The 144,179-nt window shown below is 33.9% G+C and overlaps 13 protein-coding genes and 1 pseudogene across 14 annotated transcripts in view; 9 read left to right on the forward strand and 5 right to left on the reverse strand.

Annotated features, from left to right (window-relative positions):
- Nucleotides 1-7,248: 7,248 nt before the first annotated feature.
- Nucleotides 7,249-29,210, forward strand: LOC145624451 (DNA polymerase epsilon catalytic subunit A-like). Its single transcript, XM_081677482.1, has 49 exons — nt 7,249-7,492; nt 7,633-7,698; nt 7,786-7,845; nt 7,956-8,051; nt 8,778-8,938; nt 9,062-9,150; nt 9,243-9,460; nt 9,723-9,809; nt 9,880-10,014; nt 10,298-10,420; nt 11,282-11,365; nt 11,731-11,895; nt 11,983-12,159; nt 12,298-12,411; nt 12,690-12,794; nt 13,822-13,940; nt 14,032-14,173; nt 14,251-14,345; nt 14,573-14,678; nt 14,785-14,864; nt 14,960-15,136; nt 15,260-15,347; nt 15,608-15,688; nt 15,776-15,919; nt 16,285-16,380; nt 16,579-16,779; nt 16,980-17,034; nt 17,115-17,257; nt 17,331-17,758; nt 18,683-18,830; nt 18,926-19,123; nt 19,213-19,287; nt 20,401-20,591; nt 21,214-21,397; nt 21,495-21,559; nt 22,908-23,040; nt 23,128-23,229; nt 23,316-23,399; nt 23,774-23,848; nt 24,152-24,211; nt 24,295-24,557; nt 24,643-24,691; nt 25,113-25,273; nt 25,342-25,408; nt 26,266-26,412; nt 26,899-27,069; nt 27,179-27,391; nt 28,403-28,509; nt 28,633-29,210. Exons 1-49 carry the CDS (start codon nt 7,328-7,330, stop codon nt 28,991-28,993), a joined length of 6,654 nt encoding a protein of 2,217 aa, XP_081533608.1. The 5' UTR covers nt 7,249-7,327; the 3' UTR covers nt 28,994-29,210.
- Nucleotides 29,211-32,440, reverse strand: LOC145624452 (uncharacterized). Its single transcript, XM_081677483.1, has 7 exons — nt 32,297-32,440; nt 31,829-31,903; nt 31,380-31,529; nt 31,095-31,168; nt 30,654-30,772; nt 29,907-29,990; nt 29,211-29,629 (listed from the first exon to the last, which is right to left on the reverse strand). The coding sequence occupies exons 2-7, from the start codon at nt 31,833-31,835 to the stop codon at nt 29,527-29,529; spliced, it is 537 nt and encodes a 178-aa protein (XP_081533609.1). The 5' UTR covers nt 31,836-31,903; nt 32,297-32,440; the 3' UTR covers nt 29,211-29,526.
- Nucleotides 32,441-33,072: 632 nt separating this feature from the next.
- LOC145624453 (putative oxidoreductase At1g06690, chloroplastic) lies at nt 33,073-37,272 on the reverse strand. Of its 2 annotated transcripts, none has more exons than XM_081677484.1 (9): nt 36,857-37,272; nt 35,454-35,538; nt 35,124-35,240; nt 34,712-34,776; nt 34,536-34,624; nt 34,352-34,431; nt 34,079-34,190; nt 33,546-33,665; nt 33,073-33,464 (listed from the first exon to the last, which is right to left on the reverse strand). In XM_081677484.1, the coding sequence occupies exons 1-9, from the start codon at nt 37,155-37,157 to the stop codon at nt 33,279-33,281; spliced, it is 1,155 nt and encodes a 384-aa protein (XP_081533610.1). In that variant the 5' UTR covers nt 37,158-37,272; the 3' UTR covers nt 33,073-33,278. The 2 variants fall into 2 exon arrangements, with proteins under 2 accessions (XP_081533610.1, XP_081533611.1); XM_081677485.1 differs by lacking the exon at nt 36,857-37,272 and adding an exon at nt 35,865-36,286.
- A 6,485-nt stretch (nt 37,273-43,757) lies between these two features.
- On the reverse strand, nt 43,758-45,006 carry LOC145625492 (histidine-containing phosphotransfer protein 1-like). The gene is made up of 6 exons (XM_081678517.1): nt 44,947-45,006; nt 44,660-44,781; nt 44,457-44,525; nt 44,257-44,322; nt 43,915-43,987; nt 43,758-43,802 (listed from the first exon to the last, which is right to left on the reverse strand). Exons 1-6 carry the CDS (start codon nt 45,004-45,006, stop codon nt 43,758-43,760), a joined length of 435 nt encoding a protein of 144 aa, XP_081534643.1.
- Nucleotides 45,007-46,300: 1,294 nt separating this feature from the next.
- LOC145625493 (uncharacterized) lies at nt 46,301-48,023 on the forward strand (annotated as a pseudogene).
- Nucleotides 48,024-50,364: 2,341 nt separating this feature from the next.
- On the forward strand, nt 50,365-52,456 carry LOC145625494 (uncharacterized). The gene is made up of 2 exons (XM_081678518.1): nt 50,365-51,217; nt 51,558-52,456. The coding sequence occupies exons 1-2, from the start codon at nt 50,365-50,367 to the stop codon at nt 52,325-52,327; spliced, it is 1,623 nt and encodes a 540-aa protein (XP_081534644.1). The 3' UTR covers nt 52,328-52,456.
- Nucleotides 52,457-56,544: 4,088 nt separating this feature from the next.
- On the forward strand, nt 56,545-74,005 carry LOC145625495 (fatty acyl-CoA reductase 3-like). Its single transcript, XM_081678520.1, has 10 exons — nt 56,545-56,556; nt 56,673-56,869; nt 58,429-58,529; nt 58,884-59,067; nt 59,204-59,365; nt 59,577-59,658; nt 59,964-60,227; nt 61,189-61,316; nt 61,447-61,510; nt 73,406-74,005. The coding sequence occupies exons 1-10, from the start codon at nt 56,545-56,547 to the stop codon at nt 74,003-74,005; spliced, it is 1,794 nt and encodes a 597-aa protein (XP_081534646.1).
- Nucleotides 74,006-78,835: 4,830 nt separating this feature from the next.
- Nucleotides 78,836-79,255, forward strand: LOC145625496 (uncharacterized). Its single transcript, XM_081678521.1, has one exon. The coding sequence runs from the start codon at nt 78,836-78,838 to the stop codon at nt 79,253-79,255; it is 420 nt and encodes a 139-aa protein (XP_081534647.1).
- Nucleotides 79,256-80,017: 762 nt separating this feature from the next.
- Nucleotides 80,018-86,507, forward strand: LOC145619244 (fatty acyl-CoA reductase 3-like). Its single transcript, XM_081673900.1, has 10 exons — nt 80,018-80,396; nt 80,987-81,090; nt 81,345-81,538; nt 82,148-82,248; nt 82,602-82,785; nt 82,895-83,056; nt 83,330-83,411; nt 83,773-84,036; nt 85,937-86,064; nt 86,242-86,507. Exons 1-10 carry the CDS (start codon nt 80,318-80,320, stop codon nt 86,390-86,392), a joined length of 1,449 nt encoding a protein of 482 aa, XP_081530026.1. The 5' UTR covers nt 80,018-80,317; the 3' UTR covers nt 86,393-86,507.
- A 494-nt stretch (nt 86,508-87,001) lies between these two features.
- Nucleotides 87,002-95,700, forward strand: LOC145625497 (fatty acyl-CoA reductase 3-like). Its single transcript, XM_081678522.1, has 11 exons — nt 87,002-87,129; nt 87,408-87,487; nt 87,605-87,658; nt 91,788-91,891; nt 93,528-93,724; nt 93,956-94,056; nt 94,310-94,502; nt 94,840-95,001; nt 95,281-95,362; nt 95,472-95,654; nt 95,695-95,700. Exons 1-11 carry the CDS (start codon nt 87,002-87,004, stop codon nt 95,698-95,700), a joined length of 1,290 nt encoding a protein of 429 aa, XP_081534648.1.
- A 2,018-nt stretch (nt 95,701-97,718) lies between these two features.
- Nucleotides 97,719-103,769, forward strand: LOC145619253 (fatty acyl-CoA reductase 3-like). The gene is made up of 10 exons (XM_081673911.1): nt 97,719-97,896; nt 98,426-98,529; nt 100,075-100,271; nt 100,461-100,561; nt 100,775-100,967; nt 102,215-102,376; nt 102,567-102,648; nt 102,753-103,016; nt 103,320-103,447; nt 103,619-103,769. Exons 1-10 carry the CDS (start codon nt 97,803-97,805, stop codon nt 103,767-103,769), a joined length of 1,476 nt encoding a protein of 491 aa, XP_081530037.1. The 5' UTR covers nt 97,719-97,802.
- Nucleotides 103,770-107,554: 3,785 nt separating this feature from the next.
- Nucleotides 107,555-110,454, reverse strand: LOC145619262 (cytochrome P450 94C1-like). Its single transcript, XM_081673923.1, has one exon. The coding sequence runs from the start codon at nt 110,247-110,249 to the stop codon at nt 108,786-108,788; it is 1,464 nt and encodes a 487-aa protein (XP_081530049.1). The 5' UTR covers nt 110,250-110,454; the 3' UTR covers nt 107,555-108,785.
- A 17,324-nt stretch (nt 110,455-127,778) lies between these two features.
- LOC145619271 (proteinaceous RNase P 2-like) lies at nt 127,779-137,494 on the forward strand. The gene is made up of 7 exons (XM_081673935.1): nt 127,779-127,909; nt 129,930-130,951; nt 131,445-131,546; nt 131,675-131,847; nt 132,285-132,405; nt 133,210-133,278; nt 136,823-137,494. Exons 2-7 carry the CDS (start codon nt 130,064-130,066, stop codon nt 137,069-137,071), a joined length of 1,602 nt encoding a protein of 533 aa, XP_081530061.1. The 5' UTR covers nt 127,779-127,909; nt 129,930-130,063; the 3' UTR covers nt 137,072-137,494.
- Nucleotides 137,495-137,737: 243 nt separating this feature from the next.
- Nucleotides 137,738-144,179, reverse strand: part of LOC145619279 (alcohol-forming fatty acyl-CoA reductase-like) — a 6,470-nt gene continuing 28 nt past the window's right edge. Inside the window, exons 1-10 of the mRNA XM_081673947.1 lie at nt 144,081-144,179; nt 143,753-143,856; nt 142,012-142,214; nt 141,437-141,537; nt 140,930-141,122; nt 139,371-139,532; nt 139,169-139,250; nt 138,724-138,993; nt 138,378-138,505; nt 137,738-138,186 (exon numbers count right to left, since the gene is read on the reverse strand). The exon at nt 144,081-144,179 is cut by the window's right edge and continues 28 nt beyond it. Of these exons, the coding sequence (XP_081530073.1) occupies nt 138,033-138,186; nt 138,378-138,505; nt 138,724-138,993; nt 139,169-139,250; nt 139,371-139,532; nt 140,930-141,122; nt 141,437-141,537; nt 142,012-142,214; nt 143,753-143,856; nt 144,081-144,159 (1,476 nt within the window). The 5' untranslated portion in view covers nt 144,160-144,179 and the 3' untranslated portion in view covers nt 137,738-138,032. The remainder of the gene's footprint in view (nt 138,187-138,377; nt 138,506-138,723; nt 138,994-139,168; nt 139,251-139,370; nt 139,533-140,929; nt 141,123-141,436; nt 141,538-142,011; nt 142,215-143,752; nt 143,857-144,080) is intronic.

Raw genomic sequence — 144,179 nt, forward strand, 5'->3', positions numbered from 1 at the left:
TTGGGTGGGTGGAACCATCCTATTTACCTTTAAACGGCCAATTTACAGGTTTACAACTTGCACCGATTAAATTAACTCAAGCCTACTATGAATATTTATGACAACATATAATGATCGTATATGGTTCCAAACGACATTATATGACCACGAGATGTATCTCCTTAAATCTCAAAACTTTTCGCCACCGAGCCTCGAAATATCCCAAATTCCTCAAAAAACGTGGATATTAGCCTTCAATTTTGGAATTTTTTTTACCTTACTTTGCCCGTAAATAAAAATTGCCAAAATGTTTACCATGGTCCTTAATATCCTACGGGAGTACAATTGGGTGAGTGGAACCTTCCTATTTGCCTTTAAACGGCCAATTTACTAGTTTACAACTTGCACCGATTTTATCAACTCAAGCTTACCACGAACATTAATGACAACATATAATGATCATATATGGATCCAAACGGCATTATATGACCCCGAGATGTATCCCTTAAAATCTCAATGTTTTTCGACACCGGGCCCCGAAATAACCCAAATTTCTCAAAAAGCATGGATTTCAATTTAGGATTTTTTTTACTTTTTTTCGCCCGGAAATAAAAATTGCCGAAATGTTTATCATGGTCCCTAATACCCGTCGGGAGTCCAATTGGGTGGGTGGAACCATCCAATTTGCCTTTAAACGACCAATTTACCGGTTTACAACTTGCACCAGGCCAATTTCATTAACTCAAGACAACCACGAACATTTATAACAACAAATAACGATCATATATGGTTCCAAAGGACATTATATGACCACGAGATATATCCCCTAGAATTTCAAGACTTTTCGACATCGGGCCCTGAAACCTCCAAAATTTCTAAAAAAGTATGGATATTAGCCTTCAATTTTGAAATTTTTTGACTTTTTTTTTGCCCGGAAATAAAAATTGCTGAAATGTTTACTATGGTCCCTAATACCCTCTGGGAGTCCAATTGGTTGGGTGGAACCATGCAATTTGCCTTTAAACGGCCAATTTACTGATTTACAACTTGCAACGATTTCATTAATTCAAGTCTACCACGAACATTTATGACAACATATAATGATCATATATGGTTCTAAATGACATTACATGACTCTGAGATGTATCCCCTAAATTTTAAGCCTTTTTCGACACCGTGTCCGGAAACCTCCAAAATCTCTCAAAAGCGTGGATAGCCTTTAATTTTAGAATTTTTTATTATTTTTTTTCTTTTTAGGCCCGGAAATAAAAATTGTCGAAATGTTTACCATGGTGTCTAATACCCTCTGGGAGTCCAATTGAGTGGGTGGAACCATCCAATTTTCCTTTAAACGACAAATTTGTCGATTTACAAATTGCACCGATTTCATTAATTCAAGCCTACCACGAACATTTATGACACCATATATTGATCATATATGGTTTCAAACGGAATTATATGACCCCGAGATGTATCTCCTAAAATCTCTAGCCTTTTCGACACCTGGCCCCGACACCTCCAAAAAATTTTCTCAAAAAGCGCGGATATTAGCTTTCAATTTTGGAATTTTTTGATTTTTTTTTCGCCTGGAAATAAAAATTGCCGAAATGTTTACCATGGTTCCTAATTCCCTCTGAGAGTCCAATTGGGTGGGAGGAACCATCCAAATTGTCTTTAAACGATCAATTTACCGATTTACAACTTGCACCCCGATTTCATTAACTGAAGCCTACCACGAACATTTATGACAACAAATAGTGATCATATATGGTTCCAAACAACATTATATGACCCCGAGATGTATTGTCAAGAATCTCAAGGCTTTTCGATTCCGGTCCTCGAGACCTCCAAAATTTCTCAAAAAACGTGGATATTAGCCTTTAATTTTAGAATTTTTAGACTTTTTTTCGCCCGAAAATAATAATTGCCGAATTGTTTACCATGACCCCTAATATCCTTCGGGAGTCCAATTGGATGGGTGGTGTAACACCCTAGAAATTCATTTCCTTTAAAAATACCTATTTTACTCTTTAAAATACGATTTAGGAATATCTAAGACATTACCGCCACCGTGAGAACGGCTAAGGCAATTATCAAAGACACACAGCGGAAGACTTAAATCAAAACCATTCAAAACGAGTCAACTTAAAAGTCAACCAAACGAAAGTAAAGTTAAAACCAAAGTCAAACGAAGTCAAATAAAATCAACCTACAACTTGGAACCATTGAAGGCCCTTATCAAAACCAATTAAATTACGAAAACCTTTGCGTTAGTCTCATAAGCGTAACATAATATAATATTTGAAAGCAATAAACCGCATCACAACTAATAGAAACTAGCATGATTCGCTCTTCACTCACCCCGTCATGAATATGCTTCAACACCTGAAAAGATTATCTCCACTTGTCCCCACTACTCTCCATTAAAAATGGGTCATCATAGGGCCAAGATAAAGACATGGCCAAACACACAAACACACACAATCAGCAAAGCTGAGTACATAAGCGTAATTAAACACACTAACATACTTTCACCTATCAACACACACTTACCTCAATGCACCTGTTTACAAGCACACACAACAATCAACAAGACACTTTAACTAGACACTAAATAATTCATTTAGCGTTGATTACGCATCGAACGGGTTTCCAACTATACCTCCCCCAATAAATTGAGGTTAACTGACACGGGAGCTAACCGTGCCAGCGACAAACCTGTGCCACACATAGGTGGCGGAATTCCAGCGCATAATAATAATAAAAAGGAATATACAGCGTCCTGTACTCCGTTAGAAGTTATGATCAAATATAAAGTCACATAAATCCCCCCCATATGTTCATACTCAAGGTATATACGTTCCAAGAGTTTTGGTGCGTAATCTCTTTCATTTTATGTTATTTACATATTATTAGACTTGGTGATGACTCTCAAAGCATAACTATTCAATCATCAATAATTATTCAATCAACAAACGTACCAATTTAATTCTTGAATATTTAGTGACCACATAATATTTAATGTTGAACCCTTTTTAATTCTACCTCAGTGTCAAAGACACCTTAAACGCATAAGGCGCCAAAAATCCTATCCCTCGGTGTTAAAAACACCTTAAGTGCACAAAGGCACCAACATACAATTTATTCCTCGTGTACATAGACACTTATATAGCTCCTTCCTCGTGCTTAAAACATCAATAAAAATTATATGAACCATAATAAAATTCCTTTTCAATATTCCAAACATAATTAAACAATTAGTTTGATTAAACATGCTCTCTATCAAGCCATAAATAAACATGTGGTTCATAAATAATATTCCAAACTATAAATTTCCATTCAATAACTCATCACAAGTAAATCATGCTTCTCAATTCAATCACTAATAACATCCAAATCACAAATTTCCATTCCAAACCTAGCATGATACTATTTTTAATTAATCAAACACATTTAGCATGCTACTTCATCCACATAACTATGCTAAGTACGCGAACGTACCTCAATAAAGCCCTTAAAGTGGCCGAAAACACTACAACAATTCCCGAATCAAGTCTCCTACATAAGGGACAATAATACTAAATTAATTACCCTTGTATACACAATTTCCAGCAACTTAAACTCACTTTAGACTACTTAAAATAATCTGAAAATTTATTTAAAAACCCCTAATTAAACTCTTCTTTATTGGGTAATTAAACCCTTTTCATAAAACCATCAAAAGTAGTATTTTGGGCAAAAATTCCAGCATTATAGTTTAATTAAAAACTCATCAAAACTCCATAAAGATTCAATCTTTAAGCTTGATTAATACTTCCAATCAATGGGTATATAAAACCCCCAAATTAATTGCAAGTTAGAGCCCTACAAATCAATACTTTAATAATAAAAACCCCAACTTTCAATGCTTTATAAAATCTAAAATTAAAACACTTCACACTCTAAAATTTACAATATTTAATTATCAAAACATAATTATAAAACATACTAATCATATTTAAACAATTAAAATAAAAAAACCCAAATTATAAATTATTAGAACAATAATTAAAACAAGAGGAGAGAGAAGGGAGGAAGAAAGGTGGTGCGGCGGTGCAGTTTGGGCGACCACCGGCAGGTCGCCGGCGACAGCAGGTGGCTGGCCGGCGATGAGGCTGGCCGGACAGCAGGGGGGTGGGGCTGCTTGTTTTTACGGGAAGGATGAAGGGGAAAGAAAAGAAAGAAGAAAAAGAAATAAAAGAAAAGAAAATTAAAGGAAAATAAGATAAAGAAAAGTAAGACTAGCCTCTTGTGTGGGAAAATTTTTGGGGATTGAAGGAGTATATATAGAGTAGGGTAGATTTAAGATATTTGGGCTTCATAAAAGATGATAGGAGGGAGAAACAATTGGCCCAAATAAATAAAAGAATGATTGGGCTTGTTATATATATATATATATATATATATATATATATATATATATATATATATATAATTGTAATTTGGTAGGGTGAGTATTAATCAAATTAAAAACTCAATTTATTTAAATCCCATAATTAAAACAAGGTGACCCCAAAATATACTTTATAAATAAGTAAATAATTTATAAAATACAATAAAAATACGGGGTATTACAGGTGGAACCATCCAATTTGCCTTTAAACGACCTATTTATCGGTTTATAACTTGCACCGACTTCATTAACTCAAGCCTACCACGAACATTTATGACAACAAATAATGATCATATAAAGTTCCAAACGACATTAAATGACCGCGAGAGGTATCCCCTATAATTTCAAGACTTTTCGACACCGGGCACCAAATCCTCCAAAATTTCTCAAAAAGTGTGGATATTAGCCTTCGATTTTGAAATTTTTTGATTTTTTTTCGTCCAGAAATAAAAATTGCCGAAATGTTTACCATGGTCCCTAATACCCTCCGGGAGTTTAATTGGGTGGGTGGAACCATCCAATTTGCCTTTAAACGACCAATTTACCTACTTACAACTCGCACCGATTTCATTAATTCAAACATATCACGAACATTTATTACAACAAATAATGATCATATATGGTTCCAAACAACATTATATGGCCCCGAGATGTATCTCCTAAATTTCATGACTTTTTGACACCGGGCTCCAAAATCTCCAAAATTTCTCAAAAAACGTGGATATTAGTATTTAATTTTTGAATTTTTTGACTTTTTTTCGTCCGGAAATAAAAATTTCCGAAATGTTTACCATAGTCCCTAATACCCTCCGGGAGTCCAATCGGGTTTGTGGAACCATCCAATTTGCCTTTAAACGACCAATCTAATTACCGGTTTACAACTTGCACGGATTTCATTAACTCAAGCCTACTACGAATATTTATGACAACATATATATAATGATCATATAAGGTCCCAAACGACGTTATATTATATGACGCCGAGATGTATCCTCTAAAATATTAATACTTTTCTATTCTGGGCCCCGAAACCTCCAAAATTTCTCAAAAAAGTGGATATTAGCCTTCAATTTTGAAATTTTTTGATTTTTTTTTCTCCCGAAAATAAAAATTGCCGAAATGTTTACCATGGTCCCTAATTTCCTCCGGGAATCTAATTAGGTGGGTGGAACCATCCAATTTTCTTTTAAACGACCAATTTACCAGTTTACAACATGCACCGATTTCATTAATTTAAGCCTACCACGAACATTTGTAACAACAAATAATGATCATATATGGTTCTAAACGGCATTATATGACCCCGAGATGTATCCATAGAATTTCAAGACTTTTTGACACTGGGCCCTAAAACCTCAAAAATTTCTCAAAAAGCGTGGATTAGCCTTCAATTTTGGAATATTTTGACTTTTTTCGCCTGAAAAAAAAATTGCCGAAATGTTTACCATGGTCCCTAATACCCTCCAGGAGTCCAATTGGGTGTGCGGAACCATTCAATTTGCTTTTAAACGACCAATTTACCGTTTTACAACTTGCACCGATTTACCGGTTTACAACGACGAATTTAATTAACTTGCAACGAACCCGGACGCAAAAAAATTTTAATTACGGAATCAACTCTTATACAAATTACACAATCTTAACTTCTCATCTATTTATACTAATTTGACGTTACCAATATAAGTAGTGCTGTGCACCGGTCCAAAACCGAACCGGGACTGGAACCCGGAATCAAATTTTTTTGGGGACCGGGACCGGACCGTAATCAACCGGTCCGGGTTCCGGTCCAGACCTGTTTATTCCGGTCCGGTTTGGTTTTGGACCGAAATTGACCAGTTACATTATTTTTTTTTATTTTTCTTTTTCATTTTAGTATTTTAATATATACATATATTTTAACGTCTTGTTTTTGTTTGCGTGTTTTCCTATTTTACACTTGGAATTTATGAATTACAAGTGTTGTTCCTAAATTTTTTAGAAATTTAAACATAAAATTTAAAAATTTCACCCAAAAAATTACAAAAATACACATTCCCGTTTTTACCCGGACCGGACCGGAAACCCGAAATCCCCAATTTGTGAGGACCGAAGACCGGACCGGAATCAACCAGTCCTGTCCAATTCCGGTCCGGTCCCGGTCGGTTTTTCGGTCCAGGTCCATTTTAGCACACCCCTAAATACAAGTACAACATAGAGAGTGTATATTCGCAAAACCATTTTAATTACGGAAACTACTCTTATACAAATTGCACAATCTTAACCTCTCATCTATATATATCTATACTAATCTATTAAAAGACGTTGCTAAGAACGTCTCTATACCACGTAGATCACGCCACGTCACCTACTCCATCTCTCATTATGCCACATCATCACTACTCAATCAACTTGAATCATTATGCCACGATGATAAGAGAATTCGAATACCCAACCTCTTATGAGAAGGATTGTTATTTAATCATCTAAGCCAATCATCAACTATGTTATTAAACATAAAAAAACAAGCCAAGTTTTTTTAAAATGATATCAACAACAAAATATATAAAGAGAGATATGGAAAAATTACTTATCACCATCGTGCAACGCAGAGGTACTGTAGTAGTTATAGTTCTAGTTAAAAGTAGCACAAAAACATAAAATATGTGAAAGGACGAGTATGGTCAAAGAACCCTATAAACGGCAAGGCACCCTAACGCAGTCAAGGTCACCCAACGCAGGGGCATTTCCGTCCAAAAACAAAATAAAAAAAAGGGCGGGAAAACCCCAATTGTTCTACCTCTCACAAATCACAATCCCCATCTTCATCCCGCCATTTTCCCCCATTTTTCACTCTTCACTCCACTTCCCTTCCTCTCACATCTTCCCACTTTCTCTCTCCTCAAAAACTTGCCGGAGTTTCACCGGATTAGGTCTACTATGAGCGGCGATTTCCGACGTCGTGATCGGAAAGATGACCGGAATTGGAAGAAGAAGCAGCAGCAATTGGTTCGAAGTGCTGAAGACGAGCTTGAATCTAAGCTAGGGTTTGATGTATTTACTGAAGGTGATAAGCGTCTTGGTTGGCTACTTACGTTATCATCTGTAAGTTTGCAGTAATTCGCTAATTTGGCTTAAAAGCTGCTGAAATTGTGGAGCTTTTTTTTTTAGGGTTTGGGATTTTGGTGAATTGATTTGAGTAATTGATCGATTGATTGATTAATTGGATTGTTTGTGTTTTGTAGTCGTCACTTCAAGATAAGGATAGCGGGAATTTGTACAGTTGCGTAGATTTGTATTTTGTTACTCAGGTGAGTGGAATTGGAACCCTAATTTTTGTGCTGAATTTTGGGGTTTTGTTTAATTTTTTTACTGAATTGAAGTTTTTGGGGTTGTAGGATGGGTCTAGCTTCAAGGTGAAGTATAAATTTCGGCCTTATTTTTACGCGGCCACAAAAGTAAGTGTTTTTGAATGCTCAATTATTGTCATTTAACAATGTCGTTTTTTATTATCCACAAGCTGGGATATTTGTTCGTTAAGTTGATGGGCTTTTTTGGGACTTTGCAGGATAAAATGGAGACTGATGTAGATGCATATCTTAGACGGCGGTATGAAAATGACATAGCCAATATAGAGATTGTGGAGAAGGAAGACCTTGATCTTGTAAGTTTTTTGTTGGCATTAAGTTGTTCCTCCATTTTTATGTAATGCTATTAAGAGTATAAGAAAATCCCAAAGGCAATTAGGCTATAAACGTCGTTGATTCTTGGACTTGGCTATTTTGTGAAAAAAGTTCCTTGATTTTGAACTAAAGTAATGTGTCCAAGTGTCATGAAGAGTCCGAGTAGGTTTCTTTGTTATATTATTGTTCACAAGTCAAATTTTACTGAGGGCGTTGCATAATTTACTAGAAAACTGTTATATTCTGGGGTTTCATACTATGGACATCACTTAATCGGTAGGAACACTTTGGAAAGTTCAATAGTTAGTTCGTACTAAGTTAAAAAGTCAATAATAATCATATATATATATATAGAAAGATTTTTTATATCTCTTTAAAAACAAACAAATTGATATACTTGATTGATGACACTACTTGGAGCCCTGAAGATATATGTAGTAATGTAGATACCTTTTATGTACATTCGTTATATACCTTCTCTCATATACTCAATCTGCACAGTGCACACACACTAGTTATGCTACTCTCTTTGTGTGCCTTGTGTTACATTTCTCTTTAGATAGCATTTGTTACTGTCTGATTCTACTGTTATTGCATTCCTTCTTGTTGTCAGTACTCCATTGGCACCGTTAGTAGTATACTTTACTAGATCACCTTCTTATAGAATTCATCTTGCTAACCTTTTTTCCCGTGTGCCTTGGAGACAGAAAAACCACTTATCTGGGTTACGGAAGTCATACTTAAAGATATCATTTGACACAGTCCAACAGTTAATGAGTGTGAGGAATGACCTGTTACGGGTTGTTGATAGAAATCAAACAAAGTTTGAAGCCGCTCAAGCTTACGAGTCTATTATCACTGGAAAAGGGTGAGGCTCCCTGCCTTTCCGTGTTGATTTGATATGAATTCAGAATTAATTATTATCCTTTTAAGTGTTAGTGTTACTGCCACCTACAGTGCTGAGTTTGAATATCTCATATGTGATCTGCAGCCAGCAAAGGCCTCACGATTTTGTTGATTGCATAACTGATCTCCGCGAATATGATGTTCCTTATCACGTCCGATTTTGCATTGACAATGGTATACTTTACCTTTTAACACATAATATACTCTCCTCAATCTTTGGAATATGCAGTGTCATAATGAAAGTAGTTTGTTTTTGTATGATGCAGATGTGAGGTGTGGACAATGGTACGATGTCAGTATATCGAGCACAGGTGTTGTGCTTGATAAGAGGATAGACCTGCTGCAACGTGCTGAAGTTCATGTTTGTGCATTTGATATAGAGACTACAAAGCTTCCTTTGAAATTCCCAGATGCTGAGTATGATTTGATAATGATGATCTCATACATGGTTGATGGACAAGGATATTTGATTATAAACCGAGAGGTGATGCGAAGAACTCAAAGTGCTTTCAAACTTGTGGTTTACGTTTGTCAAACTTCTTTCTGGCTAAAATGTGTTTTTTCTTTCTACTACATATCTATATAAGTATATATGCTTAAATTTCTCCTGATTATTTGTGGTTGTTTTATACTATTATTCTATTCACATTTGTTGAACTTAATGTAAGATTTTCACTTTAAAGTTTTTACCTTTTGCTTGCTAGATAGATATCAATATATATTGATGATTTGTTTGATATTGGCAGTGTGTTGGGGACGATATAGAGGACTTGGAGTACACTCCAAAACCAGAATTTGAAGGATATTTCAGAGTCACCAATGTGAAAAATGAGGTGAGCTTTGAAGTGCTTTGGTTAGCTTTGATCATATTCTTCTTTCTGACACTTGATTCACTATTCATAGGTGGAGCTTTTAAGACACTGGTTTTCTCATATGCTAGATGTAAAGCCTGGTATATATGTTACATACAACGGGGATTTCTTTGACTGGCCATTTTTGGAACGCAGAGCAGCCCACCATGGCTTAAAAATGAGTGATGTGGGTACTTTGTCTCTATAGTTTCATGCCATTCTGTTATACACCTTATAGACTCTTTACAACTTACAAAATCCCAGCTCATATATGAATTACTTCTTTTAACAAGACAGTGATTTCACCATTTCAGTAATTTTATGTTGGGTAAGCTTATAAGTTGGTTTAGATATGTGTTGATGTTGTTGCTTTAAAGTTGTCAATCCTAATTCTTGAATTACCCCTCTGCCCTCTCTTTTGAGATGAATCTTTCTCTCTCTTTATTTTTATTTTTCCATTTTTATTGCAGGAGATTGGTTTTCAGTGTGACAAGGTTCAGGGTGAATGTCGTGCTAGATTTTCTTGCCACCTCGATTGCTTTGCATGGGTTAAGCGAGACAGTTATCTTCCTCAAGGGAGTCAGGGCTTGAAGGTATCCCATCTTTTTTTGGTGTTTCTGAAACTGTCAGTCTGTCACAATTCCAGATCCGTAATCCTACACAAGATCCTGCAAGGGTTCTGTCAAATGAACTAGGATGGTATTGGAACTAGTCATAACTCATAAAAATGATATCATCAAACAAAATCCCCATATGTTTCTCTATCCTTTTGTTTTGCTTCCTTGGATTGATTAGTAAGTTTAGTTTTTGAAGAAGGATCATAGAGGATAGTTTACTTCTAGAAGGAACTTTATTCTTGCTTCCCTCATCAAGATTATATACTTCCTCCATCCACTGTTCATGATTAGTTTGTGAGGAATTGAATTGCAAAAAGGGTTATAGGTCACAGATATACTGCTTCTTATCTCAAGAAAGAGCCATATCCTTGCTTCCTATAGCATGATAATAATTTGTTTACTTCCCATTCCCTACATCAGTGTTTGCAGCGTCTTCTTGTCTTGACGTCTTTTGTTCCTTTGGACTTTCTGGCTCAGAAAACCCAAGATATGCCCAGATTTCCACTGTCATTGGTTCCAAGTTAATCAATGTTTGGAATGAAATGGTTGTAGTTTCCTGTCACACCAGTCTTTTTATTCATCTCTCTCTCTCTTTTTTTTAAGGATCACTGTCAAATATCTTTATGAGACAGAATTTTGAGTAATAATTTTACTTCATAAAAGAGATAGCAAAGTCTATGAAAATCTTGGATTTTGTTGTCTGTAGTTCTACTTCATCAACTTTATGTTCATGAACTTTATGTTAATTTATTTATTTATAATTATGGAGCTTATAACTTGTATTGTTTGTTCTGCTGTGCATTTATGCATATGGCTTTTTTGGTCCAACTCTTTTAGGCTGTTACCAAAGCAAAATTAGGTTATGACCCATTGGAGGTGAATCCTGAAGACATGGTTCGTTTTGCCAAAGAAAAGCCTCAGGTATGAGTTGCTATTAATTGTTAACTTTAGCTTGATGGCACATTATTAGTAAACATATTGTGGCTTATTGCTGAGCAATATTAACTTCATCCTCCCGAAGTTGTTTGTATATATATTTCTGGTAAATGAAACTCTAGCTACATTCCTTTATAAAGCAGCCATATCTGAAAAGGGTTTTAAAACTCAGATTACATTTTTCACCATAGCATAAACAATGTTCTTTTTTCCCCTAGTCCTTCCTTACATTAGATTGTGTCATCTTTAAACTTTCTCTTCCAGTTTAGCTTTGGGCGTTGATTCTTCAACTTTATTCTTTATCTTCAAGTATCTAATGGATCCTAGTGTATCTTGGAAATGTCATGCAGATGATGGCATCTTATTCTGTTTCTGATGCTGTTGCAACTTATTACTTGTATATGACATATGTTCATCCTTTCATATTTTCCCTTGCTACTATTATACCCATGCCTCCAGACGAGGTTTTGCGGAAAGGAAGTGGAACTCTTTGTGAGATGCTATTGATGGTCCAGGTAAATTATTTAGGCAATTTTTTGGTAATGTGTGTGGATTGGATTTTGTACTTTGACAATTATCTTACAGTTTTTGTGATTACGCAGGCATTCAGTGCAAATGTTATCTGTCCTAACAAACACCAGTCTGAGCCAGAAAAATTCTACAACAATAAACTCTTGGAGAGTGAGACTTACATTGGTGGTCATGTGGAGTGCCTCGAGAGTGGTGTTTTTAGATCCGATCTTCCAACTAGTTTCAAAGTCGACCCATCTGCGTATCAGGTTAGTCAGATGCTCAACGTGTGTTGTACAGAAGCTAGACCTTTTCATAATCCTTTTAGTAGATTAAGAATGGTGATTCTCATTAACTTATATATTTATTTCATCTTGTTAACTGATTCTGATCACTTGCATCTTCAGCAACTAATTGACAACCTTGATCGTGATCTGCAATATGCTATTAAAGTGGAGGGGAAGATGGACTTGGATTCTGTTGCAAATTACGATGAAGTGAAGGGTGCAATTAAGGAAAAGGTGTTTTTTTTTTTTTTTTTTGGTATCAGTGATGCTTGATGAATATCATTGCATCTTCTATCCTTCATTGCTCTGTAATGTTTATTATCATAATATAATAATCTTGGATCCCTAATGTTTACATATGACGGGTGATTGTTGTCAATTCACTTTGAAGTTTCAGTACCGGCTTATCTTTTGTGCTTGTTATTTCCACTATCATATGCTGTTGGCTTCCCTATGAAACAATAGTTTTAGATTTCATTATGCAATCATTCTTACTTCTCTCTGGTTTGCAGCTTTCTTGCTTACGAGATGAACCTGTACGCGAAGAATCCCCCTTGATATATCATTTGGATGTTGCTGCTATGTACCCTAATATTATTCTGACAAACAGGCTTCAGGTGGGTTGTTTATTGGCTGCCCTTCTCTAGTTATATTAATGACCTTTGGAATTATCTCTATTCTATAAGGGAGCCCCTGAGTCGTGTAAATAATCGGAAGTTCCCTTGTTATTCTCTTAAATAAAAAACAGGTAGATTTGGGATAGAAAAGAATCTAAGAAAAGATTGGTTCTATAAATAACTACTTCGTAGTATATAGCTTAGGATATTGATGGAATGATATATTTTCATACATATAGGCATATAGCTTACCCATATAAATTTTTCTAAAAGGAGTTGGATTGAATTTATACGTATGCCATGTACATTTTTTATTTGCCACTAATAAGCTTATTCATTTATTTTATGAATGTGATATATTATTAATACTTATGGAATTGATACATTGCATGCATGTAGGACTAATGATATTAAAGTAGGGCTTGCTAGGCTATGAATGTTTTTCAATCCGCTGTGGGCTACAAGGGTGAGTGAGTAATGGGACTGTAGGTGTAGAGAGATGGTTTTCAAAAGATTCATAAAGGAAACAAGATTTTGGGTATATGGGAGGATATTAGGGAAATATAATTGGAGTGACCTAAAAGAGTAAAAGCTTAAAAATAATGTGTATCAAAGGTGTAGGTGATAATAGGAGCCAGTAGGTTCATCATCTGCCGGCCCTTCATTGGCTGTATTTGTTCTCATCAGTTAAATTGGCCTTACAAAACAAGCCTCTATGAATTGAAAATGCCGGTTTAGTTAGCTAAAAAGGCATTGAATTAATATTGCTGATTTGTTATTTTCTTCTGTTTGTTAAGTGACAGTTGTGTGAATATTCAGCTGGAGGCAAACAACTTTGATTTTGCCGCATAGATTTTTCTTTCAATTTCTTCATGCTGAACTATGGAACAGCTTTGGCTGATCTGGCCCAAAAAATACATTTTCCCTATTAGCCATTTTCCATTTGGTTTTCTTCCTTAAATTTTCTCTTTTGACCTATACATCAATACATACATGCTGTGTTTTCTGACTTTGCTTATGTTTCCAGCCCCCATCTATAGTTACAGATGAAGACTGCACTGCTTGTGATTTCAATCGCCCTGGAAAAACTTGTCTACGAACTCTTGAATGGGTCTGGCGTGGAGAAACTTACACGGCAAAGAAAAGGTATATCATCTCACGATGCAGTATATCATTTGGGAATGCAATACTAGGAACCAAAAACTGATTTTTTTGGTTTTTCTTTAAATTATATCAGTGATTATAACCATATAAAGAGACAAATTGAATCTGAATTGGTGGATGGCAATAATGGGCAATTTTCTAAGTCTTTCCTTGACCTCCCAAAGGCAGATCAACAGTCTAAGCTAAAGGAACGTCTTAAAAAATACTGTCAGAAGGTAATTTCATGCTTCATTTTCTGACATTATCTTCTCCTTATATAGACTACGCTGATAAATTTCTATGCCATTTATAGGCATATAAGCGGGTTCTTGACAAGCCTTCTACTGAGCTTCGAGAAGCTGGGATCTGTATGAGGGAAAATCCATTTTATGTTGACACTGTGCGCAGGTAAAAATTGGAAATATCTTTATTTTGTGTTATGGAAGGGACATTGGTAAGTTAGTAACTATATATTGATTTTTCTGAGAATCTGAGGTTCCTACAGTCCTACTCTTGGAAACCATCTTCAGGAAAAGTAGTTTAGTGGTCTTCGAGCTTAATCTGCTTAAGTTAAGCTATTCTCACATTATGTTTGCTTCAAAATTTAAGTTTGTTTTGCTTTTTTGTTATTTAAGCTTCCGAGATAGAAGATACGAGTATAAAGGACTCAATAAAGTTTGGAAGGGAAAGCTGTCTGAAGCTAAAGCTAGTGGAAATCCTATTAAGATCCAGGAAGCACAGGTATTGCTGCATGCAAAGTAGTGATATTTTCCTGAAATCTCATATTAGAGGCTTCCCATGATGTGCTCACTTGAATAACCTGTTATCATTAATTTGATTATTGCAGGATATGGTTATCGTGTATGATTCCTTGCAGCTTGCTCATAAGTGTATCCTAAATTCCTTCTACGGATATGTCATGCGCAAGTAATTTGCTTGCTTTATCCCAAACTTTGTGTTTTATATATGGCTCACGAATGCAATAATAATAATAATAATATCATTATTTTCACTCTTGGTAGGGGTGCTAGATGGTATTCCATGGAAATGGCTGGGGTAGTCACCTATACAGGGGCCAAAATCATTCAGAATGCTCGATTATTGGTTGAAAAAATTGGTAGACCGCTTGAGCTAGACACAGATGGAATCTGGTGTGCATTACCGGGGTCATTTCCTGAGAACTTCACATTCAAAACAAAGTAAAATTTCAGTTTTGCTTCTGCTTACATGCCAATAAAATAGTACCTACAATTTTTATGATACTATTCCTATTCCCGTAATAAAGTGGCGATACTAATAATCTACTTTATTTTGTGCCACAGAGACTCAAAGAGGAAGCTGACAATCTCTTATCCTTGTGTTATGCTCAATGTAGATGTAGCAAGAAATAACACAAATGATCAATACCAGGTCTGTTGTATTCTTTCTCTGCTTGTTTGATGTAAAAGTTTCTTGCTCAAGAAAATGTTTTGCGTTTAATACCAAGCGTATAGTTAATAAGGGTATGATATTTGAGACTCAGAAAATGTTAAGAAGAGCTTTATGTTGAAGTACCTTTTAATCTCTAATTGTTATTTTATCATTTCCAATAACACCTTAAGGACTCCTGTTATTCTTTCTATTAGTTTTTCAACTAATTTAATCTTATTTCTCATCACTATTATTAACAGACACTAAAGGATTCTGTCAATAGAACATATGCAACACATAGTGAGTGCTCAATTGAGTTTGAAGTGGATGGCCCTTACAAGGTAGTTTGCATTTCTATATGATTAATCTTTCTTTCTTGTCATTTGATAAATCCAGTGTAACTCTAATTATCGCTCTTTGGAATATAGGCAATGATAATTCCGGCCTCCAAGGAAGAAGGGATCCTGATAAAAAAGCGGTATGCAGTTTTTAATGACGATGGAACCCTTGCAGAGCTTAAAGGTTTTGAAATCAAGCGCAGAGGTGAGCTTAAGCTCATCAAAGTTTTCCAGGTATCACTGTCTTTTATGCTTTCTGATGATGTCCTGCCCACATGTTTTACTCTTTTTTGCTTATTCTTTCTTTTATTCTCAGTAAATTCTTCTAGATACGTTTGATAGCTGCTACATCTGTATGCGTCTTTTCTCAACCACGGTTTTCACTGTTCAGAGTTTGAATATACTATGCTAGGAATGACAATGCATGCAAATAAATTGCATATATGTAATATGGTTTTCTGTTTATCAATTTCATGAATAACATATAAGCTTCCATACTATAGATTTCCATATCTGAATATAATGTGAGCTCTTGTAGCTCAATGTTATTTATATCTGCTATTGAGATTTTATTTTATTTTATTTTAAAAATTTTGTAGGCTGAGATGTTTGACAAATTTCTTGATGGGTCAACTTTAGAAGAGTGTTATGCAGCAGTTGCCGCAGTTGCTGATCGCTGGCTTGATCTTCTTGATGTACGTAAGCAGAACGAGAAAAATTCCAAAATAATCATATATATTTTGTATTAGGATCTGGGGCTCTTAGCAGACTACCCTTTGAGACTTATTTTTCTATTTTGCTAAAAGTCTATCAGATTAGCATACTTAAGATAAGGGAAAGGTGTAAGGGAAGATATGAGACAAAAGCTAATCTGTTGCATTGTACTTTTTCAGAACCAAGGGAACGATATTGCAGACAGTGAGCTGCTACATTACATTTCCGAATCAAGCACAATGAGTAAGTCTTTGGCTGACTATGGAGAACAGAAATCCTGTGCAGTGACCACTGCCAAGCGTCTTGCTGATTTTCTTGGAGATACCATGGTCAAAGATAAAGGGCTTCTCTGCCAGTACATAGTTGCATCTGAGCCAAAGGTGTGACACTTTTTTCTTGAGAAAGTTACTTAAGTTATGTATCTTGCCAGCTTTGTATGTTGGTCACAAATTATATATAGTCCTTGGCTAAGGCCTTTTTCGCAAAAAAAAAATAGTGTCAAGATTTGGTGTCCCCCCCTCCCCTAATATCTATCTTTGAACATGTGATGCTTAATGCTACTCCCTTTTCTCATTGACAGGGAACACCAGTAAGTGAGAGAGCAATTCCTGTTGCAATATTTGAAACTGAAACGGGTAAGCTGCTAATTTTAGTCAGTTTTTTCCTATAAATGTGTGTTTTTGGAAGAACATCTAATTAATGCCTTTGATTACAGAACTTATGAAATTCTATGTGCGGAAATGGTGTAAAACTTCATCGGATGTTGGCATTAGATCCATCATTGACTGGTCTTATTACAAGCAGCGTCTGAGTTCAGCCATTCAGAAAATCATAACCATTCCAGCTGCAATGCAAAAGGTACTGATGAGTGATTGTGACTAGTTGTATCAGAAAACACTTATCATTTCTAAAAGTGAGTTTAATTTTTCAGGTTGCCAACCCTGTACCTAGGGTAGTTCATCCTGACTGGCTGCACAAGAAAGTTCGGGAAAAGGAAGACAAATTCCGCCAAAAGAAGATAAAGGATTTATTCTCTTCTAAGCGGGATTCTATGGAAAAAACTGATGCAGCTTCCAACTATGCAGATAATGGAATAGATAAACATAAAGTTCCAGATTTGGAGGACTTTGGAAACTCAAGTGGAACTGGGGTTGGCAGTAGACCTGTTGTGCATAGCTATGAAGTAAATGGACAGCATTCATTGCATACGACAGCCTTAGATCACCAAAGTGAACATGAATGCACATATTCTCAGGACAACAGTTTTATCGAAGTAGATAAGAGTGAAGACTATGCAGGATGGCTTGAGCAGAAGAAGCGAAAGTGGAAAGAGAACCGAGAAAAACGAAAGAGACAGAGGTATTTTTCTTCTATAATTTAGGCTCCTATTTGAACTGTCATTAATTATTTCCTTTTGTTCATACCGCTATAGTATATAAATGGGAGAAACACTATTGCCATTTTCCCTAAAAAAGCATAAAAATGATGTCAACTCAATCTACAGTATCACTTCATCGTGTACAACAGAAGATGTTTTCAAGTAAATTATCTCCAATTTGTGATTCAATACTAGCATAATTGTGTCTACAAATCTATTGAACTAATTTCACAATAATGTGGTGAGATATTTGAGTATATACTGAAGGAATGAACCCAGATATAGAATGATCATGGATGAAACATTGCTTTAGAATTACTGGAAGTTGTTCGGTATGTTACGATTGCTAAATGATGAGCGTAGATGATTATAAATATAATTTCTTCATGAAAATGTGACTGATCACATCCTCATTTGCGTATTTTCCTCTCCACAATCCTATTGATACCTTAGTTTTTTTGCCGTTATTGCTGACTTTGGAGTACCAACGGCAGGAGGTCCCATACTAGGTAAGGTAATGATCCTTAATGCTATCAAACAGGATATTATTGAGACCTTTATTACTTCTGCTGCAACTACAGGAAAATAAGCTTATCAGCGTGACAGTGTGTAATGAATTCGAGTGTTATATTTCTTTCATTTTTTAAGGGGTGTCAAAGATCAGAAGATAAGCTACCCTTGAAGGTGTAGGGAAAGAAATTGATCATCTTTTTAATATTTTATTTTCTTAAATCTACGATAATATCTTCATATTTTCATAGAATCACTTATACGGAGTAAATTGATCTGAAGGTGTAGACTGTTTGCAGAAAATGCATTGTTGTGTATGTTGGAAGTAATGAAGTTTGTCAATTGATGTTATTAGTAAATGGTAATATATTTATAGAGCAGATTTGGTGTGGCAGGTTATCTAATGCAAAGACCCCAAAACAAGGTACTGGTGTTTCTGAGTTACATGAGAGTTTGACTAATCAGAAAAGAAACCTGGGAAAAACCGGAGTTACTTCATACTTCAGAAGGCAGGAATTGTCTCTCACTAGCAGCTACTGGCAGGTAGACTTGTTTCCAATCTTTTCTTAATTTATTTGTTTGTAGGCATGTAGCTCCTCTATCCTGGTCTTTGAATGCTCAAGTCCATTCCTTAACAGGTTCTGCAGCTTGTCCCAAGTGATTGCCCTGGTCAATTTTTTGCTTGGGTCATTGTGGAAGGCAGCATGCTTAAGGTTCCAGTTACTGTTCCTAGAGTGTTTTATCTCAACTCCAAAGCTCCAATAACTGAAGAATTTCCTGGAAAACGTGTTAACAAGATTCTTCCTCATGGACACCGCAGCCACAACCTGATTGAGGTAATCAGAATCCCAGATTGCAATATCATTTTTTGGCTATTTGGTTCAGATCTAGGATTAAAATTTTGTCCACTTCTTTCCTACTGCAGATAATAATTGACGAGAAAGAATTCAGAGAAGAGAGCAAGAGACTTATGGCTCATCTTGCAGATCCAGAAGTGGAGGTCTGATTATTTAGCTCCTTGAAATTATTTTGTAAAGGGATTGTATTGATTAACAGATGTTGATATATACCCCCTCCGTTTTTTTTAAATGCAACACTTTGAATTTTGCACTATTCACATACCATGGTTGACTTAATTTTTTCACCTCTAGAAAGTAAATAGGTGTTATTATTAATATAGCATTAGATTAGTCATAATGTCTAGTTTCATAATATAATATGTTACAATTTTTACTAATAGACAATAGAAGATATTAATGGTCAAAGTTGCTTCTTAGCAAATGTGCCGGTCAAACTGATGCAAATAAAGGGAGTATCATTCATACTAATAGAGTATGAGTATCATTCATACTTTATTTCTTTACACGAAATGCATTTCAGCCTTGTGGATTCATCAGATATGTATGAAAAAGCTGAGTTCATGAAGACTTAAACCTGAGATATTGATTCTGCTCTTTTAAATAATTTTCCACACCTGTAGACAAGTCACCATCATATCAGTAGGAACATAATTTATACAGCTCAGCAGTGGCCCTTATACTACCTCCGATTTTTTTAGTTGCAATTTTTGGGTATTTTTTGAGAGATAAAAAGTTGCAACTAAAAAAAATCGGAGGTAGTATTTATTTTCTTACTCTCGTCAAAGAAGAGATATCTAGAATCACTCCAGAATTTCTTAAGAAAGAGGATTTTACTTGCAAAAACTCCCTGGGTACTGAAAAAAGTGCAAGTTAATAGCATAAGAAAATTAAATTGTTAACTTTCCCCTTTCTTGTACTATTAGTATGTCAATTTCTGTGTAAAATCAGATCAAATTGTTTTCTTTTTAAATTAATATTTATTCAAATCTTGCTTTTCCAACTTCATCTCGTACATGTTAAATAGTCACAATTGCAGTTTTCAGTGACGTGCTAATCTTTTGTCAATGTAGACATGTATATGTCAAATTCTAAATTCCGATGGCATATATCATCAATTTTTTCCCATTCGATATTAAACATGATCTACTGTGGATATATGAGCAGATTTTTGTATATGAATGGCTCTCTGATCCTTGTGTGATTGTTTTCTGAGATTTTTTTTTCTAAGTTAATTTATACATCTTTTTTGATAGGGTATTTATGAAACCAAGGTGCCACCAGAACTAAATGCTGTCCTCCAGATTGGATGTGTCTGCAAAGTTGATAGAGCAGCTAAGAAACGAAATCTTCAAGCTATCTGGAGCCTAAATGAACTGCAGATGAAGACCACAGCAGAATGTCGATATCTGGATAATTCTCTCTCCTTCTTTTACTTGTATCACAGGTAAAATAGTTAAGCTTAGATAAAACTATTAGTTGCAAGAACAAAAACACTATACTAATGATTGTATGGTAGAAGTCAAGTCACATTTGAAGAGGGGTGCTGATTTGGATATTTTTCAAACGATCTTACATTTTGATATCTTCATAAGTGGATAATAATTCTTGAATATAGATTTCATAGTGTTCTTGTGTTGGCCTTGCCTGAAAAAAGGTACTCTATGACGTATGTGCATTTTAATGAATAGAAACCACACCTGGATTCCATTAAAATTCTTATGCTCTTTAGGTACCTTCTAGAGAAAGAATCCAAGCATGTATGAGGTGTTTACATTTTCTGCAAATCGATTTTGATTAGCTTATGGAATTCCTTCCTTGCCCTGAACATATTGATGTAGTACCTTAGTAATTATAAAGTTCGCAAGCTTGAGTCTCCTTCTTACATATTCGAGGATCTGGGTGGATATTTATTTTCAATGAATTTATGTACTCTTCCAGTCTGCCTCTCTTTCTATTACTGCTGCCCTTTAATTCTTTTCCATGCAAGAATCTATTTTCATTAAATACATGCATTTTTGTGTGTATAAAAATTGCTCTGACAATTAGTTTCATTCTAAACACTTCAGTTGCTGTGAAGGGCGAGCGGTGTATGGCGGATATTTCCCTGCAGCTAACATGATTTCCTTTGTTGTGGTGGATCCCCACCAGAACAGAAGTTTGAATCCCACTAATATTAAGAGATTTTATCATGAAGTTTGTCAAGCTTTATCCGTTGAATCTTCAATTTCTCAGGGTGTCATGTCATACAAGGCAAGTTGGAGAACTTGATTTGAAAATATTGCTGTGTCCTGTGTATCTTTTTCTTTACATCATGACACTGATCTTTGTCTTGTACTAAAAATCCCAGGTGGACTATGTTGTTCAAAATGATGAAGCTGAAAGGATCATGCAGAAATTAATAAGTGGACACAGGTTTTTTTTTATACTCTGATCCATTTCACTTAATTTGTACTCCCTCCTTCCCTAAAGAAAATTCCATCTGATAATGCAAGTGTATGAAGGAGATAAGGGAGTTTGATGGTGTATATGGAATAAAAAAGCTGGGTTTTTTTTTTCTAATTACAGGTGAATAAAAGGAAGATAATGGGGTTTTGGTTGATTTAAGGTGAAAATAAGTTAGTAGTGAGGTTTGGTTTGTTGTTGGTGAATAAAGAAGAAGAAAGTGGAGAATCGAAGCATTCAACAGGGACAAGATTTTGTAGTGAAATGGGAAATATATTTGGGGACAGATGGAGTATACTGAACTAGCAAGTTTATATAAATTTCCATCTCCATCGAACTGAACCACCCCAACACAATAGTTAGTGAACATGGATACTTCACTGATATAACTACGACCTTATTTTGTGTCTTTGTGCCTGCGTGTGTGCCTGTGCAAGCTTGTAAGAAACCAATTAAAATGAGAAACTGAAGATACTAACATGCAGAGTAATATCAAAGCACATAATTTACTAATGTGGGTATCATCATATGCAATCATATCAAAGAGTGATTAGTTTTGAAAAGATCGAGCTTAGTCACATCAAGGAGGTCAATTTTAAGATTAGTAAGGTGAAACAATATGAAATTCTTTATTGATTGTTAGTATTGATCATTAGAAATGCTTTTATTAATGAGGTTTTTCATTTATGTCTAAGGTTTATATCTTGAGGACATCTAATCATTCAGCTCTATGCTTTTCTGCTTTATTTTTGTTTTCCTTTTTTTTTTTTTTATTTTTTTTTTATTTTTTTATTATTTTTTTTATTTTAAAAGTTTCTTTGATCTTTAAATATGTGGCTTTATATCTTCTTGGGGAATCTGGAAAATTTAAAGCAACCACTTCCCTTAAACCATCTCTATGGTTTCCAACAGATTCAAAATTCAAATCTTTATTGGATATTTTTGCTTTGTTGATCAAGCCTCTTCCTTCTTGAGAAATAAATGTATTGCTAAAGTGGCTGTCTTGGCTGCAAACATGAAGAAGAACTAAGTCTTTTTTTATGCATTTAAAGGTGGAATTATGGCTGTTATTTTATTGACATGCAGTTTGCTTGTTAGAGTATCCTCTATCTGCTTTCATGGTTTCAACCCCTCCAATTTTCCTCCCTAAAGAGTAGAGAGCATAACATGCTGTCAGCTATTCTGTAAAGTTCCGAAAGGAAAAATAAATTATGAAGCTCATTTAATCTCGTGGTCTCCAGTCTCACTAGCTAAGCATTTTTTTGAGTTATGAGAACCATTTTTCAGCCTTTTCATGAATTTGTCTTTGCATATGCAGGCCGCACAATCACAGACCTTGCCTTGCTATTATTGAATGTCCAAATGTTCATCTTTTGAAGTCAGGTATACAAGTATTAAATGATCTTCCATGTGTGAGCATCCCTGCCAATGCTCGTGATAGTCACTATCCGGTACCACTATCTTACTTTTATTGTTCCTCAAGATATATGCACACTTTTAGCTATTTTGGATGGTGACTATAATCGTGCTGTATGCAGGCTCTTGGTTGGCAAACTGTAGCTGCAAAAATTGCTCTGCAGAGATGTGCAGCATCATCTCAATGGCTAAATGAGAGGATATCTCTCTCAAGATATGCACATGCAAGTGTTCATTGATTAATGCTGGAGCTTTTACTCTAATAATAGACCGTCTATGTCTGACACTTCAATGTTTTTTCTGAATGCAGGTACCCCTGGGGAATCTTGAACTTGACTGGATTATATACACTATAGATGTATTCTTCTCAAGAGCATTACGTGACCACCAACAGGTATCATGTTCTTGATTAGCGTAAAACATTTGTCGTTAAGGTCTAGATTGAAGTTTGGGCTACCTTATCTTAAGGGCCTCTAGTGTCAATGAGTTTTCTAGCTCATCAGCATTGACTCTCAGAGGTTCTGAAGTGTTTGATCTGTTGCAGTCACAAATTTGCCGATTTTAGGTTATACAATATTGTTATGAATCCGGCAAAAAAAAAAAAAAAAAAAAAAAAAAAAAAAAAAAAAAAAAAAGTGAATTGAATAAGAGCAAAAGACAGACAGAAATAAGACAGCCAGGAAATTTAGAACTGCCGGTGAAATGCATTATCCAATATTTCATTATTTCCATTATTGGTTTTGTTCTGAACTCTTCTGATATTTCCAGGTACTTTGGATTTCTGATGATGGACTTCCAGAACTTGGTGGCTTTAGTGACGAGGACGGATGCTTTGTTGATGAGGTTTGAATCAATAATCCAAATATTACAAGCATATATGTTGATAAAGCTTGTTTTTATAGCCTATGGTTCTATAGCTTGTGCTCTTTCGTTTATTTCCTTTACCGTGCAATGATATTGTCTTTAATCTTTATTCTTGTATTGGTCAATTTCTGTTTGGATTATGCATTTGAACTCAAATACATACATATTCTTAATAATTTTTGTCCAGCTACAACAGCACAAACAGACCACATCCCAGAATTGTACATGTGGCACCAGTTCTTTATTTTTTACGTAACTCATTTTTTTTGTGGTGCTTTACAGGTCAATCAACCCGTTCTTGTTTATCCTGGAGCATATAGAAAGGTTTCTGTGGAGCTAAAGGTTCAGTGGAAAAACCCTTTAACTTCTTCAGGGTCATGCCAGAGATTTGGTTTTAATATAATGTGGATTTTAATTCTTTGCAGATCCATCACTTGGCTGTGAATGCCCTTCTGAAGAGCAGCCAAATTAATGAAATAGAGGGCAGTGGCTTACATGGTTTCGAGCAAGATACAGATCCTGATACCTGTACATCAAGTGAGCAATATGACTTTGACGAGTCAACTTTCTGTGGACCTGCCTTCCGGGTTTTGAAACAACTTGTACAAAGATGCCTACAAGATGCAGTTACGTCAGGAAATGTTTATGCTGATGCAATATTACAACATCTTTATCGCTGGCTTTGTAGGTTGGTATATTTGGTGTTTATAGAGATATCCTGTTTGCTAAGTTGTAAAGTTGACATTAATCAGTAATTTTTGTTCTTATTTCAGCCCGCGGTCGAAACTTCACGATCCAGCTCTATATAGAATGCTTTGCAAGGTAAATGCATCACTGTACACTTCACAGAACTGCTGCAAAAAAATTGAATAATGTTTGTCAGATACTCCTGCACAGAAATACTACTTATCACAAACATGATTTTCGGATGTTTAGAAAAAGCTCACATTTCCTAAAAATAGAAATGTGTTTATCGTTATCAAAACTTACTCAAATGGAGTAGTGAATAGAATGGTAGGAAAGTCATGCTATATAGGGATAGTCGATAATGTGACTATTAAGCTCTGATGGAGGGAGTAAAAGCGTTTGTTGAAATACACTCAGGACTCCAATACTGTGAGGAGATGCCTACTTTGGCTACCTAGACCCTTTTTTTCCTCATTTATTATCTGTGGTAAACTTTAGTAACCTTTTCTTTTATTCGAAAACACAATACTAATGTCAATTGATTCTACATATATAGGTTATGCAAAAGGTGTTTGCATTGCTTTTAGCAGAGTTTCGCAAATTGGGTGCTACAGTCATTTTTGCAAATTATTCCAAGGTTATATTAGACACCGGAAAAGCTGACTTAGCTGCAGCCAGGGCTTATTGTGATAGTTTGCTAAAAGCACTCCAGACAAGGTGAGATGTCTGATAAGTATGTTTAATTATGATATGAATTCTGTGGATTTACTAGTTGCTTTCTTCAGGGACTTGTTTGAGTGGGTTGAGATTGAACCATTGCACTTCTGGCATTCCTTGCTTTTCATGGATCAGGTATGCTCCTCTCTAAAATACTTGCTTTGTGTACATCATAAGATCGTAGAATCTCATCTCATGCATGTATTTGTGCTGCAGATTGTATTGTGTAACAGTGTGTTTGATTGAAATTTTTTGGGGAAAAGGAGAGTGATGAATTCATTTTATCATACTAGATACGGAAATGGGAAGGATAGGGACTAACTTTCATTATCATTTAATACTTGCAAGAATTTAACCAGCACAAAGTTTTATGCAATATATATTTAGTGGATTGTGGGCTAAAAAACCCTTTTTTCGTGGGGGTTGGGTTCATTTTTTTATGTTTTATTAGGAAAGTGGAAAGGCAGTTAGTCCAATGAAAGAAGTGAAATCATTAAAAATAAATAGTGTGTCCAAATTGTCTGTGAATATTGGAATTGTTGCAAGTAATGAAGGGGCGGACCAACAAGGAAAAGTTTTGCAAGTTACAACAGTAATAGTATGGAGAGAGTAGTAGGGATTTAATTTAATTCTTAAAAAAACTAGGTGTATCTTATATTGGAAACATTTGAAAGAGCCCAATTCTTTCTCTTCTCTATATGATTACTAATAAAACTCAAAAAATTGTGTATGGTTGTTTTCTTTGTAATCTGACTAGAGCCTAAGATTGGTTATTATGGATTTTAATCAAACGTAGTATGTTTAAGCTAACTTTTCTTCTTTCAGAGTGCTTTATTGTTGTAACTTTTATGTAAAAGTACATCATCTCACACTTTTGATTATTCTTATTGGGGTTGAATCTGCAAGATGATGGATTTGCACATTTTATGCACCTAAATATTAAAACTCTTCAAGTAAGAGGTTACTAATTTCCAACTCTCCTTCTATTACAGTACAATTATGGAGGAATACAGGCCAAAGATCAGGATGAATCTTCTGCCAGCATTTCTGCATCCTCTAGCAGATGCTTACCTGGTGATCTTCAAGTAGACATTGTGTCCAGTTGGAATATTGCTGAACACTTGCCTAAAAGTACTCAAGTAAGCCTTTTCCCTCTTAAACTTTTGTAGAAGGAGAATATTAAATATTGATCTTTGTCAATTCTAGGCAACATTATCTAATAGTGGGAAAATCACAAGCTGATACTCTTAGAAGTTAGAACTCTCAAAATTACTATGGCAAGCCAGCAAGTTGAGATATATCTATCACGACCTCGAAAAAATCCTAGTGGACTAGATTGGGTACCTGAAATATTGAATTTAACTACCATTAAATCACATTGGAAAAATATCTTACATGCTGCATGATGGGTCAGTCTTAAATAGCTACACTAGTCGAGAAATCTTTTAAATAATGTTTTTGTATAAGCCTTCTTTTGAATTAATATTTTGAAATTACACCCCCCCCCCTCCCTCGAAAAATAAAACCCTCCCAAGAATCATTATTATTATTTTATATAATTCTCAGAGCAAAAATTTCAATATTAGGTAACAAAACTCACACTTAAGCTTGTTGGCTCTTGACAGGACCATTTTGTTGTGATGATCTCCGAGTTTATGTATAAACCATGGGAGTATGCTCTAAATCATGCAGCAAATGAAACATTTCTTGGGGATGGTGACTTGTGTACACCATCGATCACAGCTCCAATTGCTGAGAAGTTTGAGTCACATATGACTGAATATCTAAAAGATCAGGTTTGAACATAATACTAGATTTCATATAGTTGTAATTTGTAATGTTACTGTTGTTTGTTTCCAGGATTTTATATATACTGTAATTTATGAAGGATGTTTTCTGCTGCAGATCAGCTCTTATTTCTCAGATAAACTATTTATGGTTGTCCGTGAGATAACTCATCACTCAAAAGGAATGAAGAGGCCTCAGAATGATGATGATTTGTTGCAAGTGGACCCTCAGCTAACTGGGCAGGCTCATACAGAGGGTGTTGCTTTGGAATTTATCAAACACATTTGTGCTGTTTTGGTTTTGGACCAAAATGTTCAGCATGATGTACTGGTGAGACTAATGTTTTGCAATCCAAGTGCTATAAAATGATTATGTATCCTGCCTCCTTTAGTTTATGTATGATTTACCCTTAAGTGAATGCCTCATTGCAATTTTAATGTCAGCTATTGGTAGAGTATGCATTATATGTGGAAACTTGTTACTGTTTGTATGATAGAATCAGTTTTTTTACAAACATTTCTGACCTTTGAGCTTGGTTTGAGACTTAGCTCTAGAATGATTCTGTAAAGTTTGTTGACTTCTGCTTTTGTTTATTCTATAAGTGGCTAGACTGTATAAAGAATTGCATTTACTTTATTTTAATGTTCATTTTAGTGCTCAGTATGGTTCCTTTTGTTAATTTAATAATCTTTAGATCCTAAACATCTGGAGACCCTTTGGATTCTATAAGTACATATAAGATTTGGTACAATTTAAGTATCATGGCCTACATGGTTGAGAAAGAGGGAATCAAGTTGCAATTGTGCATGCATTATACTTCCTTCTGCATGCATCATTATGTGGGGTTTATATTGGATGGTTGTGTAATATTTATTCCGTATCAGATAATTGTTTGTAAAATTGAAAAACCAACACAAGGTGAGGTTGCTTGAACAAAACCTTCTGGCATATTGCTTTGGTTCAACTGCATCAGCTACAGATTTTTATTACCTGGCTTTTGCTTCAGCAGTATGAAAGTTACTTCAATGGAGTTTCCACCACTTTTCTATTTAATTGACAAATAAAGAAATATGTCGTGCTTTTACTAGAAAAGATTTTACTTTCAGATTTGCTAAATTGACTGAACATGTGACTGTTATGGAATCGAAGGAACCAGGTAGCAAACTAATATAGCTATTTCATTGCCGGATATTGTATGAATATTTTGCATCTTTGCCTCTATATATGTCCACAAGCTTCATGATAGTCATTACATGCCCTTTATTGCATGAGGTTCATGTTCTCACTGAAAAGTTTCTGTTTCAAATAGATGCAAGTGTAATTTTTTTGTGCATTCTGCAGGTCATGAGAAGGAATTTGCTTAGATTAATACATGTGAGAGAGTTTGCTCCAGAAGCAGAATTTTCTCCTCCTCTACCATCTTTTGTATTACCAAACATCGTTTGCAGGTAAATTCAAAAAGAATCCTTTTCCCTTTCCTACCCTATATCAGAAATGTATTTACTTGCTAGTAGGATGCACAATTCTAAAGCAGTTATTTTCAAACGGATTAAAAATTTGTACTGGAACAGCTATTGCAATGATGTCCGAGATCTTGACCTGGGAAGGGATCCATCACTACTCACGCAGGAGTGGCGATGTTCAATGCCACAATGCGGGCAGCCTTATGACAGAGAAAAGATGGAAAATTCTCTTCTTCAAATAGTGAGGCAGCGGGAACGCCTTTACCACCTGCAGGACTTGGTATGTGTCAAGTGTCATATGGTGAAAGATAGTCACTTGACTGAGCAATGTAAATGTGCTGGTGCTTTTAAGTGCCTGGAAGACGCGTCAGAATTTCATAGAAAAATGCAAGTTTTCTATAAAATAGCTGTGCAACAAAATTATCAACTTTTAAGAGAATGTATCTCTTGGATTTTAGAAATTAGATGATCCTAGTTATATAATTTAACATAGTTGATAGTGTAGTACATACGAAATAGTTTTACTTGTGCTTCATAGATGTGTACATAGCTATACATTTGTGTATAAAATGTTCTGAGTATTCTTTTCTAGGCTAATGTACCATAACTCTTGATTATTCCAAATTTTAGGCAGAAAGCTTTTGCCCACTCTTTTATGGGCAAATTGGTTCAAGTATTTACAGAAGTAAACTTCTAACAATAGAATTATATTTAATTACTCCATATATCATCGTTTATTACAACTGAGTCTCAAACTATACCAAAAATGTGCAAGGGTAAACTTCAAACTACAAGTTGAATGAAGTTATAACCTGAGATACGTATGATATGTTGGGTTGAGATAATGAATCTAATGAAAAGGGAAAGTAACTAGACTTCAAGAATGAAGCTACAAAAGTATCTGCATTACGGTTCTGAATCAAATTCAACTATTTCCTGCTTCTTATGACAATGCATTTTGTAGCAAAATTGTCTCACTTCAGTCACTTGTCCTTTGCTTCTTCAGTTCTTTGTCCAGAAAAACCATTTTTTGGTTGATGGAGTCTGAGTTGGCTCATTGGGCTCTCTCTTTTCCAGCCCCTGCTTTAAGGACTCCAATCTATTCCTGTGTATCATTCCAAAATTTAACTTATAAGCAATTAAACAGTCGTGAAGATTCTACAACAAAGTTTTTTTTTTTTCCTTCCCTCTTCCCAATGAGGCTTATAGATCAAGTACTGAAGCCTAAAATCATCTCAACTATTTACCATCAGATATTCTAAGCTGCATTACTATATGTACATGAATGGGGGAGGAGAGTGGGGGAGTGGGTGTGGGAATGGAAGCATGCATCTTTGACCAATCTAGATGAACCACAGGATCATGGATTGACTAGATTTTACCTCATGTCCGTGAGACACCCATGCAAACTCCATCTTTGGCGAAATCCTTCAACACCTTCCATTCCACTGGCAAGAATCAAACGCCTGAAAATCATTAAAATAATTAGGTATGACAGAACAGAAAGTTTTAAAGAGAATGTCTCATCACATACACCATATAGTTTGAATGGCAGCACTTTGTTTTCGCCATCCTACCGTGGAACTGGGAACACACTATGAAGCACCAACCTTTCATATTTGTCATTGTAACCTAGAAATATTCTTCTAGATATTAAAGCTAGACGGTTTGTGCTAGTTACATACCCTTGTCATACAGCACACACTAATGAACAGATACAATAGCTACAATAATGAATTATGTTTCCCTGTGGCAACTGGAACTTGGGTAGGAATATAAGCTTTTTCTGGCCTTTTTCTATCAGCATGTCTAAAGTAAAGATGCACTAGAATACATTATTTAAAGATGTGTTTCTAGCGACAACTAAATTTCGGAAGAGCTTAACCTATCTGTAGAATCTGAATTCAAGGATGATTGAATAATATGCAAACCATTATATCAGGGCCTTAGTGGTGTATTACTACAAGTAACAGGAATGGATTTTAATAAACTGGATTTGCATTTGTCATACCCATGCCATTTTTGAATAGAAAAACCTTTGACAACTTTTACACTTTCACAAAGTAGATGACAGATGATAAAAAATACAAGAGACATATCATAAGACCAACCAATCGCGCACTGCGTACCTTTCCAGCTTAGTGACTTCTGATTCCAGTTGAACAGCCCTTTCCTTGGCTTGATCAAGTGGCATTGATAAACCTAATTTGTGCTCACTTTCTTGAAGCCTTTGCCTGATTTCCTTATCCTATTATATTGTAGGTAGGGAGCAAGATGAGTTCAAGGTCTCACAGATCAAAGTTGACCATTATTGATCTAGTTACACATTTGTAAAGTAAATGATATACGTAGTATTTTTATGGAACTACTTTTGAAGATAAATTTTACAGTAGATATTTACAATCTAAATTCTAATTCAATCTTTTTGCAATACTAGAGCATTATAGTTTTCAACAGATTAATGGCCAATATTACTAAGCTTTGACAACAAAATGTAAACAGGAGCTTAAATCTCGGACAGAGAGAAACAGTAAGGAAAGGCATATATTATGAACATCAGATCATCTTACTCTTCTTTCAGCACACTGTCGATACATAGCAATCTCATCTTGACAGAATGGCTCAATATCATTGATCTGTAAACCTATAGCAAAGGAAAATCACAACAAAAAAAACGCTGAGCTCTAGGTGAAATGGACATCACCATCATCTAAGAGTCAAAAAAGTTTTAATCAAATGTTTCATATTCCGCAATGTTATTTAAGACTTCCAACACACTTCAAATATGCCAGTACCAGCTACAGTATGGCAATACAAGGCTCTATAAATCACTCAGCATCAAGAAAGCATCTTACACAAATATAAATTCCTCAGCAACCCATCGCATAAGTTGACACCTTCAAGTACATAAGGAGCTATCTCCGGAGGAATGATAGGTGATGGAGGCCCCGTCATTAAATCATCACCAACCAAAATAGTTTCCTCCATGGTTTCCTGCGAATCGACTGAATAGACACAATAGAATAATCAGAATTTAACTGCATGTCCTTATCACAGAAGAGATCTTTGTTTTCTACTAGTATATCTATTCTCATTTGTATAGCAATAATTTAATTAAAACCTTCATTATTCCTAAAATTTCTGACATGGACAAACATCTTAAGCAAATTATCTAACCAATTATCCTTCCTGATATGCTAATTTCAAACCAAACAAGTTATAGCATATACGGAGTAGAAAGTAAAGATATTGTAAGAAAAAACATTCGTGCAAATGCATGAGTAAGTTGAATCTTTTAACATACCATCCATGTTTGTTTTCTGATCCTTTAGACTTGCAGCAAAGTAAGAGTTGAACAAGAAAAAGCAGCACTAAAAACCTGAATTTCATCAAAAAGCAATACAATATAGGTAAGAAGATAAACCAAAGTTAATAAAGGACATAAAACCGTAATTCAAAACCCCAGAAATCAAAGACCGGAAAGAACAAAAGAACGATGAAACGGGAAAGAACCCAAATTAAATATCGTAGAGGCATTTCATCAAACAGGTAATATGCATTCCGAAAAATCCAAACTTTAATACATTCCTTCATGATCGTGCTACATAGGAAACTAAACATGGTATTCAAATGGATGAACTTTAAGCTCGAATTCACAAAGGGGTTAAAGATGAGCAGAAAATGTTACTTCTCCATTGTTTTCTTTTTTGAAGGTGGGTTTTTTTCCTGAAGATGACAAATGAAGAGAGAGAAAGGAGGAGAGAAATTTTACCTGAAGAAAATGGAAGTGATGAGTATAAATTATGGAGACACTGCAATTAAAGTTGCAGAAGCAAGGGAAGTAACCAATTGTATAGTCAAGTACTCCTTCTTACATGTATTTTAGGAACGATAGAAACTCCCTTGAGAGTTGAGAACTCACTTCAAGTCAAGAAGGGTTCTTTAGCACTCTAGCCCAACCTAGGGGTTTTACTAAGCCTAGTCGACTCGTGATTAATTTGAGTTTCAATCGGTTTGAGGCTTTGAGCCGGGTATATTCAAAGGTGAGTTAAAGTTATATATTAGTGATTCATTTTTAAAATCAATTGGTGATAAGTGGAGTAGCCCACCAGACTTATATGTTAATCATTCTCTCTTTATTTTTTTGATATAAGACAACTAGTCTCAATTCACATGTGAGTTATTTTCCTAACAGTTCTTTTATAATTTTATAATATTGGTCTCATCGAAATCTTCAAGAAAATGTATTGAACAAGATAGTCAATAGTGTAAACCACATTAGCTCATTTGATTAAATGGATCATAATTTATCCAATAAAATAGGAAAAAAAAAAAAAATGAGCTTGGCATTGTCAAAAACTCAAAAGTAGCAACTTTATGTATCTTTTTCTTAAACACAAACTCAACCGATGCTAACTCTAAGGCCCTCTACTAGTCTACTGACTTTACTCCCACCCCTTCATGTTGCTCCCTCCTAGTTTCCTCTCTCTATGACCATCTTCCAGTATTGGCAAACCATGCTAGAAGTACAAACCACTATTTGCGATATCTGCAAGCAAACAATTTATAGCTGTATTTTAAGTAAAGCGATTTGTAAACAAACGAATTACAAAACTCCCAGTTTGGTTACACTATACAACATATTTTTTTATCATTACAAAATTTTGGTATTTTACACAAAATGATCATATGATACTATTTGCTCTTTGATGCAAGCAGAAGAATCAAGCATGATAAACAACACTATCTTAATATTAAGCACGCCTATACTCATCTCCACAATCACCAATCACTCTCAGCAGATCCTTCCCTCTGCTGGAAACATCTCGAATGCTGTCAACATCCTCCTCATCAAGTTCAAGAGAAAATACAGCATTAGCACCTTTAATATGCTCTGAAAGTCCAAGTCTGACACCGATCATGGAACCTGCTACAGCCGGCTGCAATTGATCCAATAATATTGCAACATTCAGCTTCCCCAAACCAATCTTAGGATACATAGATGAAGATAATAATTTTACCTGATCTAGTATGTATTTAACAGCAACAGTCGAAATGGGCACACCATGCTTCCTGGCTATTTTGTTCAGCACTTGAAGCAAGGTTTGGAAAAGACTCCATCCTCCCCATGCATCAACCATCTGCCATATAAACAGAAAAACAAAATGCACCCAAGTCAAAAACAAAAGAGTGGAATATGACACAACCCATGGCTGTCAGAAAAATAAGAACACTTCCAAAGAATAAGTTATGCATTCAATTGTTAATAACACCATCGGAAATTAAAAAAAATAATAATAAAAAGGTGAAAGGAATAATAGGAAAAAAAAATGCTACTTTTACTTGAATGATTAGATTGTAATGCTTCATCCAAATATATACAAGTAAAACCCCAGATTACTTCCAAATGTTTGATGATAATTTACCAAATCACTCCAAATTAAAGTATGTTTACTTTCTTTCATCTCAGGCAAGTGCATTATTCTCATTTCTAAAAAAAATTTGGAACACTGAAAATGAAGCAAGAACAAGATTGCACGAAGAAAATCCGTACCCTTTTGTACTTCTGCAAGGACGGAGTATTTAGTGAAGGACCAGCAAATGGAATGGCCAAATTAGTATCAAGGAACTTCTCAGATAAGAGACCACCCATAACTGTCCCATACCTGCGAAAACATAATTATATAAGAGCCTTGGATTATCATTAGCAATTTTACATTTATACACTACAATCACATGGACCTTTGGATCCAAATTGCTTGACAAACAAAGTAAGAATCTGTTTTCAAGGGGTAAAGGGTTAACGAAAAAAAAGGTGGGAGAATACGTTATGAGTTTAACTCCAGTTTGCTGACAAAGCTCTGCCATTTTCTGCTGAGGACGCATATCAATGATAGAATGTTGCACCTAGAGTAGTTCAAGCATTAATCATACTGAGTTGAAAACCCACACCTTATAATGGAGTTGCACATAAAAGAAGCTACATCAACAGATCTGAGTATCTGACTTACTTGGTTGCTCACAACAGGAATCTCATTTTCAAGAATTATACGCAACCTTTCCGTATCAAAATTTGTAAGAGCCACAGTCTTAATTTTTCCTGAAATTAGACATCTAATAATTCAAATCATTGAGACTTTTTAGGTTGCTAACATTGGTGGTAAACAAAGACCTAATGGAGGCTTACCTTCATCTTTCAGATCTGTAAGATGTTTCAATGCATCAAGATATCCAGAATTGGCATAATCCCACCTATATTTAAAGTGAAAAAGAGGTGTTCAGAAGATTGAAGTATCTAACTGCCAAGATTCAGGATAATGGCAAGAATTTATCTGAAAACACATACTCCATATGCAACAAAGCAATAAGACCAGAAATGTGTCTTAAATTTTACATGATTGAGCACAATTCTTAATCAACAATTTAAGGTACAGCTATGGCTGAATAAACACCTGAACCATGTTTCTCAAAAAAAAAAAAAAAATCAAATGTAATGCTTGGGATGATAGAGCATACCAATGCTTTCATAAATCACAATATATGCATTCAAACCCTTAAAGAAGCAGTATGGAAAAGGACAAAATCTGGAGCATCCTTACCAGTGGAATTGTAGCATGTCTAAGCAAGCAACATCCATTCTTTTTCTTGAAACATCAATGTTCCCCTCCACAAAACTCCTTGTCATCTTAACTGGTGACGGAACCCATTTCGTGAGACTACAAATGAAATCAGTCAAAAGCAACATTAAAGTAAAAACCATATGATACACCAACAAAATTACTCAACCAAATATCTGAGTTCCTCTTGAACTCAACAGTCAGAAGTTTACAAGCACGCTACCATTCTTAGTCTAAGTTTGCTTCATGATTTGAAGACAATAAACCAGCAAAAACGGGATTACTGCTAGTAGTCTGGAATTTCTAACTCACCCTCTGACCTTTTCTAAAACCTCAGGTGGGCGCTCACGACGGACTCGATTTATAAAGATTCCATAAAGATCTTCAGCAGGTCCATCTGAAACAAGTACAGGCGTTCAAACTGAATCTCCTATCATATTGATTCTAAAAAATTCTTCCTTGAGATAAAAAGCAGAGAAGTATGCTTCCTCTAATATAAAAAGAATACAGACAGTATTCAAGTAATGTGCATAATTGGAATTGCATATTAGGCATGCACAAGCAGTAATCACCAAGAAATAATTAGCTATACAACTATATTAATGCAGATTCAAGTTCTTATATGAATATATGATTTCTAATTAGGTGCAATGAAACAGAAAGATAAAGATATTCAGTTGCAAAAAAATGTTGCATTTGTTTCCCAACTATCATACTGCTTACATATATCAGCCATATCAAAAGTAGCAAGCCCTGCATCAGCATATCGAAGCATAGCATCAACCGCATTGTCCCTATCGATTTTCCCCCACCCGCCACTAGTTTGCCACATTCCATTAACGACACGACACATTTCCAAAGAATCATTCCCATTCTTAACTACAACACTACTCTTTTCACCGTCAGTTGCTACACATGAAATTGGCCTCAATTTAACAGCTCCAATACCATTTCTTGTCCTAGTTTTAGCTCTTACAGAAGTGAACACCAATCTGTAGCAAGAACAAGGTAGGATTTCTGTCATTTTTTGGGCCAGTTTAGTGTTTACTATACTAAAAATGGAGGAAAGTAAGAGCTGAATTTTGGTGTTTGTATCCTATCTTGTTACCGGTATCCCTCATTCAGTAGCCAACCGTTTATTTTTCAAAAATTTTCTGACTTTTATGCCCCTCTAAGTATTCACACATATACACAATTGGACATACTCTTTCAATTTAGGTGTCATTATAAAAAATGAAAAGGGTAGAGGTGGCAATTGGGTCGAACCGTGGGAGTTGATTTGTCTAGTCACTTTCAAATGTATCCCAACCAAGTTTGTTACAAAAATGTCGTTATTAGACATGTAACTACTGGGTCTGGTCAAATATAGCCTATATTGGTCACGCGAGTTTGGGTTTCCAATCAAGTATTTTAGGCCGTGTATTCGTATAATCGACTAATCGTACAACATAATGGCTATGCTATCAATAGTAAGGTACACCCGAGTGCCGGGTGCATCTACAAAGTATACAACTTGGGTACAATTTCCTGAAAAATTAATAAATCAAACAAAAAATAACACACGTAGCAAACGAACAATAAACGAAAATCTAAAATGAATGCATGTTAATTAGAAAAAGAGAGGATAGTTTTTGGGCAAGTGGTCTAAATAATGACCAGTAAAATTGAATGGCAAAAGCGAAATTAAAGCAGAAAAATGGGGGTAAAGAAGTTACAGTGATCAGCCATGTCAAAGGTGGAAAGGCCAGCATCAGTATAACGAAGCATAGCTTCAACGGCGTCGTTTCGGTCGATACGTCCCCAACCACCACTGGTCTGCCACATTCCGTTCAAAACTCGGCATATTTCCACCGAATCGTTACCGTTACTCACCTTGATAAGGCGCTTCTCCGTCGCCACCTCCGCCGTGGATTCGCACCGGACTGAGCTCCGGCCGAGTGACGGCGAGTTACGCCGAGTTGTGGTAGTGGTGAGTTTGATGGGTTTTAAAGGGTTTAGATGAACAAATGTCGACATGTTCTCTATTTTTCAGAGTAGAGTCGACAGTCGAGACTACAGACTAGTGAGGCGTGGCGTCACTGGTGTTATTGGAAGGATAAGGGAGTTAGTATAAATTGTTACAGGGTAGAAGCGGTGGTAGCGGGTAGCTTTTAGCAATCGAGTAGCGGATAGCTGTTAAAGTAATGAGTAGCGGGCAATCAGTAGTGGATAAAGGTTAGCTATTAAAGTAACGGTTTGATAGTATGAGTGTTTGGTTAAAGTAGCGGTTGCAATACTAAAATATATCAAAATTCATATAAATATAGTTTAAAAAGTAATAAAATTTGTCAAACGTCACACGCTACTTCTAAACGCTACTATTTTTAACGTTTAAGAAAAGTTACCTAAATACTACCTCTATCGCTAATCGCTACTAGAATCGTTACCTTGCCAAACATTCTCAAATTTTTTTAGTAGTGTTTTGACAGGTCAAAACACTAACCGCTACCTCAAACGCTATTACCGAACAAGGTCATACATTTGGATGTACGGTGCACTCAAGTTTGCTCATTTTGATAATTATTGTTCATTTCATCATCAAATGAGCAAACAAATACCCTTAGGTACACCGTGTACCCCAATGTATTAACAATCTCTTGCTAATATATGTATTCTCCTTATCTTCTTTTGTTTGTTCGGGGTAAAAATGATTTTTTTTTTTATTTTTACGAGTAGTAGGGAAAAATTGAGAAGAGAGAGTAAAATTCTGGTTTCTACAATTACTTTTGAGAAATTGAAATAAATTGATATGAATGATACAAGACAAAAGGAGTACTTCTAGATTGTCACCCCATTCATCACTTATGCACGAGTAATTGATTAAATAAATACATAAAAAAATGTTATATATTTCTCTCAAGGCTATTGGCCGAAACCTCCAAAAATTCTCAAAAAGCGTGGATATTAGCCTTTAATTTTGGAATTTTTTGACTTTTTTTCACCCGAATATAAAAATTGTTGAAATGATTACCATAGTCCTTGATACCCTCTGGGTCTCCAATTGGCTGGGTGGAACCATCCAATTTGCCTTTAAACGACCAATTTACCGATTTACAACTTGCACCGATTTCATTAACTTAAGCTTACTACGAACATTTATGACAACATATAATGATCATATATGGATCCAAACGGCATTATATGACCCCGAGATGTATCCCCTAAAATCTCAATGCTTTTCGACACCGGGCCTCGAAACATTCGAAATTTCTCAAAAGGCGTGGATATTAGCCTTCAATTTTGGAATTTTTTGACTTTTTTTCGCTCGGATACAAAAAATAGTCGAAATGTTTACCATGGTCCCAAATACCCTCCGGGACTCCGGGAGTCCAATTGGGTGGGTGGAACCGTCCAATTTGCCTTTAAACGATCAATTTACTGGTTTACAACTTACACCGATTTCATTAATTCAAGTCTACCACGAACATTTATGACAACAAATAATGATCATATATGGTTTCAAACGACATTATATGACCCCGAGATGTATTTTTTAGAATTTCAAGACTTTTCGACACCGAGCCCCGAAGACTCCAAAAATTCTCAAAAGGCGTGGATATATAGCCTTCAATTTTTGAATTTTTTTACTTTTTTTCTCCCGGAAATAAAAATTGCCGAAATTTTTAACATGGTCTCTAATATCCTCCGGGGGTCCAATTGGGTGGGTGGAACCATTCAATTTGTCTTTAAACGGTCAATTTACTGGTTTACAACTTGCGTCGATTTCATTAACTCAAGCCTACCACAAACATTTATGACAACATATAATGATCATATATGGTTCCAAACGGAATTATATGACCCCGAGATGTATCCCCTAAAATCTAAAGGTTTTTCGACACTGGGCCCCGAAACCTTCAAAGTTTCTCAAAAAACCAATTTTGGAATTTTTTTTAACTTTTTTTCACCTGGAAATAAAAATTGTCGAAATGTTTACCATAATCCCTAATACCCTCCGGGAGTGCAATTGGCTGGGTGGAACCGACCAATTTGCCTTTAAACGGCCAATTTACCGGTTTACAACTTGCACCGATTTCATCAACTCAAGTCTACAACGAACATTTATGACAACATATAATGATCATATATGGTTCCAACGACATTATATGACCCCGAGATGTATCCCCTAAAATCTTAAAACTTTTCGACACCGGGCCCCGAAACCTAAAAATATTATCAAAAAGCGTGGATATTAGCCTTCAATTAAGAATCTTTTAACTTATTTTTCGCTCAAATATAAAAACTGCCTAAATATTTACCATGTTCCTTAATATTCTCCAGTTGTCCAATTGGGTGGGTGAAACCATCAATTTGCCTCTTAACGGCCAATTAACCGGTTTACAACTTACACCGATTTCATTAACTCAAGCCTACAACGAACATCTATGACAACATATAATGATCATATATGGTTCCAAACGGCATTATATGACCCCCATATGCATTCCCTAAATTCTCAAGACTTTGCGACATCGGGCCCCAAAACCTCCAAAATTTCTCAAAAAGCGTGGACAATAGCCTTCAATTTTTGAAAATTTTGACTTTTTTTCGCCAGAAAATAAAAATTGCCGGAATGTTTACCATGGTCCCTAATACCCTCCGACAGTCTAATTGGGTGGGTGGAACCATCCAATTTGCCTTTAAATGGCCAATTTACCGGTTTATAATTTGCACTGATTTCATTAACTCAAACCTACAACGAACATTTATGACAACAAATAGTGATCATATATGGTTCCAAACGACATTATATGACCCCGAGATGTATTCCCTAGAATCTCAAACCTTTTCGATACCGGGCCCCGAAACCTCAAAATATTCTTAAAAAAGCGTGATATAGGCTTTAACTTTGGAATTTTTAGACTTTTTTTCGCCCGCAAATAATAATTGCAGAAATGTGTACCATGGTCCCTAATAACCTTCGGAAGTCAAATTGGGTGGGTGGAACCATCCAATTTGCCTTTAAACGGCCTATTTACCGATTTAAAACTTACACCGATTTCATTAACTCAAGCCTACCACGAACATTTATTACAACAAATAATGATCATGTATGGTTCCAAACGACATTAAATGACATTGAGATGTATCCCCTAGAATTTCAAGACTTTTCGACACCGGGCCCCAAATCCTCCAAAATTTCCCAAAAAGCGTGGATATTAGTCTTCAATTTTGAAATTTTTGACATTTTTTTCGCCCGGAAAAAAAATTGCCGAAATGTTTATCATGGTCCCTAATATCGTCTAGGTGTCATTGGGTGGGTGGAACCATCCAACTTGCCTTTAAACGACCAACTTACCGATTTACAACTTGCACCGATTTTATTAACTCAAGCCTAACACGAACATTTATGACAACAAATAATGATCATATATGTTCTAATGGACAATCTGTCCATTGATTAATAAAATTGGTACTAAACGTCTTTAAAAAAAAAAAAATAGTTCCAAACATCATTATATGACCCCGAGATGTATCCCCTAAAATTTCAAGACTTTTCGACACCGAGCTCTGAAACCCACAAAATTTCTCAAAAAGCGTGGATATTAGTCTTCAATTTTGGAGTTTTTTGACTTGTGTTCGCCTGAAAATTAAAATAGCCGAAATATTTACCATGGTCCCTAATACCCTCCGGGAGTATAATTGGGTTGGTGGAAACATCCAATTTGTCTTTAAACGATCAATTTAATTACTAGTTTACAACTTGCATCGATTTCATTAACTCAAGCCTACCACAAACATTTATGACAACATATAATGATCATATGTGGTTCCAAACGACATTATATGACCCCGAGATGTATTCCCTAAAATATTAATACTTTTCTACACCGGGCCCCGAAACCTCCAAAATTTCTCAAAAAGAAGTGGATATTAGCCTTCAATTTTGGAATTTTTTGACTTTTTTTCGCCCGGAAATAAAAATTGCCGAAATGTTTACCATGGTCCCTTATACTCTCCGGGAGTTCAATTAGGTGGGTGGAACCATTCAATTTGCCTTAAAACGACCAATTTACCGGTTTACAACTTGCAGCGATTACATTAATTCAAGCCTACCACGAACACTTATGACAACAAATAATGATCATATATGGTTCCAAACGGCATTATATGACCCTGAGATTTATCCCATAGAATTTCAAGACTTTTCGACACCAGGCTTCGAAACCTCCAAAATTTCTTAAAAAGCGTGGATATTAGCCTTTAACTTTGGAATTTTTTGACTTTTTTTCGCCCAGAAATAAAAATTGCCGAAATGTTTACCATGGTCCCTAATACCCTCCGGGAGTCCAATTGGGTGTGTCGAACCATTCAATTTGCTTTTAAACAGCCAATTTACTGGTTTACAACTTGCACCGATTTACCGGTTTACAACAACCATAATAATTAACTTTCACCGAACTCGACTTGATCCGAAATTGACTCAAAGCCGTTTTAACCCATCAAAACCCGAATTTAACCCGACTTGTTACTAACCTGACCTAGATTCAACCGACCCGTTCCTAAGTCGACTCGAATTTAACCCAACCTATTACAAACCCGACCCGAAATTAACCCGACTTGTTATTCACCTGAACCAAATTCAACCCGACTTGTTATTGACGCGACCGGAACCATACCTATTACTAACCCAACCCAAAAATTCAACCCGATCTGTTACTAACCCGACTCGAAATTAACACGGCTTGTTATTGACCCGACCTAAATTCAACCCAAATTGATCCTGACCCGATTTCAAATCACCTTAAATGCAATTTAGGCCCCGTTCTCCTCACCTTAAATTTGCTGAACTGAAATTAATTTTACTGAACAGAAATTATTTTTTCTGAACTTAAATTATTTTTATTGAACGTAAATTAATTTTACTGAAAAATTATATTATAATTCTTCTTTAATAAAACTGAATTTTGCTGAACTGAACTTATTTTTACTGAACTGAAATTATTTTTATTGAACTGAAATTAATTTTGCTGAACTGAACTTATTTTTACTGAACTGAAATTATTTTTACTGAACTGAACTTATTTTTACTGAAATAAAATTATTTTTACTTAATATTATTTTTGTAAGGTGAAGAGAACAGGGCCTTAGACCACCTTATTATTGTTGATCAAAGCATTTTGTCTTGGGAGACCAATCGGTCTAGGCCAGCAAAAGAAAGGAGCATCATCCTCAAATTTAAGAGTTAAATATAGTATATATTTGTTGTATGGTCAAAGGAGATAATTATCTTCCTAAATTATAGACTTTAGTTCCTTAGTATATTGCCATATATATTATAGTTAAAGGAAATAATTAGCTTGATAAAAATAATAATTATCTATTTATAGTTAGTTGAACCCGAATATGACCTGACTTGGAAATGACTCGACCTGATTGTAACCTGGAAATTATTGACTTGAACATAATCCGACTTGACTCCGAGAATGACCCGACTTGGAAATGACCCAACCTGATTATAACCCGCTAATTATTGACTTGAACCGAACCCGACTTGTACCCGAGAATGACCCGACTTGAAAATGACCCGACCTGATTATAATCTGCAAATTATTGAATTGAATCGAACCCGACTCAAAACCGAGAATAACCCGACCTGATTCTAACCCTCAAATTATTGACTTGAATCGAACCCGACTTAAACCCGAGAATTACCCTAACCCGTTTTAACCCGTGAAAACCCGAATTAAACCTAACCTATTGTTCACCTAACCCGAATGTAACCTGACCTTAACTCGACCCAAACCCGATAAGAAGTATGATCCGACGTGACCCGACTCAAGCATGACCCAACCCAAACCCGTTCCGCATAGGTTATGGAATTAATCTAAATCGATCCAACCAGAGTTGACCTGACCCAAACCCGACCTGTTTACCCGAATTGACAGCTTTAGCTATAGATATAAGAAGCTAAAAATAATTAAAAATCACAAATGAAAATATAACATTAATTATACTACTTTAATTTACGCGTGATTTTGTCATATATTACTAAATTAGTAAAGATATTAATATTAATTAAATGTTTGTTTTTAATCATAAGGGGTACATATATATAGCATCACCCTAAAGATAATTATACCGTTCTTATAGTATGTTAATGTTTTTTTTATGAAGAGTTTCATATGTTTCCCTTACGTACTGATTTATTATTATTATTATTATTATTATTATTATTATTATTTATATATTTTTTATAGTTTCTTTCTTATCTGATTTATTTTAATTTTTTTTTATCCCTCTCCTAATCACATAATTTGATCTTCATCATTTCATTCTTAATAAAAAAAATATATGATAATTTGAGAGTTGAATTTTGCATGTACGGAGTATAAAGTAGAGAGACACACATAATAATAAAATGGATAATTGCATTGTACTTGCATTTTTAATTGATTATTACGTCTAGTGATCTTCACGATAATATTATAGCTACATACAATCACTCTTTTTATATACGGACTAGTACATACAATGCAAACTTTGGCGAAATATAAATAAGAATATACAAGAACAAATACACGACCCTTCCAAGTACGTAATATCTTGGAATTTGGAGAAAGCTAACATCCTCTTTTACTTCTTTAGTTTGTTCTTGAGTCTGATAATCTTTCGCTCCATCTATATTAAAAAAATAATTTAATTATTGATTAAAACTATTACTCAAATTAGTTAGAAATTGAATTTATTTTCACTTGTACATTTTTAGTGCTCCGTACTTCGTATGACATACCTGAACAAATGTGTCCAATTTCTCCTTTGTATAAAAATATTCTGTCTGTATCCACTTCAATCCTTGAGATAAACTATGATGTTTTTAAAATAAAATCATTTACTATAATATACCAAATACGTCAAATAACTCGTTTAACATACATGCATGCATGATGTTTATATTATATACTCCGTAATAATTAAAAAATACTATATACTCCGTAGTAAATTAGATTAGATATATATTGATCAAATGATCGCAAATTGGACCTTTTATTTTAATTATGCACTACAAATAGTACAACAATGAATTAATTCAACTTATATACTAAATGAATGTTTTATTTATTGATTTACTTACCTTTCCTTATCCTTATCTTCACAAGTAAATTGAGCACAAGCAAGTCTTACATACTCCGCCCCAATCCTATAGTTTCATATAAAAATAAGAATTACAACGTTAATAAACAAACACACACACACACACAAAAAAAAAAAAAAAAAAAAAATTTAGTACGAACAAGAGTGAAAATTAATGCTTAATTTGCTAAATAAACATGCCTTAAGCTTTTCTCTTCCATGATTTGGGCATGTTCGGCTATTTTAGGAAAATCAACATTATTAGAGGCGCTGCACATAATTCATGTGTGACATGAAACAATTGATCATCAATAAAATCAGGGGACATACAATAAACGAATACTTAAATTTTGAAAGAGTGAAAATCATCTTTCTCATATCAAAAGAGAAATAACATTATTTACGTGAAATCTATTGCATCTGATAAGAGTGCTTCCATATCATTGTAATAAGTACAAATTTGCTCAACTATGATCTCTGACTCTAATTGTGCAACTTTCTCACAAAAATTGTTACTTAAAACGCCCTGCAAACGACAAAAACAACATACGACAATCATCCTTATTAGTTCCAAATAATAATAAAAAAAAGAACGTTATATATAACCACACGTGTATATATAGTAGATCTATTAAACATTAATTAGATTCAACACGATCGATATACTTAAACGTTTCTACCATGTGGCTACCTCTTTTAGCAATGACTTCAGATAGTCTTGAAGCAATTCTTGAACGATAGCCAAAGCCATACTAAATACCAGATTATTGGTGAAATTACAACTTATTAGCAATTTTGCAAATACATGAGATAGAGCCTAGAAAATATTTTTTGTGAGCATTATTGTAGAGATATGAATATGATTATATGACAACTAAAGAACATATACTGCATCAGATAACATCTTTTGATTACAAACATAAAATAGAATCAGAAATGCTCTGATCTTTAGAATGCTCTATAAAATTCATTTAAGGAAACATATATTAGTTTGATTTAGACTCCAAAATAAATGTGGAAGATCCAAAGTGATACTAAATTTATTTTCAGTTTGTCACAATGCGCTAAAATAATTATGATTATAAAGTTTATGGGCACACGTTAGAAATTCCCTTCACCTTTTTAATACTTTAACCACAATTTACCCCTAAAATCAGTGAAATATTGCTACTTTTCTCATTAAGTTAAGGAAGTAACAGTATATCTTGGCCAATGCAAGGAAAATGTTTCATTTCATATAAAAGTAAATTTAATGTGAGTTTCTTAGTTGTGTCAATCTCGACCCTTATGTTAAGAATTGAATACAATAAATAAGGATCCATCCTTATAAACTTGTGAACCATTTTTCTTTCTCCTCTCTTATTTCATCACTTATTTACGAAATCCATAGAATATAAGAAAATATAATAATTTTGAACCCGTACATACTTAAAATAGTGTATGCAACAAATAATTATATAATTACTTGGGATATCTTTAATGCGTTATACTGTAATTTTGATAAGGTCTAAAAAATCCAAATACGAAGCATATGACTATATGAGCAGGTTCACCTAATTACTGTTGACTTAGATACCAAAGAATTTGAGGCCTAATTTCAGGTCATGATCCAAACTATTACTTCGTACTATTTTTTGAATCTATTTTGAAAATTTTCTGCCTGCAACTAAAATTTAATTAAACCATGTAAAAGCTAATATTCAAGGTGCCTTACATTGCAACAATACTACTGACTTATTAAATTTTATTCAAGTATATAACATTGATTAATCACCATTAGTATATGTTATACAGATAATATAATGTGGAGAATTACCAGAAAATGAGTACAAAGTATAATTAACTAATTTTAGTATGACTTTGGCCTAACAAAATTTGGCCTGAATATCAGATAAACTCCTTAACTAAGTTGGTACACTCCCATTAGAGTGTTACTTCAACTCGAACAAGTGACAATGTTCATAGCAAGCTTATGTTATAAAAGGAAACATGGAGGAGAACATCCTTAAAACACACATCAAAACTAGAGTAATCAATCCAAGAAAATGAAGGGAGTAACATTGGTCATAGTAGTTGTCTTCATTCTTGCCTCGGCGTTTGCTGAGGCAGGTCTTTCTAAACACAAGCCTAAGAAAGTGAGGTGCAAAAACAAGTACTCCCCTTGTTATAAAAAAGATCTGTTTTGTCCTGCTTCGTGCCCTCGGACTTGCTCAGTTGATTGTAACAGTTGTCAGGCTGTCTGTGGACCTGTGCCACCACTTCCGCCTCCACCTCCTAAGGTACAGAAGCCTAAGAAAGTGGAATGCAAGGACAAGAAGTTCCCTTCTTGCCACAACAAGCCTCTTTTCTGTCCTGCTTCTTGTCCGCGTAGTTGTAGTGTTGATTGTGCAACCTGTCAGCCTGTTTGTCATGCTGTCAAATCACCATCACCGCCTTTGTCTAGCCCCAAGCGTGTTAGGTGTATGAACAAGAAGTATCCGGCGTGCTATTACAGGGAGTTCACTTGCCCTGCTGCATGCCCTCAGACCTGTCAGGTTGACAGTGTCACTTGCAGTCCTGTTTGCAGTAAGCTAGCTCATCTCATTTTCCTTACTGTCTAATTCTTCTTAAACTTACAGTAATACAGCATTGTCATTAGTACTTGCAAGTTCTGAATAAGAGTTGCAGGCTCTAAAAGCACGTTAATTAGAATCAAAACATCATGAATCACCTAAAACTTTCAATCAAATTAGTCCTTTGATTATAAATTAATCAGCTAACATCAATGTATGTAACAGACAGTAAATCGAGTCCTAGTACCAGTTCTACCTTTAATCATATACAAGTATACATTTTGTTATAAAAGCACCTATACAAATGTGCAGTGTCTAAACAAAGTTACTAAATTTTCGATTTGCATCAAATGCAGACTGCAACAAACCCGGAGCAGTGTGTGAGGATCCAAGATTCATCGGAGCAGATGGCATAACATTCTACTTCCACGGAAAGAAAGACCAAGATTTCTGCCTTGTTACAGACTCCAATCTCCACATCAACGCTCACTTCATAGGCAAGCGCGATTCCAACATGGGAAGGGACTTCACTTGGGTGCAGTCCTTAGGAATCCTGTTTGACAACCACAAACTCTACATAGGAGCTCAGAAAACTGCCACTTGGAACGATGTCCTAGACCGTCTCTCACTTTCCTACGACGACCACCCCATCACCCTACTAGAGACCGAGGGACCGAGGGTGCAAGCTGGAAATCCACAGCTGGTGGTGTGACCATCACAAGGTCTAAACCCTCAAACGCGGTAGAGGTAGAGGCAGAGGGCAAGTTCAAAATCAAGGCCGTGGTTGTCCCAATCACGAATAAGGATTCATTGATACACAAGTATGGGATAACCCCCCAAGAGGACTGTTTTGCACACCTTGACTTAAGCTTCAAGTTTAACTCCTTAAGTGATGAAGTAAATGGAGTGTTAGGCCAAACCTATGGAAGCAACTACACGAGTCGAGTTAAGATGGGAGTAGCTAATCCTGTCCTTGGAGGTGATAAGGAATTCCATTCCTCAAGCATGTTTGCTACTGATTGCGCCGTTGCACGGTTCAATGGTAATGGAGATGAGAACGAGGTTCATTCTTATCAAGGAATTGAGTTTGCTGATCTTAACTGTGCTTCTGGCATAAGTGGCAGCGGAGTCGTCTGCAAGCGTTGATAAAATTCAATTCTGAAACACTGATTTATTAATTAATTTCATTACAATATATATCAAAATGTTGTTTTATTGTGTGATTGTTTGTTGTATTAGATCATGTTATTTTCACTTGTAATTTCATTATCAATTGATGAACACCATTATCAAATAAAGCTACTTATATAAAATTTTAATTTTGTTACTTACTCTGTATGTTCTTAATTTCTTAGTAACAGCCTCTGAAGTCTGAAATGGTTCTAATGATGGACCGCCCCCATATATAGCCCCGGCCCCATATGACCATACCACAAGTCAGGTGGTTACCGCGGTTCAAGCCCCAGCCCAAGTGACCTTGAGAGGTTAAATGTCTAATAAGTAATAAGAATGCCTAATAAATAAATAGTTAAGCTATTTAATTACTTCAAATTACTTGGTGGTGAGTTTATTAAAAAAAAGAAGTACGAGTACTATGTATATGTTTTTTTTTTTTTTTTTGAAAAGAGTACTACGTTTATGTTTTCTCTAAGAATATGTATTTCTAAAGAATTTGTTTTCCACCTATATTTCTATAATGCTATGTACTATTTCACTTGCAAGAAATTTTTATTTTTTTTGTATTTTTGTGATTTCAGAATTTATATCCGTATCCGTTTCCATGCAAATTAATTAAGACCGTTAATTTTTTTAAACAAAAAGTCAAGCTAAGGCCTAAGGGTAACCTACTATGCTCAAATTTGTCCTTAACCTTAGCTTACAAGTCTACAACCATGCATACACTAATTAACGAAATTAAATATGACTTGTCATGTACGTTGAAATTAAACACTTCATAAACATTGTAAAACAACATGTATCATGTATGAAATATTTTCCCACTTGAACATAAACTGGATCGAAAGCCATGCATGGACGGCTTACTTCTTTTATAGTTTTATTTAGTTTATTTACGATTTAATTGATTCTCCCAATAATAGTTGACTTAGCTTGCAAATGTTTAAGGGTCTAGGCTTCATTATATTTCAAGCCATTGACTAAAACAATGGATTTTACTCACATTATTAGTTATTACGAGCTTCTAAATATGGGAGTAGAAATTGTTTTTCACATACATTAACAACTGTATATAAAAATATTTCACATTTTATGTTGTACTGATGGTATAATTGAAGTACTACCTTTCATTTTTGTAATTGCGTTTTGACTTTAGCATTATTTATACATTTTTCTTTGACTGTATTTTGTGATTTATATGTAATAAAAAAAAAAAAAAAAAAAAGTCATGCGAAATCTAGTCATATTTGCCGCGATATATATTTCTAACAATCATTTTTTTTTTTTTAATTTTTACTTAATCATCGGTATCCAAAGATATCAATGATTGAATTTGTGCATTATCAAACTGAATAAATTAAGAAATTTGTCAACTAAAAATGAAATAAATGGAGGAAGTATTTATGTACTAATAAATTGATCGTGTGCTGTAGAATAGGAGAGCCTATGAAAATTTGATTTGCTATCTAGAATATCTAAGAAAAATTTGGCAACTAATTAAGGCCACAGCTATGTCAGTTTAGTCCATCTTAAACTATGATTAACTAAAAACAAACTTAATATAAACTGAACTATATATTTCAATTCGTATATTGAGTCACATTATAGGTTAACCTATGGTACATGACATTCACATAACCTTGCAGTTGATGACTTTCATAATAAACACCATACACAATAATACGGTAATTAATTAACCGTATGTCTCTCACCTATAGTTCAATCTTCGTAACGTAAAATATAATCTAGCTATCAACACACTACTAGTATTAGTTTTATAGAATCTCTCCTCCTTAATTTGATGGGAGTACAAAAATCCCAAATGTAATAAGGTTCTCAAAAAATGTTGTAATTTCATGTACTCCGTATTTTTTTGTAAAAATTTTGTTATGATGCTTAAGTTTGCAGGACGAATACTCCAAAGTCAAAACATATTCAAACATTTTTAGCTTTTTACCGGAATTAATGATACCAAAACTTATTATGTATGACAGGATGAGTGAGTTTTCCAAATAGAAAAAAAAAATATTATGAGTAAAAAATAACTGAAAAATGATCAGCTTTGTTTCTATACGCAATACTATTATGTACAACTTCAGAAAACTAATTAAGATACAATTTAGTTTTAAAAAAAATGAAGCTGAAAGGAAGGCCCTCTCCATGTGAAAACTAGAGTAGAATACCATTAAAGGAACGCCATTTACAGAATATTACTTCTACTTAAAAACAACATTAAAAATTAAGATATGCATCTTATTAACTCCACTATAAAAGGAAACATACAAGCATTGGAATTCTCATTACCAAAACATTCATCTGTATCTTAAACACCTTCCCTTCTAATTATTTTCAATAATCAGTTACTAAAAACCTCCGCGAAAATGAAGCTTTCGCGGACTAGAGTGTTGGCTGTCATCCTCCTCCTTGTCTTGGCTGTGGCCGAGGCAGCAGCCGTTGATTACACTTCCCCTGGTGATACAACTACTACCAGTCCTTCCACTCCCACCAAGGAGCCTAAGGATTCCGATGTCTCATCCAAAGAACCTAAGGAGCCCAAAGATAAGGAACCTAAGGAGCCTAAAGATAAGGAACCAAAAGAGCCCAAAGATAAGGAACCTAAGGAGCCTAAAGATAAGGAACCAAAAGAGCCCAAAGATAAGGAACCTAAGGAACCCAAGGAGCCTAAAGATAAGGAACCCAAAGAGCCTAAGGAGCCCAAAGATAAGGAACCCAAGGAGCCTAAAGGGCCGGGAGGTACTCCACCTTATACCCCTCCATCACCACCCACGCCCACGCCCACCCCATCTCCACCAACACCCACTCCATCGCCACCAACACCTACCCCATCACCTCCAACACCTACCCCGTCACCTCCTACTCCCACCCCATCACCACCCACTCCCACCCCGTCACCACCAACACCTACCCCATCACCACCAACACCCACCCCTTCGCCACCCACTCCCACCCCATCACCACCAACACCTACCCCGTCACCACCCACTCCCACCCCATCCCCACCAACACCCACCCCATCGCCACCCACTCCCACCCCGTCACCACCCACTCCCACACCATCTCCACCCAAACCAACCCCGCCTTCATCCTCTAGTCCTAAGCAAGTAAGGTGCATGGACAGGTACTATTCATCTTGCTACTATAGGCAGTTTACTTGTCCAGCTGCATGTGCTGATACTTGCCAAGTTGATTGTGTTACTTGTAGTCCTGTTTGTGGTAAGTTTCAATCTTATACTCCTCTACTCAATTTATTATTCAATTCGTTGATCATATATTAATATACGAACTAGCTTTTAAAATTTGTACATTTTATTTTCAAAATTAAGCATTCCAAACCTGTCTAAAGATAATGTTCTACACCTAGTTGCATTTTAGTCCTAAGAAAAAAAATAAATTTTGAACATAACATGAACCAAAATTTAAGAGGTAATAATTCATCTAGATTTTGGCAAATAATATAAGGCTACATAACAACTTTATCATGTTTCAAAAAAAAAACATAACAACTTTATCAAAAAGTACGTCTATTCTAATAATTGGGATGATACACATACAGATTGCAACAAGCCAGGTGCAGTGTGCCAAGACCCAAGGTTCGTAGGAGCTGATGGAATTACCTTTTACTTCCACGGTAAGAAAGACCAAGACTTTTGTCTAGTCTCCGACTCTAACCTCCACATCAACGCTCATTTCATCGGAAAGCGAACCGCCAATATGGGAAGAGACTTCACCTGGGTCCAAGCCCTAGGTCTCCTCTTCAACAACCACAAGATCTACCTCGGTGCCCAAAAGACCGCCACATGGAACGATGCCATTGACCGTATCTCCCTCTCCTTTGACGGCCAACCCATTGACCTCCCAGAGGAGGAAGGTGCCAGCTGGCAATCACCAGCTGGCGATGTTTCCATCACCAGAGCTAGGGCTACAAACGCGGTAGTGATAGAGGCCGAAGGTAACTTCAAGATCAAGGCAGTAGTTGTCCCAATCACCGAAAAAGATTCCTTGATCCACAAGTATGGTGTAACCCAAGAAGATTGTTTAGCTCATCTTGACTTGAGCTTCAAGTTTAAGTCATTGAGTAGACAAGTCAACGGTGTTTTAGGTCAAACTTATGCGAGTAACTACGTGAGTAGGGTTAAGATGGGCGTTGCAATGCCGGTCCTAGGAGGCGAAAGGGAGTTCCATTCATCCTCTATTTTCGCTACCGATTGCGCCGTAGCTAGGTTCAATGGAAATGGGATTGAGAGCTCTGAGGAGAGTATTGAGTTTGCAGACCTTAACTGTGCTTCTGGTTTCAGTGGACGTGGTGTTGTTTGCAAGCGTTGATGCATGAATTAAACTAACTTATTATGAGTAGTATATAAGTTATTACTCATTTAATTATTATCTATTTCTACTTCTTTAATTATTTGATTACTAAGGAATCATCTTTAATTTGTATGTGGCATATTTATACTTTGAATTTGATTGTACAATAAAGAAAATTGTGAGTCTTGTAATGTGTAATTATGACCACTGTTTTATTATTAATAATGAATTGATCATTTTGTAATTCAGTTAATAGATGTTTTTCATTGTATGTTAGTTTAATAAATAAGTGAAAAAATTAAAAATGGAACATAATTAAAAATTTACGTATGAGGACGGAGGACCGATAATGATTCAAGTCATAGTAGTTTATATAAGAACAAACCTTCACTTTCTGTCCACCAACAAATTAAGCTTGATTCTTTACTCTTAGGCCCTGTTTGATTCACCTTAAAAAAATAATATTAAGTAAAAATAATTTCAGTTCAATAAAAATAAGTTCAGTTCAGTAAAATTAATTTCAGTTCAGTAAAAATAAGTTCAGTTCAGTAAAATTCAGTTTTCTTAAAGAAGAATTATAGAAGAAATTAAAATTAGTAAAAATAATTTCAGTTCAGTAAAAATAATTTAAGTTCAGTAAAAATAATTTCAGTTCTTAAGTCCAGTTCAGTAAAAATAAGTTCAGTTCAGTAAAAATAATTTCAGTTCAGCAAAATTAAGGTGAATCAAACAGGGCCTTACATTCGAAATTGAGTCGAATTTTAATTTACTGCCTCCGTTTTTATAAGTGTTATTCACTTCCATTTTACACGGTTTCCATTGGCTAATGCACTACTTCATCATTAATTTCTTTGATTATGCATTTATGCATTAGTAAAAATTATAGTACAATTTAAAGTTACTAGGTTAGTTGATAATTTTCAATAATTAATATTAAACAATCATTATAATTAGTTTTTTTATAAAGAAAAAAAATCTAAAAATATAGTTGACAAATTTTGATCAATATAAAAGGTTAGGAAAGATATATTAGATATAAAATGATGTAGATTATAATCAAAAGTATGTTAATAATAATTTTTATATATAAATAAATAAATATTTGAGTTAAAGATATGTTAAATCCTTTTTATTTTAAGTTACTATATTGTATAAGATTTTGAAGTTATTTTTTTATAATATGTTTTTTTTAAAATACAATTTTATACTACAAAAAAAAAAAAAAAAAAAAAAAAAAAAAAAAAAACTAAAGACACACCAGGAGATGACACGTGTCATTGCTGGTGTGTCTTTTAGTATATAGTTATTGATGATTGATTGATTTATTAAAAATTTATAATAATACGAATCTAATAAGATCAAACTTAATAATATGTTTCCTTATATATACACACATGATCAAATTTAATATGTGACTCAAAAAAGGGGTAGTATTAGCTTATTGCTATATAACTACATTTGTTCTAAATTTATTTAAATTTCTCTCCAATATTGTTTAAATTTCAACTGAAAAAAAAAATCGAGCATGTTCACAACCTTTTCAAGTCAATATTTATTATACTAAGTCTATGTCCAGTTTACCATCATTTTACTTATTTGATTTGATCTGATTATGAAACGATAAAATATGATCACAACTTCTTTTTTTCTAATTTGATGTTAAACGATCCATAAGTATTAAACCAACTCTAAACAAAATGAAATTTGGACACGATGACCTCTGATAGGGATCGCCCATGCTCCAAAGTTGGTTCCCAACTATCTATAATACTCGTAACACAGATTATGAGTTCGGTTTTCGGGTACCGCCCATGTGTTTAATATCCATACATGGTACTTGTATTTAATTGGTCATGTGATGATTGTTCATTTGGGCCTAAGTGATAGGCTGATGCCCACGTGGGTCGATGTCTACATGGGCTGTAAGCCTAATTGCAACTTTGTTACTTTCACCAAATATTACATTCGTTACATATTATTTGCAATTTTAAATGGTCACACATACTTTTAGGCTAGATGAGCTTGAGAGTTGAGAGTGCAAATAAAAAGATAAAATATGAATGTATGTGATGAGGAGAGAGATAAAAAGAAATGATAACTTAAAAAGAAAAGAAAACATTTATGACAAATAATGAATAGCATACATTTTCGACAATAGTTTTCTTTTTTTTTTTTTTTTTTTTTTTGGTGAACCCGAGGGGCAAGCTCCAAAAGAGACATTTTCGACAATAGTTGAACATAATACCTTTTTTTTTTTTTTTTTTTTTTTTTTTTTTTTTTTTTTTTCTGAACTTAGATATTAATGATTGAAATAACAAATTGACAAGCATGAGATGAGAAATATTGTATTGAAAAAAGAAAAGATATTAATTAAAGACATAGACTTAACTTAGAGAAAGATTTGAAGATATAAGTTATAATGATCATTAACAAATATGAAGACTTTATAAAGTAAGGTGCTGGTAGTTGGGAAAATGATATAAATTATATTTCCTCCGATTTTTTTTTGCTTGACTTGTTTCTTTTATTACACTTGTCGATACATAACTTAAACCACTAATAAAATTAATTTTCATTAAGAAAAAATTATAAAAGTTGTATATTGTGATAGTACTTCAAAATTCCACACGGTTAAAGGGGTACTGGTGAAAAGTGTAAAAGTTAAACAATATCAAATAATAAAAAAAAAAAACAAAAGAAGTATTTTTCATTTTTATATTTATTTTTGAGGGGAACATAAATTAGATTATGATGCTTAAGTGAACCATTACTCAAAAAAAATAAAAAAATAAAGCTTAATTGAACCAAACTCCTTTAAATATATTACTGGGTCACCAGCTTGCACTACATTAAATGTAAGCTGCCCAAATAAATGGAGTATTCATTATTTTTTGCAATTTGTCAATATTCACTCAATACTAATCGAGTGTATATATATCTTTTTAAAAAATAATTAAAAAATAAAAATAATCGAGTGTATTACTGTATATATAAGCACGAGTGTACTACATTTCTATTGGAGAGCCACCACAATTTCTTAAATATTTTCTCTTAATTCCTTATAGTAATTATCGATCACCTTAGTTGATATTCCTCTTAGTATTATTCAATCACCTTAATATAATAATTCATCAAAGATGGAAGCTGAAAACGGAGTTGAGTTTCTTTGCAACAAAACTCTTTTAGTCACTGGCGCCACTGGCTTCCTAGCAAAAGGTGATGACCTTAGCCTCATCTATGCAACTAAATAGCTTAGAAAGGTGATCAATTTTTGAGAGTTTGACTTGTTCGAGTTTTAGTCATCCAAATGTATTCATTCGCATTTTGAGACTAAGGGTCTGTTCACATTTACTTAATTTCAATTCAGTTCAGTTTAGTTCAGTTGAGCTCCTAATTTCCCTCTCTCATAAAATATTCATTTCAGTTCAGTTCAGTTCAGTTTATTTCAACTCCAATCAGTTCAGTTTAGCTCCAATCAGTTCATTTCAATTCAGTTTAGCTCGTTCAATAAATGTGAAACAAACCCTAAACTTCTGAATAATCAGAGCATCACACATAACAAAAATAGCTTAAAATACAACATCTTTTAGATTTTTAAATGCATATAATATAATATTTGTCTTATTGATCTGAATTGTCTATTCAAAGAATAAAGGTAAATTTGGCATACAATTAGTTTGTTTGTCCTTATAATTTAATTTTTTTTCAAAAAATTAAACAAAAATTTAATTTCGTGAAAAGTTATACAAATATGTCAAAATATTTTTTGAATGGTATGATTTTGTCTCCATATATGTCAAAGTATCAATTTTGAATAAGCCTTAAAAGACCTATATATACTTGTAGTTGTACTCCAAATATGATTAAAATTATATCATGTAAATAAAAATTAAACAAGGTTTTCACAAACATTAATGATCGGTTGAACTAACAAGGAGTAATTAATGTATTTTACTCGTATTTTTCAATGAAATACTTTTTCTATTTTGATATGATAGTGCTCGTGGAGAAGATACTTCGAATTCAGCCAAATGTGAAAAAGTTATACCTTCTTATAAGAAGCAAAGATAACAAGTCACCACTTGAAAGACTACATGATCAGGTATATAATACCTGTATTTGTATATAGTATGATATTCAAACTTAGAAAAATAATCAAATATTTAAATAAAGTTAATTGGTGCATCCGAGAATTCCTGAAATGATAGATGCATTCATGCATGGTGCGCGCACATATGGTGCGGCGTGTATGATTTATGCGCACCATACGCGCGCCACTATACATATACGTACCGTTGAGGGGCATTAGGATCGCCGTACGTGTTTCTCACATCAAGTTAATCATTTATTTGATTATGTATAGATTATAGCCAAGGAATTGTTTCAAGTGCTAAGAGATGAACATGGAGTCGAGTTGGATTCCTTCATATCTAAAAAAGTTGCACCAATTGATGGGGATACATCATTGATCAATTTGGGATTGAAAGACGACGACAGTGAAATATACAAGGAAATTGACGTTATCATTCATTCAGCTGCGGTGACCAAGTTCCAAGAGAGGTAATGATTTTACATACTTATCATAATATTTCAAACATACTCCTGACATTTTTGGTGTAGAAAGACCAACTTCATGCTAGCAAATAATAATATGATATAGATAGTCAGACAGGATTTGACAGTGTCTTATTTGACATTTTTGTAGCCCGGAGTGAAAACTAAATAGGCCCCCCTAAGACCTAAACAATGGACTCTTATTTCATAAATAATACATGGATGAATTATTTCATGAATTTTAATTCGTGTTTTAGCATCCACGTAATGAGCATAATGAATGTAAACTACTACCTCTGTAAGGATTATTCTACTGTGTCATTCTTCAAAAAAGGACACCATAACATGCTTATGTGGCATGTTATGGTTGGTCAATTTTTCCTTTATTTTTAAAAGCCAAAATGTACAATACATATGTATAATTGGAAATACATGTATTTTTTTGTAAAGAATACATAATTTTGGTATTTGAAAATCTATTTTTATTTTTTAAAATCATCCAGAAAATTAAATTATATAATCAAAATTTAGAAAATCAAATATTCATCATCGTTCTTGATTGTTCATCATCATTCTTCATTTGTGATCTTAATTAAGCATCCCCAATATCTTGTATTCCGATCAACAAGTCGTCCAAAGATCGGATTTTTATTGGGTTTTTAAATCTGATTCTTTAATTCGTATACAATTTTCGGCTTTAGGGTTCGATAATTCCGATTTATGTAAAAATCAGGTTGTTTGTCTCTCTTGTGCGATTATAGATTTATAGGCAATTAGAGTGCAGCGGTAAAGGTGCAGAACCCGACGGCTTTAATTTTCTGCGCACATAGGTCCGGCGAAGGTTCACGGCGGCAGCTCAACAGTTTGGCGAGTTTTGAAGCGATTTCAGGCGTATTTTGAATTGGGATCGATTTTGGTCATTTCAAGAAGGTTTCAGGCGAATTTATTGGGAATGTCTAGTTCGGTTTTCAGGCGGTTTTCCAGGCAATATTTCTGGCAGCCGTTCTTCTCCGGTAGCAAATCCGTGATTATCCATCATTCTGGTTGTTCGCTGGCTAGCTATTTCGTATGTTTTTTATGCAAGGGGTGTTGAGAATACATTAACAATGTTTGGGAATGGGTGGAAGAATGAAGAACATTGATGAGAATACATTAACAGCTAGTGTTTGAGAATGGGTGGAAGAAGAAGAACGAACATTGATGAATATGATGATGAACAATTTTAATTTTGTGTTTTATTTTTTTAAAATAATTGTGATATAAAAAAAATACATGTATTAAAAAGAATACATGATATAGATACAATTTTAATACATTATGGACATTAAAAATAATTTAAAATGAAAATAAAAATACTAAATAAAGGCCAAATAGATTTTGCCATGTCAGCATTTTATGGTGTCATTTTTAAAGAATGACATTGTAGAATTTTCACCTCTTGTTCATGGTTATTTGCAACTTTGAAATTTTTTATATTTCACAAATAATACTGCAGATAACCATTAACGAAGGTAGTATATAATATTTTGTTGTTATATAATGCATGTCAATATATAATTACTCAGGTATAATCTGTCACTGGAAATCAACACCCTTGGGGCTAAAAATGTGTTGCAATATGCAAAGACGTGCCCAAAACTGCAGATTCTTCTTCATGTGTCAACTGGTTAGAATTTTAAATCACTTTGCGTTCTTTTCTAATTAAGCTTTCCCACATATATACGTAGTATATTCTCTTTCTGACAACTCTATTTCCCACAACCCTTAAAAAAAACTACCTTTAAACCAATTCATCTCGATTTTAGCATAATTTCTTGTTAAGCTGGTAAAAGAAGTATTAGTATTAGCATTATTCTTCTTAAGCTGGTAACTCCTTTCGTCCCTAAATTACATTCCTGGCCTAATTATAGCATTTATTCCTCACATAATAGAGAAAAGTAGGAATGTAATTTAGGAACGGAGAGAGTAGTAAAAGAAGTACAAGTATATAGAATAGATGATAAAGTTTTTGTTTTATTAGCTTATGTATGCAGACAAAAGGCAGGGCTAATACCTGAAACCCTCTGTAAGACATTAAGTGACATGATTGGGTTAGACATTGAAGTAGAAAAGAAGTTAGTTGCTAAAACTTTGAATGATCTCACGAGGAAGGGAGCTTCCACAAAGAAAATCCGAGATACCATGAAAAGTTTAGGCCAAAAAAGGTGAGTTCACGTTTCGATTTTTTAAATAAATTCATTACTTAGCTAAGCTAGGCAAAGAAGCAAGCTAAGTATAGTGTAAGATTTCCTATGTCATTTTGACTTTGCTTAATTGTGCTTCTATAATCTATACATGTAGGGCGAATATGTACGGATGGGTCAATACCTACGCGTTTACAAAAGCAATGGGAGAAATGCTTATATGGGAGCACAAAGAAAATTTACCAATAATTATTGTTCGCCCTACAATGATTTGCAGTACTTACAAAGAGCCATTTCCTAGTTGGATTGAAGGTGCAGGGTAAGACATTTTTATAGTCCCTTCGTCCCTGAATATTTAATACACTTGACTTTTTTTTTACTATATTTTGATGAAATAACTAAAAATAAGAATTCTTTTTTTTCTTTTTTTTATGAAACAACTATTTTTTTTTTTTTTTTTTTTTTTTTTTTTATTAAATAACTAAAAATTTTGTTCTCGCTCTTTGCTTTATGTTCTTGTTGTTTGACAGAAGCATAGGCATGCTTTCAATTGTGTATGGCAAAGGACTTGTCCATATTGCACAAGGTGATGGTAACGCTATCATCGATATGGTAAGTGGAAATTCATTATGGCATACGAGTAATTTCAATAATAAATTTGATCCATATTTTTATGATGGTATATACGGAGTATAAATGTACAGCTAAAAAAAACAAAGAAAGTATTGTTATATTGTTTCTAGATCTAGATAAACCATAAACTTGTACGAAGTACCATCTAATTTTAGACTTATCAAACGCCTTAGATTTTTTATTAAGGCCTAAAATTGGCCAAAAACACTATTTCTTTTCAGGTCGCACCATTGATGATCCGCTCTATTTAACCAATTTATCTAATGGATATTGGATGATTGCAGATTCCAGTTGATATGGTGGTAAATTCAATGATCATGGGAATGGTGGCAAATGCAAATAAGCCAAGTTTAACAATATATCATGTGGGCTCATCTATGAGAAATCCGTTAGCTCTACATAAGTTGATTAAAAACAATTATCGATTCTTTAACAAAAACCCATGGATTGATGCTCGAGGAATGCCTGTGAATATTAAGAAAGATCTTTTGGTGAAAGGTCGACTCCATTATCCACTGCTTTTGGTGCGGGACATCCTTAAATTAATGGTCTGTTACGTCTTCTTCACTTAATTCCTCCCTGTTGCAAATATTATTTCAATAACTGTGGACACATGTTATGTACTACTCCGTACTAGAGGTGGTAATTGGGCAGGGTAGCCCAATGATAATAGGGTCAGGGTCAAGATTAAAGGGCTTTTAATCGACAGTATTTTTCCAATTTAATTGATAAAGAAAATAGATTATGTAAAAATAATTACATAGATAAATTTATATTCATACTAGTTTTGTGCCCGTGCGATGCCCGATTTGTTTATTGAATTTAAAGATAGATTTTTAATCTATATGTCAAATTTAAAATATACCATTGATACGTTCATTGATGTGCTTTTGTGACGATTTGCTATCTAATAGACATGTAATGATTAATACTAATGTTGGTGGAAATGTTCGATTTAATACATTAAAAAAAATGTTCAAAACCCGTTGGGTTGACCCGAACCCAAAACTTTGGGCAAGGGTTGAACATTTCTTGACTCGTAACCTAAAGTGACCCAATCCGAGATGACTGATGAGCCGACCCTAATTGATAGGTCTATGTAGTAATAAAATTCTATTAGTTGTGAAGTATATTATTTTAACCGATTAATATATATTATAAATAGATATTTTACGCTTTAAACTAATTCCTTCACTCAAAAAAATAATATTATGACATAAAATAAATTCATATGATAATTTTTTAGAATAAATATTGATATTTTATTATTAGCTTTATATATTAGTTATATGATATACTTAATAATGACTTTGTCCAATGGTTGGATCAATTTGTCTATCATATTATAACCAATCTGTATGACGTATGTGGCGAGAAAAGCCCACACTTATGGGTATAGGAGGAGTAGCTCACTTAGGTTATAAACTAGTGGTTCTTTATTTAATTTTTCCATGTGGGACAACAACTCACACTTAATTGCAACCTAATACCCTCCTCTTTCGTTCACAGGTGTTAAAATTAGTAGATGGAGCATCATGTCATAAATTCAAGGGTAATCAAGATAAACTTGAGCTGCAGATTAAAGTATCAGCTAAAATGACGATGCTATATCGGCATTTTTTGCTCTTTGCTGGCATGTAAGTACAAGGGTACCACATACTTCGTATATAATTATATACCCGTATACTTGAGATGCAGATAATAACCTAATCTTGGTTTGTATAAAAAAGTACTCCGTAATAATTAATTATTCTAATACGATTGCAGTTTTGATGACGAAAATACCGAGAAGCTAAGGAGATCAATGAGCAAAGAAGGAATGGATGGAAAAGTTTTCAATTTTGATCCCAATTGTATTAATTGGGATGACTATCTTCTTAACAATCACATTCCAGCAACAGTCAAATACTTGTTTTGATATTTCATTTCCTTAGCTTATTACTCTCCCTTGTGTGTTTAGTTGATGTTGTATCATTACTCATTAGGGTAACATGTTCAAGGGATATTATTAAAATCACTATATATGTCCAAGATATTTCACAAGTTCACATGTAATATTATTAGTTTTTACTATATATGTCTCTTTTGCTGAAATACATAAATTGCCCGATTAGGACATTGCTTATGAAGACTAGAATCATTAAGGGTCTGTACACATTTACTGAATTGAGCTGAGCTGAGCTGAAATGAACTGAATAGTGGTGAAAAGAATATTTTATGAGAGAAGCAAATTAGGAGTCTGTGGGGAATAGTTTCAAGCCTTTAAAAATCCCACTAGCTTGAACCCCACTGTGATCATACACTAAAGTACGGTGGCGTCCAAAAGGGAAGAAGATAGAGCAAAAGAGTCGCCAACAAGTTTTTAAGGAACTTGTAAACCGTTCACGAGGTGAAGGTTACACCCCTTAACGATCCAAGAGATCGTCAACTCCATAAGGTCATGAACCAAATAAGGGTCCGGGGATGATGGTACAAATCCAACCTAAAAGAGATTGAACCTGCCCTAATAATAGGCCTCTACTTTATTCTGCTCGTATTCATGTGCGCTTTCTGACTAACATGCAATCAATAGGATTAACCCTAAACCTGTTTAATCTATGTTGGTTGAATTTAATGCACAAATAAACTATTATTGGAGATCACTTGAAATTATAATCACAATTAACCCTAAACAAGATTATTAATTATCTTATTAAGCGTGATTGCAAATACCAATTCCCTTTAACATGCAATAAAGGTGATCAAGCAATAAAGAATATTATAATAATACATATCAAGCAACATAATGAATAATCAACATCATTAATAATAATAATATCAATCATAATCATAATCATATTAAAGCATAGCAAGATCCTAGGCATGATACTAACAAGATTAATAACAAACCCTAGCATGTCACTAAGCAATAAAAATCAAATCTTTAACCCTAACATGATACTAACATGAATTAATATTAGGAAGAGAATAAAAGGCATTATAGCAATCATATTTAATATTAAAAATACCCTAGACATGATATTAGGAATCATAATAACAATATAAACATGATATCTACATCATAATATCAATAAAATCAATTAAAGTACTTACTTGGATGCCTCGTACCTCTTTCTAATAACAAAATACACACGTTAGTAACTTCAAGGAAAATAATAATCAAAACAATTAAATTAAATAATTTAAATAGAGATTTGGGACCAAACCCTCAGAAATTAAAACCTTTCACGTCTAGGGCGAAGGCAACTTCGAATATGGCTAGGTGTATCAAGATCTAATGAATGCGGAATTATTTATTTGAGAAAAGGCTAGTTTTAGAAAAAGAGAGAGAGAGAATAATCAAGAAAATCTTGATGAGAGTTGGTTAAGACTTAAGAATAGAGAGAATTGGTGAATGATAGATGTAGATGATGAAGATAGTTGATGAAGACTTAAGAATAAGGAGAATTCGTGAACAAAAACGGAGTTTTTGATACAATATTTATAGAGAAAATCATCCAAAAAAGATAATTTATCAAAACAGAGTATGAAGACCACAAATCCACCTTGGCGCCAGACCTGGCTCATTGGCGCCAGGAACTGTGGCTAGCGCCAGGCGCCAATTCTGGCGTCTGGCGCTAATCTTGATTCCAGGCGCCAAGGCCTGGGGTTGGACGCCAAACCGAATTTTAACGCGTTTTCGAAAATCTGATAATTTTACCGTACTGGAAGATAAAATAATATAATTTCGGTCGAAAATGCTATTTGATCTAATTAAAACTCTGAAGAATCCTAATTGAATTAAAAATGATAAAACCTTCTAGAATGTTCTAGAAGACCAAAACCACTCCTAATTACATTAGGAATGATAAATCATATTAGGCCCTCCCCTAGATCATTGGGCCGTACTTAAAACTCAAACCGGGCCCAGTTTAGTAAATTGGCCATAAATTCCTCAATATTCATCGGAATTGGGCTTATAATATATCGTTGGAAAGGTCTTTGCAAGCCCCATCCAACTACACCACTATTGGACCCATATTATGGACCAACCAAACTGGATTGGCTGTTTTCTTAAAAATAAAGTTTTCAAAAACAGGGAGAAGAGAAAAGAAAAGAAATAAAACTTTCCGCAACACTAGACCTTTCCACACTTTCGTTTCATTCGATTATGATTCAACGTGAAAGGTACTCATCACTGGGTTTGGTTTTGGGGAGATACAAATGGGTGTCTACAGAAGCCCCCACTTTGACTGAGTTTGGAGAAACGCAAGTTTCGAAAACGAAAGTCAAAGTAGCGATAGGGACGGAGAATGATTCAGAACGTTCTGCGATCCTAAACCAATCTTATAACGCCGATACCTGCAAAACTAGCATTAGTTAAACAGATAGAAGAGTTAAGAAACGCGTATCTTGCACCGTCGAGCACACGTCTCTGAAAGTAACCGATTGTTGCTGTATTTTGTTTGATGACTTTCTACAAGCTAGAGAACGCCATCTTGCTGTTTCGATGTTCACTCGTCTCTGAACAAAGAGCTTCTTTTTCCCGCTGTGATAGTCTTCGAAAAGATCACTGCTTTTTAATCCTTAATGATGCTATGCCAGTACGTCGGCGCTTTGCTGCTTGTGAACCAGTATGTCGGTGCTTTTCCTGTGATGACAATCCTCTTTTCTTTGGGAATAGTTGCCAACACAACTCTTGTATGATGTATGACAATCCGATTTAGGGAAAGTTGTCAATGCTTCGTAACAATCCATCCTTGGAAATGTTGCCACGATGAAGCGACAATCCGTATCTCAGAAAATTTGCCAAAATCCAATTTTTGGAAAAGTTGCCAATGCTTCGTAACAATCTTTCATAAGAACTTTGCTACGATCGACAATCCACATCTTGGAATATAACTCTTGAAAGCAATCCACCTTGGAAATTTGCCAACGCTATGCGACAATCCTTTTAGGAAAATATTGCCACTATTGACAATCCGCGTCTTGGAACATTTGCAAAAAAGAGTCGACCGACAATCCACTTCGGGAAAATTTGCCACTTGCTGAAATGAATGACAATCCACGTTGAGGAACTTTTGCCGAAATTTATGATGAATAGAAACCTACAACAATCCTTTGGGAAATTTTGCTATAGGGAACTGGGTGTATGACAATCCAATCTCGGAAAACTTGCCAGCGATCTATGAATGTATGACAATCCGAACTTGGAAAAACTTGCCAAACAAAGAAGGAGCACGACAATCCACGCTTGGAAACTTTGCCAGAGATGACAATCCAATCTTGGAAAAATTGTCGTTGAAGAAGATGCACGACAATCCATTTTTGGAAATATTGTCAGTTGGGGATGACAATCCGATTTTTGGAAAACTTTGTCGTTTAATAAGAATGTGCGACAATCCATATTTGGAAATATTGTCGTTTAAGTGCTTGCTTTTGAACCGATTGTAATGAGCCAGTGTTTTAGGCGCTTAAGCTAAGTGAGACGATTTTTCGTCAGATCGATCACTTATTACAATTGTAATCAAACCAACTACTTAATCATGTCAAATTGCTTATAGGGGCTAACTGGCGTACCAAGGAACCCGAAATTGCTGCATGAAGTCGAAATCACCTTTTTGAGAGGCTTCGAGCTCTGTCGTTGCTGAAATATCTCTGGTGCCAGGCGCTGGAGTAGGGTCTTCCCTGTTCTGCTGCACCTGTATTTATTTTTTACTATAGAACTTTGCCAATCTTTTTTAATTATCTTAGGGTTGACCTAAGGCTTAATGTTTCTTGACTCATTGACTCAACACAACTCAAGTTATAAACTTAACTCGATATGTTTGACTGACTCGAGGTTGACTCGACTCAAAGTGTAATGACACATGTGTTAGACTCATGACCCGTGTGTGCATAGTGTTGATTATGCGACTCGAAAATGCAAAGAATTTTCCGTCATTTTTGTGGAGGGTACCGACTTTCTCCCAAAAAAGAAAGACGCGAAAAAGAAAATCAAAAGTTTGAAGATGCATGTTGAATGAGCTTAGTCAAATGTTGTTTGATACTATCTCTCAAGGTTCAAGGATTAATTCATCCTAGGCTATCTCAACGGTTGACTCCATGATGAAAGTATTTGGGTAACTTAGGCACGGAGGCTAAGCACTTCATACTTCTATGTAATGACAATTATGAGTGATGAGTGATGTGACAAGGCATGCTTCATCGTTATGTTAAGATTTCATGACAAAGGGTTCCTGAGGGAAATATATTTGGTCATGTATCTGTGCAGTGTGTGATAGTGACACTAAGGCTAGGCCGCAAGAGCTAAGTGTGTGGAAAAATATATTGAAAAGAGTCAAATGGTGGTGACTCTTAGGCTAGGTAAGCTAATAATATAGGGATCAAGCCCCCAAGTCTAGCTCTAAATGAAAAGGGATGAGCATAGGGAATTCCTTGATATGATCATGGTGTAAGTGTGTGAATGTGAATATGAATGCATGTTTATTACGGCCGCACCTCGATGTGAGGTTGCCTACGTATCCGTAAGGAATCAGGCCGAACGTAGCTCTAGCCAAACCTCGCACAAGTGTGTATACCTCAAAAAGGTCTTTTCAAGGTTTGTAACGTGGTTAGGCTAAAGGTTTGAAGAAGAAGGGGATAAAGGCTCAAGACCCTAGATAAGCCCGCAAGGTGTGCAACCTTGCTTTTGAATATTTGTATTTTTATGCTTGAGGTTTTCTACTCTTTTTTTAGCTCTCTTTTTTGCTATAGCATTTATTTTATTTTAATAAGTGTGGACAATCTCGATCATGCGGTCTATCACTCACTTGACATTCATGTTTCTCAGGCACGGTACCGAGCACTCGATAAGAGACGCAATCTGAGACGTGTTCTTATCGAAGATATTTTCATATCAAAGACATTGGAACACTTGCCCTTTTGTACACTTGTTTTCGTTTTTTATTATTGCTTATTGTTTGCTATTTCTTTCTTTTGAATTTGCTCAAGCTTTTTATGAAATTGAAAATTGCATAAGTTGCACACCATCCCATCCCAAGGTTAGATAGATGTAGGTTGAAAAAAGAAAGGTCTATCGTTATACGAGGCTCAAAGGGTTTATGAAGAAAGGATCGTATAATTGAAGGGCGAAAGGAGATATGATGTGGCTACAAGAGGTGCCTCAAATCATTGGTATACCTTGTGCTTAATTCGACATGGATTTTTTTTTTTTTTTTAATGAAATGATCATATGCAAGGAAATAAATGCTCATTTTATTAAAAAGGGAAAAGAAAAGAAAAACTACAAAATAATCTAAAGGAAAAGAAAAGGTGCCTATGCTAGACTTATTGGGGAAAGGAAAAAAAAGAAAAAGAAATAGACAAAAGAGGTCATGAAATCTTGTCATTGAAGCTCGCCTCTTGTCTTGTGTTGTTTGCTCCGACATCATCCAGTCTTCTCGCTAGCTAGAGGCAATGGGATCTTATTTGCTTCTATGAGATCTTGAATGAGATTTTGAAACCTGTAGCATTGATCGGTGGTATGACCGTTTCCTCGATGGTACTTGCAATAGGAATTTGGATTCCATCTCGAAGATCGATTTTTTGGTGTTGGATCCTCGGTAGGGCCAATAGGTTTGATTAATCCTCGATCATAGAGATGATTGAAAGCAGCATCGTAAGTCATTCCAATGGATGTGAACTCTCGCCTGGGTTTCCTTTTAGATCCTTGATTGTCCACGGCTAAGACATCATTATGGTCAAAGGTACTAACATTATTACTAGAGTGGGCGCTTTCGGAAGAAGAAGGATTGTCGCTCTTCTTTCCTTTCCAGCCACCGTGGTTGCTATTGTTAGTAGCTTTTTGCTTTGCGAGGTCATCTTTGATATCGATACCTATGTCATAGACGGCCTTGAAAGTATTCAAGTTGTGTTGATATTTTAAGTGCTTTGAATACTTTTCTTGGAGATTCTTGATAAACATCCTCACGGATTCTTTTTCGGTGGGGACCTCAATCATCTTGGTGGAAGTTTCTCTCCATTTATTAAAGAAAAAAGTAAAGCCTTCATTCTCTTTTTGTCTTAGCATCTCAAGTTGTCTATGATCGGTTTCAACTTGAATATTGCACTTGTACCTATCAACGAAAGCGTTTGCTATCGATTCCCAGGTAGAGGTTTTCTCCTTGTCAAGGGAGAAGAACCATTGTTGGCAAACGGTTTCAAGAGATAGTGGGAACAGAGAGGGGAAAACCTTCTTATCGATACCCTTAATGCTCATTATAGTTTCAAAAGCTCTTAGATGGAAGTAAGGGTTGTCTGTTGCCTTGAATTTAGGGATGTCAGTGGCGTTGAACTTATGAGGAAGATGTTCCTTGTCCAGCGAGACCCCTTGCGAACTCATGCCCTGAAATTTATAGTCACTAGATAGCTTGCTTAGACTCTCTTGCATGAGATCCATCTGTTGTTGCTTCACGGGATCATCAACCTTGAGGGTGAGTAGCTTCAGTGTTTCAGTCATGGTAACCAATTGGTTCCTAAGCTCATTGACTTCTTCTTGAGTTTCCATTATCTTCTTAGCCTTCCTCTTTTGACGAATCGGTTTATCAAAAAGCGAGACTTGAATAAAGAGGTTGTCCTTGATTAATCGCCCTTCTCTCCTCGACCAAGTACTGTGGAAAAGGAAATTGGGGATATTTATTGTTAATTATTTGACTCAAACTTTATTCAACATGCAATGGATGGAGGAGGTGAAGAATGATCGGAATATAATGTGAAAGAAGATTTAGATGGAGGGATATGAAGAATTAGGAATAGAATGTACCCCCTCAACTCAAATGACGGAAAAAAACCGACTCATGCATGAACCTAAGACATGGTCATGGTGATGTATACTCAAAGTGTGTGCTAAGACTAGTGAGTGTAGGTGACATGTTAAGACTCGTGTCATGACCATGTGGCTAGACTATGTGACTAGACTCAAGCAAAGACTAAGTTAAGACTTCACGTATATGCATTAAACTGGACAGACTGTGGTATTTTAGTCATAAATTTTGATCTGCGACTCTGATTGGGATGAAACCAACGCCAAATTAAAGAAAAAACTCGGGGCTACAGATCCATAGGTTGTACGACTCGTAGTTCTTTCTAGAACAACAGATATGACCAAAACAAGTTGACGTTTGTGCAGTATACGGGAATAAAAATCCGGGTTGACTTAAAGGAACTATGACTCGATTTTATGTTTATTTATTAGCTCAAATTAATTAATTAATTAATTAAAAAAAAGTCCTTTAGTCATTAATCAGTTTATTTAGTCTTAACACAAGTCAAACAAATGGTTAAGAAAAACATAGAATATATATGCACAACAAATAATGCACAATTAGTCAAGTAGGCACAATATGATGCAATGAGTTCGCAACCTAACCATGGCTCTAGTTCTCTAAAGTTCGGGATATGGTTTAGTCAAATAGGGTCCATGGTTAATTGTCCAGATGCACCGCGTAGAAGTCTAACCGTGAAGGGTTAACGCGTGTGGATAGGACACCGCGAGTTTTTAGAAAAAACTCACTTCCATGGTTTGGTGAATTCAACCTCTCAGATGTACCCTTTGTTGCCAGGAGCGTTCAATCAGGTAGATAGAGCATGAATTCCCAGAGGGTTATGTCCATATGTAGAACACATATGGGTTTCAGAAAAGTGAGAAAAAATTCAATCAGGAAGTAGGATCGAGCAAACAATACGAAAAACCGGTCGAAATTAGAACGCATATTTCTGGCTCGGTATTGGGGGAAATTGGCGCCAGCAAACAGAGACTGGCGCCAACTTTTAACTGTAGCGCCTGGCGCCAATACTGGCGTCTGGCGCTACGACTAAAAGTTTGGCGCCAAGCTCTGGCCCCTGACGCTACTTCCCACATGCCTCAGCAGCTTTCTGTGCTCAATAAAATCATCCAGTTTCGCGCGGTGTTATTTCAGTCCTAGTTGTGAAAGACATTTCTCAAATTTCCTACGTGTAAAATCCTATGTTTTTGACTCATTACGGATGGTCTTTCCAATGAGAACCTTTTTATGCATATGCCACAATGTTAATCAAAATTACGCACATGAAATACTTAGAACTTTTCGAGTCTCATCCACTCATTCTAAATCATTGCCGAAACAAATTCAGGAATTAAAATAGAAATCCTCCCCAGTGGAGTCGCCAAAAACTGTGGGGAATAGTTTCAAGCCTTTAAAAATCCCACTAGCTTGAACCCCACTGTGATCATACACTAAAGTACGGTGGCGTCCAAAAGGGAAGAAGATAGAGCAAAAGAGTCGCCAACAAGTTTTTAAGGAACTTGTAAACCGTTCACGAGGTGAAGGTTACACCCCTTAACGATCCAAGAGATCGTCAACTCCATAAGGTCATGAACCAAATAAGGGTCCGGGGATGATGGTACAAATCCAACCTAAAAGAGATTGAACCTGCCCTAATAATAGGCCTCTACTTTATTCTGCTCGTATTCATGTGCGCTTTCTGACTAACATGCAATCAATAGGATTAACCCTAAACCTGTTTAATCTATGTTGGTTGAATTTAATGCACAAATAAACTATTATTGGAGATCACTTGAAATTATAATCACAATTAACCCTAAACAAGATTATTAATTATCTTATTAAGCGTGATTGCAAATACCAATTCCCTTTAACATGCAATAAAGGTGACCAAGCAATAAAGAATATTATAATAATACATATCAAGCAACATAATGAATAATCAACATCATTAATAATAATAATATCAATCATAATCATAATCATATTAAAGCATAGCAAGATCCTAGGCATGATACTAACAAGATTAATAACAAACCCTAGCATGTCACTAAGCAATAAAAATCAAATCTTTAACCCTAACATGATACTAACATGAATTAATATTAGGAAGAGAATAAAAGGCATTATAGCAATCATATTTAATATTAAAAATACCCTAGACATGATATTAGGAATCATAATAACAATATAAACATGATATCTACATCATAATATCAATAAAATCAATTAAAGTACTTACTTGGATGCCTCGTACCTCTTTCTAATAACAAAATACACACGTTAGTAACTTCAAGGAAAATAATAATCAAAACAATTAAATTAAATAATTTAAATAGAGATTTGGGACCAAACCCTCAGAAATTAAAACCTTTTACGTCTAGGGCGAAGGCAACTTCGAATATGGCTAGGTGTATCAAGATCTAATGAATGCGGAATTATTTATTTGAGAAAAGGCTAGTTTTAGAAAAAGAGAGAGAGAGAATAATCAAGAAAATCTTGATGAGAGTTGGTTAAGACTTAAGAATAGAGAGAATTGGTGAATGATAGATGTAGATGATGAAGATAGTTGATGAAGACTTAAGAATAAGGAGAATTCGTGAACAAAAACGGAGTTTTTGATACGATATTTATAGAGAAAATCATCCAAAAAAGATAATTTATCAAAACAGAGTATGAAGACCACAAATCCACCTTGGCGCCAGACTTGGCTCATTGGCGCCAGGAACTGTGGCTAGCGCCAGGCGCCAATTCTGGCGTCTGGCGCTAATCTTGATTCCAGGCGCCAAGGCCTGGGGTTGGACGCCAAACCGGATTTTAACGCGTTTTCGAAAATCTGATAATTTTACCGTACTGGAAGATAAAATAATATAATTTCGGTCGAAAATGCTATTTGATCTAATTAAAACTCTGAAGAATCCTAATTGAATTAAAAATGATAAAACCTTCTAGAATGTTCTAGAAGACCAAAACCACTCCTAATTACATTAGGAATGATAAATCATATTAGGCCCTCCCCTAGATCATTGGGCCGTACTTAAAACTCAAACCGGGCCCAGTTTAGTAAATTGGCCATAAATTCCTCAATATTCATCGGAATTGGGCTTATAATATATCGTTGGAAAGGTCTTTGCAAGCCCCATCCAACTACACCACTATTGGACCCATATTATGGACCAACCAAACTGGATTGGCTGTTTTCTTAAAAATAAAGTTTTCAAAAACAGGGAGAAGAGAAAAGAAAAGAAATAAAACTTTCCGCAACACTAGACCTTTCCACACTTTCGTTTCATTCGATTATGATTCAACGTGAAAGGTACTCATCACTGGGTTTGGTTTTGGGGAGACACAAATGGGTGTCTACAGAGTCGAACTGAAATTAAGCTGAAATGAGGCCCTAACAATATACAAAGTAATGAATTTGATTATTTATGAATTATAATACTCATAGATTATATTACTACAATATATTGTAATCACGTTGACTTTTTTTCTTTTAAAAAAAAAAAAGACTTTATTGTACTCTATGATAAAAATTAAGGTACAACTGGTTAATTATACAATGAAAATGCTATTTCCTCAAAAAAAAAAAAAAAAAAAAAATAAATAAATAAAAAAAATGAAAATGCTATCAAATGGGTTATTAGTGAAATATTTTTGGTGTATGTGTTTGAGAAAGACCCATTATTATTACGAGTATTAATAAACAAGGAAGAGGAGAGTATAACCCATAAATATGAGAATACCGAGAAGCTAAGGAGATGAGCAATTAGAATGAGCAAAGAAGGAATGGAAGTGAAAGTTATCAGCTTTGATCTCGGTTGTATTAATCGGGATTACTATCTTGTTAACAATCACATTCCAGCTAGCAATAGTTAAATACTTTTTTTGATATTTCATTTCCTTTCTCAATCTATACTCTTAGCTTTTATATGTCAATATATTATGCATCACATGTACGTACTACATAATACAGTAAATTTTATTTTGCCTCTTTTGCCGACAAATATTATATGTCACCTTTGTAAATTAAAAGGTAAAAATATGAATGTATGTGATGATGAGAGTGATAGAAAGAAATGATAACTTAAAAATAAAAGAAAACATTTATTACAAATAATGTACGAGTATACATTTTTGGCAATAGTTGAAAATAATACATTTTTTATTTTTCTAAACATAATGATTAAAATACAGGATTGACAAGCATGAGATGAGAAATATTGTATTTAAAAAAGAACAGATATTAATTAAAGGCATAGGCTTAACTTAGACGAAGATTTGAAGATACAAGTTATAATGATCATTAACAAATACGAAGACTTTATGAAGCTAAGCAAGGTACTGTAGTTGGCAAAATGATATAAATTATATTTCCTCCGTTCTTTTTTGCTTGACTTGTTTCTTTTATCACACTTGTGGATGCAAAACTTAAACCATTAATAAAATTAATTTTCTATAAGTGAAAATTATAAAAGTTGTATATTGTGATAGTAATTCAAGATCCCACATGGTCAAATTAGGTGACCTGGTAAATAATGTAAAAGTTAAAGAGTAGGGTCAATGATACAGTTGGTTGTAATTGGGATTAATTAATCATGCTTTTGTCATGATTAATAGTTTGTTACGGGTTAGCTTATTAGTTTGTTATAGCTAATAAAGCTAATAAAAGTTTGTTAGAGGAAATTAGTTACAAGTGGGAGGGTTAGTTAGTTAGTGGGAAGTTGACGTGGAATTCCACTAGCTTGAATACTATAGCTACAACTGTATTTCATTAATTCAATTCAATACACATTTAATTCCTTTTCTTTCCTTCTTTCCTCTAAATTTCGATCTCTCTCTTCTTTCTCTCTCTAAAAACTCAGAATTCCGCCATTAAAGAAGCTTGAAGCTTCTCCCTTATCATTGGTATCAGAGCTTGACCTCGCTGTTTCTTTTAGCAGGAGATTATGGCGCCTCCGCCATTGACGAAAAGAGTTGCAGCAATGGAGCTTCAAATCCAAAATTTGGAGAAGCTATTTGCCGAGCAAAATTCTAAATTCGATCAACGAATTGAAGAATTGATGAAGTTGATGGAGTCAATCCGAGCTGAGAAAGTTGTTTCTTCTCCTTCTTCATCATCTACTGGTTCGTCTGCTCCTTCAACTCCTTCAGACAATCCTCTTAGGTCCAATCCAACCAGGACCTTAGGTATGAACCCTAAATTGGAATTTCCTAAATTCAATGGTGTTAATCCTAGGATTTGGGTTAAGAAATGTTGCAAGTATTTCACTCTATGCAAAATTCCTAATGAACAAATAGTTGATTTAGCTTCCTTGAATATGACTGTTAAAGCTGAAAGTTGGGTTATGAATTATCTGTCTGTTAGACGTGCTGTAGTTGTTGATTGGAATGATTTTGTTGCTGATTTGTATGCAAGATTTAAGGATAATTCTGGAGTTAATGTGGTAGAGCAGTTTAACAGGCTGCAACAATTGGGTTCAATTGAGGATTATATTGATCAATTTGAGAATCTTAGGTCTGTGACACTACGTGAAAAATGAATTTGGCACCGGTTCAAACCCGGCCTAAGACACCGGTTTGAACCGGTGCCAAAAATGGCCAATATATATATATATATATATATATATATATATATATATATATATATATATATATATATATATATATATATATATATATATATATATATATATATATATATATATATATATATATATTGTTTTTTCCACTTAAAAATTAAATAGTTTAAAATACATAACAACATCAAAACGTAACATAAATCGAATATCGATTAAAACAACATCAATATCATCGAAAATTTGCAATACATAATCAATAAAAATTTTACAACATATAAATACAAAAAAAATTACAATATAAATTTTTACAAAAAAATTACAATATTGTTAATAAAAAAAATAAAAATAAAAATAAAAACAAAAACACCATTCATTCTGGTACTTGCTTCTTTGATTTCATATCTGAATAACATATCTGCACCAATTATAAAAAAAAAAAAACATTAATAAAATTAAGCTTCGAAAAAAAAAACCCAGAATTTAATTCCAAAAATTGAAAAAAAAATTCAAACGCAAAAAAACTGAAATCGAAACCCAGAAAACCAGAAACGCAAAAACAAAAACCCAATCTGAAAACAAAAACCCAGAAACGTAAAAATCCAGAAACGTAAAAATCCAGAAATGCAAAAAAACCCAAATCTGAAAAACCCAATCTGAAAACAACAACCCAGAAACGCAAAAACAAAAACCCAATCAAAAAACAAAAACCCAGAAACCCAATCTGAAAACAAAAACTGAAATAATCGAACAAAACCCTTACTATTTGGATTTTAATCGACAAAAACCCAGAAAACAAAAAAAAATTGAAAGAGAAGTGAAACAAAAACCCAGAAACACAAAAAAATTGAAACAAAAAACCCTTAATGTTGAAACCCAGAAACGCAAAAAAATTGAAACAAAAAACCCTTAATGTTGTTGTTGTTGTTGTTACGGTGGTGTTGTTGTTGTTGTTGCGGTGGTGGTGTTGTTGTTGTTGCAGTGGTGGTATTGTTAGTTGTTGTTGCGGTGGTGTTATTGTTGTTGTAGAGAAAGAGAAGTGAATGGGACGGAGAGATCGAGAAGGCCAGAAGAGCTAGAGGAGAGAGAAGGGAGAGCAGAGGAGAAAGAAGGGAGAGGAGAGAGTGAAAGAGGCGGACTGAGAGGAGAGAGAAGGAGCAAGCTAAGCTTTTAGGGTTTTAAGGAGAGATAAGGCCGGTTTTTTTTTTTAATAATTAAAAGGTACGGTTCACAAAGGCACCGGTTCAAACCGGTGGCCTTTATGTTTTTGGCACCGGTTTGAAGTGAACCGGTGCCTTTTATTCTGGTTCAGCTTCCAACCAATTTTGTAGGCCATTTTTGGCACCGGTTTGGACTAAACCGGTGCCAATTAGGGGGTGCCTTTTTGATATTTTCTACTAGTGTGATGATGATGAATAGTCATGTTTTACCTGATTCTTACATTCTTGAAAGTTTTATTGGTGGTTTGAGACCTGCTGTGGAACCCTTTGTCAAAGCTTTTAAACCCTCTAGCATTGCTCAGGCTGTTGAGTATGCAAGATTGCAGGAAGAATCCTTATCTTCTGCTGCTGTGCATTTTAAGCAATCTAAACCTCTTTTTACCCCTAAGACTCCTAATACCAGTACCCTACCTCCTTTATTGCCTACACCTAAGTCTCTTCCTTCAAACCAAGCCCAAACAAACACAAAACCATACAAACACATTTCAGCAGATGTCAGGCAAGAGAAAATAGCTAAGGGCCTATGTTACTACTGTGACCAACCTTATAACAGGAAGCATAAATGTCAGTTTAGGAATAAACCTCAACTATTTACAGTTGAAATTCCTGGAGATTCATATTCTGATGTTGATGATGATTCTGAGCTGGTTGTTGTTTCTGATTTTGACCCACAAATCTCAGTTCATGCTTTATCTGGTAATCAGTCTTTTCAGACTATGAGAGTGAAGGGTAAGGTGTAAGGAAAGGATTTACATATCCTCATTGACTCAGGCAGCACCCATAACTTTGTTGATGTTAATGTTGCAACAAAATTGGGCTGTCAGTTGAGTTCAATTCCTTTCCAGACTGTGTATGTGGCAGATGGTAATCACATTCTTTGTCAGCAAATGTGTAAAGGTTTCACTTGGGAAATGCATGGCCATGAGTTTGATGCTGATGTTTTGTTGATACCCTTGGGTAGCTGTGACATGGTTTTGGGTATACAATGGCTCAGATTGTTAGGTCCTATTCATTGGGATTTTCAGAAGTTAAGGATGGAGTTTGATTTGCATAATGAGCATTTCATTCTTAAGGGCATGCCATCTAGGAAGCTGGCTGTGATTGAGGGGAGCCCTAATGGGAAGATCTTAGATTCTGGTGTTCAGCTGTGTTTGATGCAAGTCTTATATGGTGAGAGTATGATTATGCGGATGGAACAGAACAACTCTAGTATTCTGACCTGTTCTGAATTTTCAGCTTTGAAACAACAATTTCAGGTTGTCTTTGATGAACCTAAGGATCTACAACCTGAAAGAGGAGTGTTTGATCACTCAATTCCCTTGTTGTCAGGAAGTACACCTGTTAACATTAGGCCATACAGGTATCCATTGAAACAAAGGAATGTAATTGAACAATTGGTGCAAGAAATGTTGGATAGGGGAATAATTCAAAATAGTTCAAGTCCCTTTGCTTCACATGTGGTTTTGGTTGGGAAGAAAGATGACACTTGGAGACTTTGTGTTGATTACAGGGAGCTCAATAATAGGACAGTCAAGAACAAATTCCTGTCATTGATGAGCTAATTGATGAGTTGGCTGGAGCTTCTGTATTTAGCAAGTTGGACTTAAGGGCAGGGTATCATCAAATGAGGGTTAGAGCTGAAGATGTCTTTAAAACAGCTTTTAAAACCCACACGGGACATTATGAATTCCTAGTTGTGCCTTTTGGCTTAAATAATGCCCTTGCCTCTTTTCAAGGATGGATGAATTTTGTTTTTAGACCATTGCTTAGGAAGTGTGTTTTGGTCTTCTTTGATGATATATTGGTATACAACAAGAACTTAACAGAACACTGGCAACACTTAGCTGAGGCGTTTGAGTTGATGAGGCAGAATAACATGTTTGCTAAAGAAAGTAAATGTATTTTTTCCACATCCAAGGTTGATTATCTTGGTCATTTCATTACTCAAAATGGGGTTGAGACTGATCCTAAGAAGATTTCTGCAATAAGCAGCTGGCCTGTACCTTCTTGTATCAAGGAATTAAGAAGCTTTTTGGGATTGACAGGTTAGTACAGGAAGTTTGTTAAGGGGTATGCTCTTTTGTGTAAGCCATTGACAGATCAATTGAAGAAAGGTGGCTTTAGTTGGAATGATCAAGCTCAATCTGCTTTTGAGTCCTTAAAAACTGCCATGGTTACAGCACCAGTTTTAGCAATTCCAGACTTTGACAAACAATTTGTTTTGGAGACTGATGCATCCAAAACTGGAATAGGGGCAGTGCTGATGCAGGATAGTCATCAATTGGCTTTTATAAGTAGATTTTTGGGGCCAAAGTGGCAAAAACTATCTGTATATGATAAGGAGTTGTTAGCAATTGTATTTTCAGTGCAGAAATGGGAGCAATATTTGGTGGGATCCCATTTTGTCATCAAAACTGATCAGAAAAGTTTGAAGTGGCTGCTTCAACAGAAAATCTCAACACCTTTACAACAATTTTGGCTTTCCAAGTTGATGGGATTTGACTATGAAATCCAGTATAAGAGTGGCAAGGAAAATGTGGTTGCAGATGCATTATCTAGGGTGCAAGGTGTTGAAATTCTGCTATTGGCTATATCTGTGGTAGATTCAAATTTAGCAACACTGATTTCTGCAAGCTATCAGTTGGATGATAATTACAAGGCTATCATCCAACAATTACAGGATCAAGTGCTTGTTCCTGGTTTTCAATGGGACAACAATTTACTCAGAAGGAAAGGGAAGATTGTGGTTGCACCTGACTTGCAGTTGAGACACAAAATTTTATCTTGGCATCATGATTCTCCTGAAAGTGGACATGGTGGTAGAGAATTGACTCTTAAGAGAGTTAAGAAGATGTTCTATTGGAAAGGCCTTTCTACAGAAGTCAGTCAGTTTGTGAGAAATTGCACTATCTGTCAAGCTGTTAAGTATGATACAGCAGCTTATCCTGGCCATTTGCAACCTCTGCCTATCCCTGAAGAAGCATGGATGGATATTTCAATGGACTTTATTACAAGTTTGCCTAAGTCAGCAAGAAAGGAAGTTATCTTTGTGGTGGTTGATAGATTCAGCAAGTATGCTCATTTCATGGCTCTTGATCATCCTTTTACAGCAATACAGGTTGCTCAGTGCTATTTGGATCATGTTTTCAAGCTGCATGGGTGGCCTAGGTCTATTGTAAGTGACAGGGATCCAATATTCTTAAGTCAGTTTTGGAAGGGGTTATTTTCCTTGCATGGAACTGAGTTTCTTCTGTCTACTGCTTATCACCCCCAAATTGATGGTCAGACGACAGAGGTAGTCAATAGGTGTCTTGAGGCATATCAGAGGTGCATGACTGGAGAGCAACCTCAAGAGTGGCATAAATGGTTGCCCTTAGCAGAATGGTGGTATAATACACACTATCACTCTGCCCTTCAGCTTACTCCCTATGAGGTTGTCCATAATCAACCTCCACTACTCCATTTACCTTATTTGGCAGGTGAGGTTAAAAATGATGAGGTGGACAGAAGTCTGTAGAGAAGGGAAATGATGATTTCAGAGCTGAAATTTCATTTGGAGAGGGCTTAGAACAGAATGAAAACACAAGCTGATAAGCATAGATCTGAAAGAAGCTTTCAAGCTGGTGATTATGTTTGGTTGAAATTGCAAGCTTATAGACAACATACTGTACAGAAAAGGAACAATCAGAAGCTCTCTCATAAGTATTTTGGTCCATTTCAAGTTTTGGCAGCTGTTTGTAAGGTGGCTTATAAGCTGAAATTGCCTCCTGAAGTCAAGATTCATGACACTTTTCATGTTTCTCAGTTGAAACAGTTTCGGGGGCAGCTTCCATTGGTTGCTCATATTCCTCCAGTTTTCCAGGGTCATATAGTTGGGTCTGATGAAATTAAACCAACTGCTATATTGGACAGGAAGGTGGTCAGATTTCATAATAGAGCTCAGGTGCAGTATCTTGTTCATTGGGTTGGGTTTCCTGCTTATGAGGCCACTTAGGAACCTGCAGAGTCTTTTGAGCAGTGTTTTCCTGATTTTCAGATTCCTTAGACTTGAGGTCAAGTCTTTTAAAAGGGGGGAAGATATGATACAGTTGGTTGTAATTGGGATTAATTAATCATGCTTTTGTCATGATTAATAGTTTGTTACGGGTTAGCTTATTAGTTTGTTATAGCTAATAAAGCTAATAAAAGTTTGTTAGAGGAAATTAGTTACAAGTGGGAGGGTTAGTTAGTTAGTGGGAAGTTGACGTGGAATTCCACTAGCTTAAATACTGTAGCTACAACTGTATTTCATTAATTCAATTCAATACACATTTAATTCCTCTTCTTTCCTTCTTTCCTCTGAATTTCTCTCTCTTCTTTCTCTCTCTACAAACTCAGAATTCCGCCATTAAAGAAGCTTGAAGCTTCTCCCTTATCAATCAAGTAATAAAAAAACAGAGGAAGTATTTTTCATTTTTATGTTTATTTTTTGAGGGGAACATAAATTAGATTATGACGCTTAAGTGAACCATTACTCAAAAAAATTAAAAAAGAAAGCTTAATTGGACCAAATGCTATACATAGCCCTTAGGGCTATATATAAGCATTGAATTTACTCTTGAAAAATGTATAAAGTTAGGAATTCATGACAAAAACACGCGCAGATCGGTGTAATTAGTGTGTTTTTGTCATGATTTTCTAAATTTAAACAATTTTCAAGAGTAAATTAAATGCTTATATGTAGCCCTTAGGGCTATGTATAACATTTTCCTTAAATATATTACTGGAACACCAGCTTGCACATTAAATGTTAAGCTGCCCAAATAAATGGAGTATTCATTATTTTTTGCAATTTGTCAATATTTACTCAATACTAATCGAGGTGTATATATTTCTTAATAATATATAAAATAAAAAATAAAAAATCGAGTGTATTTATAAGCACGAGTGTACTACATTTCCATTAGAGAGCCACCACAATTTCTTAAATATTTTCTCTTAAATTCCATATGTTAATTATCGATCACCTTAATATTCCTTTTAGTGTTATTCAATCACCTTAATATAATCATCAAAGATGGAAGCTGAAAACGGAGTTGAGTTTCTTTGCAACAAAACTCTTTTAGTCACTGGCGCCACTGGCTTCCTAGCAAAAGGTGATGACCTTAGCCTCATCTATGCAACTAAATAGCTTAGAAAGGTGATGACCTTTAGGACTCGGTCGAATGGCAAACTACAATATTTTAACATTTTTATTCGAGCTTTTTAAGAGTTTGAATTGTTCGAGTTTTAGTCATCTAAATGTATTCATTTCCATTTTGAGACTAAACTTCAGCTGAATAAGCATCCCACATATCAAAAACAGCTTAAACACGACATCTTTTACATCTTTAAATGCATATAATATAATATTTGTCTTATTGTCTACTCAAAGAATAAAGGTAAATTTGGCATACATTTAATTTGTTTGTCTTTATAATTTAATTTTTTTTTTCAAAATATTAAACAAAAATTTAATTTCGTGAAAAGTTATACAAATATGTCAAAGTTACAAAGTATCAAATTTGAATAAGCCTTAAAAACCTATATATACTTGTAGTTGTACTCCATATATGATTAAATTTATATCATGTAAATAAAATTAAACAAGGTTTTCACAAACATTAATGATCAGTTGAACAAGGAGTAATTAATGTATTTTGCTCGTATTTTTCAATGAAATACTTTTTCTCTTTTGATATGATAGTGCTCGTGGAGAAGATACTTCGAATTCAGCCAAATGTGAAAAAGTTATACCTTCTTATAAGAAGCAAAGATAACAAATCACCACTTAAAAGGCTACATGATCAGGTATATAATACTTGTACTTATATATAATATGATATTTAAACTTAGAAAAATAATCAAATATTTAAATAAAGTTGATTGGTGCATCCGAGAATTCCTGAAATGATAGATGCATTCATGCATGGTGCGCGCGCGTATACGCACCATACGCTCATACGCGCGCCATCTTACATATACGTACGTAATCCGCTGAGGGGCATTAGGGTCGTCGTACGTGTTTCTCACATCAAGTTAATCATTTATTTGATTATGTATAGATTATAGCCAAGGAATTGTTTCAAGTGCTAAGAGAAGTACATGGAGCCGAGTTCGATTCATTCATATCTAAAAAAGTTGCACCAATTGACGGGGATACATCATTGATCAATTTGGGATTAAATGACGACAATGAAATATACAAGGAAATTGACGTTATCATTCATTCGGCTGCGGTGACTAAGTTCCAAGAGAGGTAATGATTTTACATACTTATCATAATATTTCAAACATAGTCGTGACATTTTTGGTTTAGAAAGACCAACTTCATGCTAGCAAATGACGTAGATAGCCAGATAGGATTTGACAGTGTCTTATCTGACATTTTTGTGGCCTGGAGTGAAAACTAAATAAGGCCCCCTAAGACCTAAACAATGAACTCGTATTTCATAAAAAATATATCGATGAATAATTTCATGAATTTTTAACTCATGTCTTAGCATTCACTTTGTTAATGGTTATTTGCAACTTTGGAATTTTTTATATTTCACAAATAATACCCTAAAGTTGCAGATAATCATTAACAAAGGTAGTATATAATATTTTGTTGTTATATACTCCCTCTGTCCCTAATTGTTTGCTCCACTTTCTTTTTTAGCGTGTCCCCAAAAGATTGTCCCATACTATTTTTGGCATGTTTTCCCACTTGCACTCTCTCTATCTCTCTCTTCTCATTGATATTTGTGTCAACCCATATGCACCATTTTTTGCCCAAAGCCTTAATAAAGTGAATTTATAGTTTGGGGCAAACAATTAGGGACAGAGGGAATAATGCATTAATGCATGTCAATATATAATTACGCAGGTATAATCTATCACTAGAAATCAACACCCTTGGGGCTAAAAATGTGTTGCAATACGCAAAGACGTGCCCAAAACTGCAGATTCTTCTTCATGTGTCAACTGGTTAGAATTTCAAATCACTTTGCGTTCTTTTCTAATTAAGCTTTCTCACATATATATATTCTCTTTCTGATAACTCTATTTCCCACAATCCTTAAAAAAACTACCCCTAAACGCATTCATCTCAATTTTAGCATAATTTCTTGTATAGCTGGTAAAAGAAGTACTAATATTAGCATTATTCTTGCTAATAAGCTACTCCCTCCGTCCCTAAATTACATTTCTGATCTACTTCTAGCATTTATTTCTCACATAATAGAGAGAAGTAGGAATACAATTTAGGAACAAAAGGAGTACCGGAGTAGTAAAAGAAGTACAAGTATATAGAATAGATGATAAACTTTTTGTTTCATTAGCTTATGTTTGCAGACAAAAGGCAGGGCTAATACCTGAAACCCTGTGTAAGACATTAAGTGACATAGTTGGGTTAAACATTGAAGTAGAAAAGAAGTTAGTTGATAATAAGTTGAATGATCTCGCGAGGAAGGGAGCTTCCACAAAGAAAATCCGAGATACGATGAAAAGTTTAGGCCAAAAAAGGTGAGTTCACGTTTCGATTTTTAAAACAAATTCATTACTTAGCTAAGCTAGTTAAAGAAGCAAGTATAGTGTAAGATTTGTTATTGTGACTTTGGTTCTATACATGTAGGGCGAATATGTACGGATGGGTTAATACATACGCGTTCACAAAAGCAATGGGAGAAATGCTTATATGGGAGCACAAAGAAGATTTACCAATTGTTATTGTTCGCCCTACAATGATTGGTAGTACTTACAAAGAACCATTTCCTTGTTGGATCGAAAGTGTAGGGTAAGACTTTTTTATAACTACGATTTTATTTGCATAGAGATTATTTGATAAAACCTAAGCTACTTTTAAAACTTCGCTTATATGATTTTAAATTATTCTCGTAAAATAAATGAAAAAAATAAGGCGAGGAAACATATAGTATGATAATCGATGTATTGAAATGGTGCTTAAATTAATTTTTCAAGTTTATTCTTCTTTGGACATATCGACGTTTTTTGAAGTAATTAACTAATATATAATTTGTTCTATTTTCTTTATGTTGATTTTTCACAGAAGCATAAGCATGCTTTCAATTGTATATGGCAAAGGACTAACTCATTTTACACACGCTGATAGTAACGCTATCATTGATATGGTGAGTGGAATCTTATTACGGGCGTGCCAATCACGTGAATTTTAATTTACCCTTTCCCTCCTTTTTTCTTAATTGGCACGTGACATGATCACCGCCGGAAAATAAATGTCAATGATGACTTTTCGATTAAGGGTAGTCTCTTACAACATTTATCCTCTTATTAGGTAGTTTTTTACAATATTATTTTTTATTAGGTAGTTTCTCGCAAAGAAAGTGCTTTATAAAGTAGTTTTTAGGCCATGTTTGGGCTTTGACCTAAAAGCGCATTTTCGGGCTACCCAAACCCGCACTTTTTTTCTCTATTGATGGTCCGCTCTATTTATGACCAATATATTATCGAATGGATATTGGATGATTGCAGATTCCAGTTGATATGGTGGTAAATTCAATAATCATGGGAATGGTGGCAAATGCGAATAAGCCATGTTTAACAATATATCATGTGGGTTCATCTATGAGAAATCCGTTAGCTCTACATAAGTTGGTTGAAAACAATTATCGATACTTTAACAATAACCCAAGGATTGATGCTCAAGGAATGCCTGTGAATATTAAAAAAGCCTTGTTGGTGAAAGGTCGACTCCATTTTTCAATGCTTTTGGTGCGGGACATCCTTAAATTAATGGTAAGTATTTGTTTAATGGCAATTTTCTATATATAATCGGTTATATCTTATGTTTGGTATGATTAGAATATCTTTTTGTTCATTTGCAACATATATAGTCTCATATAATAATATAGGGATTACTCACTTATTCTGTCAGTGTTATAGAGGTTATTCGATCTGTTGTTTAATGATTATTCCATAAGTTGATAAGTATAATAAATTAATAAATGTAGGTAGTTATACAGTGTGGCCAACTAGATTATAGTATTATACGGAGTACTTAATACCAACCATTTATTCTTTTCTTTTTTTTTTTCCTTGAAAAATGCCAACCAGTCAACCACTTTTTTTTAATGTCAGCCAAATTAGTTGACAACAACGTTATTTATTTCAATTGAAGATATATACTACTCCGTATCTGTAGCCATGTACTCATGTACGTAGGTGGAATACGAGTATCTTTTTAGGGATCATGGTTATGATGAAAGACTGTCTATCCATTTGTTCAGTTTGTTATACTTCGTATATGATGTCATATTACTTTCAATTTTATTACTCCATAGTAAATTGATTCTACTATTAAAACAACAAAGGTTTTTTAGTGCGGCAAGCCACATGGTGCGGCAGAGGTTACTTGTAAGGTGTTACTTGTATTTTAGGGCTACTTATATGGGTTATTTGTAGGGTGTTACTTGTATTATGAGGTTACTTGTATGGGTTACTTGTAGGGGTGAACATGGTCTGGTTTGGTGTGGTTTGAGTCTAAACCAAACCAAACCGCAAAATACGGTTTGGTCAATTTTCCAAACCAAACCAAACCATATTAGTATTGAAATCAAACCAAACCAAACCATAATAATGCGGTTTGGTGCGGTTTGGTTTGCGGTTTATGATTAGACGATATTTTTTCCTATAAATTGTCAAATATTAATAAAGTTCAAATAATTAGCCTAAAGGGATTAAATTCTACTACAAATTTTTAATAAAAATAACAATCAACTAATCAAGTGCTAAGTGCTAACACAATAACACATAATAAAAATAATACATAACAAATTAACAGTGGAAAAAAACATAATACATTTGTCCAAAAAAAATAATTCATACTACATTATAGTTATATGACCTATTGAATTTTAAGTATTGATATTTGAGATTGAGTATAGAGTATAGTAGTATACTGACCGTATAGTCTTCTAATGATTTTTCATTTTTTTTATAATATATAATAACTATTTTAATTTATTTAAAAATTACATAAATATTAAAATGCGGTTTACTGGTTTACGGTTTGGTTTGGTTTATAATTTTTGAAAAACCAAACCAAACCGCAAACCGTATTTCCCAAAAAATCGAAACCAAACCGTATTTTTTCAAACCGTAAACCAAACCAAACCGCTAAAATGTGGTTTGGTTTGGTTTGGTTACGGTTCAGACCAAACTGTGTACAACCCTAGTTACTTGTATGAGTTACTTGTAGGTGTTACTTTTATTCTGAGTAACTGCTACAACCTACAAGTAACTCTAAACCAAAACCCCATACCAAACCAGTAACACCCTACAAGTAATCCTAGAGTACAAGTAACACCTACAAGTAACCCCTGACCAAAACCAGTAACACTTGTACAAGTAACCTCATGATACAAGTAACACCTACAAGTCACCCCTGACAAAACCAGTAACACCCTACAAGTAACCCTTAACCAAAACTAGTAACACCCATATAAGTAACCCCGTAATACAAGTAACATCTACAAGTAACTCCTAACAAAACCAGTAACACCCTACAAGTAACCCCTGCCGCACCATGTGGTCAGCCGCATACAAAAATTTGTATTAAAACAAAGCAATATTTTCAATGAAAATGCTTAATCTTTATAGAGTATAGACACACTAATTTTGTCAATATATTATGTAGGTGTTGAAAATAGTGGATGGAGCATCATGCCATAAATTCAATGTTAATCAAGAAAAACTTGAGTTTCAAATAAAAGTGTCAGCGACAATGGCGATGGTATTTAGGCACTATTTGTTCTTTGTTGGCATGTAAGTTCAATGATTTAAAACATACATGTTTGTATATATTTTTTATCTTTGATTTTTGGTGTTGCAAAAATAAAATTCAAATACAAATTATTGAAGATAGATACTACGTATATAGTATAATCTGATTTTAGTTTATAATAAAAGTATTAATAAATTGATTAAATATTATTATTGCAGCTTTGATGACGAGAATACGGAGAAACTAAGGAGAGCAATGAGCAAAGAAGGAATGGATGGAAAAGTTTTAAACTTTGATCCCAATTGTATTAATTGGGATGACTATCTTCTTAACAATCACATTCCAGCAACAGTCAAATACTTGTTTTGATATTTCATTTCCTTAACTTATTACTCTCCCTTGTATGTTTAGATGATGTTGTATCATTACTCATTAGGGTAACATGTAATATTAGTATTAGTTTTCACAATATACAAAGTAATGAATTTGGTTATTATGAATTCTATATGTATATGCGTGGCCATCTTCATTACACTCGTACATATATATTACTACTATACTATGTATATCATAACTTTATAAGCATGTAGGGCCTGTTCTCATATGATTATTTTCATTTCAGTTCAGTTCAGTTTAGTTCAGCTCTAATAAGTTCAGTTCAGTTCAGTCAATGAGAACAAACTGGTGGACTTTATTGTACTCTATAATAAAAATTAAGGTACAACTGGTTAATTATACAATGAAATTGCTATCAAATGGGTTAGTGAACATTTTTGGTGTATGTGTTTGAGGAAGACCCATTATATTATTATTATTATTACAACCTCCGTTACAAGTTATGTGCAACGATTTGACATAAAGTATAGAGGAAAAATGTCTAATCGTTGCACATAACCTGTAACGGAGGTAGTAATAAACAAGGAAGAGGAGAGTATAACCCATAAATATGAGTATACCAAGAAGCTAAGGAGATGAGCAATGAGCAATGAACAATGGGCAATGAGCAAAGAAGGAATGGATGAGAAAGTTTTCAGCTTTAATCCCGATTGTATTAATTGGGATTACTATCTTGTTAACAATCACATTCCAGCAATAGTTAAATACTCGTAAGTACTTTTTTTGATATTTCATTTCCTTTCTCAATCTATACTCTTTTATATGTCGATTTACTATGCATCACATGTACGTACTACGTATTAATTTTTATTTTGCCCCTTTTGCCGACAAATATAGGAGGAAATACAAGTTTATTGGTTGAGGCCCAAGAATATGTTTTATACTCTATCATTTATCAATTTGATAAACAAGACATGTTTATCAAATGGCAATTATGTAAATATTTGGTCTTGATATTTGAGCTTATATAATAAATTACTCAGTGTAGTACTTATGCACAACTGTCACTATTCACGGCGTTATTTAACGGAAGTGGAACTCACAAACATCCACTTGTTCAGGAAGAAGGTTAGACCAACTTCAATGGAGATTTCAATGGGGGAAGAAAAGCTCACAAGCAATCGATAAACACCTACTATACCCGTAAGGGTTAATCATACCCTTAATTTCTCCCTTTTATCTTAGGGTTTTCGTTTAATTCGGCGGCAAAGCCGCCGAAAATGGTGGTCGAAAATGGAGGTACTTGAGGTTGGTGAAATCTCCATATTAGCAACTTGAAGAAGGAGGCAAAGAAGATGAAGGTGGGTGGGGAAGAGACAAAGTCTCCATTGTTGTGCAATGGCTGGAAATATACGAAGAAGATGAAGATGGAACAATAACAGCAGCTAATTAACTGTGATTATTAAATAACATAAACACCCTTCATTATCAACTAAAAATGACGCTTTTACCCCTTGATAAACTTCAAATTGTTTATCAAATTGATAAACCTGGGCAGCCCCAAATACAGTATGTCACCTTTGTTCTATTAGGATTTTTCCTAAAACCATTTCTAATTGTGAGACTTGATGGAGATCTTTTAGGAAAGGGAGAGTATTTTTTGAAAAAAAAATACCAATAAATTAGTATCTAAACTTAGCAACTCCAAAGAGTTGCTAAGTTTAGATACTTAACTTTGAGTCTCATTTGTTAAAAAAGCGTGGGTCATTTATTCGATATTATAATATATATTGTAATTTTTTTTTTTGAAAAACTTATAATATTGACTTGGTGGGCCATAAATTAAAAAGCGACATTAGTATAATTTAGAGACTCTCACCCAGAAACTAAATTTCACATGAGTTGCTAAATTGAGAATCGGATTGGATATCGCTATTATTGAAGTTTAAAAAATAACTCATTTAGTATTTCAATACTCTAAATTGAGTTTCGCCAATGAAGATTGTTTAGCATCAACAACAACTATACAATTTTTATTTAATTTTTTATTTATTTTTTTTTCCATTTGCTATGCAAACGAGGGGCTAAGCCCCCCAAAAAACTTACTTTATTCCTTTTCTTTTTGAGACTTATAAATCGAAGTTAAGAATTTGACCCTACATACATAGTTTGTTCATTTTTTTACGCCGAACTTATTCATTTCTGATCGAACATACATCAATAATTAAATATAACAAATAAATCATGAAGTTGCAATTTGCCAATTTGCAAATCAAATTTCAAGAAAATTAAATACATTTAACTCAAAACAGCGAATTTCTTGTCAAAGTGTCGTCATGGGAACTATTTTTCAGCAACTAAACAGGAAGGCATTATGAAAATTGATTATTGATACGAGTACTAATCAACTAATAAGGCCACAATTAAAGTATGCAAAAATCTTTCCTTTTCAAATTAAACAATTTTCGAAATTTCAAATCTCAACTAAATTCCTAAGTAATTTGAGTAGACACGTTAAACATTAATAAAAAATACGTAATTAAATATGGATTGAAATGGAAGGGAAACCCATGTCTTTTCATACGCTTGCCAAAATTAGAAATTTCCATAATGCATTTTCTTAGTTTGTCAGTAATACCTTTTTAAATTACTACTCCCTCCATTCCTTATTTTTTTGCCTCATTGCAAATATATAGGTCAAACTAATAAAACTTTTACTATAAATTCTCTCTAACCTATAAGTTTATATTCAAGTGAGATCTTGTTAGCCTCATTGTATATTTTATTATTATCAAGTTTTTGTAACTTTTACGCGTATAAAAATGGAGATATATACGGTTGAAGACATGTTTTGGAGACCGTGAAAAGTCAAATAGAACATTAAATAAGGGATAGAGGGAGTATTAGCAACCTAATCTTTAAACCCACTTGGGATAATATATTAATTGCATAGGATGATTAACCCTTTTTTTTTTTTTTTTGGAAAAGATTATAATTTCAATATACTCCGTATTTAATAATTAAAAAGTTTGTTCTTAAACTAGTCCCACCTGGTTGTTATTTTGTATGTTGCACCTAAAGATGGGCAACGGGTCGTGTTGTGTCGTCGCGGGCCGTGTCGCGGTGGTGGGCGTGCCGTGTCGTGCCGGCTCCGCGGCGGGCCGTACCATGCCGTGCCTAAATTTGGTACACCCCAGCCCACGACACAGCAGGGCCGGGCCGCGAGCCAAACCGTGCCACTTTTTTTTTTAATAATAAATGTAAATAAAAAACGATATATATATTTTTTAGTACAACTTAATTTTTATATAAATAATTTTATTAATTTATGTTTATGTTAATGTTAATTTATTTTGTTTTGAACAACTTTATTTTAATAAAGGTTATATAAATTATTTATCTAATTATGTTTAAGTTTATATAATAATTTTATTAATTTAGAAAAAAAACAACAATACATATAATAAAAAAAAAATTACGAGTGTCGTGCCGGGCCGTGCCGACGGGACGGCCACCGTGCCTCGTGCCGTGCCGTGCCGATTCCCAAATTTTTGTTCACGGCACGGCCCACGTCCCAGCCGCCGTACCGGAATCGTGACGGGCCCGTGCCCATCTTTAGTTGCACCTATTTAGCTTGGTAAATTTTATTTGATCTATGTTGTTTCTGAGTTAGTTGTTTGTATTTGGAAACCTATGTCTAACTCACATGACCCAACTCGAAAGTAACTCATTCTATATATTTGACTTAGCTTGTATGAGTACAATGATTTAGCATGACTTACACTCGAATTAAATCTGATGATCAGATGCTCTTGAATCTAACCTATATTATGTAAATACTCTAGCTATATATTGTTAGATTAGTCACGATACTAATTAATTTTCATAGTATCAAAGTTGTATAAATATTACTCCGTATTAACACAATATAAATACAGATATATTATCTAGTGGTTTTATGTAACAAATCATTTTATGCACGGAGTATTTTAAAAGTTCATGTACTCTATATTTCAAAAGAGCTTCCTGTAACCTGTAGATGTAGCTTATGAAATACGGAGTATTAATAATTAATTGAGCTATTTCATTTACTATCAATTAGTTTTACTCCGCTTATATCCCTCGTGAGGAAGGCTTCCTAATAATGATTTTTTATATTATCATTTAAAAAAATAAGTTTTATACTTCGTACTTGATAGTTGGTACTTCGTAAAGACTTGTATATGGTCTTATTTTTCTTCGATCTGATGGGCCTGGCCTTGTAACATTCAAGACATGTTATATCTACCATATTTAATAAATAAATACTTCTTCCGTTCTAGTAATATTGCAATAACTGGACTTTTACACTATTTATCAAGCTTATTTGACCACATATATATTATGATTTATATGTAAAATAAAATATAGTCATGTGGGATTTTGTTAGATTCGTCTCGTATAAAATACTTTCACAATATCAATTTTTATAACTTTTACTCTTGTACAATTATAGATAATTAACATATAAAATGTGCTTTATGATGCTTAATTTCATCCTTGTTGCAATATTTGTGAAACAGAGGGAGTAAAAATGATTGATCACCCACGTCTTATCTTGTCTAATTTTGTAATGCATTCAACTATATATGGTGGAGGTATCAATTTGGATACCTGAGTTAGATAGTCGGTCAGTGAGGTCAAAATTTATTTGTTACTTTCCCTGTATATATATATATATATATATATATATATATATATATATATATATATATATATATATATATATATATATATATATATATATATATATATATATATATATTTCATTATTACGTTATGAAGTAATTTGGACCATTAAATGTACAATAATCATTTAAGCATGCTTTGTACTCTGTAGTTTAAACCCAAAAAACATATTTATTTAATATTATATCTTTGGAAAAATTGTTTACAAGGGACAAATATGTTTGCTATTTTGTCTGAAAGGACCTTATATGTTTAAATTGGTCTAAGACCTTATTGATTTTGTTGTTTGGGGGGACCTTTTGTGTCATTTGGGAATTAGAAGAGAGAAGGAGGAATTGGAGGGAAATCGTGGGAAAAAAAAGGGGGTCATTTTTTAAAGTCACGTGAAAGGTCAACGTCGAAGAAGAAAGTCAATTTTGTCGGATTCAGAGCTCAAGATCCCCCCCCCCCAAACAACAAAATAAACTTATAAGGTTCTTTTAAACCATTTTAAACATATAAGGTCCTTTCAGACAAAATAGTGGACAACTGAACATATATGTCCTTTCCAGACAAATTTTCCTATATTTTTTTGACTCAATTTATTTTTTAATGTTGGATGCATGCATGCACAATTAAAAAAAATAAATAAATTAATTAATCAAAATAAAATAAAATAAAATTGTACAAGTATCAATTAGCTAATAGCTTCTAAATGCAGTGCTCGTGGAGAAGATACTTCGAGTTCAGCCAAATGTGAAGAAGTTATATCTTCTTATAAGAGCTAAGGATAACAAAGCAGCACTTGAAAGACTACATAGTGAGGTAGGTATCTTAATTATTTATTGGAAAAATTGCCCGGAATAATCCCACCTTTGGGCCGTCCACCCAAAATAATCCCACACTTTGGATTATTTTTAAATAATCCGACCTTTATATCCGATCCGCTCTAAATGGTCCCAACCGGTAATGTAACCTGTTATAACAGGTTACCTAACACATGGCGGCCTATGACTAGTCAAAAATATAAAAATAAAATAAATTTATAAAAAAAATAGATTTTTTAAAAGAAAAAAAAAATAGAAACAACCCATCACCGGCATGTTCCCTCCCGCAGCTCCGGCCACCGTACCCACCCCATAGCTGAGCATGTTCCCCCCCGCACCTCCGGCCACCTAGCCCCCAACCATAGCACCGATGCCAACGCCGGCGTCACGACGTCATCACCCTCCCCCTCCCTCCCTCACGCGGCATCCCCCTACCCTCGAAAACCCCTTTCTATCCCGATCCCAACCCCTACCCGTTCCTAAATAGGCCACGCTGACCTTCCCTGTCCCCCATCCCGAACTCCTCCCTTGACGTCGATTCTGGCCACACCAACCTCTATCTTCAACCAGTTTCATTGGTTTTGGTTTGGTGGGTTTTTGAATTTTCGAAGGGGGTTTGGGGTTTGCTTGGCTGGGGTCTTGTTCGGTTGCGGTGGTTCCAGGGTCTGGTTTGGTGGCGCCGTGGCGGTGGTTCCTGGGTTGGCTGGGGTCTGTTTTCGTGGCAGTGGTGGACTGGTGGTTCTGGGTTTGGGTGGCGGCGGGGATGGTGTGGTGGCTGAAACTTTGATTTTTTTTTTGTTAATTTTTTTTTTAATTTTGGACAAATCAAGTTGTGACACGTGTAAATTAAATTTAATAAAAAAAAATTACCTATTCAACCGGTTACTAGTCACTCAGGACCATTTAGAGCGGATCGAGTAAAATGGTCGGATTATTTAAAAATAATCCAAAGGTGGGATTATTTTGGGTGGACGGCCCAAAGGTGGGATTATTACGGGCAATTTTTTCTTATTTATTTTGTACTTAGACCTTCTCCATTGGTGAGATGCAGACTTGAGAGAGTTTCTTTGGAAGAGGGAGAGAGTATTTTTTGTAAAGGATACCAATAAGTTGGTATCTAAACTTCGCAACTCCAAAAGAAAGTTGCTAAGTTTAGATACTCAACTTTGAGTCTTATTTGACAAAAAGTGTGGGTTATTATCAATATTATAATATGTTTTGTAATTTATTTAAGTTTAATTTTATTTTATTTTTCTCTAAAAAAATTTATAATACTACCTCCGTTACATATTATGTGCAACGATTAGACATTTTCCCTCTCTACTTTACGTCAAATCGTTGCACATAACCTGTAATGGAGGTAGTATGATTTGATGGCTCATAAATTGAAAGTGACATTAGTATACTTTAGAAAGTCTCACCATAATTGGGAAATTAGACTTTACATGAGTTGCTAAATTGAAAAGTGGGTTGGGTATCACCATTAAAGGTAAAAAAAACAACTCATTTTGTATTTCAATAATCAAAGTTGAGTCTCACCATTGAAGATGATCTTAAGCCGGAAAATATTTACATATTATCGCTATATGACACTTCATGTACACGCGATTGATCGTATATATGCACTTATGCAGATCATTGGGAAGGATTTGTTCCGAGTTCTAAGAGAAAGACATGGCAACTTATTTGATTCTTTCATATCAGAAAAAGTGGCACCTATTATTGGAGACGTGTCATCAATCAATCTGGGCTTAACGAACAATGATAGCGACTTTCATAAGGATGTCAATGCTATCATTCATTCAGCAGCAATTACTAGATTTGAGGAGAGGTAATAAATAAATTTTGTGATTGTGAAGTATAATCTTTTGGAGATTTCATACTATATGAATTTTATGGAAATAGATTTTGACACATCCTTAATTGATTTTGGCACACTCTTATGTGAAAAGAGCATAGAAAACTATGCTCTCACATAAAGGTGTGTCAAAATCATTTTCCAAATTTTATATAATACAATATTTGTTTATGAGGATTATGATATTATTATTGATATATATAGGTATGATTCGGCTTTGGGAATCAACACTTTTGGAGCAAGGAATATCATTGGCTTTGCAAAGACGTGCCCTAATTTGCAAATTCTTATTGATGTTTCAACGAGTGAGTGAAATTAAAGCTTGATATTTTAATACATTTTCTTATAAAAATAAAAATTAAATAATAATCAACATTATAAACCCTAATTCGAAGAAATGATTATTGTAAGTTACAATTAAGTTTGTAGAAAATTAAAATGAAATGCATTTTTCGGATACTGTGATGTACTATATATTGTGTCTTTGAATTTTAAAAAAAATTAGATTTTTGATAAAGCCGGTAACATTTCTTGTGTTTAATTTCATCGTCGTAATAGCATATGTTTGTGGAAAGAAGACCGGGCTTATTCCGGAAACACTGTATAATTTGGATGAGAATTGTTGTGGGATTAGAGGGTTTGATGTTAATACAGAAAAGAAGTTGGTTGACAACACGTTGCTTGATCTCACAATCAAGGGAGCTTCTTCTAAAGAAATCCGAGATACCATGAAACAATTGGGTCTAAAATGGTAATTTAATTATTTTTCGAAACTCTCTTGATCGTCATCTATTATGTAATCAATTTTAAGCATTAATTAAGTCATCGTATAAGTCAATAAATAAATTTGTACTCCATATATGATACCTGAAGTTATATCTTAATAAAATGAATTGATTAGTTTTTAAATATATGCATTATTACTATTAGTAGTTGAATTTAACAACCTAATATATATTGTCACAATCATGGACGCGATAGGATATTCAATTCTATAAATTATTGAATTAAAAAGTTGGAGATCAAATTATTAAATTAAGCTATAAATCTAGTATTCTTGTTATAGATGTTGATTACTTATTATACAGGGCAAAATTGTATGGATGGCCTAATACTTATGTGTTTACGAAAGCCATGGGAGAGACACTTATCCACGAGCACAAAGGAAATTTACCACTAGTCATTATTCGCCCTACCATGATTAGCAGCACTTACAAAGAACCCTTTCCTGGTTGGATTGAAGGTTTAGGGTAAGCGAGCTCTTAATATACAATGAATAGAATTTATTTGAATGTTGAAATTGTATGTAATAGAATGACAAAAGTACGTAACTCATAAAATAATCACATGCATTGATGCATATATAATTGTGTATATTGACTATTGATAATGTCTGGCTAGTAGTTTAGTAAAATTTTTAAACTGTTGGAATCAATTCTCGTCTACATCATACTTACATTTATGTTTCACAACTTATATCTAGCTAATTTATTTTAAATTGTATGTTCATGCTTATTATTTGATGACAGAAGTTTAGCCAATGTTTCTATTCTAAATGGTAAAGGATATATCAATCTTATAAACGGTGATGGTAACACTATCTTTGATTCGGTAAGTCAAAACAAATCCTTATTCTGTTTTACATCGTGTACTTACTACATAGTAATTAATCATGCTATAAGAATAATATAATTTGAACTATATAATATGGTGATTGCAGATTCCGGTTGATATGGTGGCAAATTCCATACTAACGGCAATGGTAGCAAATGCAAATAAGCCTTGTTTAGAAATTTACCATGTGTGTTCTTGTTTGAGAAACCCTTTATTTCTTGGTAAAATACTTGACATCCATAGCAAATATTTCGCCAAAAACCCATGGTATAATGGTCAGGGAACGTTGGTGAAGACTAATAAGGGGACGTTTGGTTCACGAAATATAGATATGAGGTATGGGTTTAGAATGACTAAAACCCATACCATATGTTTGGTTGTCAAAAATATGAATTTCAAACCCATACCTCAAACCCATGAGGTATGGGGTTTAGAAACCTTGGGGGGGAGGTAGGTTTGGCTCATTCCATTCCCTTAGGTATCAAATAAAAGGAGAAAAAAGTGAGATATTCCATTCCAGAATTAAACCAAACACATGGTATTAAGTATCAAGTTCCAACCCGATACCACCTTAACCCCATTCCTGATTCCAACCCCATACCACTCTGTGAACCAAACACCCCCTAAGATCAGATTGGTGAAGAGTCAGAGTTCAATTCCAAATGTTATTAGTTCTGCTTATCGTTGTGTCCTTGGTAAATTTTCTTTTTTGCAAAATTTTTTATTGGGTATTTATTTTTACTCTCTTGGTGGGAAGAAGTTCATGTATATAATTGATAACATGATAAATGAAATCAATAAATCATACTTATGTGTTTCAAATTTTAAATTATATAATTAATTGCAGATGTTAAAAGTAGTGGATATGGCATCATGTCATTTTTTCAAGGCTTATCAAGATAAACTTGAAATGTACATAAAGGTGACATAAAGTTGCAACAAATTTCAGGCCCTATACATCATTTGCGGGCATGTAAGTGTTACACATCCACCCTTGTATTATTTCAAATTAAATTCTATATTCCATAAATGTAACATTTGAATATTGGTCCTATGTAAGGCAACCAATTATATAAGCCCCCTATTATATGGCTTAATTTGAATGAATAATGTGTAGTAGTATAAAAAATCATCGATATAATTTTCCTTATTAACAATGTATCATCAATTTCGGTACCTACATTATCGTAGATTCGAGGACAAGAACACCGAGAAGCTAAGGACAACGATGAGCAAACATGGGATGGAAGAAGAAGGTTTTAACTTCGATCCAAAGTGCATTGATCGGGAAGACTATCTTCTTAACAATCATATTCCAGCAACAGTCAAATACTTGTTTTAACGTATGCTTTCATTTGTTAAAGCTAAAATAAACTTCATTATCTGATCTATTGTAATACTTTTTTTTTTTCTTTTATCACTGTTTTAGTACTTCTAGTTGCAACTTGCAAGTATTGATTATATGTATTTTATTTTGATATTTAATCTAAAGGTGAATATCAAAAAGATTTTTTTTTTTTTTTTTTTTTTTTTTTTTTTTCAAGAAGGGTTAAATGATTGAGTGGATTATACTAGACATATCCAATTTTAGCTATGACTATCAAATAAACACAATTTTAAATGTAAATGGAGTAGTTTGATTCGATATGTATTATGTAATGTTTCAATTCAAAAAAAAAAAAAAATAATAAAAAAAAAATTAAAAAATAAAAAAAAATTGTATTATGCCATCGAGAGAAATATCATACATATGGATAATGTGCACTTTGAAGTGTGCATACATCTCATTGGTTAAACACTAGATCGAAGTGGTTTTGTGATTGTTGAAGAATAAAAATGTGGCAAAGCTAAGTGAAGGGTTAAACCTTAGCATTTGTTATGCCGGGGATTACTTCTTATACTACGTACCAATTAGATTTATGTTAGGTAGTGAGTTTTTTTCTATATATTTACGCACTACTCGTATTATATTCCTTGTCAGTTGTCAGTCTTGTCACAATAAAGGCAATATCAACCATATTTGATATTGCCATATTTAGCACAAGTAATAATAAATATATGGATCATTCTTACGCTTGCTTAACTTGTACAATTTTGAAACATCAACAGATCAAGCATAATTTTATACAGTAATACTTATCAATGAATCAACCTAATTTTGTACTCCGGAGTCCAGATCTTATCAATGAATCAACTATATGATCTCATTGAAGACATATCAAATCATCAATAAATAACCCAGGCCAGCCAATTGTTTGTACTTGACTCATACATTTCTATATAGCTAGTAATCTACATACAATATTGTCAGTATAATATATATATATAGACCTCTAAAGAATCTAATGTAATGAAGTACTTGCATAGTTTCATTCATATTTTGCATGAACGAGTTACTCTTTAAATCTTGTAATCCCAAATACTCAACGTTATACATATGTTTGGTATACAAATGGAAGTTGGAAATGGAGTTGAGTTTCTTCGCAACAAAACAATCTTAATCACCGGCTCAACTGGCTTCCTTGCTAAAGGTCATTTCCCTCATCTTTCTAGATTTATGTGTTTACTTTCCATTCTATATGCTTTTGCACGAGTTGTACCCAGTTAATTCCCCATTTGTTTATCTAAGGGTATAATCGTCTTTTCAAGTACCAATGGAAGAGTATATGTGTCTTTTTATGTACTAGTTGAGGGGTACATGTGTAATTTCCTCACCAAATAGTAAAAGCAAGTTGCAAACAGTAATTGGACAGCTTACCAAAAGTAATGAATAAATAAATGACCACACTTTTTCAATATATTTACAAAAATGTCATCAAATTAACAAAAATTCGTTTATCTGGCAGATAAACTTGTATTTGCCCCTTTTGCATAATTTCAATTTCTATTTCAATTTGATGTTTTATACTTTTACTAATATTGTAACGCTTTTTTGTCTTATGCATTTTTCATATACTCTGTTTTGACTATTCATACACTCTACTTTAACAAACTTTCATAAAAAGTAGCACGCCAAAGATTGCATAAACTCTGCCCTTCTCTTTCTTGTATAAAATGTAGTACTCGTGGAGAAGATACTTCGAGTTCAGCCAAATGTGAAGAAGTTGTACCTTCTTTTAAGAGCTAAGGATTACAAATCAGCACTTGAAAGACTACATAATGAGGTATCTTATATACGTACACTAGCTTAACTAGGAAATATTACCTCCGTGAAATGTTGTGTGCAACTTTGAAATATTTTATATCTAATAAATAATCAAGGGCAGATCCAGAAATTTTTTATAGCCCGGGCCGAAGTTATAAAGCATTTCAAAGAGGAAATACAAGTCAATCAGGCTGATTTACAGTTTGTGTAAATCAGGGGTCAATTTCGTCTTTTCAGTAATATTAGTAAGGGTAGTTTGGTCAGCTTGTGCAAACGTTGATATTCATTTTCGTTACCACAAATCCACCTCACTCTCTCTCTCTCTCACTCTTACTCCCTGCAAATCCACCTCCTCCTCCTTCCATTAAAATCAATCAACAAGCACTCCAACAACAACCCAAAAAATTAAATAAAAATGCTTGTTGATTAACCTCATGAAAGCTCGATTAACAACAACAACAATAATCGGTCACTCAAAACCCAGAATTTCAGCTTCCAATCCTAACAAGTAAAGCTTGATTAACCTCATCATCATCATCATCATCATCTTCATTCTCACTCCCTCAATTACCACAATTACCACTCAATTCAACCCCCAATTTCTCTCAACCTCCATTTCTATGGAACTCAAGCTCCAAAACCCATCACCCAATTCTGAAATTCCGCAAAAACCCACCTTATATGGCAGTTTAAAATGTCGCCGCAAATGAAATGCTTTCCCTAAAGGGTTGTTATGGCCCTAATTTACACTCTATTCAAGTAGGGTGTCTTTTAGTTTCGCTGCGAAGCTGCCATTGTTGGGAAGAAGAGGACGACGGGAAGAACTGAAGAAGAGGACGAAGATCTCAGGCTTTCTGGGTTCTTTCGGCGGAAGGCGTAAAGATGGTGGTGGCTGTGATGGGTTTCGAATGGTGGTCGGAATGATGGTGACTATGACGGTGTTGGGGTGGAAGATTGGAGAAGATGTTAATAAAATTTTTTTAAAAAAAGAAACAGACGTTAGAGTTACTAATGTCTTCAAAACCGAATAGTAGTATAAAATTAATTTATTTGGCAAGGGGGGCCCACAAAAAGCAACTGATTGACAAAATTCATCAATCAGGCTGATTGCCTGAGTTTGCCTCGCATTTCAAATAATAAAGCCATAAAGGGATATGAGTTTAAGAAATCCACACCAAAAAAAAAAAATAAAATAAAAAAAAATAAAAAATAATTCAAACAAGGGAATTGAACCTTGACCTTCCAAATCTATGGAACAAATAACTAACCAGCTAAGCCAACTATAAAACTTGAATACTTATACAAGATTTTTTATTTATATAATATCAAAATTTGGGCATTGGGGGGGGGGGGGGGGGGGGGGCGGAGGGCCAAGGCCCGAGTAGTCCCCCCTTGGATCCGTCTATGCAAATAATATCCCAAAGTTACACATAACATTTAGCGGAGGTAGTAAATTTATCTAACACTGACTTAACATTTGCATAAGCATACGTGTATTTATGTTTGATCAATGAAGCTATAGCATGCACTTAATGTATACGTAATTGTTCATGTATGTACGTAGATCGTTGGCAAGGATTTGTTTCGTGTGCTAAGAGAAAGACATGGTACACAATTTGATTTCTTCATATCAGAAAAAGTTGTTCCAGTTGTTGGAGATACGTCATTAATCAATCTGGGTTTAACAAACGATAATAGCGACTTTCATAAAGATATTGACGCAATCATTCATTCAGCTGGAAGTATTAAATTTGAGGAGAGGTAATAAAGAAATTAAAGTGATTTTATGATCTAATTATTTTTTGGTGGATTGTTAAATTATTTGTATTATATTACATACTTGGTACATATTGAGAGTGTCCTTGTGGCTCTCTAAACACCAAAAAACACATACTTAGTAAATATTAATTAGTTTATAATATTATTGTTATGTCACTTATGTATATATAGGTATGATTTGGCTTTGGGAATCAACACTTTTGGAGCTAGAAATATCATTGGCTTTGCACAGACGTGTCCTAATTTACAAATTCTTATCAATGTTTCAACGGGTTAGTGAAAGCATGATATTTTAATTCTTTTTTTTTTTTTTTTTTTTTTTTTTGAGGACATATTTTAATTCATCTTTGCTTTATTACTAGATAATTGACACCAGAATTCCTAATTCGAAGCATATGAATTGAATTTAGTAGTACTTGATACAGAAAAGGCGGTCTTATGTTTAAGTAGTAATAATACTTGATTGCTTTGTTTCAACATTATAGCTTATGTTTGCGGAGAGAAAGCCGGTCTTATTCCAGAAACACTGTATAATTTGGGTAAGAATGGTGGTGGAATAAATGGATTTGACATTGATACAGAAAAGAAGTTGGTTGACGACACATCGCATGATCTCACAATCAAGGGAGCTTCCTCTAAACAAGTCCGAGATACCATGAAACAATTAGGCCTAAGAAGGTAAGATTTTGGACCTTTTTTCTTAAGACATGGGCATAGAATTGATGTCTTGTTTAGTTCAACTTATTTTGACATATTTCAGAAAAATAAGTTCATATTAAAAAACAAGTTCGGATCAAATTATCATTTTATGTGCGATTTTTATCACTACATATCATTAATTTCGTAATGAAAAAAAAATTATGAAAATTATGTTGTATTAATAAAAGCACACATTATTATGAATATAATAAGACTACACTTTATATATTTTGTTCTTATAGATTATCGTAAACATAAGCTCAAATTTGGTCAAATCAGACCAGACTAAACCAGATGAGATCATACTAGACCAAATAAGCAAAAATAAGGTGAACTAGACAAGCTCTAAGTCCCAATATTCATATTGTTGGTTGTACTGAAAGTGAAAGATGGTTCAGGCCGGTGGTTAGAACATCCCTCCAATTCAAAGAGATCCTGGAATTGATTCTTGCCTATCTTTGTAGCTCTCCGAAAACTAATAAGGAAATTTTGTTTTTTAACAACAAAAAAGGTTGAAATTGATTTTTAACGTCATAAAAAAATTATTTTAACACCAATATATTGGCCAAAAAAGAAAAAAAAAACCTTAACTACCCGGCCACACCGCCCTCTTCTCTGCTCCCACTCGACGCAACCTCCGCCCCCAGCCCCACATACGGCACACCCCTTCCCCAAGGCCAAACCTGCACCACTAGAACCCTCCCCCTCCCTTCCCCCCAGCCCTAGACCGCCCAAACTAATACTATACATCTTGTTTTCATATAAAGCATGTATAATAAATGTTAAATACGAGTTTGGATCGTACCCGCAATAAAAAAAAAAAAAAAAGAGTTCATTTCACAAGAACAAATGTCAAATGAAGTTCCAATGTTCCATCTAAAAATTATTCAGCAATAAGAGGAATAACCTTTTAGGGCGTGTTCTCTTACGTTGAAATTCAGTTCAGTTCAGCTCAGTTCAGTTTAGTTTAGTTCAGCTTCTAATTTCCTTCTCTTATAAAATATTCATTTCAGTTCAGTTCAGTTCAACTCATTTCAGTTTAGCTTAGTTCAGTTCAGTTCAGTTCAGTTCAGCAGAGTTTAGTCAATAAGAACATGCCCTTAGCCTTATAAAGTATTTAACTCTCTCTTCTTTTCTGTCGGACACGTACATATGTTATTTGGAGAGTTTAATTTATACTTTAACCATAAATCTTTTATGGCTTTGATTATGTATTTATTGTACAGGGCAAAATTATATGGATGGCCTAATACTTACGTGTTTACGAAAGCCATGGCAGAAATTCTTATCTACGAGCACAAAGGAAATTTACCAATAGTTATTGTTCGTCCTACCATGATTAGCAGTACTTACAAAGAACCTTTCTCTGGTTGGGTTGAAGGCTCAGGGTAAGCGAGCACTCGAATGACTATTAACACCACTTTATTTATTTGATTGTTAATTAATAATCCAGCATTGCAATATTGTAATGACTGGACCAAATCTCGTCTGCATCATATATTACTTACATTCATGCTTCATAACTTGTGTCCAACTCAACTAATTTTGATTTATATGTTCATATGTATCTGATTACAGAAGTTTAGCCACTGTCTCTATCATAAATGGTAAAGGATATGTCAATTTTACAAATGGTGATAGAAACACTATCTTTGATTCGGTAAGTCGAAACTCATCCTTTCTACTGTACTTCTTTATCATGCTAATATAGGAAGACAAAAATTAGTAACACTGTCCTAGAATTTGTATTTATGGTGATTGCAGATTCCGGTTGATATGGTGGTAAATTCAATAGTTATGGCAATGGTTGCCAATGCAAATAAACCTTGTTTCAAAATTTATCATGTGGGTTCTTCTTTGAAAAACCCTTTACCTCTTGGCAAACTGCTTGACATCAATTACCAATACTTCACCAAAAATCCATGGTACGATGGTCGAGAAATGTTGGTAAAGGCTAATAAAATCATATTGGTGAAGAGTCGAATTCAATTTCAGATCCTTTTAGTTCTACTCATCATTTTGTACATGGTATATATTTCGAACTTCATATATATTAGGTGTTTATTTTTACTCTCTTGGTCCAGTAGGACTCGTAGGAGTTCATGTATATGGTGTAACAAAAAAGAATTATTTCTGATCATAACATCATATAATGCTTGTCAATCGTACTTTAATTTGCATCGTCTTTAGCTTCAATTTTCTTTTCTTTTTTTGGAATTGTTGTCCCTAGGATTTTTATTGCAACGAACTTATGTTGCTTTAATACTAGACTGATTTTTATTGCAACGAACCTATGTTGCCTTTAATACTAGACTATGTTTTGTTTTGCAGATGTTGAAACTAATGGATATAGCATCATTCCACTCTTTCAGAGTCGATCAAAATAAACTTGGTATGCGCATAAAGGCAACATATAAAATTGCAACAAGTTACAACGCATTTACATTGTTTACGGGCATGTAAGTATTAAACATCCCCTAATTTCATTTCAAACTTTATGCAAAGGCAAAATCGTCAAATTAGCTATATATGTAGTCATTAGTGACCAACATCATCAATTGGTCTTCTTATTAATTGTCATCGTAGCCTAGCTTTACCAATATAATTACTTCATTCTACGTTGCATGCAGCTTTGATGACAAGAACACTGAGAAGCTAAGGATAGCAATGAGAAAAAATGGCATGGATGAAGAACATTTTAACTTTGATCCCAAGTCCATTGATTGGGAAGACTATCTTCTCAACAATCACATTCCCGCTACAGTCAAATATCTATTTTAATATTTCCATTTGCTAGCCTAAGATACAACTGTAAAATTAGAATGGAACGCGTGCTAATGCACTGAAAATGCAATATATTTTGCAAATACTGCTATTTTTTGATATTTTAAAAAAATACGGAGTAATAATAAATAAAGATAAGAGTGCATGAAAATAGGTTTATTAATGATTGAAGGGTTGTGATTAAAAGTTGGAAAAATACAAATATATTTATATTATTCATATAAGCTTTTATTCCCCTAATCTTGGTTCTAGACTTCTAGTATACAATTATTGAAACTTGATGTAAACGGGTTTGGGTTACACGTGCTATGAGACATGAGTGTCCACCGTATAAAAAGGCAAACAAATGGAAGTTGATGATATTGGATATTAATCAATAAGGCCCGATAAAAAAAATTCATTTGTTTTGCCAATCTAAAAATCTTGAGCCAAAGCCCAGATTGTAGTAGATTGGCAAGGCCCGATAATCATAGTCCCCTGATTTTGATGGTTTTTTTTTCTTAATAAATAAGGTCACTTGAACCCATATCTAATATTTTGAGTTTTTGATGCCATCAAAAGAAATACTACGAAGTACCAAGAGTGAGGGATAGTTCAAGTGGTTAAAGTAACAATAGATTCTAAAATCGATTTTCACCTCGCCCTTGTGACGATCTAAACACAAAAAAAAAAAAAAAAAAAAAAAAAAAAAAAAAAAAAAAGTACAAGTATCAATCATCTGTATAATCCAAATGACTACCACCAACAAGCATAGTCTTTTATATATATATATATATATATATATATATATATATATATATATATATATATATATATATATGTATGTATGTTATACTCCGTATTGTTTTTAGTTTTAAATGAACACTTCCCAAGTGGAGTTGTATTCAAACAATCACCATCACCAATTCCGTTATGAGTGATGTGAATATTTAATATGGTGTATATAATAATACAGATGATTTTTAGTTTTAAAAAAAATAAAAAAAATTCATCAGCCCGTGGTCCTTCAGATTTTTAGACATATATAGTTCATGATCGATCTTAAATATATACTCTTTTAATAATTTAAAATAACAATATAATAATAAATACTGATCATATGAGCTATAAGGCATAGCATAATATACCGTTATTTCTATTGTTTAAGCCAACTTTTTTTTGTAATTACATAAAAATTATTTTATACATTGCATACCAATAAGTAATATATTATGAAGCATTATTAAAAATATATAAAAAAAAATTAAAAAATAAAAATTAGGGATGATGCCTAACTAATTGGAATAAGAAGATGCCCTTTAGTTGTATCCAGAGGAACAAGTGAGCATATTAGATTGATGAGGGACCATTCTAGAAGCAAGTTCAAGCTAGAGAAGTAGGAGGCATGTAATTTAATTAGGGTTAAAAACAATATTTAGTGGTCCTTACTTATCACAATTTTGTTCTTACATATATATACTAATAAAAAAAAATTAAGTAGTGGTCCTTATTTCCAATTAACTAGTAGTCAATTATTTAATCAAGCCAATTGGATTTATTTGGTACTTTGATCAAGGTTTGTCACGTTTGTGTAAACGTGTTTAGTGGCGGACAGAAAATATAGGTTGCATTTTTTTTATTTCTGGTTATTTTAATGTGAAAATGAATATTGTTGTTGCACCCTAGTATAATTTAAGTAATAAAAGTTTAAAAAGCAACATTTCATCAACCAACAAAAAAGGGAAGAAAATTGACTAAAAGCAAGTGATAGCAGTAAATCTGATATAATGACAAATTAGACAATCTTCCTCCTCTTCCGTGCAAGACAATATTACCATCGCAAAACATGGATTAAGTGAAAGGAACAGGTAATAAAGCTACCCAACATCTTTACCGACCAAGGATCACCTTACACCCGAGTGTATCTTCATCATTGTCTATCTACTATCTAGCAAGAAAATGTTGGTTGCTTTGTTTGATCATTCACACCAATGAATAGATCTATCAATGCTGCTTATATTATTTAATTCGATTGATCATATTGGCTTTGCTCATTTGCATAAATGCATAAGACTCATATTTTAATTCAATATTTTATATTTTTAACATTTTATTATATATATAATACGGTACAAAGTAATCATTATTTTTAGTGAAAATTTTACAATAGTCTTTTGAAAAGTGACTACTAGCTATAACATATTATGTTGACACATTTCTTATATCGCATTTTCACTTTTTTTGGAATGAGGCAGGTGATTTAAACTATTATGACTAACTTATTATATGTCATTTAATCTTGAATTTTTGCCATAGTAAAAGCTTAAATTAATGTAATTATTGATGGAAGTCCTGCATTATATTTTTGTATATACTTATCTTTTTCTTTTTTACTTACAACTAACATAGTATGTTGACACACACTTCAAAAAAATATTAGACTAAATAAATAGACATTAAATAAAATAATACGGAAGTGTCAAGTCAACCCTAATATAAAAATAAATACAACATAATAGAATCTTTTACATTATTAAAAATACTATATACTATGGAGTAGTGATTAAATTAACATAACATAACACTTTTTTTTTTATCTAACATAACACTATATTTTATTGTATGTATTTGTTAATTTAGATTTCATTTGTAAATGTCGTATGACTTTTTATTACAAGTAATAAATTGATTTTGTTCTAAAAAAAAAAAAAAAAAAACTTATGCCATTCTTTCAATATTGCAATAAAAAAAATGTTTAATTATATTGTACAATATTACATCAAAATCTACCACTTTTGATTCGTTGACTTACATTATACAAAATTTAAATTATTTGCACCAGCACCAGGGGAAAAAAAATAAATAAATTAAAAAAAAAATTAAAAAAAAATCTAACAATAATAATACAACTATGGTACTTGTACTACGTAGCATATATTTATGAACGCCTTACACATATACCCCAGCCCACGCACCGTCCAAGAAGAAATCATATTGAATTATTGATCCTGAAATGTTGTAAACAATCACATAATTAATCTGATGATCATTTAATTTATAATCAATCTGTATAGTAGATATATGATTAAAAATGTAGAATTAATTACAAGTTCGATAAATTAGAGACAACAGAGAAAAGAGATGATTAGAAATAAACACACGTCTTAATTATTTAATTAAACATGGGGCGGCGACCGCCCGTGGTTCATCTTTAATTCATTTACGGTACTTTTAACGGCTTAATATGCGGAGCTCTTTAGGGTAATACTGTATTAGCTACCTTTAATTTAGATGGTGTATACTATAAGCAGTGTGTAATGTAATTGTAATAGTGATAATTAACTGCTAAAATAGTGATTAAACAGAAAATGGAACAAACGAACAGTTCGATTATTAAGATTAGCGGAATTCGTGTTTAACGTGTCACGGTGGTCCTACTACAAGTTCGTCTGTACTATTGGGTCCATAAGCTAGCTAGCAAAGTAGAGAAGCTTTAATTAATTAGTTTTCATAAACTGATTAATTAATCAGTTATTATAACTAATTAATTAATTAGTTATTGTAACTAATTATATTGATTAGGTATAATAACTAATTAATTAATTGAAGGAGGCTAGTTATTTCACATCTACTCAAAATAAAAATTTTGAATAAAAAATACATTCTTTTTGGAGATTAGTATATAATGTTATTTGAATGAAGTCTAGCATTATTGTTTATTTTTTTTTAAAATTTATTATTATTATTATTATTATTGAACAAAAATGATAGCTTTAAGGGAAGGATAAAGTAGTACATTAACCCCTCCTGTGATTGGAAGGGCATCCCCGTATATTATCGTTTAAAAAAAGTAAAAATAAAATAAAATAAAATAGATTAATAGGCAAAGTTTCTAGTATGGATTTTGGGATTGACTTAATTAATTAAAACGCGTACGCTGAATAGATGATTTTGAATTCAAATCAAATACGAAATACTGAAGTTGAGTATTAATTAATTAATTAATTGTATCACACACTGTAAGATGATTAAATATTCAAATGTGTTATATGCAATGTCTGCCTTTTAATATTTATATATATTATAAAGGATCATGGTTATGACCAGACAAAATCTGTAAATATGTGTGGATCATACCCCAGATTAGATTTTTTTATATATATAATAAACTATAGAACCAGATAAGAGAAGAAAAAACAATTATAACACAGATTCCAAAGTTATAGTCTAAACTCATCCTGCTCAGAATTTGCAGAGAATAAATAATACCAGTATTTGTCTTTTTAGTCCAAAACAAGATATATAGCAAAAAAAAAAAAAAAAACATATATATTGCAATTAAGGTTAAAAAACAACCTTAACACTAATCCCAAAATTATAATCTTGACTTTAAACTACTCAAAGTCTCAACAAACTTCAAAACAATGATAATTAAGTACATATATATACAAACATGATCAAACCTTTCCAAAGTTAGATAATAACCTTTGTAGTCAATTGAGATTTAAAATTCTTTAATTTTTACAATAGAATGAGTATCTAACGTAACTTGCATTAGGGTTAATTGTACTAGTTATGCAAAAACAATTCAAAAAGAAAAATATATAACTCCTTACAGATATCATTTTTAATTTATCAATAATAAACCGCATGTTCATCTTCTTCCCACTTATATATACGAAGTACGAAGTATAAACTTATTACAACTGATTTTATGTACTTGTATTGTACTACTACGTACTAATATCTCTACCATTTTTCTCCTGATATACACTAAACACTACTACATCATTGAAAAAATTGGATCTCCGTACCTTAAACATGCATATATAGATATATGCTTGTTCAAATAATACTAGTTTGTATATTATGTGTTACCTAAGCACTTACCTTTGTTTAACTTACACTAATTACTTGCATGTGCTGTGCAATTAATTATAACTCACCACGCAATGATCGATGTCTTCAAGATCTCCTTCGTTCATGGCAGTGATTCGTTAGTAATAATTTAGTATCAATCATTAATTTGTCTCCTTAAACTAAGCGTTCCGTCACGACTACCGGCATGCCACCTTTTAGGGTGGCTGTAAGACCAGGGACGAATTGTGGGGCCCAACTCGGGTTAGCCAGTTTTATATGAAACTGTCTCACAACAGTAAGGGCTACCACCTTCATAGCCAATAACCCCATATCCTTTCCCAAACAAGGCCTAACCCCGGCTTGAAATACCGGGTACCTATATGGATTTTCTGGCACGAAAACCCCTTCGTTGTTTAACCATCTTTCAGGCTTGAACTCTAAACAATCCGGTCCCCATATTGTCTCCATACGACCCATTGCATACGGGTGGTATGCCACCCGGGTACCCTTCTTGACGTAAGTCCCATCGGGCAAAACGTCGTCGTTTTTAGCAAACTTGGAGTCCATTTGGACCGGTGGGTACAACCTTAATGTCTCGTATACCGCCCCTTGAAGGTAATGCATTCTCCTTAGTTCCTCCATGGAAGGAATGGTGAGGCTAGACGACGACCGTTGACCTAAAACCCGGTTACTCTCCTCGAGTATCCGGGCTTCGGCACTTGGGTTTCGGGCCATAAGGTAGAAAAATACAGTAAGGCCCGAAGCCACCGTGTCCCGGCCCGCTAGGAGAAAACTAACCACAATGTCCCTTAAATACTTATCATCCGAAACACTCCCCATAAACCTTGACAACAAGTCACTTTTGTTGTTGAACTCCTTTTTCCTCCTCTCCCTTATGATACTCTCAGCTAGAAAATCGACTTTCGAAATCGCGCTTTTAAGCTTCCTCTCCGACCCGATGTTCAACACCCGCTTGGCCCGCCAAATGAGCGAGGTCCGGCAAAGGGCCCGCTCCGAAGATATCATAGAAGCAACATCAAAAGCCTCCGCAAGCCCGTCCAGGCCCGCCGGGTCAACCCCGAACGAAAACTTACAAATATTAACGAATGAAAATTTCTTCAATACGTCTTGCAAGTCTACCACTGGTGAACCCAATAAGGCGGGAAAAAGGCGGTCCTCGATAACGTTATTGAGGACCTCATGAGCGTAGGCTCGGACCGAGACCGAGCCTAGCTCGAGGCTAGCGATCTTTCGTTGGAACTTCCAGTGTTCTCCATCAACTATAAATATCCCCTTTCCTAGCAAGTCCCCAAGGATAGCCGACATCGGCTTACCCTTGGGGTAGTTATCGAACTTGGTCCGAAGAATGTGCTCCACATTCTTCGGGTCAGCGATAATAGTGTTGTTTAGGATATGGATATGGATCGTTTTTGTGGGAGAATTTTGTAAGAGTTGTGCATACCAATCTGGAAGATTTGTGAATTTTTCCCTCCAACTCGAAGTTACGAAAGATTGACAAATCTCACATTTACACCAAGGGTTGATGTATTTTTTGGAGATAATGTAATAAGAAAAAAGAAGGAAAATAAAAATGGAGGAAATTAAGAAGAAAAATGAGGGAAAAGTAGAGAACTCCATTGAAGAAAGAAAGGATATATGATAAGAGGTTATAATAATAAGGAAATAATAAAGTTCGTTGAGGAAAAATGGTTTGAAGAGAGAGAATGAGTGAGGATTTGAGGTGAAGGTAGCATTTTATAATGTGGGGTTATTTTGGAGTTATTTGATAATTATTTCTACAACGACTAATTTATTTTTAAAAATTAATAATTCATCAATACGTGTGTGTAATGTGTTTCCCTTCCGCAAATGCTACAAGCCTACAATTGGAAAGAATACAAATTTCCCCTGTATGTATTAGCCTAATAGGGCCCGTTTCGATATTTGAGTATTAGGTCCGATTCATTTCACCTTATTTTTGCTTAATTAGATTTTTTTTTTTTTAATTGAATTGAAATTATTTTTGCTGAATTTAAAATGTTTTATTGAATTGAAATATCTTTTTTTACTGATTTTCCATTATATTTCTTCTTTAAAATTACCAATTTTTCTATTCCAAAAAAAAAAAAAAAAAAAAAAAAAAAAAACAATTTTTACCAAACTGAGCTTGTTTTTACTGAACTAACTTATATTTATTGAACTGAACTTATTTTTAGTGAAGTGAAATTATTTTTACTGAATAATATTATTTTAAGATGAAGTACGTGAACAGGACCTTACTTTCTAGAACATAAAAAAAAAAAGTTTTACGTACTTCTTCTGTTTTGAATGTTTCACTTTGATATATTATTCGTAACTTTTTTTTATTTACTTTTAGTTTAACTTTTACATTATTTTATTTTACATTTTAAATGGCTTTGAGTAAGAGTGCTAATCAGGTGATCAGCCGAGCCCAAACTATGATTTGCTCGACTTGTGTTTGTTTAAGTTTGTTCAACTCGAGTCGAGCTCAAACTCTAATGAATCAAGCTTTTCCGAGCCAAGCTTTGAACAAACGTTGATCAAGCCAAACTGGAACAGTTCACGAACAAACTTGACTTATTAATTATTATCCTTAGGTTACGTGTCTTCTTTATTGTTCATTATTAAAATTTAATTTTGCGAAGAGTTTAATTTTTTTTTTTAATCAAAATACTAACTTATTTTTTTTATTGTGTAATATATATTATAAATATAAATATATTTTATATACATAAAAAATAATCGAGCTTGTTTACGAACTTTTCAAGTTGAGCTTGACTCATCTTGGCTCTTTAAGGTCTCGAGCTAAACTCAAACCCGAGCCGAGGCACCACGAATCGAGCTTTGACTAAATGTTGACCGAGCCGACCAGCCAAGCTCAAATTGTTCACGAATAGGCTCGGCTCATTATCACCTCTAGCTTTGGGGATTTTTAACTAAAATATAGTCATGTGGAATCTTATTAGATTCTGGATTTATTCTATTTTAATATCATATGTTTATATTTTTACATATTGATAATTAAAGATTAACTATTGAAATAATGCATGCATCGACTTTTCTAATAAAAATTAATATATCAACAAGCATGAAAAGAAAATTGTTGGTAGGATTTTATTTCATTTTTCTTAAATTACAAGTTTTAAATAGAACATTTTCTAGGAAATTAATCCGTATAACTTTTTTTTTTTTTTTAAGTACCCACCTCATCTACAATTTCAGTTTTATTATAATATTGTATTATTAATTTTCAAAAAAGTATGTAAAGAGAGAAAATGTAAAATACTCCATACTATTGGATTTGCTACAACTATAGAGAACATGACCTAATCTATCTCAACTTTTAATCAAGATGGAGTACATCTGTACATACGTACAGCTCCAAGCTTGGATAAACCGATTAAGCATAAATATTAAATATGACTTTAGAACATCATAATCAATTTAGACATACATGATGGAATCACACATCGATAGTAGATTAGTATAGTTAATGCTGATTAGATGATGCTTACTTTTTAAATTTTAGCATCTTAGTTATAGAACTTTATTTTAGCATCTTATAGTAATTAATAACGTTTTAGAACATCAGTTTGCCTAATACTTACAAAGTATAAAAGATTTGTTTTAAAGAGAATAATTCATATGTGAGTTGATATTTTTTTTTTCACTTTAAAAAAAATTAGGGGTGTTCAACATACACGTAGTTATGTACTTATATAGTACATATTACATCACATATTACCAATTAATTTTAAAACAAAACCTAATTAAATATATCTATACTTTATACTTCCTTCGTTCTTTATTACTTGACCCGCTTTGACTTTTACACTATTCACCACCCCTCCTTTGACCGTCTTTTGTGAATAATATGTAAGGAAAAATATATTAATGTATGATATTTTTGGATTCGTCTCAATAAGTACTATCATAATATATAACTTTTATAATTTTTACTTATGGAGAATTTAAGTTATTGATCGTTAAAGTTTTGCATTGGCAAGCGTGATAAAAGAAACAGGTCAAGTAAAAAAGAACAGAGGAAGTATGTAGTTAGACTCTCCCGTAATGCGGACCAATCGCATGCTATCCAGATGACTGATTTATCAATTCGCTTAACGGTAGTACGTGTCTGTTTTACTACAGAAAAATACACGCGAATGTGAAAGTGATAGATGAAATAATGCACTCTACTAGTCATAGTCTATTTGATAATTTATAAAGTTACTTGGCAAGTTGTTTTCTGGTTTGGTTTTGCAACTTGGTTTTTAGTATTTTAGGTACAAAAATACAACTATCGAACATCGCTAATGACAGGTAATATAAAGTGGGGTTGAGTAAGTGTCATTAAAATCATATTATATAACATGAATAACATGTGGGTTTTTTAATTTTTCCAACATGTGATGCCAAATTGTTAGGCTTTTGGTCCGCCGCAACGATGACTTAGTGAATAAATTGACAATATTTTTGTAATTTTTTACTCTATTGTTTATAGATTTTAGTCGGCCGATAACAATGACAAATGTTTTGTTTAATCTTCTGCTTTAAGTAAATTAATTAATTCTATTAAAAAAAAAAAGTAAATTAATTAATTAAGAATTTGTAGAATATTCTTTAGGAAAAGGGGGTTAATTAATTCGTTTTGGAAACTGATCTTTACTTTTTAGCGGGTTTTTGGACTTAATCTGTCCATTTTCTATTTCGTAATCTCTTGTATAATTGATTAAAGATTTGATTTAAACTTTCCTAATCTCTTTTATTCAGTTAATTTTCTAGTTTTTGGTGAGAATGAGGGATAGTTCAAGTGATTAGAGCATCCTTTCTGATTTTAGGAGATTATGGGATCAATTCTCATCACTTACCCTTGTGGCTCTCTCTAATTAAACACCAAAAGAAACCAAAAATCTTGTTTTTGATTAGCAAATAATCTTAATTTGTTGATTGTCAATGCTTTGGCTGTGATAGAATGTGTTGTTCTTTAATTAATTTGAAGATTTTCCATTTATCCATTATATGGAGTGTAAGCTCTCTATTAAGAGCCTGTTCACATTTACTTAATTTCAGTTCAATTCAGTTCAGTTCAATTCAGCTCATAATTTTCCTCTCTCATAAAATATTCATTTCAACTCAGTTCAGTTCAACTCCCATCAGTTCAGTTCAGTTCAATTCGACTCCAATCAGTTCAGTTCAACTCAGCTCAGTAAATGTGAAGAGACCCATAGTTGAATGTAACGTAACTTTATTTTCAAGTACATAAAATATAAAATAATATAAATATCGATTATTAACACTCAGTACGTAGAGCATAAATTAATATAAAATATGACAATTGATTTCAATACACATTGGATTATTTGTTACATAAAGGTAATTAATTTTGGGTTCAAAATGTACTAAATGACTACTCTGCATTATTTCACAAAAATACATACTCTAAATGTTGTTTTCATTGACAAATTATATTAGTTTGAATTATTAGACTTTTGGGTGGAGGATAATTAGAAGTCAGCCCTAATACTTGTATTAATTAAAATCAAAAGACACCTAGATGGATCACAATTAGTGGTCATCAACTAATATCTCCATTTTTAATTAAATAAACTCATGTATATTGTTTTTTTTTTTTTTTTTTTTTAAAAAAAAAAAAACCAACTCATGTATATTTGACTTTAAGAATGTACAAGTACTAATCTTCAAATAGAAAGAATAATATAAGTACTAACTGTATACAATATTAAAATTTTAGCAATTTTTCAAAAGACACTGCAATTATATTATTATTATTTTTTTTTTTACAATAGCAAGTTACAACAAAATAAACTACACGAAGTCCGAGCCACTAGTACGACATTTCCGGTATACCAAAATTAAGTTTGTTGAAAGCACTTTGTATGTCCATTTTAGCTAGGCTCATAATTAGGGTTAGTTGGGAGAATTTGACCCAATTTGCATTGCAAATCGAGCCAAATTTGATATAATCAAGTTTAACTAGTTAGGGTGAGAATTTTTTTTTACCAATTTAAGTAAATGGTTAATTATTACAGCTAACCTATTTAATTGAATAGTTTAGACTAAGGTTGATATCTTCATGTAAAAAATTAGCATGTTTGGCTTGTTAGTTTAACTCATTGACAAATAAATATCCCTAGATATGATAATGAAACATGTGAATTTGGTAAAAAATTTAGAAATAATAATTAATAAGCAATTATTTTTGAAATTGTGTACTCTGTAACTAACTTATTAAAATAACTGGTACAAATGTAATACTCAGCTTGTATACTCGTAATAATAAATGATAGTAATACGGAGTAAGAAATACTCCATAGAAAAATGGATTAAATGAATTAAGGGTTAAGGTTAAAATTTTCAACCCGTTTTTAAATAACATGTAGTTGATTTAGTCTAGCCTAGATTAAAGACTACAACCCATTCATTATCAATCCAAAGTTCCAAACACAAATAAACCCCACCCAACCTAATATGCTGACCAATTAATTCTACTCATAATTATAAAGAAACATGAAGAGTGTGATGAGTTACATGCCACGTGATACAAATGTAAGGAGTTGCTACACTATTAGGGCATACACTTAGTACATGTATGACATCATCACTTAGCTTAGCTTGGATAGTCATCAGTCATCACCATATGTATAATTGTATATTACATGATACACGATGGGTTTTTATTTTTTTATTTTTGTGAAAAAACATTATATATGACATCATTTATATAATTATATCCATTCAAAAAAAATATTTATATGACATCATATATATAGCCACCATATTTATATTCCATGATACACGATGGAATTGAAATAGACTTGATGAATGCGTTTGTGTTATTCATTGGTTGGTCCTTACCACGTACTATCAACATTATTAGCAAGATGTCAACCCCACTGGCCACTACTGTGAAGTCTTTGTTTTAATTTGGATAAATGTTGCACTGAAATTTGAGTGGCCGTAAAATGTTCAGTATTTCGACATTAGTCTGTAGTATCCAATTCAATGTTGGGTACATCTAAAGATCTTGAAATTAGACGACAAATTGTTGAGTTCAGCACAAATTAGGGCCTAAATTGATAGAAATTAGAGAATCCTGGGGCACGTCCACGTGAATTTAGCCATCAAGGGTCACGATTCAAGGTGTGGCCTGGTATGGTGGAGCTAAGACTAGGTAACTACCGGTCGTGTGTATGGATCGGAGCCACACGACTATACACTCTAATCTGTGAACATGTATGGATGGTATCTAATTGAATTTTATTGGCCCTTAATTAATTAAATTAAATCTATTGGACCTTATTTAAAATCATCTTAACTTATCAAACCTCAAATATATATTTATATGGTGAAGAGCTGAGAACAGTACACACACTTGATAATTTGTCTATTTTTTTCTACTTTCTATTCGGCTTAAATTCAATTCAGTTCAATTCTAATTTTCTTCTATCGTAAACAGTTCGATCCAGTAAATCAGAACAGCGAGGCCCTTAGAGCGTATCAATTTACTTGCCTATATATCTTTCTTAATTTTTAATTTATTTTTCAATTAAGTTTGGTTTTACTTCCACTCAGCTATTACTTTAGTGTGTGTTTTTTTTAACTTGCATAAATTTTGTACTCTGTACAAATTAAATCTTGTCACGATTCAAGTTTGATTTTACTTCCACTCACCTATTATGAGACCAAAAACTAAATTCGGCGGGATTATGCCACATTAAAAGTTGCTTTTTTGGTAATTAGGACTTGTAGATATTTAATTTAATTCCTTATTGATTGTTGAGGAAATTGTATTGATCATGTGTCATTGGTTCTATAGTAGCTCACCACGTGGCTCAATTAATTACCTAATTAACTGACAATGACATGAAGTGGTTTGTTTGTTGACGTTGTCTTATTAATAATAATTAATAAATAAAGGTTAGTTACATATATACGTAGTATATATTTATGTATAGTTCTAGAGAAAGATGGTAACATTATTCTTCTTCTCCAATCATTAGCGTTAGAGTGAGCTTGAGCAACTTGATCTCTTTCTACTTTATGCACAACACACTATCCAACTTTGGAATTGTTTTTGAATTCTTCATGATTAGTGTTGTCCATTGAAGGAGTATATCCTCTTTGACACGATCTTATACATAATAAGAAACTTATACCAATATATTTGCTTTGTCGCCTTTGTCTATACAATGTATTGTCACCTTAATACTTGAATGATGCACACCAACTACGAAGTATATTCTATATATGTATTACCTATTCTCCCATAATCCAAGCTATATGTCATTCTAACTTCTCTTGTACTGTAACTTTAACTCACGATCTTTTCATACTCATACACATACTCTTTTCATCGGGTACGGTGTAATATGAATATCAACATGGTTAATTAAAAATTGAGTAATGTTTGAAAAGCCTAGCTAGAACTTAAGAAATAGCTGGAATGTTCAATAAATAATTAATTGATATGATTCATATGAATTCAATCAAGGAGGGACACGTTCATAGGTCCTGGTAGGGTACGTGCTAACGTGCCCTACCATTTTTTTTTTTTTTAATGATAGTAAAAATTTGTTGAAATGGAATACAAAGTGTATTTAGTGGTTAGAACATTACCTTATCTACCCTAAGGTCATGGGTTCTAATCTTCTTACCCAACATTCATTTTTTTTTCTTTTTGCTTAATGAATTTTTTTCCTTCAATGTCGTCCTTATTTTTTTTTCTTTTTTTTTGGCTTAATGTCCTATTACGATACGTAAATGTGTTTTAATTTTTTTTTAAAAAAAAAATAAAAATAAAAATAAATTTAAGACCTTGATAAAAAGTATTCTAGTAGTACTGTGTCCTACCATTATTAACATCATGGCTCCGCCACTGCATGTAACATATATAACGCCATAATGGGCTGGTAAGTTGTGTAACTAAATTTGGAGCTCCATTATATATTTCAATAACAATCCACAAGCATAGATATTATATCATCTTCTTCTGAATGAATGTGAGAACAACTTACCTGAATGATATGACAAACAATATGTACTCGATAATCGGAGACTGCTATTTTAATGTGTGCATCTTGCATGATCATGCAAGTACTACTTTGTCTTAGCTATAATTAACGACCTTTTTTTTCTTCTACATATTTATTAATTACTACATAGATTTAATTTAACTACCTACAACTTTTAACGTACATATTACCTCACTTTCAATTCAATTTACTGCATTAGACCAATTTTTGTGAAAGCTTTTGATAAAAATGAAGCAGTTTAATGAGGTAAAAAGAGTGTATGAAGTAATTCATTTTGTTCATGGAATAAAATTTTAAGCCACTCGCTTTTATTATTTTATTTTGAAATTACATGCACCGTCACCCAAATCAAATATTTCTTTATATTTGACAAATTGACCATAATAATAAGATCAATTTAATATATGCAAGGAATATGCAACTAACTTGAACACTGCACACAATGCAAGTACACAATTTCTCGTGTATTCAAGATCTTCATTGTAACCGACACCATATACCATATAGTAGGTCTTGAAACAAATCATTCATTGATTTGCTTGCTTGGCCATGTTCTCTTAAATCAATTTAAAGCAATAAAGAAAAAAAAAATTACGAGTATTTAATTTGATCACTAAAATTAGGTTTAATCTACTTTTAATAAGCATTAATATATGTAAAAACAAAGAGGAAGAAAAAAAAAAGTCTTACTCCCTCTAATTCCAAAGTGCATCATATTATTCATGTCGCACCCCCAAATTTTTATTGATTTGTGCTTAATTTTAAGTAAATGTTTTAAAATTTTCTTTTATGAAATTACATTATGAATTTATTAGAATTAGTTGAGCCCGAAATATGCTTAAGACATGCTTGATAAGGGGTAGCTAGAAAACATATGACCTATATGTTGTACACAGAGTCTCAATCTTACTAATTAATTAACCATTAGGCCAAGACCTAATTAATTAATCATTAATCATTCGCTTTCCCTTGTTAACTAATAATTAGACTTATTTGGGTGATAATATAATGATTTATGTGACTTAGTGACTATTAGTTGGCTTGAGTAGTTGAGTGTATTTATTTTTATAATATTGCTCGTGTAAATTAATTAAAACGTTTTTAATTTTGCGCAATGAAGTTGGAATCATTCAACCTGTCTGATTCTTTGGGAGCTTGTCTTCTCTTTCGTTTTTCGATTTATCTTTGCATGGTATTAGACTTGGCTATGGATGATGATGCACAATTAAAACAATAATCACTTGGTCAACAGAAAATCTTTAATTCAATATTTTGTTTTGATTATTGACAAATTCAACTGAATCTCTGAATCTTCTCATTCACAACTCATGAATATATATAGTTACACAAGATATTCCTAACCCTAACATAATTAGGAATAAGATAGAATATTAACATAATTAGGAAACCTAAAAGATATTATAAAATATTTCCTAAACTTATCTCAACATCCCCCCTCAAGATGGAGCATGTAAGTCTCGAATGCCCATCTTGCCAAGTAAGAATTCAAATTGCGTCTTCCCTAACGCTTTGGTAAAAATATCCGCCAATTGAATCTTCGTGGAAACATATGATGGTTTAATCTCACCTTCTTTAATGGCATCCCGAATAAAATGACAATCTACCTCAATGTGTTTTGTCCTCTCATGGAACACCGGATTATTAGCAATATGGAGGGTCGATTGATTATCACAATACATGTTCATACCCTGTTTGTGTTATACACCCAAAGACCGAAGTATTTGTTTCAAGTGTTTGAATTCACATTGCAACCCTGTCATAGCTCTATACTCGGCTTCTGTGGAACTTGTAGCCACAGTCGGTTGCTTTTTAGTCTTCCAGGACACAGGCGACAACCCGAGTAACACGAACCAACCGGTCAATGACCTACGAGTCAAAGGATAACTGGCCCAATCTGAATCACACCATCCTTCTAATTGCAATGCACTATCTGATCTCAAAAGAATACCTTGACCCGGACACTTCTTCAAGTATTTAACTACTCTCAATGCCGCCTCCCAATGTTCCTCTCTCGGACATTGCATAAATTGTGATAAAACATGCACCAAATAAGCCAAATCCGGCCTTGTGACTACCAAGTATATTAAGCGACCAATCAATCGCCTATACCGTTCACCATCTTCGAACTCCTTCCCCTCTGCTAAAGCAAGTTTATGATTTTGCACCATCGGAAAGTGTGCTGACTTTGCTCCTAGTAGCCCTGTCTCAGAAATAATATCTAAAGCATACTTACGTTGGCATACATAGAAACCATGCTTACTACGTGCCACTTCTAGCCCCAAAAAATACTTCACAGCACCCAAATCTTTCATTTTAAAACATTTACACAAGTATGCTTTAAAACTCTCCAATGCAACTATATTATTTCCTGCAATTATCATATCATCGACATAAACCAAGACACTCAACTGCATTCCACCTTTCGAAAGAGTGAACAAAGAATAGTCGGAATATGACTGTTTAAATCCATACTTCTTCAAAGTCGTGGACAATTTTTCAAACCAACACCTAGGAGCTTGCTTTAATCCGTATAAGGACCTTCTCATCTTGCAGATTTTATCTGAATTACCTTTTTGAAATCCCGATGGTACTTTCATATAAATCTCCTCCTCTAAATCACCATGCAAGAAAGCATTGTGTACATCCATTTGATGTACATCCCAGTTTTTAATCGCTGCCACTGCTAAGAAAGTACGTACCGTAGACATTTTAGCCACTGGCGCAAATGTTTCATTGTAATCGATCCCTTCTTCCTGGTGATTACCAAGCACCACAAGTCTTGCTTTTAATCGTAACAAGTTACCGGCTTCATCTCTCTTCTCAGTGTAAACCCACTTGCTTCCAAGTGCTTTCTTTCCTGCCGGAAGATTCTCCAAGGTCCAAGTGCCTTGATCTTCGAGAGCCTTTATTTCTAAGGCCATAGCTTCTCTCCAACCTTCATGTTGCATTGCTTCTTTGAAGGATCTCGGTATGCGTGCCTCTGTTACTACAGCAATATAATTTCTATGTTTTTCGGAAAACCGATCATAATTCACAAAATATGTTATAGAATAGGGAGTACCTGACGAGGATGAAGCCGTAGGTGAAGATGTGACTTTATTTTTTCGAATGGTGTGGGTAACACAATCTCGCAATTTAGTCGAAGGAAATTTCACTCTTTTCCCCCGTCCTAGATCGTCACCCATATTCTCAATCTCCACGTTGTCCCCCCTACTTTCAACACTCGGAGTCCCCTGAACCGGCTGTGACTGCTGCTCGGAGCTGCTGTGATGCTCCATGTTGCTGCCAGGGGACGTATCCCTGCTGCCAAGCTGCTGGGCAGAGCACTCCACGGCCTGGCTGCGGCTGGGACTGCTTCCCCGCGAGCAGGCTGCGGAGTTCTCTGTTTGGGGTAGCTTCGTGGCCTGCTGGGCAGGGGAGGTTGCTGCCTGGTCGCGGCCATGCTCCTGCGCCCGCGGCCTGTCCGTGGAGCCAACTGTCGTGGCTTGCCCACCCTCTTCACATACACCCACTAAAGCACCACCTTGCCATGCATCAATTTCATCATCATCCCCAAAGAAATCCGCCATGGGCACACCTTCCGTACTACCTCCACTATCATGCACATCCTTTTTAAACGGAAACACTCGTTCATGAAACCTCACATCACGAGACACAAAGTACTCCCTCGTCTCCAAATCAAATAATTGCCACCCTTTTTTTCCAAACGGATAGCCAAGAAACACACATTTTCTACTCCGAGACTCAAATTTATCTCCCTTACTTCGTTGGTTATGCGCATAACACAAACAACCAAACACCTTAATAGCATCATAAGACGAAATTTTGCCAAACAACATTTCATATGGAGTTTTATTATGAAGAACCGGACTTGGAGTTCGATTAATCAAATAGCAAGCAGTCAAAGCACATTCTCCCCAATATTTAATAGGCAATCCCCCTTGAAACCGCAAAGCACGAGCCACATTAAGAATATGTTGATGTTTTCTCTCAACTCTCCCATTTTGTTGAGGGGTACCCACACATGAAGACTAAAAAATAATCCCATTGTCCACAAAATAATCTTGAAGATGATTAAACTCAGTACCATTATCACTTCTAACAACCTTGATAAGTCTATCCAATTGGCGTTTAATTAAAGCAATAAAATTGAGAAAAGTAGATTCAACCTCAGTTTTATTACGAATTAAATAAATCCAAACACCTCTAGAGTAATCATCTACAATCGTTAAAAAATACTTCGTCCCACACGACGAAGGCACTTTATATGGACCCCACAAATCAATATGGACTAACTCAAACAAATTACTAGCATTAGTTTCACTAATTGGAAAACTATCCCTCGTTTGTTTTGCACGTGGGCATACATCACAAACATTTTTATTTTTTCTAACTAAATTACTCACAGGAGGGAGTAACTTCAAAACTCTTTCCGACGGATGACCCATGCGTTGATGCCAAAGATCCACCCCACAATCCACAGCTAGCACCTTCACTTGCGGCACACCACGAAAAAAATAAAGTCCATCTTGTCTTTCACCCACGCCAATCACCATCCTCGTCAACTGGTCCTGAATAACACAAATTTTGTTAGTGAATTGAATTATACATCGTTTTTCATCACTAAGTTGAGTGACTGAAATTAAATTGCAATTTAAGTGGGGAACAAATAAAACATTATCGAGCACCAAACCACCCTCTAAGGTGACCGAACCCAGTTGATTCGCATTCACCATTTGACCATCCGGCAAGCCAACCGGACAATCTTGTATAGTCTTGATATTTGTCATAATTGACAAATCATTAGTAACATGATTAGAAGCTCCTGTATCCACAATCCATAATACGCTTGTATTACCTTCCAATCGTGACTTTGGTTTGCTCAAAATATCAATAATCTGTTGTGCTTGTTCCGACGATACTCCCGCAAGACCTTGTATAGAATCTGCCAAGGATGATGAAGCACCTCCTGTATTATGAGAAGCTCCACCTTGTACCGCATTGGCACGAGCAGCACCCGAGGCAGTCCCAGAAGATGCATTGCCTCGCTCCCCCACGCTGCCCCTGCCACCCCCACGATTGTTGGAGCCTCCTCTTCCACGTCCTCTACCTCCTTTCCGATTGACATCCTAACCGGGCGGAAAACCGATAATTTGATAACATCCCTTCTTGTCATATCCCATACGATTACAATGAGTACAAAACGGACGATCTCCATCCCCCGAATCACTCCTTGTATGGGAATCCACCTTGAATGCCATAACATTTTCTTTCGGTTTAGCGTCTCGGACACGAAGTCTCTCCGTATTAATGACTGTTTGGTAAGCACTATCAACCATGGGCAAAGGTGATTGTGCTAATAATTGTGCTCGAATTGCTTCATACGGATCATCTAGACCCATAAAAAAAAATGTAGATAATCCTCTTCTCGAATTTCTGTAACTTGCCTAGCAATATTGCACTTGCAAGTACCACAAGAACACTTTGGGACACGAGCATACTGCACCAATTCCTTCTAGATTTTTGACAACCGACCAAAGTAATCGGTCACAGACTCGGTAGAAGTCTGCTTGCACTCCCCTAATGACTGCTTAAGCTGACATATACGAGTACCACTTACTACACAATATCTCTGTTTGAGATGTATCCACAAGTCATGCGCAATGTCAAAATCCTCAATTTGAGAACGCAAAGCATCATCAAGCGTATTGGTAATCCACGACACAAGCATAGAGTTTACCGCAACCCAATGCTTCTTTTTCAACTCGTCACTAGGTTCTAAGATTGAACCATCAACAAAACCGAACTTGAATTTTGCAATCATCGAACGACGTATTGCTTTAGCCCATTCATCATAATTTGGCCCTTTCAATTTTACCGGAGTAATAACAACCCCCGGATGATCACTCGACCCTAGGTAATACTCTAGGTCCACCGGTGGTGGTGGTGGAGTTTGATCATCCTTTGTCATCTCTCGGCCCTCTGTGTGTGTTTTCTCAATTTTTTTTTTTTTTTTTTTTTTTTTTCTTTTAACCTAAGCTCTTGATACCATGACAAATTCAACTGAATCTCTTAATCTTCTCATTCACAACTCATGAATATATATAGTTACACAAGATATTCCTAACCCTAACATAATTAGAAATAAGATAGAATATTAACATAATTAGGAAACCTAAAAGATATTATACAATATTTCCTAAACTTATCTCAACAATTATTGTGGATTTGATCTACCTTATTTGTTGTTTAATTTTAAAAAATTAACTTGACTGGTTCCACTTGCTTATATCACTTATTTTATTAGTTTGTTATTACATTTGACTTTAGGTTACTTTGCTGTAAAATTTGAAAATAGTTACAACAATAACACCCGACAAAAGAGAATAAATAAATAAATAAATAAAAAGTACAACATTAACACTCTCGAACTTTGAATGGTAATTTTAATTTCTAGACTAAGGCATGTCCTCATACGTTGAAATTCAGTTCAGCTTAGTGCAGCTCCTAATTTCCTTCTCTTATAAAATATTCATTTCAGTTCAGCTTATAAGTTCAGTCAATGAGAACATGCCCTAATTATACAATGAGATACTTCGTAGCAAGTAGTGTATGTAATATTGAAATTTTATTTAGGTGAAGGTTAATTATAGATTATCAGTTGAAGCTTATTATTCCACATCAACAAACGCGAGTGTCCTACAGATAAAGGAAAAAAAAATAAATTAAACACTTGATTAATAGACTAAAGGGGTACTCTAAATTTGGCTTAAGCCTGTATTTAGCAAGAATTCATTAAATAAACCAAAGAGATAATACTAGTTAATAAAATTCTAAATATTACGGAGTACTCTGTACGTTATCTTGTTATCTTGTGTGCATTCTTATTCTTTGAATTTTGTCTCTCGTTAGTTGTTGCTACCTGATTTTGGTTAAATTGGGAGTTTAGGAGAACATTCAAGTATTCAACTACTAGTGTAACATTTTGTCTGTCTGATTAGATTCAGTGTACAGAAATTTGCCGCAAATTTTTTGGATTCGGAAATATACATGCATGAATCACGACCCTTTTTATGATTCTCCAAATCATCCAATTGTGATATTCTTATCCAATGTACAAAGTGCTAGAATCCCCATTCATACTAAAATGACGTACCAAATTAGTCAACTTATGAATATATATATAGATAGATTAAATAGATACAGTTGCGCATGCTACTAATTGTGGCTTATATACGTCGGCATAAACGTGACTTCTAACTTTGAAGTCAAAGATAAGTGATTAAATTAAACACATAAAATGTAAAATTGAAAAAAGACTTTTTTGTTGTAGGACTTTTATGAGAAATGACTTACTAGCTAAGTATTTACTGTTAAAAAAAAAAAAACATTTATGGAAAGAACTGACAATAAATAAACATGAATCGACAATAAATAAACATATATTACACCGATTTACTCGTGAACTGTCGATAAATTTCCAACTTAATACTAAAAATGGAAGTATATTAAATGCTTATATGCAGCCTTTAAGGCATTTATAAATTTTACTTTGATTTATAAAAAAAAAACATAGTTATGTGAGTTATATATTTTTAGATCCGTTTCAATGTGTACTTAATTAATTATAATTCAATTTTTAGTATTTATTTTTTACAAATGTATATTTAAAGGTATTTTCGATTGGACTTTTGTATTTACAAATAAAGAAATTAAACGTGTCAGCTAATTATGAACGAATGAAGTATATTACTATTCATCATTTATAAGAAGATCCTAATAAATTAACAAAGATTATGTTCGTTTTCCCAAGTCAATATATTAGGGTAATAATCGGTTATACTTTCGTCTTTCATCGGTTGATTACTAGAATCAATTTCTAACCAAATGATGCACTACACCAACAAATTTGATTCGGTTAGAATTGATTTGATTTTGTCCGACCTAAGCTATTTGATTTCTTCTATCGATTTGCTTTGAACATTCATATACTGAATGTCTCAATGCATATTGTCGACAAAGATCTTTGTATAGTAGTAGTAATATTTTAAGCGTTGTCCCTATAATCCTATACCATTTGTTAGGGTGCTACAATCTTACATGCATTGCTGTTTTACATACACAATCAAATCAAATCAAATCATTTAAGAAGTACGAGTCCTATTACTATAATTGTGCTTGACAAGAGCATGAAACATGAGAAACAATTTAATAAGGAAAAAAATTAAGAAAAAGTTTTTTTTTTTTAATCATGCATTATCATCCTTTTCTATGCTAGCATCATTAATGTGTATGTGTGATTGTGTGAATACTAGGTCCACGATATAAATAAATAAATAAAATAATAAAATAATAATAATAATCGTTTTACATAATTATGGAAAATAACGTTAAACATGTCAAGCAAAAAATTAAAGTGAAAGACTGTAGGACTTATGAAAAACAAGATATTATGTACCGATTTCAGTTTGTAATCATATTTTTGTGGTGTTTGCCTACTGCCGTAGTGTTTGGACTTTGGAGTGTGCATGCAAAAGTGTGTACTAAGTATTTTCTATGATCCTATCCACTTATAATGATGAAAATTTTGGCTAGCTGCCTACTTAGTACTTCGCATTTTACTACCTCAGTTACATATTAGTTGCAACTTTTGTCAAAAAGAGTTGATGTACATTAGTTGCAACTTTTAATTTTTTTATTCCTTTTTTTTACTAAATTTATAAAAATAAAATTACAAAAATACCCTAATTAAATATTTCATAAACTCAATTTAGTTACCTAAATTTGATTTCATTAAATTTCTAATCTAACTTAATCAACATAATATTGTCACCCAATTAAATCAACAATCAATTCAACATATTATTTAGATTCAAATGCCATGAAGTTATCACAATTTCACCATATGGCATATGCCACCGAGCTTTTAAAAAATTCACGAAATGACATTCGGTGAATTTATGAAAACTTCATGGCATTTGATAAATTTTCTAAAAAAAAATCAGTAGCAATTGGTAAAATCGCCTTTTATTTTATTTAAATGGAAGTTGAGTGCAATCTTTACAACTTTATATCACAAAAGCTTATATTAAATGGGCTAGGCCTATGTCTATTTAAAGTCAAGATATTGGGCTTAAAAATGGGGTTTGGATATTACAGTTGACACAAAAATAACAATGGCTTTCCTATAAGCCTATACTAGTACGAGTCAAGTTTATGAAATTTGGATATTCAAAGAACCTCTCCTCGGGCCATACACTGCCACCACTCGCACTGGCGCACCCTTCCCTCTCCGGCGATGCTTGGATTACCGGTGACGTTGATTTTAGTTTTTGTTTCTAGGAAACTACGATATGTTAGGGAAAAAAATTTAAAAAATTGTCTAAATCATTAAAGAACAACATAACCCGAATGTAATATGACATGTTCCAATAGAACGAGTACTCGACTATGAACACCCCTAGGGATTGCCTCGATCCTAGGTTCTCTTAAAGCCGAGTAAACAATTGAGTTATTGTCACATTCACTACTCAATAAAAATAAATAAGTATATTTACAATATTTTATATTTAATATTATGGAGATCTTAGACAAAATGTCCACTAAGCTAATTCTAATACTACGTATTAAAAAACAAAAAACTCTGTACTCACTAAAGATCTACTCCATATTATTATTGCCTAATACAGTAATACCTTGTGCCGATCAAACTATCTACAACATAAGGAGGGAGGAAGTTATCGCTCGGGTACCAACATTGATGATTTTGGTGTATATATATACTACGTATATATTATTACTGTACAATTAACTAAAAATTGCTATCCATTATAAAAATTTTGTCAAAAAATGTGCATTGGATCTAACTAGTTAATAATACTTTTATAAAGAGGTTTATTTATAATTTCAAATCATTATAAAGTCCAGTCTGTCACTTTAAGGATCCATAATTGCGCGATTGTAGAAAGTCTCGGACCGTTTATTTATTGGACGGATTTGACCCATTTATTAGCGGGGGCTCCAACCCATTGAAACAATAAAGGGTAAAAAAAACCCGATGAACATAGTTACTGTAACGTGACAAAATGGGTCTTCTTGCTCCCTTCTCTCTCTCAGTCCTCCATTGAAGCGCTCTTGACGATCTCCATTGAAGCGCACTCATCATTCTCCATTACTAACTGTTTCTTCTGAGCAGCTTCTGAGGTAAGTTGTTGTTTCTTTTGGTATTTAATTTCACAATCTAGGGTTCATCTTTCATCTAATTGTTAGTATCTAGGGTTCATCTTTCATCTAATTTAGTTTAATAAGTTTTTAGGCTTCGAAAATCTTAAGTTTTCAATTATTGCTTCTAAAAATTTGATGATTGGAAACTTTACAGCAACTAGAGAAATTCACAGAGAACTCAATTCATTTTTCTGCTCCATTCCTCAACTTTACACGTCTATTTTTTTTTATCTTTTGATCTTAATAATTGCGTTATTTTATTTAATTTTTGATTAACGCAACGTAACCCTAATTTCTTTTTTTCACTTTTGAAAAATTTGGTGTTGAAGTTTTAGCTGCATTTTAGTATGTGGTTAAGCCGATATCCCTAAAATTATGAGATAATTGAATCAAATTTGGTTGCTAATGTTTTGGACAACCTTTTAATGTTGAGATTGGGCTAAGAAATTAGACCTCTGCTTTCTCAGTTATTCTTCCTTTGTTTGATGAATATTAGGTAAATTTACAATTAAGTTGTAATACGGCTACTAATTATTATAAATAAGCAATAATATTGGTAGAATACTACTTCAATATAATTAAGTCACATATTAAGTATTAAATTATAGTGAGGAGTGTGAAAAGCTATGTTACTTGGACTCGGAAGAAGTGTCAAATTAGACACGGGTGTCCAAGCATCGGACTCGCTCATTTTCTTGAAAAAAAATTGTGATTTTAGTTAAAAATGAAGTGTCCAAGTATCAGTGTCAGTATCCGACAAGTGTCGTGTCGACACGGACACGTGAGGTAAATGAAAGAGTCCGAGTAACATAGGTGAAAAGTATGAATTGAAGTCCATGAGAGCAAGGCGGCCGCACATTAGCTAGTAGGCAATACTCCAATACTACAGCTATATTGTACTAGTAGGGAAAACTAGTTAAGTTCAATTATATATTCCTACATACAATGTAATTTTCTGGCAATGCTGGTTCTGTTTTTTTTGTTTTTGTTCCCTACGGACACCATCAAGGTAAGACATCTAATAAAAGGGAAGTTAATACTACCTCCGTTACTGGTTATGTGCAACAATTAGACATTTTTCCTCTATGTTTTATGTCAAATCGTTGCACATAACATGTAACGGAGTTAGTAATAAAGAAACATAAACCGAATTTCACGTGACCCATTCCGATAGAACCAGGTGCCTGACTATGAACATTCCTAGAGTTTGCCTTCTGTCTGTTTTTTTGTTTTCTTCATACTCTGAGTATAATTCTAGTTGCTATACAAGTCCTCTTTTTGGTTGAATTGAGTAGATGAGCAAGAGCATATGTGAAATCACTTCCAGTACTTTGTATGTGATTATGAGGATAATTAAATTGAAATTAAGGGGCTACCTTCAAGAAACGAAGGGACTACTTTATACTCATCCCAACAAAAGTAATTTTCTATATTGATTATGTTCAATTCACTCAATTTAATACTTTAATTTGAATTTTGAGTCTTCATAAATGGATGCTAAGGAGAACATTTATTTTTGGTTCATGTAGCTGACTTTTATGGGATTAAGGCTTTGATTGATTGAATGTTGAGTCTTCAATATAATAAGGAAAAACACAAATTTGACTAAATTTCACCTATTTTGTACACTAATCCTTGGAGGTTTTTTTTTTTTTTTTTTTTTTTTTTTTTTTTTTTTTTTTTTTTTTTTTTTTTAAAATAATTCATATTAATATGCACTTTTACACATGTAATTTTCACAAATTTTTATTACAAAGTTATTGATCTTTAACAATAAACAAAAATAAATAAATTGGTCCAATGATCATTACTCCTAAAGTCCTAAGTTGAACTAGTGTCCTTCATAATATTATTTTGTATTTTATTTCCTCCTTAATTGCGTAGTATATTCAACATTAACAATTTTTTTTTAATTATTTACATTAATTTTTTTCCTTTTAAATTTATTAGACACTCCAATGACCTTTTATTTTGATAATTTTTATTCTTCTAATTGCAGCAATTACCCCTAATTTCTCAAAACCTTACAAAGCTTCATCAGTAGAGGTTTAACATTCCTTTTACTACTCCCTATTTTTCGCCCCACCCACTAGAAAAAAACAACCCCTCTTTAATTTTTAGTTCTTCCCAACAATGAAGAAGAAACGAACCCCAGAAACCCAACTACAATACGAACTGGGTACTTGTTCCAAGCAAAACGATCTCAAAAAAGCAATTTCTCTTTACAATTCAGCTTTATCCCAAAACCTCCGTCTCTCTCATCATCACTTCAATTCAATCCTCCATCTTTGTTCGTCACTTGAATCTCTCTCCTCTCCCAACAAATCATTTGCTCTTGAAAATGGGTTTCGTGTTTTCGAGCATATGCAATCCAATAAAATCCCACCAACTGAGGCTACAATTACCCAAGTTGCGCGCCTTGCAGCTGCCAAAAATGATCCAGATTATGCATTTGAGTTGATCAAATGTGCAAGGGATAAAGGGGTTTCGCCACGGTTGAGGACTTATGGTCCTGCATTGTTGAAGTACTGTGAGAATTTGAGGATTGAAGAAGCTTATGGTGTGGAGGAGCATATGAAGGGTAATGGGGTGAAGTTAGAAGAGGGAGAATTGAGTGCCCTTTTAAGGGTTAGTGCTGAAGTTGGGAGAGAGGAGAAGGTGTATGAATATTTGAGTAAGTTGAGGGGGGTGGTGAGGGGTGTGAGTGAGGAGACTGCTGGGGTTGTGGAGAAGTGGTTTCAAGGGGCGAAGGCGGCCGAGGTTGGTGTCGAGGCGTGGGATGTTGGGAAGGTGAGGGAAGTGAGGGAGAGGTGTGGGGGTGGGTGGCATGGGATGGGGTGGTTAGGGAAGGGACCTTGGGAGGTGAAGAGGGTTAAGATTGGTGATAATGGGGTATGTTGTGGGTGTGGGGAGCGGTTGGTTTGTGTCGATATCGATTGTGGGGAGACCGAGAGCTTTGCGCAATCAATTGCTGGTTTGGCTATGGAGAGGGAAATCAAGTCTGATTTTAAGAGTTTTATGGTGAGTGTTATGTTTGCTTTGTTGGTTTTATTTGAATGATTGTGATTTGTTTGATTGTAGGTACATTAAATTTGATTTTTTTTCTTCTTTGAGTTAGCATTTGTTTAGCTTGATTTTGTTCTGCCCTCAAACATTCTAATAACACTACTAGAGTATATTAAAAACATTTGTTAACTCTGGGTGCTAAGATTTGTTAACTTTTTAAAATTTTGTGGGAGGAAAAGATTGTAGTGCTTTGAACAATCTAATGGAGGCTATGACTGTAAAATATAAATGGAGAAAGATTTTATATTTGTAAGTTATGTTTAGCTACTTTTATCATTTTTACTAGCTAAAGATAAAGAACCATGATGGAGAACTGGATATACAATTGCTGAAATGTCTGATGGAAATACTTAGTGGGAGATAGCTTAAGCTATTGTAGTTCACAGCACTAAGCATCGTTTCATTATTCTGTTCTTAGAGCTCATGTTGCTCTTGTATGTTGCTGCAGGAGTGGATTGATAGCCATTCAGGTTATGAGGCTATAGTAGATGGAGCAAATATTGGGCTCTACCAGCAAAATTTTTCGGAGGGAGGGTTCAGTATCGCACAGGTGAAACATTTCTATTTGTTTTCTGTATTTCTGTTTCCGTACCTTTGTTGTTGGCATCACTTAATTATATAACACAACTAATTTTAATTCTTTATTTTGCTTTCGATATGGAAATTGTAATAGAGCAGCTTGAAGCTGTAGTAATGGAATTGTATACTAGGAATAAAAGGTGGCCTTTGGTTGTCTTGCACAAGAAACGTCTACGAGCATTTCAGGAGAACCCTTCCAGTCAAAAACTGCTTGAGGAATGGCTATCTCAAGGCATACTCTATGCTACACCTAGTGGATCAAATGATGATTGGTGAGGATTTCCATACTTTTTTTGCATGGGCATTTCACGTCATTGTTGTTCTATTGTAACCGAGACAGTTGGTTGATTTTCTATTTTTTTGGTTATTAGATTTGGCCTTCGATTTAAATTTTCATGAGTTGCGACGGATTTTTTATTTTTATTTTTATTTTTTTAATAGTCTAGCGCTTTGTTTTTTAAAGTATAATTATTCAAACGTGCTGTTTGTGAACAGTATAAGATCTTTATATCTGACTTTTACTTTCTGACTGATAACACCTTGATTAAACGGATTGAGTCCCAAATTTATCAAATTTCATCTGGCAATACTTATTTCCAAATTCCTGTTATTGGCTAGATGATCCTTTTGTATTATTATATAAAATATCTTTAGTGTTTTTTTATCTCTCTTGCCTACACCACTAAAATTTTCATTTAAATGTGTTCAGGTATTGGCTCTATGCTGCTGTGAAGATGAAGTGCTTGCTTGTCACAAATGATGAAATGCGTGATCATATTTTTGAACTCCTTGGGAGCAGCTTTTTTCTGCAGTGGAAGGAACGGCATCAAGTATGTACTCGTTTCTTTAGTAGTTGAGTGACAAGTTTGCCATGATGGGCATATTGGCTATACCGAGACTGCTGATTTCTGTGATAGGGTAGAATTGTTAGATCAGTTTTTGTGATTTGTGGTAGATATTTTTGTTTTACTCCAATTTATGGCAATAATTAATGCATGCGTGAACTGATCTATTTGTGAACTGATTATTTGAGGAAATTATGGTTAGCTTAGGCGTCAATTGTTTAGATTTGTGGAGTTGGAAGTTTCAATCCCCGGAGTTTGTATGTTGTAACATTCTTAAAGTATCATTTCTCCTATTGGTGGGAAGTTAGATGTTATTTCCAACTAAACAACTGCCAACACATGGAGATGATGTTGTGGGGAGGAAAGAAAGGGAGGGCAAGGAATTACGGGAATATAGTATGTACCTTATGAGGAATTCGGTTCGATGTGGTATCACTATCATTATATTGCTTCATTGAACCATAGTGATTTGCTGTATTGGTGGTAGAATTTTATTTGCTGCATTATAGATTTATAGGTATAGCCTTGAGAAATGACTATATTTTAACCTTTGGAAAGAGAACCTGTTAATTATACTAGTCCATATGTGTTTGTTTGTTGACTTGTTTCTTATTATGTGCAAACTTTGTGCTTCTTCAAATTTGTTACTGTATTGTACTAGTCCATGTGTGTGTGTCCATCGACTTGTTTCTTATTATGTGCAAACTGTGTGCTTCTTCAAATTTCTTACTATCGTTTTTAGAATTTCATTTTTCACCTCTTTAATAAGCCTATTATTTGATTTTGTAGGTCCATTATACGTTTGGGAAAGGAGTTCCCAACCTTAAAATGCCTCCAACATACTCTATTCTTATTCAGGTATTTGTTTAAATCTTGGTCTTATCTCTTTTTTGGTCTCCATTTTTATTTTTTTGATTTAAAAAAAACCTTCGTGTCTTATTTGGCATGTGAGAGTGAATAGCTGGATTTGGGAATAGTAGGGTTAGCATGAAATAACAGTCGACTGTTGGTATGTGAAAAGGGAATATATATGGGTCACTTTAAAGTCTCTAGTGGTTGGTTTTTACTCAAGGAAGAACGTTGGAGGAAACATATATGTGTGCTTTGAGTAAATTGGTATTAGAGTATATAAGTCACACCTAATGACTAATTAGACTGGCCATCCTAGAAAGCTGCCTTATTGAGTGTAATCTGTTTCCCGACCAAATTTGAGATCTTCAAGGAGTAGTTAGGTCAATTATGATGACTGTGCTTTTTGAAAACTGTAATGTGTGTTAGGTAAATTGGTGTTAGGGCACTTAAATCATGCTCTTTTTCAGGTAGGACATCCTATGAGACGAGTGGGTGGGATGTCCTTGACCCAAATCAGCTCCCTAGGGAACCAAATAGGTCTAGAATAGGTTGTCCTAATCCTCTCACAACAGGAAGGTGATAAATATATTGCATGTGACCAACCATAAAGTGCTGGTCCTCAAATTGTTGTTGGACCATTAGCTTGAGTTTAGGCTGATAATGGATACAGTCCTGCCGACATGGGAACTGCAAAAGGTAATGTTATTGGGCGTGCTAGAGAGGATTTTATATGGCTTGGTGTCAAATGTTGTTTGCCATGCTCGATGGCTCAATGCATACTGATGGGAAAAGGGCTAGAGTGTGAACTGTAAGAATTTCTTATATTTGGAGTTTTCTCATTTTACATACTCCGTAGCTGTTTCAAAGGTTTATACTTCTGTGAGCTATGTTTTGGTGACCACTCTCATGTAGGAGACTCAGGGTTATCTGTTAAATGTGGTCCATTTGTCTTGGTCAGTTATAAACCTTATAGCTAGAGTTTTAAATCACGATTTAATTGTGGATCTGTTTTAGCAGACATTGTGGATGCTTTTTGCAGCGGCCTTGTTGGTCTATTATTACAGTCATGAAAGCTTTTTTTTTTTAAAGAGATTATAGCCAAACTTTTATTTTCTAGCTTTAATCTTGTTCTTTTTTGGGAAAGTAAAAAAAAATCTGGTATGTTTGGTACTTTGGTTCACCATCAAAAAGGTTAAGGGATTTGAAAGGAAATAGAGGGAGGAGCACAATCACATCAAACCCAATTTATTAGTTCCTGGTCAATTGGTCATCCTTTTTTAACCTACTCTTGTTTTATCCTAGTTCCCCCCTTCATCTCCTTCTTTTGACCATCCTCTTTGATCAGTATGATCACTTCATTAGTCACTCCATAATTCCCTCCCTTTTTGTTATTTATGATAACTATTAAAGTGAAAATACCTATATAACCAAATAGTGGGTAAAATATAAAGTTTTTTGATCTTAAAAGCATCAAACTCCAACCTTTCCATCTATGTATGTGCTAGCTGTGAGTTGCAACCAAGATGTAATGAGATTTCGATTTTTTCAGTAGCCAACAGATCAATAAATAATTTGCTTTTACGTGATGCATTCAACGGTCATATGAGCCCAGTTAGCAGTGACTCCCCATGCCATAGCTTTTGAATTAGTGTAATAGAAGACATCATTCCATCTTTGATCATATTCATATTCTTGTATTAAGTTTACATTACAGAGCCTAGTTTCTGTTTTATATCTCTGATTTAAGACTCTCGAGAAGATATCACTTTGAATTTGAAAAGGGGGCGGTTGATTTTGCACAAAGAAGCTATGTGTTATTATCTACCTTAACTTTTGGCAGGTTTATGGATTTTGCAGTGTTCTGAGTAAATAAAATGCTTTCGGTATATGTTGCTTTGTATCTATGGAGGCCTTAATGGAGAAAGTCTTTTTTTGTTTATTTATTTTTTTATTATCCATCCGTGGTTGGTGTGGATATTTGTGAGGCTAAGGTAATAGTTGATGGTTGTGGATTTAGAGGTAGGAGATGGAATAGAAAAGGGGTCCATGGATGAACCAGATTTTAAATATGTGTAGTCTGTGTAGATGGTTAACCTCTGTTAAATCTTCTTTTGATGACTGAACTGTTAAAAGGATAAAGTTATTAGTTAAGAAGTGAAGCTTTCCTCTTAAAAGTAAACTATTATCTTCGATGTTATTGGCCCCTTGGTGATCTGGTTGTGCAGCTTGTGCTTATCTTACTCCCATATATAGTGACATGTTATATGTGGCTGAGTTGTCACTGAGTCTTCATCTTTGTTTATAGCCATCTAGGTATTATAGACTTTTTCATAATACCTACTTTAGTTTCAATTTGTTTCTGGAAACCTGGTGAGAGACTTTAATTGGTGAGTGCCCCCCACCTTGAAATGGGCGTATAATATTATAATGTATTAGATGGGTTGTAAGCACTTTTGTCACTCGTAACCCTTATGCCTATTTCCATTTTATCTTCACATAATCTGTCACTTGTAATTTTAGGTCTGTTTGTTGTGAGCTTGGGGAACGACTATATAAAGACTATGTTGCTTCTGTGCAGCTGTGCCTTTCCATTCGAAGGTGTTCAGGAAACGTAATGTGTGTGTTAGGTAGATTAGTGTTGGGGGACTTTAAGAGTTTAAGTCATGCCAAATGAGCTGTTAGAATAGCCTTCCTACGTTAGCATCTTATGAGGGATTAGCTTATATTTGGCAGGTTTGAGTTGCAACACAGAATCTCAAAATTAAAAGATGCAACTTGATCTAAATGAGCTATTCAAGGATTCTCTATAAGTTGATTTTTAAAAGTGAAACAACCTTGTTGAGATATCTAAAATTCTATAATGCCAAATGGAAATTGCAAACTGCTTGTACCTGAGTTCTAGAAGGCTTTTAGCCTAAGGCTTTAGTTCATTTTGTGTGCATATATGGAGATTTAGTAGTGTTGGATAACATAATTTTAAATAAGTTTTGGCTCTTCCTATATGGGAACAATTGGTGTTTGATGCTAGGAGATCCCATTGGCTATTCAAGGGTTATCTTTAGGTTCTCTTTATGAAGGCTAGAAATGTCGTGTAAATTCAATCGATGTCAGAGCTCATAGATTGTTCAGAGCCAGAGGGCAATCCCATAAGATGTCATATTAAGAGAACCCACCAGTGATACCAAAGGTATACATCTGAGGCAAGTTTTGGAGAGTCTGTTGGGAACTAAGCTATCACCTGCTGTATGATGGGATGTGTTCCTAGTTTTTATTTCATTTATCATCTTAATCTAACTTGGATTACTAAAATTGTTCGTGAATGTGATTATTAACCTTAACATGAAATTGGTACGACTTCTTGCCATTTTCTGAGAGAATATTATGCAGTTGCTTTCACCTGCTTTCTGTCCATTTTTGGCAATTGGGGTGATCATTGTGATATAGTCTTTTCATTGATTGTGCAGCTACTCTGTATTATTTTACACCTTTTAATTGGATCATGTAATTGCTCAAACTGCTTATAGATTTCTGGTTCATATCATTTCTGCAGGAATCAGAGAATGGATCTTGGCATATCCCAATAGCCAGTGAAAACACCGACGAGTTCTCAAGAAGTTGGCTTTGCATCACTAGGCCGAGTAGTTTTAGCAACTCTTCCAATTCGGGTGAGTCAATGCATGTTACATCAAAAAATTGCAGCAACGGAGGTCAAGTTTCTCATCACAGTTCTGGAAATGGGGTTGCATCCCTGACTGGTAAAAGGAAGGAGAGAGATCCATCTCCTTCCAGACTGGATTAGCTCATCAGTAACAATTTATTTTATTTTTACTCCATTGCACGGCTCCTTTTGCTTCTCCATGGCTATGAAGTAGATCATTACCCACAATTTACAGCCACATAAAGTATGCACGGTATATCTTTTTTTGACCTGACTGTAACAATTTTTTGAAGAGGGAAACTTTCAGGCAGGCCATTATTTGTCCGACTGTTGAAATTTGCTTGTACTTATTTGGTGGTATATCAAAAGTTAAATGACATTTTATAATTAACAGGTATGTTATTAAGCCTTTGAGGCCCTTGATTGCAACTATACAATACTAGAGTAGTAGGGTATAAGATGATTTTTTTTTTCCTTATTTGATTTATGAAATCTAAAGCTAGATTACCTGTTAACATATCTAAACTCTATATATTGCAGAAATAACCAATAATTTTAGTCTCATTGCATATCATATTGTCACCATAAACGAGTTTTTGTTATTGATTAACCGTTAGTCATTAAAATTTCAATATTGCACAATTCTGTTGCAAAGAGAAGCTTGAATTCATTATTGTCTGAAAATTGTATGCACAATTGGTTCCTTCATGTGTCAAATAATGATAATATTGACATTGTCACAATCTATAGGTATATGATCAAAATAATTCATAGGTACCCTTTTTTCGAGGGCAAAAGATACAATAGATGAATAGATATATATATTAATTTTAACAATAATGTCATAATGATCCAAAAGATAGGTGAATTACTTCCAAATCTCTAGGACTGTAACACCAATTACATAATGGATTTGACTGTGATCAGGCATAGTAACTTGATTACAGTCCCAACTATATAGTAAGCACATAATTAATAAACATATAGCAAATTTGTGTAATAAATAAATTTAATAATTTTTCTTTGTTTTAAACACTTGGACCGACTTTCTTCCTCTGCTTAATTATTGCTACTGAAGCTGCTGCTGCTGTTGCGAGTAGTTTCACTTGAAGACGTACTTTACTAAACAAGGAAGATGAGTGTTCATGAAGTAGTCTTCCCAGTTAACAGCTTTAGGATCAAAGTAGAATATATCTGTTTCCAATCCTCTATCTTTTGCTGCCATCCTTAACTTCTCAGTGTTGCTGTCATCATATCTGCAACATATTTTCAAACTCTGTAAGTCATTTTGTTTAGAAACAGTTTTGTGCAACATAAATAAAGTCTATAGTGCTGCCTCATTGGGAATATTTGTTGTCACATTACTAGTTGATTTACAACACAAATGTGACGATTAATTCTGGATTGAGGGAGTATAATTCTATAAAATTGTTTCAGTGTAACTTACAAGCCCTTGAAGAACAAATATGGTCTGTAAATTTCTATCAGCCGCATCACATGGTTGATCTTCCTGCTCTGTTCCAGAAATGTGCCCTTAAAGGATTGACAAAACGCAATGTTCGCTATTTCGAGGGCCTGTTGAGGAAAAAAAAATGCCAAATTAATACCAACTCTATTATTATTGTAAATTAGGGAGAAAAAAAAGATGGCCAACATCATTTTAAATAAGTAATTTCTGCAAGTACTGGACAACTAGTCTGGGTTTATAACTCCATACGCTCCATGATCATATAAAGAACATTATTACGTGTTGAATTTGATCGAAACAAAATTTTAGGAGATAAGCGCGGTACCTTCAAGGGTAGTAAGTAATGAAGAGTAAGGTATCGCTTGAAGCTAGCCATGGAGCCTAAGACCCTGACATGGCTAACTATGACAGGTTTTCCATCCTTATTAATCCATGGATGCCTCCTGAAATACTGGTAGGCTACTTCATGAAGTGTTGTTAATGAAGTCGGGTTTCTTACTGATGATCCAACTTGGTATATCCTTGGATTTCCAGGTTGATTTGCATGAATCATGGCTGCTACTATGATTGAGTTGGCTACCATATCAGCAGGAATCTGCACATTGAGTTGGCTACAAATCATACTCTTAAAACACAAGACCGTATATAAGTTTTGTATATTATAATCATTCCGTATGCATGCATTATATAATGAATACGTTTATACTTGTTACTATATATTAGTATAGAACTATGGATTACTCATTTAATCATTTTTAGGGTGACCTTACCACATCAACAGTCGAGTCGGGGTCGCCTACGAAGCATGGCAACCTCCCTTTACCATAAGCAACAGCTAAACTGTCAATTGTCCTGCAAAAATTTTGGTGCAAAAGTCAGTATTCAGTATAATATGGAGTAGTTATCGTTTGTATCTAATGACTCGGGACATTCGCTAGCATTTGCCATAATATTTAAGAAAAAGTTCATTACCTAATACCTTCGACCCAACCGGGGAAGGGTTCTTTATAAGTGCTGGTGACGATGGTAGGACGAATAATAACAACAGGAATGTCTCCCTTTTCATGGAGTAGTACCATCTCTCCTAACGCCTTTGTAAACACATAAACATTTGGCCATCCCCAGTGCTTTGCCCTGATAAATTAATTAATAAAGCACAAATTTAATTAATACGGAATAATAATTATAGTTTGTGTATATGTTCGTGGTGTGGTGTCACGAAAAGATGGTGCGTGTAGTATTATTACAAAGAACATGGTAATCCGGTTTAAAGCACAAATTAATACTGTGTTCGAAATTTATCCAAACTATCGTAAAGTGGCTAGTGTTAAATGATTTATTACGAGTCTAGGTCACATCTCAATCTATGAATAGAGTTACCTTGTGAAATTACAAGGTCTATCATCAACATTATTAAATGTATATATCCTTATAGAGTTATAGTACAACCTTCTTTCTCGTATTAATGTTAATATCAAACTGTCTTATTCATCAGTTTTTGGGGGAAAGTGTTTTGGTATGATCTCTATGATATAGGACAATATTTATGAGTAAATCTGTGTATGAATAGAGAAAAGGATGTTGCAGTAAAATAAATAAATAAATAAATTAATTAATTAATACTATATTATTGAATGAAGATAAGACATTAAGACCACAGTCTAAGAATGTGAAGGCAAAGCAGTTGGTAGTTGGTCACTGGTCTAGAACTGATTTAAAAGTGTGTAAATGAGCTACTACCTCCGTTACAAGTTATGTGCAACAATTTGACATAAAGCAAAGAGGAAAAATGTCTAATCGTTGCACATAACCTGTAACGGAGGTAGTATATGAGTACAAATTTAGCCTTATGAAAAAAAAAAAAAAAAAAGGTAAGACAACAGAAATGGCTGAGCCAATTGATTTGAAGTTGAAGCTGATTTGAATAATGTCAGCCCTCAGAAAAGATAGTAGACATTCTACAACTTAATCTACTTACTTGTGTTTATCATACGGACCCTAATTAATAATCCTTCAATCTCTTTTTGTTTGCACCATAAACTTGTTTTTTATGAGTATTTTTTGGGTCAAATGGACTAACTTATAAGAACACGTTAAAAATGGCTCGTATAATATTTTTAATAACTAAGATAATTTCATTGTACTTGATCAACCATAATATTCATCCATTTCTTGTAGTGTCTCTCTCACATTGGATAGTCAGTCAGTCGTAGTTAGTAGCCTTAGTAAAGCTAATTTCCAATGGTTCATAAGAATTCATTTATTAGGCGGCAATGAAAGTTACAGTATATAGTAGGTACTTCCTAATTAAGAAGTGTAGATAGCGGGCCAATGACACACTAACCTATTTAACTCAACTCTTGACATGTGTATTATGTAGCTATCACAGATTATAAAAGTCAATTCCTTGTTCACGCCTTGTTATATTAAAGGCAATTAAATTATTTACGGAATATAACATAAGTATGTCGGTTAAATCATAACACTAAAACTAACATTATGTTTCTATTTCAAAGTTAGTCTTGACATACCTTTCAAGGCCCATGTCCCTCATAGATAACTTGATAGTATCTGCCGTGGCTCCCTCAGCTTGAAGCTCCGCCAATTTGTCTTCAACAAGTCTCTTCTCGGCTTCGATGTCTAGCCCAGGTCTCCCATTCAATGTGTCTCCCATGAAGTAAGGACTCTCCTTTACTAGTCCAGCCGTTTCACCCGAAACATAAGCTGATCAAAATTATCACCTCTAATATTGGTCAGCACGAGTCTGATTTAAGATTGCTAGCTTAAATAGTGTATCAATAAACACGGGACTTTTTAATTTTAGACTTAACCCCGACACATTTTACACTCTTAATAAGTGTCTTGTGTTCAACCATGTCACGTACATACTAATATTTAATTTACATGTACCCCTTTATATGATCTTCAATACGAAGTATAATTTAATTATTATGTATAAGATCAAAATTATTGATTATGTTATTTAAACCCTAGAAAAGTAACGATGATATGAAAATAAACTCAATTTTTGTACTAACCAGTCGATACTTGGACGAGCACCTCCAAGTGTTTACATTTCTTAGCAAAGTCCAGTACATGCTTGGCTCCGAAAGTATTAAGGTATAACGAAGCATCATACCTGTAACAATTTTTTCAATTATCTCAATCGTTTATCTATAATCATTCCGTAAATAAATTTAATTTTCTAACACGAAGTGTTAGCCACTTAACAAGCTAGGGTAAACAAAGAAAAAACGTTCACATCTGCATTAATTATCACGTCCCTTTTTTAGTAATTTTTCGGATCTAGTTTATTAACCAAATAAGAATAACACGGTGGTTTAAGTAATTGTTAACTACTCGTATTAAGTAGCTATCAGCGGCTAATTGGGTTACTTTATGGATAAATTAGGTTATTTTATGGATAAAGAAGTTAGACATACACTACTTGGGTCATTTTCAATTAAATAAAATCTCACTTATAATCAAACATATTGTATGTTATTTAAAAACAATAATTTCAATACAACTTCCCTAAAAAAATAATATAGAGTAATAATGAAGTACTAACATAATTAATTACTTAATTATATATATTTCTAATAAAGTGTACCTTTCATCAAAGTTGGTAGTTGCAGCTAGGTTAACAATAACATCAACATCACTCCATAATTCTTCCTTTAATTTAGATTCATTGATTGCCAAGTCTTCACAAGTTATATCACCTGGCACCACTGTCACCTTTTCTTGTATGAAGGTATTGAAGTTTGCCCCCATCTTTTGCTTCACTACTTTGAACAAGTCTTTTCCAATCACCTAATAAACACAAAAAGTATTTGTACTTAGGTCATTACATTGCTCTTTTCTTTTCCAATTTCACTTTCTTTTTTTTTTTTTTACTCTATCTTATTGACAATTTGTTTGTAAATTAATAAGAAAAGCATGCAAAACAAAAAAAAAAAAAAAAAAAAACATGCAAGACTTTTTGCTAGGTCATCTATGAATTATTATGTTATAATCACGGACCCTCACCTCCGTCTGGATATTTATTTTATATATAGTCACACATATACTTTTGATCTAGCGTATACGTTTGAAAGGTGTTACCCTTTAATATATACTCCATAATATAAATCCGTAATTGCTTTTGTTTTATATACACACTTATAGTTATATATGATTGATGAGTTTAGTTTTATAAAAAATAAGTATTCTGTATATATGATATGAATTCATTATGTTATATCCTTAATCATACAATTTTGGGATAGTTTAATGACTATTATCATACAGAATTGCATATATGGATAAAGTGAGTGAACAATCACGTTCATGAGTTAGTGGAAAGAATTTAGTTGCTTGCATTATACCATTAATTGGTTTTCGTTAAAAATTTAGTAAATAATGTGCCAAAAAAGAAATAACAATTTCTTAAGATAGGGTTAGATTGTTAGGTAGGACACTATTTATTCATACAAATAGAAAGAAAGAAAGATGTGACAAAGTTCAAACATTTCTAGACTACAATGGCAAATCATATCAACCTAACACTTTAGCCTGAAAAAACCTCCAAATAATAACAGATTTCAGGGAATTGCCAAAATAAATAAATAAATAAAATTTATTGGAAAAAAAAATAAAAATAAATTTATAGCATATGTAATAATTTCTTCCATTTTTACTGGTACTCAGTAGTAGTTACTGAAACCAACTACCCTCCTGACCCAATAAGGACACCCATTAAGTAAGCAAAAGTAGGAGTATATATGTATGAAATTTGTCGTACTAAAGTTTTATACTCGTAAGATATATTTCCTTAAATAATCGTACATATTGTAGTTTACAACATAAATAACATGTTAGTAGCAACAACATACTAACATATGAGCGAGGTATTGGCCAAGTGATATGCACTAAGGACATGTGTATAGCCGTATAGGTCACGTATTCAAATCTCATTCTCAATCATTTATAATATCTGGAGTTCATTTGGACCAAAAAGAAACTAAAAGAGGAAAGTTCTGGTGTTCTTTTATTACTCCGTATTATAAAAAAAAATGTGTTCCAACTTGCAAAATATAATTCTTAATGTGACGCATTGATGAAGAATATATTGAGCTTCATTTTATGATTAAAAATCTAGCTATAGGAACTTTTTACGGGTGAAAAAAAAAAAAATTTAATTCTAGAAATTAAAAGACAAAAACTTGAAAAACACTAGCAACTCAATGTCTCACTAACCTTGTTTACGTGCTAAATAAACAAAAATACAGTAATTAGATAAAAGTAGCACAATGTTCATGTTAAACTTTATAAAAACAAGCTAAATTTTATAGAAAAAATATACTCCTTACCTCATTTTGCAATCTTAGTGAAGCTGATTTGTTATCAGCAGCTCTTAGTAGAAGATAAACTTTCTTCACATTAGGTTGAGACCTTAGCACCTTCTCTGCAAATACTACAAACCCAAAAGAAAGACGGTTGTTACGACTAGACCTGTCAAAATTCGACTCGATACCAATACGATGGTAAGAAAATCCCATCATATTTCCAAACTTAGTAAAACGGTAGTTTAAACAAACACTTCAATTCAAGTTCATTTTTTACTTTATGTGAACCAACCCATCTGACACGTCTAAATAACGTATAAATGAATAATAAAGATGGGGAGCGATATCATACTCTTTGCTAGAAATCCAGCTCCACCAGTGACTAAAATGGCCTTGTTCTCCAAAAACTTCAAAATGCTATCTAACTCCATTGTTAGAAAAACAAAAGAGA

Source organism: Chenopodium album, chromosome 3, assembly GCF_948465745.1.
Source record: "Chenopodium album chromosome 3, dcCheAlbu1.1, whole genome shotgun sequence".
In the NCBI taxonomy this organism is placed as follows: domain Eukaryota; kingdom Viridiplantae; phylum Streptophyta; class Magnoliopsida; order Caryophyllales; family Amaranthaceae; genus Chenopodium; species Chenopodium album.

Excerpts from the sequence above, each read along its gene's own strand:
- LOC145625494 (XM_081678518.1), top strand. The coding sequence starts at position 50,365 with ATGAAGCTTTCGCGGACTAGAGTGTTGGCTGTCATCCTCCTCCTTGTC. Across the intron at positions 51,218-51,557 it reads TACTTGTAGTCCTGTTTGTG|ATTGCAACAAGCCAGGTGCA; the intron begins GTAAGTTTCAAT and ends ATACACATACAG.
- LOC145624452 (XM_081677483.1), bottom strand. Across the intron at positions 30,773-31,094 it reads GACAGTGTGCTGAAAGAAGA|GATAAGGAAATCAGGCAAAG; the intron begins GTAAGATGATCT and ends ACAATATAATAG. Across the intron at positions 29,991-30,653 it reads GAAGTCACTAAGCTGGAAAG|GCGTTTGATTCTTGCCAGTG; the intron begins GTACGCAGTGCG and ends AATGATTTTCAG.
- LOC145625496 (XM_081678521.1), top strand. The coding sequence starts at position 78,836 with ATGAAAACACAAGCTGATAAGCATAGATCTGAAAGAAGCTTTCAAGCT.
- LOC145625497 (XM_081678522.1), top strand. The coding sequence starts at position 87,002 with ATGAGCAATGAACAATGGGCAATGAGCAAAGAAGGAATGGATGAGAAA. Across the intron at positions 87,488-87,604 it reads TCCACTTGTTCAGGAAGAAG|GGTTTTCGTTTAATTCGGCG; the intron begins GTTAGACCAACT and ends CTTTTATCTTAG. Across the intron at positions 94,057-94,309 it reads TCTTATTGATGTTTCAACGA|CATATGTTTGTGGAAAGAAG; the intron begins GTGAGTGAAATT and ends TCGTCGTAATAG.
- LOC145625492 (XM_081678517.1), bottom strand. The coding sequence starts at position 45,006 with ATGGCTTTGGCTATCGTTCAAGAATTGCTTCAAGACTATCTGAAGTCA. Across the intron at positions 44,782-44,946 it reads TGAAGTCATTGCTAAAAGAG|GGCGTTTTAAGTAACAATTT; the intron begins GTAGCCACATGG and ends TGTCGTTTGCAG. Across the intron at positions 43,803-43,914 it reads AATTGGACACATTTGTTCAG|ATGGAGCGAAAGATTATCAG; the intron begins GTATGTCATACG and ends TTTTTAATATAG.
- LOC145619262 (XM_081673923.1), bottom strand. The coding sequence starts at position 110,249 with ATGGAGTTCTCTACTTTTCCCTCATTTTTCTTCTTAATTTCCTCCATT.
- LOC145625495 (XM_081678520.1), top strand. Across the intron at positions 59,068-59,203 it reads AAAAGTTTAGGCCAAAAAAG|GGCGAATATGTACGGATGGG; the intron begins GTGAGTTCACGT and ends CTATACATGTAG. Across the intron at positions 61,511-73,405 it reads AAGAAGGAATGGATGGAAAA|GAGATTATGGCGCCTCCGCC; the intron begins GTTTTCAATTTT and ends TTCTTTTAGCAG.
- LOC145619244 (XM_081673900.1), top strand. The coding sequence starts at position 80,318 with ATGGAAGCTGAAAACGGAGTTGAGTTTCTTTGCAACAAAACTCTTTTA. Across the intron at positions 81,539-82,147 it reads GTGACTAAGTTCCAAGAGAG|GTATAATCTATCACTAGAAA; the intron begins GTAATGATTTTA and ends ATAATTACGCAG. Across the intron at positions 82,249-82,601 it reads TCTTCTTCATGTGTCAACTG|CTTATGTTTGCAGACAAAAG; the intron begins GTTAGAATTTCA and ends TTGTTTCATTAG.
- LOC145619271 (XM_081673935.1), top strand. The coding sequence starts at position 130,064 with ATGAAGAAGAAACGAACCCCAGAAACCCAACTACAATACGAACTGGGT. Across the intron at positions 130,952-131,444 it reads CTGATTTTAAGAGTTTTATG|GAGTGGATTGATAGCCATTC; the intron begins GTGAGTGTTATG and ends ATGTTGCTGCAG. Across the intron at positions 131,848-132,284 it reads AGTGGATCAAATGATGATTG|GTATTGGCTCTATGCTGCTG; the intron begins GTGAGGATTTCC and ends AAATGTGTTCAG.
- LOC145624453 (XM_081677484.1), bottom strand. The coding sequence starts at position 37,157 with ATGTCGACATTTGTTCATCTAAACCCTTTAAAACCCATCAAACTCACC. Across the intron at positions 35,539-36,856 it reads CTTTGACATGGCTGATCACT|ATGGACCTGCTGAAGATCTT; the intron begins GTAACTTCTTTA and ends TACTTGTTTCAG. Across the intron at positions 35,241-35,453 it reads GTTTTAGAAAAGGTCAGAGG|TCTCACGAAATGGGTTCCGT; the intron begins GTGAGTTAGAAA and ends TTTCATTTGTAG.
- LOC145624451 (XM_081677482.1), top strand. The coding sequence starts at position 7,328 with ATGAGCGGCGATTTCCGACGTCGTGATCGGAAAGATGACCGGAATTGG. Across the intron at positions 9,810-9,879 it reads TCACCAATGTGAAAAATGAG|GTGGAGCTTTTAAGACACTG; the intron begins GTGAGCTTTGAA and ends CACTATTCATAG. Across the intron at positions 15,348-15,607 it reads ACACAAATGATCAATACCAG|ACACTAAAGGATTCTGTCAA; the intron begins GTCTGTTGTATT and ends TATTATTAACAG.
- LOC145619253 (XM_081673911.1), top strand. The coding sequence starts at position 97,803 with ATGTTTGGTATACAAATGGAAGTTGGAAATGGAGTTGAGTTTCTTCGC. Across the intron at positions 102,377-102,566 it reads GGTTGGGTTGAAGGCTCAGG|AAGTTTAGCCACTGTCTCTA; the intron begins GTAAGCGAGCAC and ends ATCTGATTACAG. Across the intron at positions 103,448-103,618 it reads TTTACATTGTTTACGGGCAT|CTTTGATGACAAGAACACTG; the intron begins GTAAGTATTAAA and ends CGTTGCATGCAG.